This window comes from Nelumbo nucifera, chromosome 3, assembly GCF_055504915.1.
Source record: "Nelumbo nucifera cultivar China Antique chromosome 3, China Antique-T2T, whole genome shotgun sequence".
Classification (NCBI taxonomy): Eukaryota; Viridiplantae; Streptophyta; class Magnoliopsida; order Proteales; family Nelumbonaceae; genus Nelumbo; species Nelumbo nucifera.
This window is the reverse complement of record NC_142651.1, coordinates 17,218,309-17,334,114: the sequence shown is the minus strand read 5'-3', so window position 1 is coordinate 17,334,114 and position 115,806 is coordinate 17,218,309. Positions and strand designations below refer to the sequence as shown.

At 38.6% G+C, this 115,806-nt stretch overlaps 3 protein-coding genes and 1 non-coding gene across 9 annotated transcripts; 3 read left to right on the top strand and 1 right to left on the bottom strand.

Moving 5' to 3' along the window:
* The first annotated feature begins 14,035 nt into the window (after window positions 1-14,035).
* On the top strand, window positions 14,036-23,611 carry LOC104598981 (KTI12-like, chromatin associated protein). 3 transcript variants are annotated; one of them, XM_088900182.1, is made up of 4 exons: window positions 14,077-14,387; window positions 14,909-14,962; window positions 21,535-21,883; window positions 22,204-23,611. In XM_088900182.1, the coding sequence occupies exon 4, from the start codon at window positions 22,355-22,357 to the stop codon at window positions 23,261-23,263; it is 909 nt and encodes a 302-aa protein (XP_088756308.1). In that variant the 5' UTR covers window positions 14,077-14,387; window positions 14,909-14,962; window positions 21,535-21,883; window positions 22,204-22,354; the 3' UTR covers window positions 23,264-23,611. The 3 variants fall into 3 exon arrangements, with proteins under 3 accessions (XP_010259638.1, XP_010259630.1, XP_088756308.1); XM_010261336.3 differs by lacking the exons at window positions 14,077-14,387; window positions 21,535-21,883 and adding an exon at window positions 14,036-14,069; XM_010261328.3 differs by lacking the exon at window positions 21,535-21,883 and having other exon boundaries at window positions 14,056-14,387.
* A 5,041-nt stretch (window positions 23,612-28,652) lies between these two features.
* Window positions 28,653-91,624, top strand: LOC104598963 (uncharacterized). Of its 4 annotated transcripts, none has more exons than XM_010261287.3 (16): window positions 28,653-28,787; window positions 29,240-29,282; window positions 29,422-29,570; window positions 29,659-29,719; window positions 29,864-31,382; window positions 31,483-31,514; window positions 32,439-32,571; window positions 32,879-32,976; window positions 35,686-35,730; window positions 36,155-36,260; window positions 50,243-50,369; window positions 65,855-65,970; window positions 66,661-66,737; window positions 87,076-87,210; window positions 90,420-90,488; window positions 91,243-91,624. In XM_010261287.3, exons 3-16 carry the CDS (start codon window positions 29,428-29,430, stop codon window positions 91,513-91,515), a joined length of 2,934 nt encoding a protein of 977 aa, XP_010259589.1. In that variant the 5' UTR covers window positions 28,653-28,787; window positions 29,240-29,282; window positions 29,422-29,427; the 3' UTR covers window positions 91,516-91,624. The 4 variants fall into 4 exon arrangements, with proteins under 4 accessions (XP_010259589.1, XP_010259599.1, XP_010259617.1 ...); XM_010261297.3 differs by having other exon boundaries at window positions 29,388-29,570; XM_010261315.3 differs by lacking the exon at window positions 87,076-87,210.
* Window positions 91,625-93,282: 1,658 nt separating this feature from the next.
* TRNAA-UGC (transfer RNA alanine (anticodon UGC)) lies at window positions 93,283-93,355 on the bottom strand. Its single transcript has one exon. It is a non-coding gene; the product is annotated as a tRNA-Ala (tRNA).
* Window positions 93,356-98,999: 5,644 nt separating this feature from the next.
* Window positions 99,000-103,141, top strand: LOC104598956 (14-3-3-like protein GF14 iota). The gene is made up of 7 exons (XM_010261277.3): window positions 99,000-99,188; window positions 99,974-100,280; window positions 100,655-100,742; window positions 100,866-100,975; window positions 101,096-101,244; window positions 102,525-102,571; window positions 102,715-103,141. The coding sequence occupies exons 1-7, from the start codon at window positions 99,116-99,118 to the stop codon at window positions 102,718-102,720; spliced, it is 780 nt and encodes a 259-aa protein (XP_010259579.1). The 5' UTR covers window positions 99,000-99,115; the 3' UTR covers window positions 102,721-103,141.
* Window positions 103,142-115,806: the final 12,665 nt, after the last annotated feature.

The window sequence follows — 115,806 nt, the reverse complement described above, 5'->3', positions numbered from 1 at the left end:
GTACTTCAAATTAGTAGCAGGTCGATGGTGAATGTTGGCATGCCTCTAGCACCTGTCACATTTTTTGACGAGCTCGAGTGCATCCGCCTTCATCGTGGGCCAGTAATAGCATTTTCTTAACACTTTCTGAGCGAGAACTCTGCCCCCCAAGTGTCCGTCGCACAAGCCTTACTGGGTGCCGCAAAGTACATGCTCAGCTTCTGAGGGTCGCAAGCAGGACAGATAAGGGAGCGTGAAAGACCTTCTGTAAAGCTATCGATCTATGAGGATGAATTTAGCTGGCTGACGCTCTACCCTTCGGGCTGCATTACGTTCTACAGGTAGGGTCCCGTGGAGCAAATAACTCACGAGTGGGTCGATCCAACTCGGTTCCGCTTGTGATACGGGAGCGACCTCTTCTGCCCCCTCCGAGAATGCTGGGCTGAGGTAGGTCCTCTATGTACATAGTTCGCATGGTGTTACTGCTCGTGCTAGCTAGTCGTGACAAGGCGTCGGCCTCATCATTCTCGGACCTCGAAATCTGTCTAATGAAGTAGTAGACAAAACTACGTAGGATCTCTTTGACTTTGGCCAAGTAAGCTGCCATAGTGGGGTCACGGACTTCGTACTCACCAGAGACTTAGTTAACCACTACTTGTGAGTTGCTGCACACAATGATGTGCTTTGCTTTCATTTCCCTTGCTAAGGTTAACCCAGTGACTAATGCTTCGTATTCTGCCTCGTTGTTTGATGCCTCGAATCTGAACCAGATAGCATAATTCAGCTTCACCTCGCTTGGGTTGTACAGTATCAGTCCTGCATCATTTCCCTGCTGGTTGGACGAGCCATCGACGTGGAGGATCCAGGGCTCCTCGTCCCAGGTCGGTTCCGCTCTGATTGGGACTGGTGCCACACTAGTTGAAGCTCCCATCGTGTGATCGAGCTCGGTCAACTCGGGGGTCGTTGTGATGAACATGCATTCTGCTACAAAATCGGCTAAGACTTGAGCTTTGGCTATTAGCCGAGGCTCATACCATATATCGTATTCGCTCAATTCGATGGTCCACTTTGTAAATCTCCCAGACACCTCGGGTTTGAGCAGAATCTGCCTCAGGGGTTTGTTGGTGAGCACGACGATAGTGTGGGCCTGGAAGTACGGGCGAAGCCTTTGGGCTACTATGATTAGTGCTATGCTAATTTCTCGATCTTTGAATACCTGAATTCTGCGTCCTGCAGAATTTTGCTAACATAATAGATTGGTCGTTGAACCCAATCTACTTCTTTGATCAATACCGAACTACCACATCGCGTTCGCAGAGAGGTATAGATTTAACACATCCCATTCTTCGGGTCGAGTTAAAACTGGGGCAGTACCTAAGTATCTTTTCAGCTCATCAAAGGCGAGCTGGCATTCTTCAGTCCGTTCGAAATCCTTACTCTTTTTTATAGCTTTAAAAAGGGTAGGCACCGATCTGCTGACTAGTACATGAAGGGGCTCAGGGCGGCTATCCGACCAGTCAACCTCTAAACCTCTTTTATTTTCTGAGGTGGTCTCATATCTAGAATGGCTTTTATTTTATCAGGGTTGGCCTCGATGCAACGTCGATTGACTATATAGCCTAGAAATTTACCCGAAGTGACTCGAAGGACGCACTTATTTGGATTTAACTTCATGTTATATCTTCGTAAAATTTGAAAAACATTCTTTAAATCATTCGACAAATAATTTGAAAACTAGGTCTTCACCACCATGTCATCAACATAACATTCTACTTTATTGCCGATTAACGGCTCAAAAATCTTATTTACAAGTGTTTGAATGTTGTCCCAACATTTTTTAATCCGAAGGGCATGACCTTGTAGCAGTATAACCCGAGCTCAGTTATGAAGGCAATATTCTCTTCGTCCGTAGGATCCATCCTAATCTGGTCTCAACCGGAATAGGCGTCCAAGAAGCTCAACAATTTATGCCTTGAGGTCGCATCCACTAGGCAGTCGATATTGGGTAGTGGGAAGCAATCTTTCGGGCAGGCTCTGTTCAGGTTGGTGTAATTGACACACATGCGCCACTTGTCATTGGCTTTTTTCACCAGAACCGGGTTAGCTACCCAGCTCGGGTAGTGGACTTATCTGATGAAGTCTATCGCGAGGAGCTTCCCAACCTCTTCATCGACTACCTTCTTACGTTCTGGGGTAAGGTTGCGCTTCTTCTGCCTTACTGGCCTGACTAAAAGGTCGGTATTCAGTTTGTGAGTTATAATTTTTAAATCAGTTCCGGGCATTTCAGCCGCGGACCAAGCAAAATCATCTTAGTTTTCAAGTAAGAAACTTACTAGCTGGGAGCGAAGTGGTTCGTTGATCGAGGCACCGATCTGGAGAGTCTTGGCCGGTTCATCAACGAAGACCGATATGTGGACCATCTTCTCTGTCGGGGCAGCTCGCTCGTCGGTATACTTCACTAGTTGCTTGAGCTCGACATCCTCTGCTAGCTTTGCTTTTCCTTTTAAAATAGTCACGTAGCACTTGCGCAATTCGAGCTGGTCACCTCCCATGACTCTCACTCCGCAATCAGTTGGAAACTTTATCACCAAATAGTAAGTGGATACTATCGCACGTAGGACATGCATGATGGGTCGATCTACTATGGCATTGTAAGGGGAGGGAGTCGCGACTACCAGGAACGTGTGGTCAAATCGCACGATGTTTGGTCACGTGCCGACTTTCACGGGTAATGTGATTCGACCAAGAGGTATGACCTCCTCGCCGTTGAACCCTACCAAAGGAGTATTTGCTAGTCTCAGGTCGCTCTACTGTAACTGTAATTTGTCGAAGGTCTCCTTGAAGAATATATCTGTCGAGCTACCTAAATCTACCAAGATGCGCTTTGCCTCAAAGTCGTTAATTCGTTGCTTCACCACTAGGGCATCGTCGTGAGGGTATTGGATCTCACGTGCATCATCCTCAGTGAAGTATATCGGTTCTTTGAGACGAGGTTGCTTTGGCGAGTTTTCCTCTTCATTTTCTAACTCGCGGACCAAGGTACTCCTGACTGCTGATGTACACCCGACGATGATGGACCCGTCGGTGATCATGTTAATTACCCCCGCGGATCGGTCTTTCCTCTGACAACTGTCGCGGTGGTTGCTCATTCTGCCTATTAGTCTTAGGGGCATTCCTCCTCTAGTTCCCCTGTCAATTTGCTTGCCGATCTGTTTGTCCCCTCTCTTCTTGTAAGATGAAGTTCTTCAGATATCCATGTTGGATAAGTTCCTCGATCTCGTCACGAAGATTCCTGCAATTCTCTATGTTGTGCCCGTGATCTCGGTGAAAATGGTAGTATACATTTGGGTTTCTTGTTGTTGGGTCTCCCCTTAGCCTGGGAGGCCATTTGATGAAGGAGGAGTCCTTAATGGCCATTAGGATCTCTCATTTCTTAGCGTTCAAAGGCGTGTAGCTCATTCTCTCCACAGGTGGGGTTCTAGAGCACCGACCTGATTTGCGAGTTTGCGAGGGGGATCGGCTGGTGGAGTTGTTTCTTTCCCTGCTTGGGGACTTGCTTTTCTTCTTTTTTTTGTCCACCATTGCCCATTCCTTCATTCTCTCTCTTCCTCTTTTTCAGCGGTGGGTTGTCGATCTTCTGATTGATCTCCTCCTCGGTACCGATGAACGGATCTGCTAACTTAAGGAATTTAGTCATGTCTTTTGGTTTGTTAGCTACCACATGCCACTTAAACTCCTTGTGGGTGATTCATTTCTTTGCTGCAGTGAGTCGTACCGCCAGGTTGAGGTCCGACATCTGCAGGCAAGTGCCGTTAAAGCGCTTGATATAGCTTATGATCGATTCTCATTCCCTTAGGACCGCGTTTAGAAGGCTTTCCTGCGACTTCGGACACTTCTTGCTAGTAATGAAGTGCACAGTAAACAAGTCGGCGAACTGGGACCAGCTTTTGATGGCGCCCGGCGCGAGATTTTGGTACCAAGTTCGGGCTACCTCCTTGAACGTAGTAGAGAATGCCACACACATGCATGGCTCATCAGCCCGGGCTAAGTGCATCTGAGATTAGAAAGAGTCCACATGGTCATTGGGGTCGAACGACCCGTCATACTTGTCTAATGGGGCATCTTAAAGTCTTTTGGCATTGGAGTTGCCAAGTGCTCGGGGGACAAAAGGGATGACCAGCAAAGTAGTGGAGGCGTGGTCTTTGTAGCCACTGAGCTCGTTTCTTCCTTTCCTTTGGTTTGCTTTTCTTGTTGGCTTGGTTTCGCTAGTGGCCTGTTCCTGGCCGAGAGGCGGCGTGTTTTGTGACGTCGCTACTACTTCTTCTTTACCGGCTCTGCGCTGGTGCTGCTGACTTCAGTCTAGTCTAGTATTTTGGCCTTGTCGCGAGGTAGATCCTGGTTCCTTATTGGATTTTGTAGGTTATGGGGCTCAAACTGGCTATCACGAGGGACAGAGAGGCCTTGTCTTGAGTTTGCACCTCAAACCCCGAACTAGTTACCTGCTCGTGAGCCATCATTTTCTTGTTGTGAGTACCGAGGCGGATTGGGCTGACTATCCCCGGACCTGTTTCTAAGATTTCCTTGTGAGACTGGAGGAGTGTGCTGACCGTCTCTCCTCCCACGGGGCAAAACCTGACTCCTAAGAGGAATCGGTACTTGTGAGGTCTCTTCGCCCTAATGGGGAGATCGACTGATGTTCTGGTTAGTTCCAAGCTGATTCAGGTTGTAACCCTGATGGGGCCCTAGGTGTCGAGGTGGAACCGACTGCTGGTTTGGCTGTAGTGGAGGGAACTGGTGTTGATACTGCTGGTACAAATAGTATTGTTGGTACTGTTGGAACTTTTGGACCTGCTGCATCTAGATCTGAATAGCCCGGACACACTAAACGAGGTCGTGAAACTGGGAATGCCCGATTCTGGGGGGAACCACAGATGGCTCAGAGAAAGTTGCGCCTACCACTGGTGGAAGTGGGACGCTCACTTGTGTGGTGCTCGGTGGTGCAGACAGTGATGGGACTCCAGACGCTGTGAGCGGAATAGTGAACTGACCGATACACACCGTAGGAGTTTGGGGGAAGGTTGATTGCTGGGCTTTCCCCCCGGTGACGTTCATCTCGACACTTTTCCCGGTGTGGTTGGATGATGCTATTGAGGTTGAGATTAAGTTTGAAACTGCAAAGAGATAGGGATGACCTTTCAATCGATTTTCATAGATGACGCCAATTTATGGTGTGCGATTTGGCTACTCCTAGCTGGAGGGCGATCTGAACTCCAAATGGGTGGCGAGCTGGATCGATCTGCAAAATAGTGGATCAAAGAACCCGGAGTAGCTAACCCGGCGAGGTCGCTCCGATGCTTAAGTTAGTATTTATATTGTGAATGCGAGCTGAATGCTTGAGAGCTTGAGTGCTAGTGAGTAGAATAATCACGCGTACCTTTGCCTTGAGATTTCGAGTTTTTATATACTAGAGTAGTCGTGGGCCTTACGGAAGAGTTCCGGGATCACCAGGCTATGGAGATAAGGTTGGTTCAATTTTTGAAGGAGAGTAGTATGTTGATAAGGTTTATCTTCTACCTCCGATTCAGGCGGAACTGGGATGAGTTCTTATCATGATCTCAGGAAATTTGGGATCTGTTGGCTCATCGTGACCTCAAGAGATTCAGGATCTGTTGGGGAGGCCTTTGGAGTCGGTTATTTGGCGTTTCGACTCATTAGCTCCGAGCTGGGACATTGACTCTTTAGTCCCGAACTGGATTGGGTGTCGAGGTGCCATTACACCAAGGTGGGTTTTGGGCCGAGATGGCTGAATACCCGAACTCCGAATGTTACGAATTGGGCTTGCCTGGCTGAGTTGTCATCCTTCGAGCAGATCGCGCCTACGTGTTTCCTTCTTGCTAGGTCATGCCAAATCACCCTTCATCAATTGCCCCCCACTCCTCGTGCTAGGGGTCCCAACTCAGTGCGGGGAGTTCATGAAGAGTCTAAATGGATTTGGTGCGAGGTCTAGTCAATTTGGAGGGCGAACCGTTGGTCGGGCTTGTTCAACCATCTGGCTCAATCACAAAATGACCCAGGTCGCGTCCCAGGCACGCGCGGACGTCACAGTATTTATAGATTTCACGGACGCCAAAGGGCGTGCTCAACCGATTTCGTCCTCGGGTAGCATGCAGCTGGTTTTCATGGGAGCCGTCGGATCGTACAGATCTCAACCGTTGATCGCCGGATGCGATGGACTATAAATAGGGGGCTGAAGGGCCCATTACCTTCGCCATAAATCTTGTGATTGAGCTCTCCTGAGGTCGCGTCGGAGTCCTTCATCTTGCCACCCTTTCCTTTGTGTTCGAGGTCGTTGCCATCCGTCCGAGCTCGCCACCTTCATGAAAATAATGGTACAGAGGTGATAAAGATGCTTCACAGCTCATGGACTTACTTACTATCTAATTTTTTGTACACAAAATATGGTCAAGACCCATATGAGATTATCTTGTACCACTTATTTGTACCATATGAGATTATCTTGCAATCGGATACATTCAAATACTTAGGATCTGTTTGGCTTGCAGTTGAAAATGGAATCGAAATGGTTTATTCCCATAGTTTGTTTGGTTCAGACAGGAATAGAAATAGGAATTAGAATCAGTAGGAATGAAATTTTATTCCAAATAGAAGGGTATGAAATGGCCTTTCTCTCCACAAATGGGGGAATGCTATTCCAGCAGGAATAGAATTCTAATTCTTAGGACCTCTCAGATTCATTTGGTTCACAGTCAGGATTGGAATAAGAATGATCTACTCTTATAGTTTATTTGGTTCCTACCGGAATTGAAATCAGTGAAAACAGAATTTTATTCTCAAGGGAGAAGGACATTCCTTCAGATGAGAGAATATTATTCCACAAAAAATGAGAATGGGGTTCCAACTCTGCCCAATTCTATTCCAATTCTAAACCCTTATTCTTGTGAATCAAACAGGACCTCAATTCACATTGCTAGTTAATCTCCCAATACCCAAGTCCATACAATGGGGGCCATAATCTCTAAGTCATTATACCTATGGTGGGGCCCAAATCCATATAGAGTCTAAACTTCTCATAAGGAATTTACAGAATCAGTCACATGCGACCCCTAATGAAATGCAAAGTAAAAATCTGGTGTATGTACGTGTTTGCAATAAAAAATCAGTTGATGTGATGTTTTGAAATCCCATATTGACATTTAATTGGGATTGCATGTAATCATGATCAGATTTTTTTCATTTAACTTGAAAAGAATATAAATATAAATATATATATATATATACAATATAAAAATCAGTTGATGTGATGTTTTGAGACAGGGATTGCATGTTTTCAAATAATTACTTTTTTCATTCTATTTCTGAAAAGGACATATCATCAAATTTGTATGAAAACATCGTAGAGTGTTGGTTATCTTGTTTTTATTATTTATTAGTAGATTCGTTCGGGTTATTGCGCAAGTTTGTTGGGGTATATATGGCAACAGCAATGTGGGTTCATGCTAGTTGTCAGGACAAGTGCCGATTACCAATCCTACATGCCTCGCTCCTTCACATATGATATGTCAAAACGGGGCATCAAATTTGATGTGAAAACACCAACCAAATGGTGGCTCAGGCGGCACGATTCGTAAATTGGCATTTGTGTACAATCCGATCTAGACCCATAGCATTGCAACTTGGCAAAGGAATATTTTTATCCCAAAAACTTACTGCGTTAGCTATGTAATTGGAACTTGACGTAAGGAGTTCATGTGAGTCGGTTTTGTTACAAATATAGACTAATAGTGAGATTTGGTCGATTTAGCAGCCAAAAAATGACTCAGTATTATGTACGTGGAATCAGTAATATTAAATTTATATTATGGAATTAATAATATTAAATTTATATTTATTAATATTTTAAATAATTATTAAAATTTTAATAAATATTTATTTTTAAAAATAGCTTTTCAATAATTATTAGAATGTGGATAGTTTTCTTTTGTTATATATGTAGAGGGTTAATGATTAAATCAGATTGATAGAATATGGGCATAAGTGGTTGTGGATAATCATTTTTGCATTTTCTGCATTTTTTTAGGAATTGATTAAAAATGGTGCTAGTGGGTTGTGGGCTTTAGCAATAACTTCTCAGAAAATGTCATGTGTCTATCTTTCCAAAAAAAATGAGAAGGCCATGTGTGGGGAACTGTAACCTAATAGTGGGTTGTGGGTTTTAGTAGGAATTTCTCATAATTGCCACATGTCTAGCTTTCTAGAAAATGAGAAAACCACTTGCATGAACGGTGGTAGTGGGTTGTGGGCTTTTAAAGCAATTTTTCAGAAAAATATCATGTGTCTAAATTTGAAAAATCCACATGTCTGAATGATAGGGGTTGTAGCCTGAAAGCCTTTATATATATATTAGATGCCCCTTTATTTGCTACTTTGGTCACTATATCGAGTGACCACTATAGCTAAAAACAGGTTAAGAAGACAATTTAAACGAATCAAGTATTGGATAATATGCTTCTGATCCGGTACCAAACCCATAAACAAAACCTTTATAAGCCATGGTTGACTGTTCGATCCATTCCATCAATCTAAAGCGTTTCCTCGACTTGGTTAACCCTAACTCGACCTTGGTTTAATAGAAATTTAGTTATTTATTTTACTATTTATTATTGTCATTATTAATCACCTTTAATATTTAAAATTATCATTAACATTATCAACGATTATTTCAAAATGGTGGTAGTTGAAAATTATTGAAAATAATTATTCAAAATTCATAGTAAGTAGATGCTAGTTGAAAATTGCAGAAAATGTTATTGAAATTGCAATTGTTGAACACTGCGGTTAATTGAAAATAATTGACAATTATTCAAAATTATTGACAATTACCAAAAATCATTGTAAATTATAACTGAAAAGTGGGCTGTTTTGTATTATTATTATTATTGTTGTTGTTGTTGTTGTTATTATTATTATTACTATAATTATGTGAGCTTACTGTTAATTTCAATAAATTATAAAAATAGCAAAAATTATAGAAAACAACTAGGAATTATAGAAAAGTATAGAATTATAACTAAAACAGCAATTCTCATAAAGGATACAATTTACATAAATTGTAGAATTGCAGAATTTTAAGTTAAATAGTAATTCTCAAAATTTAGAGAATTTTCATAATTACTATTCACAATAGTTCACAATTAATTACACTTATTTTTGAAAGAAAAATTTTATAAACTATCATAATTATTGAAATTTGTCATATATTATTAATAATTTATTGTTTATAGGAAATTCTTATCAATTATAGAAAAATGGCCAAAATTATTAATAATTAGTGAAAATTACCTAGAATTTATAGAAAATATAGAAATTGTTGCAAATTTCCAGAAACTATTGAAAACTATTGGGCATTACCAGGAATTACCAGAAATTTTAGAAAATTAAAGATTTTTCAATAAAACTGTATTTTTCATATATCATAGAAATTACCATAAGTAATAGAGAATTATAGAATGTTACCAGAAATACCAAACATTGTAGAAACTTATAGAATTTTCAATAAAACAGTAAGTCTCGTAAATTATAGAGAAATAGTATAAATTTATCATTAATTTCTGAAAATTATCAATAATTTACTGTTAACATGAAATTCTCATAGATTGTTGAAATTATTACCATAAATTATCAGTAATTATTGAGAATTACTTGGAATTTACAAAAAAAAATATATAGATATACAACTACTAGAAATTATAGTTTTTTATGGAAAAATACTGGGAATTACTTGAAATTATAGAAAATTATAAAATTCCAATAAATCATAGAAAATGATGTAAGGGTTTACATTTCCATTCAAATCATTTATCTTTATATTGAATATCAGAGTTTCCCGTGCATCACACGGCCCCCCCGCTTGTTATTAATATGCCTTTTTTCTCTTGAACTGTTATATACATCGTCGGGATCTGCTACCCACAACACACCTTTGCCACACATCTGAAATGTGTTTCATACTTGAATTTTGTCATTAATGTGAATTGATTCTAGATTTGACTTGTTCATGGGCTAGGCTCTCTATATTAACATAACATATTCAGGCCTGAGCGTAAGCCTAACCTGACCATCAAGCCTAGGTCTTAGCCTAATCCCCACCCAAAAAATGTAGAGTGTATTTTAGGCGCAAGTCTAAGCCCACAAGCTTAAATTCATGCCCAAGCAATTAATGTCCAATTGGTAGTAACAAACAACGCTAGTAGCAACATAGATTTGTGCTTTATGACTTTGGGAATGTCCGTTTTTGGGATTTTGAGGGTGAAAATTGGTAAATCCTATTGGCCAAGAAACCTATATTATTTTTTCAGATTTATGTGGGGATTAAAGAAAGTTTATTTTCCTGTGTATCACTTATCCGCAAAAGTGATATTCATCTCTTAGGTGAATAAATTAACTTTCCCATATCAACACTTGGATGGGATAAAAATGTCCCTTTTGATAATAAAAATTGTATGATTAAAATGATCATTATTTTATTTACTTAGGAAATAAAAGAACATGGGTAAATATACTTACCCAGATAAACACTAATAACTTACCTAGGTAAGTGCATTTGCTCGAATAAGTAACTTACCAAAAAACAAAGGAATTATTTGTGTCATTTGTCCACAACCACCGTAACATTGAACATAATGCATTTAATAAGCATATTAATTTTTTATAACTCTAAGGCTGCGTTTGAAAACAGCATAAATGTTGGTTTGTGAAATACCCTGAGAATAGAAGTAAATTTGTAAACTTGTTAGAGTTTACGTTGATCTTGAGGGAAAACTACTTCAAAGACGGGCCTACGGCCAACTTATAGTCCCAGGCCCATCAGCCATCACCAGAGATTCAAAGACAAATACATATATCCACTTATCGACCTTCTAGAAAGTAAGAAGAGTAGGTAGTCGTTTGAATTCTTATACCGGCCTCTCTTAGGGTTGGTTGGTGGTAAGACTTGAGAGTTCATTTCGTTACTTGCTTTTAGTAGTAGTGCAGTTAATGGGTCAGGTCTGATCTAGATCCACCTTACCCGGTCCCGAGCCAATTAGTAAATTTGACGATAAATTTTCTTCATTTTTTAATACATTTAGAGAGATATCAAATCTCCTGCAACTATGGTCTAAATAGATGCCGTGGATACACCACCGATTGGAATTAAAAAAACAAAAAAGTTGAAGAAGAAGAAACGGTTTACGTTATGGTGTGAATTTATTTCAGTTGTTGGCGTGGCAGTGTGTCATTGAAACCTGATGGGGTTTACGTGTTCATGGGTTGGGCCGGGCTTTTATTTTTCATAAATATGATTTTGTTAGGTCCGAGCCCGAGCCTGGCCCGACCAACGAGCTTATAACATGGGCCCGAGTCCGGCCCTAATAAAAAGCCCAAAGCCTGACCTAACAGAAGAAAGAACTCATCGCCGGTGATTGTGTTCGTTGGTGCTAAGTTTGCGTTTGAGAGAGAGAGAGAGAGAGGATTTACCGCTGCCGCCAGTGCTCAGTTCGCGGTGAGATGCGATTTTGACAGTGAAAAGTGGAGTCAGTTCGCATATGTGTGTGTGTGTGTGTGTGTGAGAGAGAGAGAGAGAGAGAGAGAGAGAGAGAGAGAGAGAGAGAGAGAGAAGATTCACCGCCGGTTTGCTGGAGTTGTTGTGCCGTTGAATGTTTGCCAGTTCTGCGGGTGCTTGAGAGTGTGAGGAGGATGTGAAGAGAAGAGAGGTCCGGCACTGGGCAATTCGACTAACTGGAAAAGTGGAAAGAGATTTATGAGAAGGGTTACTTAGGATATTAGGGTTTTTGGGTTTAGTTTATAGATCGAACCGGGTCGGGCTCGAGCCAGACTATTTTGGCAAATCCCGAACCCGGCTCGAATTTATTGCGGGCCGGACTTTTTGGCCCGAGGTCAAGCCCGTAGACTCATTTGCGTGTCCAAACTCATCCGGGGAACAGGTCTACTTGAAGGGAGTCTGAAATAATATTAATGAGTATAACATGAGAAAGACAGGTGTTAGATTGGGAGTATCGAGGTAATGCATTCATATTTTTTGGTATATTGAGAATATCTCTGAATTTGTATATTTTTATTGATAGGGAGATATTTTTGAAGCACAACTACAAATGGCTGTGAGGACCGCACGGTCTATATTTAAAATCTTGTATTTGTAGTTACCCTCTTCCCAAATGGAGATGAATCTCAACAACAAAAAATGGTCCCAAAATTCGGATTGGGCTTTTTTGTCTTGAAAGCAGTATAAAATGGTAACTAAGGCCAATCCAAGTTGCACCCTTGAGCATAAAATACACTGGATACAATGAAGCAAGTTGCGTGGAGCAAAGTTTTGGGGTGGCCTATATTTCAGACTTACCTTGTTTCAACCAAGCACTATAAACTTGCTTTGAGACTTTTTGGTTTTAATTTTTATTTTATTTTGGATAAAAATTGAGAGGCAATACTAGCTAAGCGTGCAACTTGGGCGGGCTTGGATTGGGAATTTGTCAAATTTGAATGGGCCCCAACTAAAAATTGGGTCCGGTATAGTGCAAAATCCTAAATGTAAATGGGTATCCAACAGCACTGGCAAAGCATAGGCCTACTCTAGAAATCCATAATACAAGCATAGTGGTGGTCCCATAGGACATCTATGGTCAAATGGAATAAAGTTGTTATGACCCATGTTAGCTTACCGATCCGCAGCCTGGATTCCTTTCCTCTAAATCTGATTCTCGAGCAATTTTACTTTTCCCATGTTTCATTTTTTAAGCAAAGTCTTAGGCCCCGTTTAGTAAGTTACTTATTTGGGTAAATGCAGTTATATGAGTAAGTTTTTCCTAAGAAATAATTATCGAATAAGTGCATTTACCTATGTTATTTTATTTTTTTTATGTAAATAAGGCAATAACCATTTAAGCCATAAAAAATCCGTTATTAAAAATGATATTTTTGTCCCATTAAAAAGGGCATTTTTTCCTAATCCCCCACATAAATCTAAAAAACAGAATATAAGATTATTGGTCAATGGGAACCAAAATCGCATTGACCAACTTTCACCCCTCTCATAATCCGAAAAAAGAATGCCCCTTTAAAGTAATTTGTGATGGAGTTGGCAAAATATGGGACTGCTTGGCAAGTTTTTCTAGGTAGATCTTTCAACAGCTCGATAGATTAGAAGACACACTGAATTTTTGGAATCTTGTCTTTAAGACCCAAACTGTTTGGTAAAAAAAAACAGCTGAGAAGGATATTTTCAGTGCAAAAAGACCAAAAACTTCATCGGAAGCTTCCTAGTCTTCGCCTTTTCAGTCTACATGATACCAAACAAGAAATGCCCTTTTTGGTCTTTTAAACTTCCCGTAAATCAAATAATGTGTCAAAAAGACATGCCAAACACCATCTGGGTTTGGGAAGATGCCTGGGCTCCAATGTTGCTGATAAGGAAAATCAGTATCACTAAACTTGTCCAATGTCAATTTGAGAAGGTAACGGACCTTATCCTTGACCAATCAAGAAGGTAGCTAGAATCAATATGTCATTGCCATTGACCAATGAAGAAGGTAGAATCAATAGATCCTTGAAACCCTTCAGACAGGGGAGGGGACTTGAGTAGTAATGGCTGTTTTCTAAGCTTCTAAGAGAGGGAGTACTTTCCAAGTTTAGGTCTACATGGTCATGGTACCACTTGGCATGGAAACTTGATAGGGACACCATTCAACAAATAATTTCAAATCAGCATAAATTACCTAATAGCATGGTTTTTAAATCCGACCTAGAGCCGTTCTAACAAAAAAAAATTATAAAAATAAAAAACAGTTAATCGCCTGGGTCAGTGGTTTGTTGATCAAAACTAATGATTTTTTTAGAAATCCCAGTTTTGAAAAATAACGGAACTGATCACTTGACCTTTCAGTCCGACTGTCCTGTCCGATCCGGTCCGATTTTAAAAGCTATGCCTAATAGTAATAGTATGAATATTTGACATCTAAGACCATATTTGATTCGCTGCCAATGGACTAAAGAGAATGAGCAAGAATGAATGAAATGTGAGTGTTTGGATAAGCATTTCTTGTCTTAGGATTCATTCTTTGGAGAATGAAACTTGGGTCTCGGGCAAAAATCATAACATATTTTGCGGCACGAAAAATATTCGTCCACATTTTATCGGCCCTTTTTTTTGGTTCGAAGTGTTTTAAACTCTCGAGTCCTCCACTGAACCATCGTCCCCCCTCTCTATCTGTACAAGGTAAAATCGATCTGCTAAGATCGATCTCAATCTCTAGCTTATCAAGATCGATTTCTCTCCTTTTTCTTCCTGGTCTTCTTCTTCTGTCTGTGCACATAGCACGAAGCTAACGGTGAAGGTAAGTTGGATACCACCTTCTTCTTCTTCTTCTTATCTATTTTTTGCTCTGCTTTTTCCTCTTTTCCTAGGTCGACCACCAATCTCGGCCCTGTAACCATTAAGAGCAAGCAGAAGAATATATTTGATCAATCTTTGTCTCTTCATTTTTTTTTCTTTATTAGATCATTCTGAAGTTTTTTCCTATCTGGTCAAAAGGGGAATTGATTAAGCAAGCCCCTTTTGATTTTCTTATGGGATATCCATGTTCTACTGTTTGGTTTTTGAGTTGATAGCAAACATTACGAAGAACTTGAGCAAGTAGTCATTTTGATTTCCTTATCTGGTCACATGGCTATTATTGATCTGTTTTTTATTTTATTGTTTTTATTTGTTGATCAGGAAAATTTTATTGTTTTTATTCTATTATTTACATTCTGCAAAAAATTGTCCAAAATCAATCCTCATCAAATCTAGTTTGGTAACTATGTATTTATTAATGTCAAGCTAAACTTATTGATTTTGGTGCTGAAATCATGTTAGAACAAGGGCTCACCTGCTGGAGCTTCAACAGCATCAGTTGCACTCGTAAGTCAGGTAAGCTCAAACACATGGCGTACAAAATTATATTGCTAGTTTTCTTCTCTATTATCTTTTTCCCATACACTACCTACTTTCTTTTGCATCTTTCTCCTTCATGATTATCATTTTTATATGTCATCTTTATCATTATCATTATAGTTCAGTTTGTTTTTTATTTACTGATCAAGGAAAGAGTAAAAACTTAAAACGATTATTGGTAACAAAGATAACTTTATCAAATTAAATATTACTTCTCTACAAACTGACTTTTGGTTGGTCTTTAGTTGCTTTAGTGTCATTTGCAATGATTATATGTTTAATGCCATTTCAAAAAAAAAAAAAAAAACTATGATTCTGATAAAGAAAAATAACAGTATCAAATCCATGGCTGTGTGGACTTTTGGGTCTTCAGTTGCTTTAGTATCAAATCTTGCTGAATGAAGGTGACAAAATTTGGTGAGTGATACTGAGACATTCATGAAGATGGAATCGTGGAGGTTGTGTGGACTTTTGGGTCATATTGGCAGAGATGGTAAGGCTATCAGAGGGAAGGCTTTGAAAATTGAAATTGAGGGAGAGCCAAATATGAAGGTAGAGTCCATCCATAAACTACATAATCTCAAGCCACAATTTATCCCATGTCTCGGTCAGTTTCTTTTCCTGTCAACAGAAACTTACATAATTGATCCTCGATCCCATCACTTCTTCTGGACATGATCTCCATAGAAAACCTCTGTTAGATCCCATGCTTCAAAGAAAAATGAAAAAAAGGGACTATTTGGGGGGCTGCAGATCACTGTAGTTGATTTTGTCTTCATTCCAAACTTCCATTAAATGGACCAAATTCTATAAGCAAAGCCATAACAATTGGACCATATATGATCTTCCTATTGATACCAATTGAATGGTTTGGATTCAATGATTCCAAGGCCAGGAACCATGTAACCATCATTCATTTTCATTCATTCTATATAGAAATTTGATTGTTATATATGGAGATGTTAGCCCTTGTGTTAGCCACTTAATCCATCTTTAAACGTGCAGTGTAATTAGAAGATAAATGAAAAGGAGAGAAAATGAAATCCGAGAACCAGAAATTTCAATGTTTAAGACTATATATAAATATTATATTCCTTTTGCCTCTCTGGTACAGATTTATATGTCTGCATTTCATCATCTCAACATCGGAAATAAGACATAATTAGAAGGAGACATGGGTAGGTAATAAGTACTCTGGTGAAGCAAAAGATACTACTGTCAAATAACTAAAACTGGACTAAAAGAGGTGACACACCTCCAGACTTGCACTGATTTAAAGCACTTCAATTGAGTACAAATGGAGTGAGTGCAAATGTTGGTTTAGTTTTATTTATGATTTTAGTTTGTTTTGTATGTTTGGGTCCTTTTGGGAGGAGTAAAATTTGAAACAAAATTCTGATGGTTAAAAGGTGGGAAGCAAGATGATTAATTTAGTTATTGTAACAAAAGAGCTCCTTAAAGAAATGAAAGTGCTCTTTCTGATGATTAATAATTAAATACAAAATGTTTTTTGTTTTTGGTATTTGAGCATACTTGGTTCAATATCAACTGATTTGAATCTCTTCTGTTTGTTTTTTTTTCTTTCTTTTTGTATTCATGAATTAGTTACTTACTATTTTACATTTTTCTCATTTCATCTTGTTGGTAATTTGCTTTTTGGTGTTAAGCTTATCGGAATCTGGCTAGGAATTATCATCCAGATGGTGAAGTAGAGGCATGTCTAGATATTGAAAGCCAAGATGGTGAAACAAAAACCCTGTCAAGCGACCTAGAGAGATTACCCAAGCCTCAATTAGAATGCATTTTTCCACTCTAATAGCACCCCTTTCTAAGAAGCCATCCATTAGATAAAAGGATAATGGTATATAAAGGGAAATCCCATGCTATGCTATCTTCCTCTTGAAATTTGTCTATCCCCTCCAAGTCTCCAACCGTCTCAAAACCACAAATTAGAGAAATCAAAAAGAAGATTTGCAATGCTCTTCCAAATGTCCATGCCAAAAGAGCCCACAACCTCTGAATGTCCTAATGTCAATAACCATAGTATGATAAATCAATTCCCATGGCCCTCACACTCCCTCCATCTGCTACCAAGCCACTATCCAATGACAGACTAATTTATTACTTTAACAACCTTTACCTGAAATAAGCTCACAATCTATTGAAAACTAACTCCTTACACAATTTATTAAATCCCTGTTGCCCTTTTGAAGTCATTTGCTCTTTGTAGAAATGGTCATAGATATCACAACCAGCCATTCATTAGGATCCTTTCCAGGAGGTAGTTTTATAGCTGTCCTCAGCTTTACAGGTCCCTCAGGATGAATTTACAAACAGCCATTTTCACTTTGAAACTTAATTAGATAACATTATGTCAAGGGTAATTTTTATAGCCAAAAAATTGATTTTGGATTCAAGGAACAGAGAGAGTGAGAGAGACCACACTTACTGATGCAACACTTCTAGGTCGCAATGTTGTTGGACTCAGATTGGATGACATGGCCAAACTGTTTTAATGGTGACATAGTAACATTTCTGGGTTACAATGCCCAAATCTTAATTTTTTAAAATGTTGTTTAAACTATTATTCACCAGGCAGTTCTCTGAAAACTGGATGGTTTTTACTCCACTATCCAAATTTCTGGAAATTGCCTAAGTTTAACATATGAGAGTTTTTATTATAAAATTGCATCCTAAAGTTTTCAACCTGAGTTTTATATTTGTAATTTAAGGGATAAATCACTGGGCTACAAGCCTAGTGCTTTATTTGCTGTCGGTCCTTGTCTTTGGAAGGCCTGGTTCCCAATGGGTTTTATTTGGGGCTGCAAATGCTCCAACCTGACAATGACTTGTAGTTTCAGAGTATGTACTTCATCAACTAAAGTGTACATATAAAACTTCATAATATTGAAAATTTACCCAGAATAAGGATGCATGTAATAAAAAATGAAAAATACAAAAAAATGTAGAATTCAAATTTTTGGGTAAAATACTTTTCTTATATCACTAGAACGAATGGCAGAGAATAAGCACATGGTTTTTAGATCGACTACAACCATGTGCTTCAAATACTAATTGGGATACATAGTGGTGTATTAACTTTTGCACTACCTCTGTTGGTGTCAACATATCATGCTTCAAAAAGTTTAGTATCATGTTAGGTGAACAATTTAAATGGATGAATACCTGCTTTCTTAGAGTAAGTATAAGGCTTTTCCAGAGTTTTCACTATAAGGAACACCATCCACCAGAGTAACAAAGGCATTAATCCCCTGTTATTTGAGCTATTACAGTATGATAATGCCCAAGATACAGAAAAGTTACAAATAACAAACAGGTCTGATAGAATAGCTTGACCAATGTATTTGGCACAAATAAAAAAAAAAGCTGGCTGTCACTGGAATTAGAATAGCTTGGCATGCTGCTGCATTCCACTCCTCATCATTATACAAAGCTCCTCATAGTTGATTCTCCCATCCTGTAGGTTTAACGGGCATCAATGCCATTTTTAATTCTGTAGCATGACACTTTCAGGTTTCAATTTAGAGAAAACTTACATTATCTGTATCCACCTCTGAAACTATTTCCCTAATGCTGGCTTCATCACCCATTCCGTATCCTTCATAGCTGTTTCCAATTCATCTCGTGTAATAAACCTGCTTAGAATGCATGGTTGAACAAAGTTTTAATAACATGAGTAAGACAGTTGTAAGTTCTCTCTAATCTAGTTAGTACAATCCATCTTTAAGGCCTAGCCAAGTCAAGTGGTACCTCCACCTAAAAGGCCCCAAATTGACTTTTGACATCATGACAAACCCTGTCATGATGGATTAAATAAACCAGGAAAAAATAATTACAAAGTTAGTAGTTGAATAAACCAGGAAAAAAATAATTACAAAGTTAGTAGTTGAATAAACCAGGAAAAAATAATTAATATTAAGTTTTTGATGGATAAAATAAATAAATAATTAATTAGACTTAAGTTTAAGTTGTCAAAAAGCATATATGTTCATTGGAGAGAAGACAAGGAAATAGACCATTCTGGTTCTAGACCATCTAATCTGTTCAAATTCATTTTGATTTAGATTGGTTTCAACCCAAACTCAGTCCACCAGCACCTATATTCTTACCTTATATCAATGGACCAGATGTTGGCTTTATCCAACCCAATCCAATATAAATTTTTATTACAGATGGACTGGATGGTCCAATCCAATTTGATAAATATTTTGGAGCAGATTGATCTGATCCAATATGTTTTGTTGGTCCATCCAATCCGTCTAAATTGATTTTGGATTGGATGGGGTCCAATCCAAATTCGGTCCATTGACACCCTTATATTATTATTTTGATTAATGAAAAAATGAATGAGAATGAAATTTGTTACCAAACAGGTTACAAATTTACTCTCATTCTTGCTGTAAAAAAATCATTTTTTGGGAAAAAAGCGTTTGGTTCGTAGCAATATTTTCTCATTCTTCCCATTTTTACTCATTTTTTTTCATCTTAGAATTTCATCTTGGGTAAGAATGAGAATTGAACAAAACATGGCCTCAGGTTCCTGACTCAAAGGCATGGAAATTCAGCTGAATTGGACTAAGAGAGATGCTAATTGTTTGGCTGATGTTTTGGCCAAGCATGGGGTGGAAAGAAGCAACTTTTTCTGGGCTATATTGTAATTTCTGTTTCACCTCTTGGGGGGAGCTAAGAGAGTTTATCTCCCCTCCTCACTTTGTAATTTCTTGATTTTTATTTAATGAATCTCATTCAGCTATTGATAGAAAAACACCTGTAAAGCTAAAAATAAATGAGAGACCTAATATCAAAAGTCTGAGGGAGAGAGTTTATTTTCAAAATCTAAAATGAGGATTTCTGATATGGTTTTCTCTGTTATCAATAGAAGAACAAAAAAAAAAAAGAAAATGATAAATTTGTTGTCATGTTCTGCCATACTGGAGCATATATGTATACATTACTTTGTTTTTATTTCTGTATTTTATCTATTTCTTTCTTGTAATTGCATGTAAAAGTTGGCTTACTGTAGGTTGTACACATCTATGCATAGTAATGCTTTTCTGGATTTTGATGGCATTCTTGCATCTTGGTTGATTATGATCATGTTAATCAAGTGAACCTACTCTTTACCCATCCTAGGGATGGGGTGGGGTGTCATATTAGCTTTTTTTTTTTTTTTAATTTTTTTTCATGTACTGTGTCTATGGTTTGTTTTGGGGAAAGGGATCCTTGGTTAGGTTTTGGTTAATATTCAGTTATTGCAAGTTTAACCTACCATGCAATGGGCTTCAACCTAGCATGCTGTTCTATACTTCTACCTGCAATCTAAAACATTTATTTGGGGAATGCTTGTATATGTACTATGTCAGTTGATTTGCATTACTTCTGTTCTGATCAACTGGATATCTCTTGTAAGGAATTGAAGGAAGATAAGATGATTATTTCCAGGAAATCCCCAGAAAAAAAAAAGCATAGTTCCTTCTCTTTTGAATCAATCATAATCACTGCCTTCATTACACTCTGAAATTGTAGACAACATTTAGGAGCTAATGAACAGACCTACAATCCCATAGAAAGACACCATGATTCCCTCAAGGTGGAATCAGGTCAAAGCTGTGATTTAAAAGGCACGCCTCAGGTGCGCCTAGGTGCACAGGTGAGGCGCATTTCAGGGTAGGCGCCTTGCTCAGGTCCTAGGTGCAGCCCTTTCAAAAGGCGCATGCCTGGTGCACCTTGTGCCTCAGCCCCGGTGCGCGCCTTTTGAAACATTGACGCTTTTTTGCTTTTGTGTCTATTGGCTGGGTTCGCTTACTCACCAAAGCTTCGAGAACCCCCTATTTGGTAATGTTGTTCATTCATTCATCCTAATAAAATGTTTTCTTAAAAAGCAATTAAAACTATAAAATCGTTATTTTTTTGTGTGAGAACTAAGAATTTAAGACCTAACGTGGACTTGTTTGGGCTTGCCTCGAGGGGCGTGGTACAAAGGCGGCTCGTAGAATTAGGAATATCACATTAGCTAATTGAAGTAATGCAGTTGAGAAAAAAAGAGATTGTAGGTTTTATATGCTTGAAAATGTTTTATATATTTGATTTTATTTTTAAATTCTCATTTGAATATGCTTTACATGTTATATTTATGTATTTTAATATTAGATAATAAGTTTTTTTAAAACATTTATTTTAAAATTAAAGTTTATTTTTTTATTAATATCATGTTTAGTTTTTTTTTTTTGCACCTTGCTCCTTAGGTGTAAATTGACCCCTGCGCCTTTTTTGCGCCTTGCGCTTTAAAACACTGGGTCAAAGTCTCTGTCCCTCCAAGGTTGCAAGAATTATATGCATCTTGTAATTACAAGGTGGACAAGTTTGATAGGCCAGTTGTAGTTGTGTTTCTTGCTGAAACTCTAGTTTTGAGTTTTTGACAGTCTGTTGATAACTATACTAAAAGAATTAATAACATGGCTCTAACTTTTTAAGATCTGTGCCCTAAAGAGGAGCAAAGTGTGCATCATTTGTTTATCTCTTGTAAGGTGGAAGACTTCATTTGGAGAGTTGTTTCATCATTGTACGGGATGCAGTGCTTTCGACTCAGCTCTCCAGGAGAGATTTTCTCCAAGTGGCAGAAATTTCAATTTTCAAGGAAGCAAAAGAGCTTTGCTGGAGTTGTGTCCCTTTAGCTGTTTATTGGGGTTTATGGAAGGAGAGGAATGGGAGAGTGGTTGAAGATAAAATCAGGAAATATTGAAAGAACAGTGCCTGACATTGGCAAGATGATTATGGATTGGGTTTCTGTCTAACCGGATTTTGCTCAGACTAGCATATCAGATTTTGGAGATAGATTTTAGGAATCTACTGAAATTCCAAATTTTGTATTTCAAGGTATTTATAACTGAATTGTTTCTGGGTGTCTTCTCAACACACTTTTGGTTGTATATCTCCTCTTTTGTTTCCATTTAATAATTTTTTTTTATTTGTAAAAGAGACACAAAATAGGATCATCCAGTGGTCAACTGTGTAAATGTGTAATAACCTAATGTTTTGAAACACTAAATGTCCACCAAAAAAAAATAAAGAGAGAGAGGCTTCTTAATGTATAAAAGTTGTTCGTCCCTAGGTTTTGTTTTGATATTGTTGACCTTTGTGTGTGTGTGCGTTGTTGCTAACAAAATGAAGCTTCTGTGTATTTTTAATTTGCACAGGTGTAAACAGCTTTCAGTGAGACTTGGCTTGCAAGGCTAATAAGTAAATAGCGAACAGGAGCAAGCCCTTTTTTTTCTTCATATAAAAGCTGTATCATTGGCACCAGAGTAATTATTGAAGCCCCGGACTACGAAAGTCAATTTCTTTCAAATGGCATTGGTTGTGATATGTGGGCAACCATGTAGTGGAAAATCAACAGCTGCTCACTGCCTAGCCGGATCGCTTAATGCCCTAGAATCCAAACCAACAGTGAAGATTATTGATGAATCCCTTTTTCATCTTGATCGAAACCAATGCTATGCAAATATGACTGCAGAGAAGAATTTAAGGGGGGTCCTCAGGTCTGAAGTTGACAGATCCTTGTCAAAGGACAGTATTGTTATTGTAGACTCTTTGAACAGCATCAAGGGTTATAGATATGAGTTATGGTGTCTAGCTCGAGCTGCTGGCATAAGATATTGTGTGTTATATTGTGATACAGAAATCAGTAGTTGCAGAGAATGGAACAAGGAGCGTGGAGAAAAGGGAGAAGCCACTTATGACGATAATATATTCGAAGATTTAGTAAGAAGGTTTGAGAAGCCAGAAAGGCGTAATCGATGGGATTCCCCCCTTTTTGTGTTGTGGCCATCTAAAGATAGAATAGAGCAATCTTCTGCTGCTGTCGTGGATACTGTTTCATACTTGACTAAAAAGGTTGACTCAAAGTCGCGAGATGTTAAAATCCTCCAGCCTACCATCGCCACTCAAAATGCACGTTTATCAGAAGCAAATACACTTTATGAGATGGACCGTGCAACACAGGAGGTGATCAACGCCATTGTGGAAGCACAATCTCAGGCACTCGGAGGACCTATAAGTGGGATTTCTCTTGGCCAGAACTTACCAACAATTAGCATTCAGAGAGCAGTTGGGCTGCCTGAGCTCCGGAGCCTGAGACGTACATTCATAAAATTGACAGGGCAATCAAGCTTGAGTGGGCCTCCACCACCATCAGACACTGATAGTGCAAAAAGAATGTTCGTGGATTACTTGAACAGAGAACTAGGAACAGTTTAGACACTGAATGTAACAGCAAAAGAGCCACCACAGTTCTTTAGTTGTTTTCCTGTTTTCCCAACCGAGGAGGGGCTTTTTTTTTCGCACAAAACATCAAGGATATTGAACTACTTCTGCTCATTTGGGGGCCTGTATGTGACATTAAGATTATTTACTACCATTTTTCATCAAAGAATCAAATGTACTTCTGATTGTTAGCTTTTCTCCCTTTTAAAGATTGGACAAAATTTAGCTTAATTGGTTTTATTATGATATCCACTTTGACTTTTCTTAAGTTTTTGTATAAGAACCGAACCTTTACTTTTTGTGCTTATACAGTGGCCATGACGGCCAAATCTTTTTGTCATAGTTCTACGGTTCTCTACCTGGTTGGATTGCCCCTTCAGTGGCTGGAACCTGTTATTTGTAATTTCCCTTTTGGTTAGTGGTTTGCTTTGTTTTAATTCATAAAAAACAAGACCCTATGTGATGATTTTCTATTATTGATCCAAGGTTCAGACCTGGACCGCCCAAATGATCGAATTAATCAAATATATAGATATTAGCACAAATTACTAAAAATATTAGAAAATAATAAACTTTATTGGATGCATTTAATTAGTGGTTAAAAGGGAAAAAAAAGGTGGATTTAATTTCTTTCCTCAGATTTCCAAAATTCATAAAAAATGCTTGAGGCTAACTGGACCGAAGCTGGATCCAATTATTATCTGGGACTTAAAAAATAACAAGCACCGCAATCTTCTCTACTGTAGAGAAGTTGCAGCTTGTACCTAAGTTGTTTTTTGAAATAATAAGATAATATTAGTTTAAAACGTTTAATTTATTAACATATAAATAATTTACCATTTTAGTTTGATGTTTATTAAGTCCATTATCTATATTATCAAAATTCAAGTTTTAAGCTTTTATTTACTTAGCAAAAAAAATGTTTTAAGTTTTTTATTTAAACAAGTATAGCTGTTAGTATAATTGGGTTAGACTTGATTATCCCGATTATTATTCAGGACACTTTTAGGTTCATGATTTTATCATCATTAATAATCAGTTCGGGGCTGGGACACTTCTAGGTTCTTACTATTTACATATTGTCTTAAAATATCTTTAAGTTTTCTGATAATCATCTAAAATTTTCCGTATCGCTAATTTTTTATTATACTCCATTCACATGTAGACCTATTCATGGGCCGGGCCGGGTCAGGCTTTCACTCTTCATTAATAGATTTTTTTAAGGCTCGAGCCTAAGCCTGGCCCTCATAAAAAGTTCAAAGCCCAGGTCTAGGCCCGAGCCCAAAGTCTAAAGCTCATGCCACTGCTACCGTTGAAGCGGTTGAATAGAGAGAGAAATTATAAAGAAAAAAATACAAAATGTACATATTAAATTATTAATATATATATTATAATAAATATTATATAAATTAGTTGGGCTGGGCTTTTTTGACAAATTCTGAGCCCAGCCCAAAATACAATCGGGTTTGGTGTTTTGGGCCCGAGGTTAGGCCTGTGGGCCTAACTACATGTCCAAGCCCGACCGGAGTGCAGACTGGGCTGGGTCGGTCTGTTGGGCTACTTGGCCCATGAATAGGTCTATTCACATGTGACATCACGTGACTAATATATTTTTTGAAAAATCCTAAAATACCCTTTTCCGACATCTTCTCAAAAGAACTTTTTAATCCTAATTTCTCCAAAGAGCCCCAGGTTAGAGATTTCTCAGCAAAGTTTGGCAACTCAAGCAAAAAATCCAATGGTCATGACCAAAGAAGCCAAACAGTGTTTTTTTGGAAAATACACAAGGGAAATTTTAATGACTGATGTTCTTTCCGGTAACCATTGTGTTTTCCATGGTTTTCAAAACCGGACCGGAAAAACCAAGAACCGGTCAAGTGATCGATTTCGATTTTCTCAAAACCATTGATTTTGGTCAGCAAACCGTTAACCCAGGCGATTAACTGTTCAAATGGTTTTGACCATTTATTTTTATTTATTTTTGTCAGAATAGGCCGACCGTTCGACCCGGTAACCGAACCCCTGACTGGTTCGGTCTCTGAATCGGTTTTAAAAACCATGGTATTTTCCCCTATATACTGCCCTATGTAATGCTACAGCGCCTTCTCTTGTGAGAGAATATCTAACACCATAATCTACTATCAGGATTTAAATCCGGCAAAAAAAGTTCAATATCACTGTTTTGGACTGAGATGTCTTTTGTCTTTCCATGTGATGCATCGCAAGCTATCAGTATAGAAAGGCGAAGAACCAGCAGTCATATTTGACACATTTTAGAGAGTAAAATGAGTTTAGTTGCATGGTGACAGACCCCACAGGTCACCTCCTTCCCAGGTTTTATTTTTATTTTTATTTATTTATTTCTTTTGTAACTTCCTAGTTTGTTACTTAGGTCTGTAACTATATGCATATCAAGTGGGTACTTAGATTTTATGAATAATAATCAAGTGGTCGGAGATTATTTAACCATTCAAAGGGGGAAAGATGAAAGATATATAATCGGACGGCGGTGATTACAGAGTAGAGCAACGGCGCCCATACAGGTGAACCCAGCGTCGGAATTTGCTGCGGGGTGGAAGGTAGATTCGTCTTCTATCACTGTTGGTATTGTGACCCGCATCGCCTGATAGGCAACAAGAGCAGCAGATGTTGGAGGCCGAGAGGCTCACTGCCAAGAGCTGGCAACATCCGGTGGCACCCTTCTTCTATGAACCGGCTCTGTTTGTATATTTTTTTGTACTTAGACTTGAATGTATTCTCTTTTGTACTTAAAGGGTAAATTCTACACTTCATTAAGGTAGAGTTAGTCAATTTTTCTAAACCACAAGGAAAGTTTACCCTAAATCCAAATGCCATTTAATCATATATGATTAAAAGTTTAAAACTAACTTGCATACATGTATAGCATATGTTCTGGTATAATACACTAAATTTTTAGATGTATTATTTGTAATTTTGATTATAAAGTTATATTAATTTTTTATTTTTTAAATATAAATATTATTAATTCACGCATGGTTAGATGTTAGGCCCAGCTCAACTTGATAACAATCATAGACATGTATGCTCAGGCCCAGCCACGACCCATGTTCAAGGGATGACAATGTAAACAGAGAATGTTTTACCCAAAATCCGTAGTGGATTGGATTTTGAGAACCCAAATTCTCATTGTACATAAAAATGGAAAATCCTCCCTCACCTTACAAACAAATAAATAAGTAAAATAATACGTACAAACAACAAAATTTTCAATTATTTGATTAAGAGATATAAAAAGACAAACTATCAACTATCCTTTATATAAAATTTAAAATATTATTAAATTCAACACCTAATATATGAAAATTTATATGCTTTTGAACCATATAAATCAGAAATAATCAAATTCCAACCTGTTTCCCCTCAAAACCAATACTTCAAAGTTCAATCAAAAAATTCCACACCATATAACAGGTATATACCTGCCGGTTAGGGTAGAAATCACCATCATAGACCCTAGCCATACCACAAAGAGCATGTAGAATGAGTGGGTTTAGATCTCAGAGTCATGTCTCGTGAACATGAACAATTCAAGTTTTGACATTAATTCCATCTCCTCTATTGAATACGGAAAAACTCATACCTCCATTAGGGGTGGATTCGAGCCGAGTCAAATAATACGAGGCTCGAGCTCGATTTAAGCTAGAACCTTGAATTCGAGCTCAGTTCGAATAAAAAACTTATAAGTTCGAGTTCGACTTAAGAAAAAATGTTTTATAAAAAATATAAAAATTATATATAAAAAATAAAAAAATTATATATAAAAAATATTTTTATTTGATATTTAAAAATTTAAAAATTATAATAATTAGTTATTATTATATATATAATATTTTTATTATATATATTATTTCCTATAATTTTATATATATATATATATATATATATATATATATATATATACATATAGCTATTCTAATTCTGCTCGCGAATCAAGTTATATTAGGCTTGAATCAAATCGGACCAAACTCAAGTAATTCGTAAAGAGGTCGGCTCGTGGCCACCCCTACGCCCCACCCCCACCCTACCCCATTCTAACGTGGTTTCATGGTTAAAAAGTACGGAAATCAGGAACAATACAAGTGTCTGATTGAAGCTCCAGGAGATGGCAAAAAAGAAAATTCAGAGAAAGCACGGCAACCAGAACCAGAAGATTCTCGTTTTAGCCGGTGACTTTTTTATCTCGTTCTCTTCGGCTTTCTCGCTAGACGCTTTTTTGATGTATGCCACCGCGATTCTGTTCTTGCTTACCTTTTCGGGGCCTCCCTCTTTTTTATGCGACAAATGTCAATGAATCTCTGTACTTGCGTTGAGGATATAATATGATGAGCCCCAATCCGGAGCCTCGTTCCTCTCCAAATCTTTTCGTCATCTCGCTCGTGCCCTGTTGTCTTTGTTTCTTTATATCCTCCTTTTCCTATGCCAAAAGTAGCTAACCAAACCAAACTTTTGGCCTGATCCCGTGGGAGTACACGAGCGGATTTTGGATTTTATTGTGAATAGATAAAATGAACGGCTCACGGCCTAAAATCACCAAAATACCCTAAATCTTTTCCGTCAACTTCGGAACACAATTGACCCTTCATCCAATTCTCGGTAAAACTGTGGCTCCCACGCAGTGCTAACTTCCTTTTGCACCGGTGTAAGCCTATGGGAGTGCAATTGGGTTCATGTAAATTCCAGTTTAATTTTTTGCTTTAAAATTCCATATATGAATTTATCTTATTTGTTTGTGACTTGTGAGAAATAAAATAAGCAATAAAGTGAAGTGAACCCCACTCTATATGAAAGAGAACAGAGATAAGAAAAAAGAATTATTTATTTGAGAGTGTGGTAGGGAACGAGATCCAATTTTGTCCTCGCAAAATTGGTCCTTATAAATATTTTTTCTATTTAAATATTTTCATTCATGGGAAGATGTTTATAATACATGACTTCAAATGTTGTGACCCGTGAGGACCAATTTTATGAGGACAAAACCTGATCTCATCCCAAGAAATTTGGATAAGATGTTCTCAATGCACGGCTTCAAATTTGTGAGGATGGTGAGGATTAAATCCAGATTTTTGGGGAACAAAATGATATGGCCCTCTTTACATGAGAAAGAATTAAGGTATGAAAAAAGTGGTGCAAATTTTGTATCAATTTATCAGGGAAGAATGCAAATCATAATTATATGGTTCAGATTTGCACTACAAACCATCGGAGTCTCAAGCACTTTTTTTCATGTCTCGATACGAAATTGGTTCTATATGGCAAATAAATATCCGTCAAGGGTATTCCCGTCATTGAAAATTCTGGTTAATATTGTACATGGCAGCCGTTTTTTGTTCCTGTTCCTATAAATGCATCTGACTCCGCGCCATTTATGTTTTCTCCGGTAACTGCATTTCTAAATTGAAAATACAAAAGAGAAATAATGAAGCTCTTCGTCTGTAAATTACATTGAAAGACGGAAAAGCTCATCATCTGAAATCAGGTCAGATTGCTTTTCAAAATTTATGCTTATTTGATACCCATAAATGGCGTCTCTCCTGTGATCCGATTATTACTGCTATCATGATTAGGAGTTTCTTCTTATCCTAGGGCGGAATTCTAGCTTTCTATCGTCTGATCTCTCTTTTTCTCTAAGTGCTAGCAATATGGTTTTCGAAGATTATATCTTCTTCCCGAATTTACGTGAGATTTTAGGCGTAATTTTGACTATTTATTGGACAATGCTATCTACTAGTCCAAGTTATGACGGTAGCTTTTCTCTTTTAAGAGTTGAAGATCAGGTTTATGACTTCATGCAAGTTTAGAGTCTGGTTGTACTAAATGGTTGATTGTCAGACTTTTTTTTTTTTTTTTCCAACGGTAACCAATTTATAGCGAATGAATTATAACAGGACACCATAAAGTTCATTATCTGACTCTTTCTATTCTGTGCAGATTTCATTTGCTTATTTCCAAACGTATTAGGATACTTCACTTGGTAAATTTAACAAAAAGCAGAAATTTCTGTGAAGTTTTTCCTTTTTCTGTAGTTATTGTCCTCCTTATTGTTTCTTATTATTTTATGATAAAAATGGGAAATTAGATGCATAGAACACGAAATTGTGAATCATTGGCAGGTAAAAATGGGCGTAATTGTCAGGCCCGACACACCATTCCGATGTCTGCCCTGTCATTCCATTGCTTCAGGTACAGTCCGGGGCTGTAGTGCAGGTTTCTATCTAAGGTGGCACCCTTTAATCTGTAGAAGAACTTCCAACAACAATAGGTAGTCAGTGGTCCCAACTATTTCCCATTTTTTAAACTTTGTTCACGTTGTGAAATTAATTTTGATTTGCAAGCGGAAATTCCTTCAGGCTTTGTTCATCTGTAGAGGGTCGGCTTGGTTTGCGAAGGATTATAGTTTCCTCAAGCAGGGTATTGAACTATTAATGGAAGATGAATTTCTTTTCTTTCTTCTACATACATTCCTTCTTCTCGTTCTCAAGTTCATCTTTATTACAATATATAAAGAACAAGTATCACTTGATTGGAAGATGAGCCTTTGAGTTTCTATGACAGGGAAATTCCAGTGATTTCAATGACACTTACACAGGCATTGTTGAAGATGGGGAGGGTTTTCCTTCAGGGAAAAGTGAAACATTGGAGATTGATGGAAATGAGCCCCTCGAGATTAGAACTGCTCTGTCTGAGGCCCATGCCAGACTAGAGTCTATTGAAAAAGAGAGAGACCAGTTACTTGAAGAGTTGGCCATGTCCAAAGTGAAACAGCAGGAGTATGTAACTACTATAATGCATGACAAAGAACTTGCAATTGCTGAACTTGAAGCAGCTAAATCTATGTTCAATCAAAAGCTGCAGGAGTCAGTAAAAGAGAAGTTTGCTTTGGAATCTAAACTGGTCCTAGCAAAACAAGATGCTGTTGAACTTGCTGTGCAAGTGGAGAAGTTGGCAGAGATTGCTTTCCAGCAGGCTACTTCTCACATATTAGAAGACGCACGGCTTAGAGTTTCTGCTGCAGAAACTTCTGCTGCAGAAGCAGCATATCAAATTGAAGAGAAAATAAGGAATACCACTGAGGATACCATCTTGTCTATTGTGGAACAGTCAAAGGGTGCAATAGAAAAGGCTTTGGCTGTTGCAGAGAAAACTGGTGACCATGCAAGAAAAGCTGTGGAAGCTCTACCGGATGGTCTAAATACAATTGATGAAATTGCTACTCTTCGATCCCAGAATATAGGACTACAAGATACCATTAGTGATTTGGAAACTCAGTTATTCCTTTTGAAGGGTGAAGTTGGTAGGTTCAAGTTAGAATTACAACAAGCTCAAGAACAAGCAAAGGCATCTGAACTACAAGCTAGAGCATCAGAGAAGGCATTTCTTGATCTCCAGAAGTTGACCAGGGAAAAATCATTGCAGCAGGAGGAAGGAACCAAATCACTACTAGAAAAAATGAGGAAAGATGCTTCAGACAGGAAGAAAGCTATCACCAAGGCCTTTAAGGTTGAATTGGAGTCTATCAAGGCTGTGATTGAAGCAGCCAAGGAAACTGCACGCTCAAAAGATGAAGCCTATATGAGAAGATGTGAAGCTCTGCAAAAATCATTAAAGGCATCTGAAGCTGCATCAAAGATGTGGAGACAAAGAGCTGAAATGGCAGAGTCATTATTGCAAAAGGAAAGATCACTTGACGAAGAGGTTGAAGATGTTGTGTACATGGTTAATGGTGGAAGGATAGATCTTTTGACTGATGATGACTCATTGAAATGGAAACTATTGAGTGATGGTCCTAGGAGAGCGATACCTGAATGGATGGCCCGCAGAATTCGGACTGTCTGTCCAAAGTTTCCACCGAGGAAAATTAATATATCTGAAGCTTTAGCAGCAGATTCTGTTCCCCTGGACCTGCCCAAACCTGATGAAGTATGGTGTATTGCTCAAGAAAAGCCAAAGGAGGGGGATACATTGATTGAGCATGTACTTGAGAAAGAGATTATAGAGAAGAAACGGAAGGCATTAGAACGTGCTCTGCAGCGGAAAACTTTGCGGCAGAGGACTCCTGAACAAACAAAATTAGGTTAGTGTGCTTGAATTATGAAATGATGCTTGCTTTTGTTTTTAGGAAAGTTGCAAATTGCTGAATATGAATTTAAAAACTCATATGGGTTTTAATGCAGAGCCTGGCACTGGCACTGGACGTGAGATTGTAGTGAGTATTTCTGTTCATACCCGGTAGAATTATTGAATGATGGAATTGTAATACGCTTTTATATAGCATGCGGAATTGAATATTAGAGGTTTAACTTTTGCAATGTAGGTTCAGTTTCAGAAGTTGATATCTTTATATGTCTAGTTTATAACAGGACAAGTATTACTGTCAAGAATTTTAGCTGGATCGTTCATGCTGTGTTTGGTTCCTCAGAAATAAGTTGGAAAGTCCTGAAGGCATGTTAGAAAATGTCTTAGGATTTTCCCAAAACTTTCCCTTTTCTACTTATTTTCTTAGAAATCAAACACTGCATTTTTATTGCAGTGTTTCTAAGAGCATATAAGCTTCTTGGTTCTTAATATGATTACCTATGACTTATGTGCTAAATGTCATACAACAATCTATTAATCACTATCATGGTAAAGCAAATTTATGGGCTTCCATTTGGGTAACCATTGCCTTTGTTAATGAACCATTACTTTTAGGGGTTACAATTCCAAGCTCTAGAGTGATTTGGAGGGAGGTGCATATGGAATGCTAATTCTAGTACCTTCTCTTTGGGCACTGGATAGCTGTGTGCATAATTGATTTTGTTGCTAAAAGTTAACCTTCAAGAAGTTTACTTCCAATTCATGTAGCAGATATATGTGTAGGTCCTTGCATTGTCCTAGCAAGACTGTCTCTGATGTCTGGATCATAAACAAAAACTGTACAAGTAGAATTTCCACCTTTCTTTCTCTTATACATAAGGAGCTACTCTATTTATGAGAGAATTGCCAAGACCCTTGTTAGGTGAGTGGTGAAGGTCCTGCCCAACTTAACCTGTAACCCACCAAATAAAAGAATAATTTGGTCTATGTAAGTACTCGTGTGTGTTGTGTTGTTAACTTTCACTGGATTTTGATAATTGCTTCTTGTGTGAAGTTTCAAGGTTTCAACTGGGAAAGCTGGAGAAGGAAGTGGTATGCGGAGCTAGCTCCTAAGGCTGCCGATTTGTCTCATTGTGGGATAACAGCAGTCTGGCTTCCACCACCAACAGAATCTGTTGCTCCTCAAGGTGTGGTCTACAGCTTCAAATATCTTTGGAGGAAAAAGGAGTTTCCTTCAATTATTTGTCCATTTTCTTCCATCCTTTTATGGTGGTGCAAAACACATTATGAAGATTGATGAATTTATTCTATGGTTTCTCCTAATCTACATCTTGAGACTACTCTTTAACAAGTATAGGGAATAAGAATTCACATGGGTTGATAGAATTTATTGTTACTGATACTTTATGTACTTATGCAAATTTACTGAGTTTTGAAGTTAAGAGTAGGGTCATTATGAGTCCAACTATCTTAAACATTTTGAACACCATGCAGGTTATATGCCTTCTGATCTCTACAACTTGAACTCAGCTTATGGTTCAGTGGAGGAGCTAAAACATTGTATAGAGGAAATGCATGCTCAAGATCTTCTGGTAAGGTGGTGAACTTTGGTTCAGCATGTTGTATGGAATTGAGGTGGTTAATTTTTTGGAATTGGAGCTGAAATTTCAGAACTTCATTCTTTCCCCTAAAAATATTAATGATGTTCCTTCTAAAACTAACATAAGTTTCAACTAAGAATAGGAACATGAATTTAATTTATCCAAGCTTATCTGTTTAGATATTTATATTTTCAGGTATTAGGAATCAATTATAAGTGGATTTAATGACTCTATCCACTGAAAATACATCACATGGAATCAATCTGCATGACTGGTTTAAGGTAGGGGAAACCATTCTTGGTCTAGCCCAGCCTGCAAATTTCTGGGTTGGGCTTGGGTCTAGGCCTGGGACCAACACTTCAGGCTCGGTATAGCCCACAAATATTATGTACTAGACGTTATATATAGAAACATATTTTATTTTATATAAAAAATTTATATTATGCATGTTCATGTGTCAACAAATGGTGTTACACTCGCTATGAATCAACTCACATATAAGTGTTGTCCTAGGCAAGGTCTTATATAGATGAAGGCAAGCCCTTCATTTGAATTCTTGTGCAATGCGGGACTTGGGACAACACTCAATTAGAACGAAGGCTTTACCTTCTGTTGAGAATGTTTATTTGAATGGGTATTATTGTCTTTTACATATTTTTGTATTTGGGCATACTCATAATTTTTCAACAAGAAATAAATTAAATTTTGAGGATGTGAACAATAACACACCACTCTTCTTTGTTGGTAATGTCTTGTGTGGCTTGCTCTATGCAACCTCATATTAGATCATAGCTGCATACTCCAATACATTGCCAAGGATATTTGGGACAAAGTTATTGCTACCTATTCCCAAATAAGAAATATAGCGAGAATATATCAACTTCAGAGAGAGGCTTGCAGTATGATAGGACAAAGTTATTGCTACCTATGATGCTATATTGTGACAATCACGCAGCAATTAACATTGCCCACAACCCAGTTCAGCATGATAGGACAAAGCATATAGAAGTGGATAGACACTTTATAAGGGAAAGGGTGACATCCGGAGAAGTTGAATTGCCATATGTTGCATCTGACTTGCAACTTGCTGTTGTTCTTACAAAAGGAGTTGCAAAAAACAAGCTGGAACATGATCTATGCAAGTTGGGAATGTGTGACATTTATTCCCAACTTGAGGGGGAGTGTTGAGTTTTGGGCCGATATAACATGTTTTTTATTTACATAGCATAGTTAAGGAGTTATTGGGCCTTAGGCCCATTAGTTTATATTTTAAGTTAAGAGTGTTTTTAAGTTCTCACAAGTAGCTAACTTACTAAGGGCATACTTGTCTTTGTACTCTCTTTTATTTATGAGTATATAATCTAATGAAAGGGGCGGCCAGATCTAATTCTAAGCTTCTCCCATTCTCTTCTATGTCTCATCTCTCTCTTTCTTAGCTGAAACCTTTTGTCCTATTTCTTTCTTCTTTCTTTTACAGTTTTTATATCAAAACAGGTTGTCCAAACCTTTCTACTAAAGGAATAGACAAGGCAACCCAAGCCAAGCCTAGGAATTACAATGGGCCTAGTTTGGGCCTGTACAATATTTTTTCATGTATTATACATCATATAATTTAAAATTTTATAAGTAATTAAATTTTTACATTTTGGTGCTATAGGCCCAATGCCTGGCCTGGGCTTATATTTTAGACCCGGGGTCTGGGCCGGGCTGGACCTAGGCGGCTAGGCCTGAGCTATAAACCTTACCATAGGTGCTAAGCCCAGCCTGGTCTGGTCCATGATCACCACTAGTTTAAGGGTTTAAAGCTGGCAGCTTAATAAGGCTTCTACAGCTACAGACTTTTCAATTACATACAGATTACTTCTAATAAAAGAAAGAAAATTATTCTGAGACCACATAATTTTTGTAGCATTTTCTGATTGTGTGGAGTTTAGATATAATTTTTATTTATGCTTTCTATAAGACTAACAATGTTTCTGGCACCTCTTCTATGAACAAATTTATAGGTTAACTATTTGAGGTTGATAAAACTTCTATTTGTGTAACTGACAGAATACTGTTAGTTATGATGGTAAGAACACTATCTATTGTATTGGACATTGGGTTTTTTCTGCAATTTTTGGAGATTTGTGCATTATACCAATTGCTTTTTTATGGATGGAGTTTGATGGCTAATATTTGTACTTTCTTTCATCCTCTCCTGAGAGACTTCATCACTTTTTATCTGTATTCAGTTCAACTCAGCCTTAACCCCAACTATTTGGGATTGACTACATTAATCATGTCCTCTCATTGTGCTCCATCAAGTACAATTGTTTTATAAATAAAAGCCGATAACAAGTATTATCATCTAGTTTCCTAGAAGGTACAGATCCAGATCAAACCTTTTCAAGGAAAGGATAACCACAATACTGCAATTGCATAACAACATCAAAGATACAGTATCAAAAACTGAGATATCTCTAAAAGATACTACAGGTTCTGTTAATCAGTTATCAAATTATATGTATGAATTGTTTCTTTACTGGATATTGCACAATTTCATCAAGGAAGATACATTGCATTTTCAACCATAAGTTAAAAGTTTATTATATACCTGTCGGTTTTCCTATTGAAGTTAATTTCTATCCTCAGATTTGCTAATGGTAGATAGATTTTCATGATTAATTTTTGGGAATTAAAAACTTTATGTTCCTACAGGCCCTAGGAGATGTTGTTTTAAACCACCGATGCGCGCATAAGCAGGTGAGCAAATGTTTCCTTTGATTTCATTATTGAACTCTTAACTTTATGAGTACCATGGTGATGATAAAATATGTATGACTTTGGTAAACATGATTTTAATGTTTGTTGTCATGTCACCATTTATAAATTATGTAGAAATTAGCTCCCAGACTTGTTTGCAGCTAATTTCTTTCATGGATGTTTCAAAGCTGAATGGCCTTGCACTTGAATGTGTGCACTGTGTTGTCAGTTTCATGACACACTTATGCAGAAAAGTATGGCCATAAAACTTTGTTGTCATGCTTTCTCAAATAATTTGTTGCATTGGCTAACTTGCTCATGGAAGCTATGGTAGTTTAAGGTGTTATTGGGATGCACCTGACAAATAAGTCATTATCCATTAGCCACTTGAGTCACACACATTTAACTAATTGACTGATTTCAGGGGCCAAATGGGGTGTGGAATATTTTTGGTGGCAAGCTTGCATGGGGACCTGAAGCAATTGTTTGTGATGATCCAAACTTCCAGGGCTGTGGGAATCCTTCAAGTGGTACGGAAGTTCTATATTTGCCAATATTGCGGTCAATTTGTTTTTGGTACAAAAACTATCAAAAAGGGAATATGTATATGGCCAAACGTTAAGTTATTTTTTCTTTTCTGTTGATGGATCAGGAATCTTTATCAAGTAATATACAAACAATAACAGTAGCAAGGGCCGGGCCAACAGTCCCAAGTGCCATCCACACAAGATGCATATTGATCCCCTCAAGTCTACCCAGGAAGGGCAGAATCCCTAATACAACTCAACCTAATTTGCTCCTTTCTTGCAAGATAGCCTGTTAGAGCATCCAATAATCTCCATCTGAATGAAGTTTCTAGAGGTCTAATATTATGTTTTTAATTCAATTAAGTCGACTCTACCTTATTTGACAGAACTATAGAAAAAACAAGAAAAAAAGGACCATGCAACACTTATGGCTATGCTCTCAATCTGATTAAGACAATTCTACTTTATTTGACAAAACAAAAAAAAAAAAGGAAAAATAGTCTATGCAACAATTAGGTCTCTACGTACCATACTTTAACTTGGATGATATGCGAAAAGAACTTCTAATTTGAAACTACTTTGGTCATATGTTCTAAAGTTATAACTAATGTCTTGGATGGTACTGCAATATATTTTATGCAGTTTTTGTCCATGTGAACTCTGATCTCCAACCACCAAGAAAGTTAGGTTTGTCCTTTATAATTAGAAACATGAACATATTTACACTAAAAAAAATCAAAGATCAAGTACAGGGTTAAAACAGGCCGAGCCAAAGGCTTTAAAAAACCTTGGAAAATAAGCAGACAAATATGTGCAAATTTAATGGCTTTGTGTGAAAATAAAATAAATTTAGTTTTTGTTGAGAATAAGAAAATTTAGGGGATGATTTTGAATTCAAGAGACAAAATAGGGTTGAAAGATGTGACTTGGCCATATAGAAGGGCCAGGATTTTTGGACAGATTCCAAATATATTTCTAGCTTGGTCCGAAACCCAGCCCACAAATTTCCAGGTCTGGCCTGGAATATGCATATATTCATATCTTATATATATATATATCTGTGTGTGTGTATTATATTGTATTATAGAAATATTATAATATGATACAAAGAATATAGATTATATATGTCATACAATATAAAATATTATACACACTAAATATAATACATTTAAAATTGTAAACCCAAAAACCCCAAGCCCGGGTTATGCCCCTTATAATAGGTAGTAAGCCTGGCCCATCCTGGTCCACGATCACCCCTACTAGTTAGCATTTTAAGGTTATGGTCATTAGAACTTAAGGTTGAAGGCATAGGCTACCTATTTCAAGTTTACATATAAATTAGCAGTTTGAGTTTCCTCTCCCACCCCTAACCTGAATCCATTGGTGTTAATTTGTCATAATTAGAGGTGTAACTTGGGCTGGGCTGGGCTTGGTCGAGGTCAATTAGTCAATCCAATCCCTGCCTAACCTTAGAATATATAACCCTAACCTAAATCGGGTTACTTGACTTTCATAATTGGATTGATTTGGGTCAGGTTAGCCCAATGTTTGCATGACAAAGACCTGCCAATGATGATTGCTTTCTTCTGTTTTCCATTTCATTAAAATTTTTCTTTTATGGATGATGTAGGACAATGTAGGTGTCCCACATTTTATTAAAACAGTAGCTCCCCTCAAAGTAGCCTTTTGGTTATGGATAGCCACTCTTGGAAAGTGTTTAACAGCAAACATGCTTGCAAGAAGAGGTATGATGGTGGAGCCAAGCAGATATGTTATGATTTATCAAAAAAAAAAAAAAAACAAGCAGATGTGTTATGTGTGGAGAAGTCAAAGAAGAAGCAGATCATTTATTCATCCATTAAGTTTGTAAGGATTCTTTGTACAAAAGTTTTAGGTTTATTTGAGGTAGAATTTTGTTTTCCAAAAGATTTGAATGAGTTGTTATGGTGCTGGCATTTGAAGGGTCTCTCCAGAAAAGGAAAAATACTATGGGGAGTGTTACCAGCAGCAATAATCTGGTCAATATGGACAGAGAGAAACAGAAGACTTTTTGAAAACAAATACAACATAGAAGATACAGTAATGAAAAGTTTATGGGGTAGAATATACTCATGGGCAGTAGTAAACAAGCAGTTAAAGGGCACGATGTAATCAGCATACAGAATTGGGTTGTTAGCCCCTATATGATACTTTACCTTTTATCATAAAAAAGGACAAGGTAAGTGCCCACCAAAGAATGGGCTTTATGGAATAGAGGAGGGAATTTAAGTGATTAAAGATGAAGAAAATGGATGGGCAGCTTTCTGTTCACCAAAGAATGAGTAAGAAATTGAAAGGAGAATTCTTTCTGTTAGGGTGAACAACAAAGATAAAGATCACTTAAAAGAAGAGATAAGAGAGAGACTGAGAGGGGGGAAGAGATAAAAATTCCTGGCAACAACCAGAATATACTATAGCAAAGTTTATTTCTTCAAATTGTTAACTTGGATGTCCCTTTACAGATTCCAATTTGGAATAGGTGATTCCAAAGTGATCTTGTGCTGTCTTAGAGTTGTCGAGTGGGACTGTAATCAGTCCTAGATATAATATATAGAATCAAGAAAAAAGATCTGAGAATTAGAGAAGAAGGAGAGGAGAAGAGAAGGAGAAAACTCAAAGAATATGGGTGATCAGTTTGACTGTCGCCCCCTCACTGCTATTTATGTTAGCAATTAAATAAAGGGGAAAAACCTGAATTTCCCCTACTATTTACAAAAGAAATAAATAACTACTAACAGAAAATAACTGTCGATGGAAACTAAACATTAAACATAATAAATTAATAAAACAGGTGGGGACCAAACTAATGATCTCTACACTCCCCCTCAAGTTGGGAATAGATGTTTGTCATTCCCAACTTGCATAAGTCTGTCTCGAGCTTTGTTTTTGGAACTGCCTTGGTGAAGAGATCTGCAAGTTGCATACTGGAGGTGATATAAGGAAGACACACTTCTTGTGAAGCAACTCTCTCTTTGATAAAGTGTCGGTCAATTTCAATATGTTTAGTTCTGTCATGCTGTACCGGTTTATGGGCTATGTTAATAGTAGCCTGATTATCACAGTACAACATTAGAGGCTTCTCATAAGTGATACCTAACTCATCAAATAGGGATTTCAACCATAATACTTCAGCCACACCATTTGCCATTGACCTATATTCAGCTTCAACACTGGAACGGGTGATGACATTTCGTTTCTTACTCCTCCAAGAGACAAGATTGCCCCTACAAAGGCACAATACCCAGAGGTAGACCTCCTATCATCAACGCATCCAGCCCAATCAACATCTATGTAAGTTTCTATTTTCATGTGACCATTATTTTTGAATAGTATACCTTTGTTCGGACATCTTTTCAAACATGCCAGTATCCTCTCAACTACAAGTAGGTGAGTAGTTCTAGGAGAATGCATATACTGGCTAACAACACTAACTGCACAATTGATGTTTGGTCATGTGAGACATAGATAAAGAAGTTTTCCAACTAACCATTGGAACATGACTTTCTGTAGGGGGCGGTTAGTTTTCTAGATCTTTTTGGGCCTCCTGGAGTGGGCGATTCACTCTTCTCTTTGTTGGGAAATGCTGGGAGGAGAGAGATTTCTCTTCGATTAGGGTTTTCTTTTCCCGGAAGGGTTTGTTCCTGTGTGTGTGGATTTAAATTGTTCTTGGGGGCTCTCAACCTTTTTCTTTCGGACTGTTGAACTGTTTGAAGCAAGATGGAGAGTTGGAGTACTGAGCTGAAATCCACTGGTACCATGGGACTTGGAGTTGGAGGTGGTAGTGATATTTTTGGGTTTGGAATCATTACTATAGTAAAATTTGATGGTACAAACTATTTAGAATGGGCGCAATCAGCCAAGATGGCCATTGGTGCCCGCGGGAAATTAGGGTACATCACTAGGGAGGAGAGGAAACTAGATATAGATTCCTCTCAATGGGTATAGGAGAATTACATGGTGATGTCTTGGCTGTTTAATTCTATGCTACCTCACATTGGCAAAAATTTTCTATGGGCTAATATTGCAAAGGAGATTTGGGATGGAGTGACTAAAACCTATTCTCAGAAACAGAATGTAGCCATAGCCTATCAGTTAAGGAATCAGGTGATTAGTATAAAAACATGGAGATAAACCCCTTGCCATGTATTTCTCCATGCTGAAAACCCTTTGGCAGGAGATAGATCACTTAGAAACTGTGGTGTGGGAAAGTGTAAATGATGCAGCAACCTATTAGAAACTGGTAGAGAAAAATAGGGTTTTTGAGTTCTTTGTAGGGCTGAACCCTGAATTCAACATTGCTGGGCAACATATCCTTTCTAGGGAGAGTGTGACACTCTCTCAAGCCTATGCCTTTGTTTCTGGAGAGGAGGAGAGCAAGAGGAATGTCATGCTAAGACAGCCTGGGATTGACCAGTCGGCTATGTTTATTACAACCAAACCTAAGCCAAATGGAGACAAGGGGAGCAATGAGACTAGGAGAGAGGATAAGAAGGACTTGGTGTGTGATTACTGTAAGAAGCCTAAGCATACCAGAGATACTTGTTGGTAGATCCATCCACATCTTATGCCAACTTGGATCAAGAACAAGAAGGGAAATGCAAATGTGGCCACCACAGGAGACTCTTCGGCCCCTCTTTCCCAAACTGATTGAGAATCCATTGCAGTAGCAGCAGCGAGAACAGAACTGGAGAGGTTTGGACAACTTATGAGTAAGAAAGATACAACTAGTTCTAGCCTTTTAGATGGACAACAGAGTGCAGGAGCCAACTACACAACTTCTTTTGCTCATACAGGTAGTTCATATGCAGCTGCAAATCTTGCATCCACTTCAGGTAAGGAGGGACCTCCATGGATTATAGACTCAAGAGCATCTGAGCACATGACTAATTTTCCAATACTTTTCAGTTCTTATTAGTTGTGCTCTGGTAGAGACAGTGTCTCTACAGCAGATGGTTCCCATATTCCAATTGCTTGGAAAGGGACAGTTAGAGTGACTGATGATATTACCTTATCTTCTATCCTACATGTCCCTAGATTTCATACCAACCTACTTTATGTTAGTTCTTTGACAAAAAATATCCTTCTTGGTAATTGTGTTTGCTGGGTCTGGCCTTTGGGAAGACGATTGGTAGAGGTCGTATGGTAGATGGTCTTTACATGCTGGAGAATAAAGCTTGTCTTGCGGCTATTGAGTCTAAGAGTCTGTCTAATAAGAGTCAAGTCCTGTTATGGCATAGTCGTTTGGGTCATTTATCTTTTGAGTCATTGAAAGTTTTGTTACCATATTTATTTAAATCAGTGTCAGTGTCGGATTTCACATGTCAAACTTGTCAGTTGAGCAAACATTGTAGAAATCACTTTACTTCAAGAAATAATAAATCTAATTTTCCTTTCCGTTGTTTATTCTGATGTTTGGGGCCCTGCTACTTTAACATCCGAGTCTAGCTATAGATATTTCATTACACTTATTGATGACTACTCCCAATATACATGGGTGTACTCTATACGGTCCAGAGATGAAGTACCAAAAATCATTAAAGATTTCCAACGCCTGATATTCACTCAGTTTCAAATGGAAATCCAAATTTTCCAGTCAGACAATGCTAAAGAATATTTCCATAGTGATTTCACGGAGTTTTTTTTCTTCGTGCGGATCCATACACCATAGCTCTTGCGCTAGAACCCCCCAACAAAATGGTGTTGCTGAAAGAAAGAATCATCACCTCCTTGAAGTTCTTCCTAAACGTTTCTGGTTGGATGCTGCGTTGTGTGCTGCCTATCTCATCAACCATATGCCATCTCGCTTGTTAGGGTACAAGGTCCCCCATCAACTTCTTTTTCCCAAGGCTCCCCTCTTCTCTATTCCTATCCGTGTGTTTGGTTGTCATTGTTTCGTCTAGGACCTTTCTCCTACTCGTGGAAAACTTGATCCTCATACCATTCCTTGTGTCTTTCTTGGGTTATCCTTCTTCCCAAAAGGACTATTGATGCTTTGACCCCGTTTCCAAGAAGTACTGTCTCTATGGATGTGTCTTTCTTTGAAAGTAATCTTTTTTTTCCCGGTTTCTCCTCAGGGGGAGAGTAAGGTGGAGGAGAAACCAGTTCAGGTTGTTCTCCCTCCTTTGCTTGACCCTCCTCCATTCCGTGTTTTTTGTCGTTGCAGGAGCCAACTAAGTTCAAGAGCTATGGAGCAACTTGAAACTGTACCGCCAGCATCATCGGATTCACCGGGGACAGATCATATCGAACCAGGTACTATCATTCCTATTGATGTTCCTGATCCTCTTGCCATAGATATTGCATCTGGTGATGGCCTTGACATTCCCATTGTGAAAAGGGAGTTAGGTCTTGTACCACCAAGTATCCTATTACCCACTTTGTTACCTATGAGAACATCTCACCCTCCTTTCGTGCTTTCATTTGTTCCATTGACGGTGTCCCTATCCCTAAAAATGTGGCAGAAGCTCTCTTAGTACCTGAATGGACAAATGCAATGAAAGAAGAGATAAATGCCCTACATAAAAATGGTACGTGGGAATTAGTGGATCTTCCTAAGGGTAAGGAACCGGTAGGGTGCAAGTGGGTGTTCATAGTGAAGCACAAGGCTGATGGCACGATAGAAAGGTACAACGCTAGGTTGGTGGCAAAAGGGTTTACCCAGGTATATGGTGTAGATTATGCAGAGACTTGTGGGAAGGTTACTGTATTTATCCATGACCAGGCTAAACATTGCTTATGCTGTAGGTGTTCTTAGTCAATTCATGCATGCTCCTAAGGCTACACACTTAGAGGCAGCAAAAAGAATACTTAGATACCTAAAGAGGTTTCTTGGAGCTGGTTTATTATACCAAAAGAATGGTCATTTGAACATTGAAGTATATACAAATGCTGATTGGGCTGGATCAGTTGATGACAAAAAGTCTACTAGTGGGTATTGTTCCTTTGTGGGAGGAAACTTAGTTTCACGGAGAAGCAAGAAACAAAATGTGGTGGCTAGGTCTAGTGCTGAAGTTGAATATAGAGCAATGTCCCATGGGGTGGCTGAAGGCATGTGGATAAAGAATCTGTTAAACGAACTGGGTTTTCCTGTTGATGGCACTATGTCCTTGTATTGTGATAACAAGGCCGCCATCAATATTGCAGCCAATCCAGTTTTTCATGATAGAACTAAGCATATAGAGGTCGACAAACACTTCATTAGAGAGAAAATTGTTAATGGGGAAGTGTGCACCCCATATGTGAGTTCCAAAGAGCAATGTGCAAATATATTTACAAAAGGTTTACATCACTCGCGACACAATGATTTGTGTGACAAGTTGGGCATGATTGACATCTATGTCCCAACTTGAGGGGGAGTGCTGAAATAACTTAGTTTATTTTAAGTTTAGTGCCACAGGGGCTCCTTTGTAATTTTCCCTTTATTTTTTATGTATGGTCGCCCTAGTATAAATACTAAACAAATTGGCGCTGCCAGTTGACTTTTCCTCTCTCAATTCTATTTCTCTTTTCTCTCTTCTCTCTTCTCCTTCTTCTCTTCTCCCTGTTCTGGAATCATACCATCTCAGCACCAAGAAAACAAGGTCCAAGGGTTTGAACAAAACAAGTACATCCAAATGTCTCAAGGGGGATAGTGAACAACTTTTCATTAGGATATAAGAGGGTAAACGGAACTTTCATGTCTAGAACCTGTGAAGGAACTCGGTTGATGAGGTATACAGCTGTATGAATGGCATCTCCCCAGAATCGTATAGGAACATTGGAGCTGAACATAATGCTTCTACCTACCTCCAATATGTGTTTATTCTTCCCTTAGCAACCCAATTTTGCTGAGTATGAGGACAAGTACTTTGATGAATAATCCCATGGTCAAGGAAATATGAGGTTAAGGGTTTTGCAAAGTACTCTTTTGCATTATCAAATCTGGAGATTTTGATTTTAATCCCAAACTGGGTCAAAATCATCTAATGAAAGGTTTGGGCTAAGGTGGGAACCTCATCTCGAGGATGCATAAGGTAAACCCATGAGAAATGAGTATAGTCATCGACAAACAACAAGAAATATCTGTACCCCCCATAGCAGTAATGTGATAAGGTCCCCAAACATCAGTATGCACAATTTCAAAAGGAATGCTACTTCTTTTATTACTCAAGGGATAAGTTGTTCTACAATGCTTTGCAAGCTCACAACTTTCACATTTCAAATCAGACATTTGAACTGACTCAAACAAACTAGAAAATAAACTTTTCAAAGACCTAAAAGATAAATGACCTAACCAGTTATGCCAAAGCATAACCTGACCCATAGACTGAGAAACAAAGGATCTCCCAACTTCACTACCTTCCCCATGTGAGTTCCCTCCAAGCAAGTAGATTCCGTTCGTCTCATGTCCAATCCCAATCACCTTTGTCTCCAAATCCTAAAAAGAACATCGATCAGGAAAGAATGTCTCTGAACAATTTTGGGTTTTAGTAATACTACTGTCAGAAAGCAAGTTAGTAGTAAGTTGAGGGACATGTAAAATTGAAAACAAAGAATTGGCATTGGACGATTTGATGTCTCCCTTGCCAGAAATAGGAACAGAGAGCCATCAGTAATAGAAACTTTGTCTCTGCCTGAGGATAAGTGATAGGTAGCAAACTGTGAGGATAAGTCAGTCATGTGATCAGATGCACTTGAGTCTATTATTCAACAAGGTTCGGTGTTACCTGGGGCTGATGTATGATAAGCTAAGGCCCGTGTACCTGAATGAGCAAATGTTGAAGTGGGAGCAGCAAATGTTGTGACTAATGACTGAGATAATGGTGCTGAATTGCCAACTTCACTTTCCAACTGAGTCAAAGCAGCCCAGACAGTAGTTAAGGTGTCTAGGGATGTAGCTCTTGTGCTCGACGAGGGTGCTCCATCAGTAGTAATAGCCATATTAGCATTTCCCTTTTTGTTTTTGAGCTTTGCTGGAACTAGATGTGGATATAACTTCCAACATGTGTCTTTAGTATGCTTTGGTTTCTTGCAATGTTCACATACTAGCTCTCTCTTATCTTCCTTTTTCATATTCCTCTCCTTATCACCCCCAAACTTCGGTTTGACTGTTGCCAAGGCTGATTCAAAAGGTTGATGCTGCAGCATAACTTTCCTCCTACTTTCTTCACTGTGCACTAAGGCATAGGCTTGTGATAAGGCCACACTTTCTCTCGTGAGAAGCTGTTGTCTCATAATATCATACTCAGAATTCAGGCCAGCTAAGAATTCAAACACCCTATTAGTTTCCACTTGCTTCCTGTAAGTTTGTGCATCCTTTTGACTTTCCCAGTCAATTGCCTCTAGGTGATCAATTTCATGCCGCAGGGATTTCAAGGGTGAGAAGTAAACTGAGACTGGCTTCTCTCCTTGCTTAAGGTTGTTTACTTCACATTTCAGCTCATAGGCCCTAGAAACATTAAGAGGTTGGGAATAGGTTTCTTTCATGATGTCCCAAATTTCCTTAGTTGTTTTTTCCCACAAGTAATTTCGGCTGATGTGGGGCTGCGTGGAGTTACACAGCCATGTCATAACCAAATAATTCTCCTAAACCCATTTGGCATAGGTTGGGTCCTCCTTAGTCGGTTCCTTCACATCCCCCATCAAATAGTTCAGTTTTCCTCTACCCCCAATAGCCATCATGACTGATTGAGCCCATTCCAAGTAATTTAAACCATCAAACTTGACAGTGGTAGTCTAAAAAGTGTTCTCAGACATGTTACCTGAACTTCCGGCCCCTAGAACACCTTCCCCTTGGCTCTTAAACTCCATTCTTTGTCAAGATAAAGGTCAAAAAACACCTCTTTTAGCACTGAGACTAGGTAATTACACCCAGAATTTGTTAACAGCCGAACCTACTTTACCCTTCTAGGTCAGCAATCCACCCAGAAATAATAGAACAGCTCTGTTGTTCTTCCAGAAAACTAAATACCTTGGTCTGCAAATCTGTAACTGATTTAACTGATACCCTAGAATTGGCGACAGTCAAAGGTTTAGGGTTTTAATGCTAGAACTAGTCGTAGGTCAAGAAAAACCCCAAAGACTCAGGAGAGAAGGGAGATCTCTCAGCCACACCTCTTAGAATAACCAAAAAGGTTCTTTTAATAGATCAATCTAAAAAGAACTCGACTTCAGAAAAAACTCTGGCCGCCACCTTCAAAACCAAGTCTGAACCCTAATTTTGAAAATTCTTCCCTTCTTCTGACTCTTCCTGATTGCTGGACACTCTCCAAGGCTCTATGGCCTCTTGAGTAGTAGCTGCACACTGCCAACAATCTCCAATAATCAGCCGATGGTCTTGTTTTGCTGAAAACTTCCAACCCAAGGAAGTTCTCATGTAGTCAGCCTGATTAGACTGACATGAGAAGCCCTAGGTTGGCTCTGATACCAAGTTGTCGAGTGGGACTGTAATCAGTCCTAGATATAATATATAGAATCAAGAAAAAAGATCTGAGAATTAGAGAAGAAGGAGAGGAGAAGAGAAGGAGAAAACGAAGAGAAGAAGTCAGAATATGGGTGATCAGTTTGACTGTCGCCCCCTAACTGCTATTTATATTAACAATTAAATAAAGGGGAAAAACCTGAATTGCCCCTACTGTTTACAAAAAATATAAATAACTACTAACAGAAAATAACTGTTGGCTGAAACTAAACAGAAACACTAAACATTAAACATAATAAACTAATAAAACAGATGGGGACCACATTAATGATCTCTACACTTAGAAATGATAACCCGGTTACATGGCAGTTCAGAACAGTTATGAGAAAGGAAAAATCTTGGGGAAAGGACATTTTATCAAGTGTTTTCAGTCGGTGCTTAGGGCTCTCAACACGGGGTGAACAAAAAGCAGCTCTTTTGGGGTACAAATGGGCTTCTTGATGTAAACCTAATTAGTTTAGAAAGTTTTTGTATTATCTGGCCTGTTTTGGTGTGCTAGGCACTGGTTGTATACACTTTTCTCACAATCTATAAAATTTAATATGTTATCCATAAAAAAAAGTTACCCATAAGGACACTTCAATAAGGACTTCAACTCCTAGACAACTCTAGTAACTTTTTTTTATCAGCAAAGAAGAATTTTATTAATTAAGTGAACAAGATATAGAATTACAGAATTACAGTAAAGCAAAAAAAGACGGTCATTGCCCTACAGAATATTACAATAAAGCCCAAAATAATTGCTTCCTTTAGACCCCCTGTTTGGCTAATGAGTCGGCCATCCCATTTGCAGTCCTCCTAATCCATGTAAAAGATGCATTTAGCTCCCTTGCAAGGCTTTCAATCTTCCTTATGGAATGTCTGTAAATCCATGGAACATTATCTCTGTTGGTAATCCAAGAAATCACCAGTTTAGAATTACCTTCAATCTTTAAGTTTTTTAAATCAAGGCCTGCTTAGCAAGTTTTTTAAATCACCTACCCCTAACGGGCCTGAATATATTGCCACCACTTTGCTTGAGGAATCTCTAAACACACCACCAATGCCTGCCAATCCTGGATTTCCCATAGAGCTTCCAACAAAATTCAGCTTGATTTTTTTATTAGCTGGGGGTTCCATTCCATTACCTTTCCTTCTTCCTAGATTGTGCCACTTCATTCCACGCCCTAATTATGTCAACCATTGAGAAGATTTACAAGAGTTCTAGTGATTTTACCCAGTTTGCAACTCTTATCTTTATGGTTTCAACAATTTCTTGTTTTGATTGATACTTCTCATTGAAGATTCGTGCATTCCTTTCCTCCCATACCATGCAATTATGTGAATTAATTTAAATAGCAAGTCCAAAAGGTACCACAAATAATAATATTGAAACAACAATATATTTATAGAAAGCATAACCCTATTCTTAAGACACCTGCAACTACAATATAAATTAAAAAAAAAAAATGCTCAAACAATATCAATATCCTATGACATAAAAATTATGAAATTGGTCTAGAAATGGAAAAAATAAAACGATTTGTTTCTCCATGAATTCTTTCCTTGCTTCAGTATCTGCAGAAATGGATCATTATTATGGCTATGTATATCTATCCATCTATATATGGAAAATAGGTGTCTACTCGGATCAATTAGGAAAGTTTCCTAAACAACCCCACCTATTTGTCCTGCAAAATTCTAACTCTCCATCAAATAGAGAACCCTCTGGATTGTCCCTTTTGCACAATCCTGGTATGCATGGCCTCATAGATGTTTACCTGACTAGTAGTGGTTATCCAAACATTTAATTATTTTATTCAAAAGGGTAGGGAGAGGAACATGGTGACTTCTATTGAGCCCCAAAGAAGGTCTCCAAGCTTAATTGGGTCATTTAAACTTTAACTAAATGACCGATTAACAAACATGCTCCCAATTTATTCCTTTACACTGTTTTTGGTTGTAAGGAAATGAGAGAAGAAAAATAAGAAAGAGAAAAAGGAAAGAAAAGAAAGATGCCCATTGTTAGTGTCGACTAAATAAGGGTAGAATAATCATTTGAGTTTTATTAATATGGTGATGTGTCTTTTAGTTAGTGCTGATGTGTCCCAACTTAAATAGGGGTATAAAAGACATTTGCTATTTATTTTAGTAAACTATATATCCTGGCCGACCTAAGAGAGAATGCGGACTATTTTATTCTCTTCTTTTGGGTTCGAACAGGTTTCTTCTTCTTCTATTTCTCCTTCTTTTCTTCTCTCCCTCTCTCTCTTCTTCTTTACATCAAGTTCAGATCTGAAACTGACGAATATAAATCATCACACCCATTGTTTTTCTTTGCCTTTCCTTATCATCTAAACCAAGTCATTTTTTTTTATTGGTAGGAGAGTCACCTTCTTTTAAATTTTTGTTTCCCTATTCTATTTTCTTTGCAACTAAACACATTGTTAGCGATGGCATGAATTAAGCACCTTGTAGGCCACATGTCCAAACCCTCCTCTCGTAAGTGGGTTGACTAATTTGCTTACTGATCAAATTTCTTAAATGAGTTCAGCAGAGATTTTTTGGAGGTGCTGGAATGTGATTCTGTCTGTATCTACGATTAGTTTTTTTTTTTTTCTAAGGTGTTACCATAACACCTTGTTATGGATGTAATCAGACTCTTATTTTTTATAAAATTTATTTTTCTTTTGCTATCAAAAAGATTCTAAGTATGTAATTTCTCGATTTCTTCTAAAGAACAATTCTGCACCATATACAACTGAATTGTAAAGTGACCTTTTATTTAAGTTATGCTCTCAAAATGAATATTGTAGCAGCTTTTTCCTTCTAAGTTCAAATAAACTAGGACTAGGAGTTTGGGAAGTCTATACTAATAAAAGTTTTCCTTTCTCAAATAGGAAAGATTTAGAAGCCCCCTTCTCCAGCGCACAAAGAGATAGCTAAAACAATTTTAACTGCATAAATCCTCAGTTGATCAAAAGAGCACTAATCTGTTTTGACCTCACCCTGAAGATTTAGCATGTACATCTGCAGTGCTGGCAGCAGATGTACACATTAAATCCTCAGTTCATAAACTTTCCTATCTGCTCTGCACATTATACCCAGAACTTTCATTCCAAATGATCATAATTTCATAAACCATCCTATCTGTTGTGCACATTATACTTTTACTTCCACTGCTGATGTAAGATTCAAATTATAGAAATGATATGGGCAGCTATCTTCTGTATCTGACTTCCAATAATGAACTCCCAGAAGTCTATATCCCCCACTTCATCTGGAGCCCCTTTTTGGCCCTCACGCATAAACACTCAGAAGCCACCAAGCTTCCAAATTATCATGCATGATTGTGCCCTTTGATTAAAGTCTTGTTTAGAAGGAAAATATTACAAATTTTATAACCAGAAGCCAATAAGATTTCTTTTTCATGATTTCTTGCCAGCTACTGACCTTGATAATTGGATTTTGATTTCACTTGATTACCTTTGTACCTATCTGTCTGCAGGTGATATATTTCATGCAGCACCCAACATCGACCATTCCCAAGATTTTGTGCGAAAAGATATCAAGGAGTGGCTAAATTGGCTTCGTAATAGCATTGGTTTTGATGGATGGCGCCTTGATTTTGTGAGGTAAGGGGTTCCTATTCTTTTTCTATTCTTTAATTTTTTTGGTTTCTTTACTCTATCCTTGGTACTGCATAAAGGGCACAACTTTTATTTTCCTATTAAATCTCCACTTTTTTTTTCTAAACCAGTATCTCCATTGAGGCAGTTAAAAATGCATTATAAAGAAACAGAAGTCCCAAATACAAGACTTTCTTAGTGGTCTTAACTGGTTGATTAATGCGAGTATTAAATACTTAACTATTTTACTAAAGATATAAAAAATAACAATAAGAGCAGGGATTGAAATTTTGCAATGTATTGGAGTGTATAGGCCAATACATATCTGGTGACCCTCCAATACACCCCTACAGTAAGTGTTTTGGGGTTTGACCTGTTTCAGGGGGTAGACAGGCCTTATACCGACCCCCCTGAACAGGTTTGAAAAAAAACTAAAAAAAAATAAAAGCGGGCAGTGATACAGGCTGATACGCCCCATCCAGCGTATCATATGATATTTAGAACCTTGATAAGAGAACAATGGCTTGCACCCTAGACCACACAATTCCCCCAGTATAGTGACAGCAAAGAGAACCCCCAAAATATCAAACCTAATCTGGAAACTGTAACCCAGTAGAACTCAGTCTTGCCTATACTACTCATTACTCTATCATCTATAGAATTGGCTGCCCACTCCATCAAACCCAGGAGAAGGCATGTCTTGGCCCCTTGAGAAATGAAACAACTGTGCTCTGAAGGAGTTCATACACCAATATATCTTGAATACACAAATAATATAGATCCTCCATAATTACTGCTGACCTCCCAATGTTATAGAGAATTCCATCAACGTTAAGCTTAACTGTTCCAAGGGATGGTGGAAATGAAGTCACTTCAGAAATTTGTCCTATAGTCAGTTAAGTAGCTACATGAAGCCAACTCACCACATTATCAATAGTGATATCTTGAAACTTTTCCCTCATCCAAATCCAAAAGTTCCTTAAAAGAAGTATCCGATTCCTTCGTTTATGTAGAATCTTATTTGCAAGCATGCTAGTCTCCATCTGTGTTGCTCTGATGTGTAGGGATGGTGGAAATGCTAGTCTCATGTAACATACTCTTTTAACCTTTAGCTACATATTCCTTTACCATACCAAGTCCTCATTCATTTTCTAGGAAGTTGTTTACCCAGGTAAAATGCACTTACCTATGTTCTTTTGTCGGGAAAATGTTAGCTGGGTAAATGAGACAGTTTCCCAAAGGATCCCTAACTTCTATGTGCTGGCAGGGGTATTTTAATCACACAATAGTTTGGACAACTTTCCTCCTCCATGAGTAAGTGATTTACCCACCCGGGATAAGGGTAAAACTTACCTAAGAAAGTTCACTTTCCTTGGGCCCTACACTTCCCTGCAAAAGAACGTGGGGAAGTTGGTCAACTTCCACATTGACCAACATTCCCCCTCGCCCAATATATTGGCAAACAAACAGGCCCTAAGACATAGCCTACACAAATCCCATATCCATGCCCTGGTTGTATTATGTTGATAGATGTAGACATATTTGTGTATCATAAGTGCCTACATTCTTAAATTCTCTTCTTATTGTCCATATTTGAAAGTGATTCTTTTTCATGATTGTCCTTGAGATCATAGTAAATCCACATTTTCTGCACAACTTTAGCCTTCATGTTAACCTTTTATTGCCAATCTAATCTGAGAAATCCATCTTAACTTATTCTATGTGATCTATATTAAAAATGATTACGTGTTCATCCATCCTGAATTCTGAAATAGTTACCATCTATTATGATTCGGCCTGCCCTTGAGTTCTGTTAGTCTGATAACAGTCAAGAAGAGAGAAGAAGAAAGAAGAAAGAAAGAGAGAGAAAGGAGGAGAGAAGGAGAGAAGAAAAGTCTACTTCAAATGAGAGAAAAATTACCTCTCCCATTTGACCAGATATGTTTTATATTACTAACATAATGGAAAAGACACATGTGCCCCTACTTAAGTGAGGGACATTAGTTCTAACATAATATTACACATCAGCAACCTCAACATAAGTATAAATACAGAAATACCCCTACATACTCGACACTAACACTCCCCCTCAAGCTAGTGAGTATATATCATATAATCCCAGTTTGTTACATATGTAGTGCACTCTTCCCCGACTCAATCCTTTAGTAAATAAGTCTGCCCACTGGTTCCCTGTGTTAACATATGTAGTGTCTATCACTCCACTCAGCACCTTCTCTCTCACAAAGTGACAGTCAACTAGGGTTGTTCACGGGTCGGGTTGGGTCGGTTTACCGAGATTTTTTCAACCGACCCGACCTGGTCGGGTTACCTGAAATTGAAACCGAAACCGACCCTGCGTTAAGAAAAACCGACCTAGTTGGTTTGCGTCGGGTTGGGTCGGTTTCGGCTCTAAGTTCAACCATGGTAATAAATTGGTAGATTGGAGAAAGAAGACTGAAATTGGTAGGGGGCGGACCAACTTATAATAGAAGCTATCAAGAAAATAGAAAGTCAAACTGTATTAGAGAAAGAAGACTGAAATTTGTATATTTCAAGAAACCTTCTAATCTAAGTAAAAAAGGACACCTAATTCTAATTGTAATTGGTTGCCTATTTGGTGTAAAAGACCATAAAAACTAGGATCCTTTGATTATTTTCTTTAAACTTTTCCAAAAAAATTCCTTGTTTAGTTGTCTTACAATACTTGCCATTAATGTCATTCCTAACTAGAAGACTAGAAATTAAGTTAGGTTGTAACTAGGATAGAGACAACTTAGTTAAGTAGGAACTAAGTAGGTTGTAAATATTAACTAGGAACTAACTACTAACTACTAAGTCGGCTTCGGTTCGGGTCAGTTTCTGTTTCACATATGAAAACCGAAACCGACCCGAACCATCGGTTATGATTTTTTACAACCTGAAACCGATCGGTGCTGAAGAAAACCCGGTCGATTCGGGTTGGGTCAGTCTGGGTTGATCGGTTTGGTCGGGTTGGGTCTTCTTATGAACAGCCCTACAGTCAACCTCTATGTGCTTGGTTCTTTCATGAAACACCGGATTAGAAGAAAGAGGAATTGCAGCCTGATTGTCACAGTAGAGCTTCATTGGATTGTTAACATTGTATCCTATCTCTTGTAGGAGGCTCCTTAGCCACACTAATTCACAAGTGGTATGTGCCATAGCTCTATATTTTGCCTCTGCACTGCTTCTCGCCACGATTGTTTGCTTCTTACTTTTCCATGTCACCAGATTACACCCAAGAAAAGTGCAATAGCCTGTGGTAGATCTCCTATCAGACATAGAACCGGCCCAATCAACATCAATATATCCTTATATTTCAAGTTTTCCCCCACTTTTGTATACCAAACCACGAGTAGGAGCCCCTTTTAAATATCTCACAATTCTTAGAACCACATCCCAATGAGGAACCAGAGGTTTCTGCATGATCTGACTTACCACACTAACCGCAAATGAAATATCTGGCCAAGTAATAGTTAGGTAGTTCAGTTTACCTACAAGTCGCTGATATCTGCCAGGGTCTTCAAACACTTCACCCATATCACTACTCAGCTTAGTATTTGTTTCCATAGGTGTTTCAGCTGGTTTAGCACCTAACAAACCTGTTTCCTCTAGCAAATCAAGCACATATTTTCTCTGACACAAATTAATACCACGTTTAGACCTTGCTAGTGATGGGAAGCGGAAAGGTGAGTGAGTGAAACATAATTAGAAATAGGATGAAGGGTACAAGTGCATTTACCTTTCTGTAAGGCAATGGGAAGATCAAGATCAGATACTAGGTTTGGGGCTGGTGTGGGGACAACTGTCGGATCTGTCGACATTGATGGAGCTGGAGGAGGAGCAGCCGGTACATGTGGGTGATGTGTATACACTTGATGGATAGGTGGCCGTTCAACAAGTGGTGGCACTGGAGGCAAGGACTTCGTCATAGCTGGAACAAGAGGAACAAAATCCGCAACTGGAAGAGGAAGAGGAGGAGGTGATAAGAAGAAATATCACCGGACCCTAAGAAAAACAGAGTAGACTAAAAAAAGGTAACATCAGCACACACAAAGGAACGACGAGAACTAGAACGATAACACTTATACCCTTTCTGGGTTCAAGAATAGCTAAGGAAGATGCACTTAATGGATCGTGCATCTAACTTGTCCTTCCCGGGGCCCAGATTATGGACGAAGCAAACACACCCAAAAACCCAACGAGAAAGAGGAAACGGAGACAAGGTGGGAAACAAGGTAATGAATGGGGAATGACCATCAATGATAGACGTGGGCATCCGATTAATCAAGAAGCACGAAGTAAGCACCGCATCACTCCAAAAGGGTTTGGGAACATTCATGTGATGCATGAGGGATCGAGCTATTTCCAAAAGATGACAATTCTTTCTCTCAGCCACACCATTTTGTTGTGGGGTGTAGGTACATGAGGTATGATGTATAATGCCATATTGGTCCAAGTATTCTTGAAATGATGAAGAGAAATATTCACGGCCATTATCGGATTGAAAAATTTTAATATGAACACCAAATTGGTTGCGAATCTTAGCATAAAATTTTTGAAAGATGGTAAACAATTCACTCATTTCTTTCATTAAATAGAGCCACATCATCCTTGAATAATCATCAACAAAATGACAAAAATATCTACACCCATTGTATGACATCACTTTATAAGGACCCCAAACATCTGAATGAACCAAAGAAAAAGGACTTGACACACGGTTATCAACCCTAGGACTAAAGGGAACACGATGATGTTTCCCCAACTGACACGACTCACAATCTAAAACAAAAAGTTGACTCAACGAAGGGGCCAAAGACTTCAAAACTTTCAGCGAATGATGACCAAATCGACAATGCCACTAGAGAGGAGAGAGATGACTGGAGAGTTGTTGATGTTCTTCAACCACCGTCAAGATAATACAATCCACCAGCTTCATGACCTCCACCAATCTTCATCCCCGTCTTGAGATCCTGAAAAACACACGAAGAAGGGTAAAAAGTAATAGAGCAATTGAGTGACTTGGTCAACTTACTAACAGACATAAGGTTAAACGAAAATTTAGGGACATACAAAACTGAGGATAAAGATAAGGGGGTCATGTTAATATTGCCAACACCACAAATGGAGGATGTGGAACCATTAGCAAGGGTAACAGATTGTGATGTTGAGCAATGAGAGAGGGAAGAAAACACACCTGGAGTTCCAATCATGTGATCAAAGGCTCAAGAGTCAATAATCCAGGGATTGGGTGTGGATGCCAAACAAGCCATACCTGAGTGTGCGAGAGTAGCCGTCTTCTTCTGAGATGTGGACTGGACAAACCTCTCATACTCATCACGGGGGACACTCATCATCTCCTTCCCGGGAACATATGTGGATGTAGGAAGTATCTGATTAGTTGAACGACTCTCCTGTCTAAAACTATTGTCACTAGTCATGGCATGATTGGCCCAGGTTGAGGGTGGACCATGCAAGTCATAGCAATAATTAATGGTATGTCCATCCATACCACAATGAGTACACTTCCTTGGACCTGAACCACGTCCTTTACCACGGGCTCCCCCTGAATCTCTACCTCCAGTACGACTACCACCATGGTTGTATGTAGGTCCACCACCACCACTCCAGCCATATACCGGACCACTGCTACCACTACGACCAGACTGAGCTCCCCGAATTCCACCTCTAACACCACGGCCCCTTGATACTACAAAGGCTGATCTATTGGAAACATTAGAGTTCTCAGTAGATAATGTAGGTGTTCAAGACTGCTATCAGTCTTGATCACTAAGAAGTTTCAGATTCGATGAGAAGAGAAAGTGAAGAAGAAGTAGAAGAAAGAGTGGTGAGAGAGCAGTAGAACACAGATTTTGGGGAGAAGAACAGAATGTCAATATTCTGCCGCCGCCACTTTAATTTAATATATATATGTTATGCTAGTTACATGAAAGGACATATCTGCCCTTGGTGTTTACATCATAACTGCTAACACATAACTGAAAAATAAACAACAACTAGGAATAACAAAATAACAAATTGACCACAGCTGTGACTAGATACATTCTACCCTACGGACAGAGTGGGACCACAGCTGTGGGGCCCACATCAATGTTCTCTACACTCCCCCTCAAGTTGGGAGTATATGTTCATCATTCCCAACTTGGATAGATCCGCTTCTAGCTTTTTTCTTGATACAACTTTAGTGAGGATGTCTACTAGTTGCATACTGGATGTGATGTAAGGGAGGCATACTTCTTGAGATGAGACCCTCTCTTGTACAAAGTGGCGGTCAACTTCAATGTGTTTGGTTCTGTCATGCTGTTCTGGATTATGTGCTATATTAATGGCGGCTTGATTATCACAATACAACATCAGGGGCTTCTCATACTCAATACCCAACTCCTTAAGTAGAGATCTTAGCCATAGGATTTCAGCCACTTCGTTGGCCATGGACCTGTATTCTGCTTCCGCACTTGACCGGGAGACAACACTTTGTTTCTTACTTCTCCAGGAGACAAGATTTCCTCCCACAAGAGCACAATATCCTGAGGTAGACCTTCTGTCATCAACACTCCCAGCCCAATCAGCATTCGTATAGACCTCCACCTTCATGTGATTGTTGTTCTTGAATAGTATACCCCTACCTGGGCATCTCTTCAAGTAGGCTAAGATTCTTTTTGCCGCAAGAAGATGTGTGGTTCTAGGAGAATGCATGTACTGACTGTCAACACTAACAGCATAAGTAATATCTGGCCGAGTGAGGCAGAGATATAGGAGCTTTCCTACCAATTGCTGGAACATAACTTTGTCTTCAAGAAGCTCCCCACTCTCGGCACTAATCCTGTGATTCTGTTCAATTGGTGTATCTGCAGGCTTGACACCTAATTTTCCAGTTTCTGCCAACAGGTCTAGGACATATTTCCTTTGAGAAATAAAGATCCCCTGTTTGGATCTAGCAACCTCAATACCCAAAAAATACCGGAGTATGCCAAGGTCCTTCACCTCAAATTCTTGATGAAGAAGCTGTTTAAGAGACTCAATCTCATGGCTATCATTCCCTGTGACCACAATATCATCAACATATACTGCCAGTAGTGTCAAAGAGGATTCCACCCTCTTGATGAATAGGGTATGATCTGACTGAGCCTGTACATAACCAAACTTCACAAGAGCTAGTCTGAATCTATCGAACCAAGCCCTAGGTGACTGTTTCAAACCATACAGAGCCTTGTTGAGCCGGTAGACCTTCTTACCTATTTCTGCATCATAGAATCCAGGAGGCAAACGCATGTAAACTTCTTCCTACAGATCTCCATTCAGAAAGGCATTTTTCACGTCCATTTGGTATAAAGGCCAAGTGTGACTTGTTGCAAGGGACAATAGGACTCGAATAGTAGTCATCTTGTCTACCGGTGCAAAGGTCTCCAAGTAATCTATGCCATAAGTCTGTGTAAACCCTCTTGCAACTAACCGAGCTTTATACCTCTCAATAGATCCATCTGCATTATGTTTCACCGTAAATACCCATCTGCATCCAACTGGTTTCTTTCCTTTGGGCAAATCAACTACCTCCCAGGTGTTGTTTTTCAACAAGGCATCCATCTCAACTTGCATTGCATCTTTCCATTCAGGGACGGATAGGGCTTCTTGCACTGTTCTTGGAATAGGGACATTGGAAATGGAACTAAGGTAGGACCTATAGGTAGGAGATAGGCGATCATAGGATAAAAAATGGGAAATACAGTGGGCTGTGGATGTAGTACAATGTCGTTTCCCTTTACGGACTGCAATCGGAAGGTCAAGATCATCTGTAGGAGAAGTCTCTGTGGGCTCTGGGACTGTAGTATTTGGACCTGGAGCTGCAGATGAGATTGGAGCTAGCCTGGACTGCTGATGATCATGATCAACCTGCCTTGCACCGCCTGTGATAAACCCGCAACTCCTGATCCCTCTGACTACCCTCACCACTGCAGCTTTCCCTCAACTCCTGATCTCTCTGACTACCCTCACCATTGCAGCTCTCATCACCCAATGGAATAGGTAAAGGAACTGCCCCACTCTCACTGCTCTCCCCCTGAAGACAAGACCTCAAACCCCCACTCTCACTGCTCTCCCCCCGAGGGGAAACCTGAGGATAATAGGGTGTCCCCTCAAAGAAAGTGACATCCATGGAGACAAACTTTCTCCCGGAGACAGGATCATAGCAGCAATAACCCTTTTGAGTTTGTGCAGAACCAAGGAAGATGCATTTGGAGGCTTTGGGTTCGAACTTGGAGTGATGGGGTCCGAGAAGATGAACAAAGCAAGTACAACCGAATGTCTTAAGAGGAATAGAAAACAAGTCCTCACGTGGGTGTAGGAGGGACAAAGGAGATCGCATATCAAGGACCCTAGAAGGAACTCGATTAATAAGGTATACCGCCGTGAGGATAGCATCACCCCAGAAGCGAATAGGAACATTGGAAGTAAACATGAGGCTTCTAGCCACTTCCAAAATGTGCCTATTCTTCCTTTCGGCAACCCCATTCTGCTGAGGTGTATGAGGGCAAGAGCTCTGGTGGATAACCCCATGATGAAGAAGATAAGATGTCAATGATTTAGCAAAGTATTCCTTTGCGTTATCAGATCTGAGAACTTTGATCTTGGCATCAAACTGGGTTAGAATCATTTGGTGAAAATTTTGGGTCAGGGAAGGTACCTCATCTCGTGAACGCATGAGATAAACCCAAGAAAAACGGGTATGGTCATCAACAAATAACAAAAAATATCTGTACCCACCCATGGAAGGGATATGATAAGGCCCCCAAACGTCAGTATGCACATCATCAAAAGAATTATCACTCCTTTTATTACTCAATAAATAAGGCTTTCTACAATGCTTAGCAAACTCACAACTTTCACACTGTAACTGAGACAACTCAATAGACTCAAATAAAGCAGGAAACAGACCTTGTAAAGATCGAAAAGACAAATGACCTAATCGGTTATGCCAAAGCATAACCGGACTCACACTCTGAGAAACAAAAGACATCTTCTCAACTGACTCTCCCTGACACAACCGCTCCCCGAGCAGATAGATCCCATTCGCTTCACGGCCAGTCTCAATCATCTTCTGCGTCTCTAAGTCCTGAAAAACACATTGGTCAGGGAAGAAGGTTACTGAGCAATTCATATGCTTGGTAATACTACTGACTGAAAGAAGGTTAGTATCAAGCTTAGGAACATGCAAGACAGATGACAGGGAGATAGTATCTGAAAGCTTGATGTCGCCCTTCCCAAAAATAGGAACCAGGGAGCCATCAGCAATAGATACCTTATCCCTACCGGAAGACAAATGGTAAGTAGTAAACAATGAAGGCAAACTAGTCATGTGATCAGATGCACCTTAGTCTATTACCCAACAAGGTTCAGTAGTACCTGGAGCTGAGGCATGATAGGCTGAAGCTTGAGTACCTGAATGGGCGAAGGCAGATGTGGCAGGGGCTGATGGAGGCTGTGGTGGCTGAGCTGAATTTCCAACTTCCTTTTCTAGCTGTATTAGGGCAGCCCGAATTGCAGCTAAGGTCTCCAAAGATGTTCCTTTTGTGCCAGATGAATCAGTGTTTACGGCAATATGAGCAGTGCCCTTCTTGTTTCTCAACTTCGCAGGAACCAAGTGAGGATGCAGTTTCCAACACGTCTCTTTTGTATGTTTGGGCTTCTTACAATGTTCACATACAACATCCTTCTTGTCTTCCTTCCTCCTGTCCTTCTCTGAATCACCCCCTGATTTGGGTGTAACCGCTACAAAGGCTGGTGTGGGTGGCTGAGGTTGCATCATAACCTTCCTTCTAGTCTCTTCACTGTGTACAAATGAGTATGCCTGAGAGAGAGTCACACTGTCTCTAGTCAAAATCTGTTGCCGGACAATATCATAATCTGAATTTAAGCCTGCCAGAAACTCAAATACCCTGTTTGTCTCAACATGCTTTCTATATATCTGTGCATCTCTGGGACTCTCCCACTCAAGAGTCTCTAAGTGATCAATCTCACGCCACAGGGACTGCAAGGTAGAGAAATATACTGAAACCGGTCTCTCTCCTTGTCTAAGATTTTTCACTTCACATTTCAATTCATATGCTCTGGCAACATTAAGGGGTTGGGAATAAGTTTCTTTCATAACATCCCATATCTCCTTAGCTGTCTTAGCCCACAAATAATTCCAGCTAATATGAGGCTGCATAGAATTACACAGCCATGTCATAACCAAGTAGTTTTCTTGCATCCACTTGGTATATGTCGGGTCTCCCTTGGGAGGTTCTTTCATGTCTCCCAAGAGGTACCCTAATTTACCTCTTCCACCAATAGCCATCATGGCTGATTGGGCCCATTCCAAATAGTTTGATCCATCAAACTTTAAGGTCGTAATCTGATCATCCATCTCAGAAACATTACCATAACTGATGTTCCCAAGGCTGCCTTCTACCTGATTTTTAAACTCTAATTCTGTCAAGTCTTAAAACAGCACTTGAACTACCAATCTCAATCAAAACAGTATAGGCCTGATCTGTATTCTCAGTGTATGTGCACAAAACTGAAATAATTCTGATCTGAAACCAATTAGCCAACACAGCAGTAACTGTCCGTAGAGCTCTAACCCCTTAGGACTCTGAGAACAGCTTAAAAAAAATGTGATATGCTTGCAGTAGGGTTTAATCAGTCCTTAATTTAGCAATTCAGTTGCACAACCCAAACAGAACTGTATAGATAGGCTTGCAGTAGGGTTAATAAGAAACCCTAGAATCTGATCAGAGGTAAATCACAGGGTTCAGTCAAACACTAGGGCTTGCCGCAAGATCACTTTCAAACCCTAGAGTAGAGAGAAACACAGTTCGGTCCAGGGTTTGCTGTAAAACCCTAGTGAATTGAAGAGAAAAAAACCTAGGATGGTTCGGCCTTTCCCTCCAGATAGGTCCAACCTATCTTCTCTGATAGAACTTATCTTAGAAAGTAAACAAGTTACAAGGAAAAAAATTGTTCGCTGCCTTTTAGGGTTACCCGAACCCTAGTCTTCTCTGATCCTTCCTAACCACCAACACTCTGCAACCCTAGCAAGTTTCCAATAGCTGCTAGCACCTCTGGCGATCTCCAAGAATCAGTCTGCGAACTCCTCCTTTTCAGCTTCTAGTCCTCGGAGATTCTCATGTGGTCGACTGGTATTAGGCTCACATGAGAAACCCTAAGGCTCTGATACCATGTAGGTGTTCAAGACTGCTATCAGTCTTGATCACTAAGAAGTTTCAGATTCGATGAGAAGAGAAAGTGAAGAAGAAGTAGAAGAAAGAGTGGTGAGAGAGCAGTAGAACACAGATTTTGGGGAGAAGAACAGAATGTCAATATTCTGCCGCCGCCACTTTAATTTAATATATATATGTTATGCTAGTTACATGAAAGGATATATCTGCCCTTGGTGTTTACATCATAACTGCTAACACATAACTGAAAAATAAACAGCAACTAGGAATAACAAAATAACAAATTGACCACAGCTGTGACTAGATACATTCTACCCTACGGACAGAGTGGGACCACAGCTGTGGGGCCCACATCAATGTTCTCTACAGATCCAATGGAAATCCTCTGAAGTCACACCTCTTCTAAGGAAGGGAGAGCTGACCCTCCTAGTATCTGAGCCTGCACTGGTTCATACTTAGATTTCAGCCCCACTAAAAATCGAGTCACATCAAGCTGTTCTCTTTGTTGTTGCTGAATTTTGATATCAGAAGTGGGGGGTGATAAACATTCAACTCATTACAAATGTTTCTCATACTAGCATAGTACTCCTCAAGACTCTGATTACCCTGATGCAGATTAAAGTATTCCAGATACAGCTAATATACTGTGGTTGTATTGTCTTTACTAGAATACAACTTCTTAGCATGGTCCCACACATCTTTGGCAATGTCAAGAAACATGAAATTTACACTAATCTTGGGTTCCATATTGTTCCATAACCATGTGATAATCCGTGCATCCTCTTGTTCCCAGTCATCGTACTCATGAGAATCAGTGGAGGGTTTTTCCTCCCTTATGTGTTTCACCTTCTTTTTTGCCTTCAAAAAAACTTCTATAGATTTAGCCCAAGGTATATAATTCTCTCCATTCAAGTTAATGGAGGTCATTTGAACATTCGGGTAGTTAGTAGGTATCATCACATTAGATTTGCTATCACTGCTATCTCCCATTGCTGAATTCTGTTATTGCTGAATTCGGCACACTGCACACTAGACTACACCACACACTGATCACACTGGTTTCAGCACTTGTTATTGCTGAAGATTGCACACTTTACACCACAAACCCTAGCCCACGACTACCTGAAATCTCACCACACTATATGAGGACCACTCCCCCTTCGAATCACACTGAAAACAGCATAAACCCTAGCACACTACAGTCTGAAATCCCACCATACGATCTAAAACATACTTCTTATTTGATTCATAACAAAAAAAAAAGCATAAAAAATCTCTTACATCATCACCCGAAATTCAAACCACACAAGACACCCACTGCACCACACAAATCAGCCCTCTTGTCTTTATCGATTAGGGAGGGGCTTCTTAGAGACCACAGCAACTGACCACGAACAGCACAACTGGAGGCATAGAGACCTCCAAGGGAAGAGGGCAACCACTCCTTTTCGGTCCTTTCCCTTATCTCCAACCGATGGCAAAGAAACCAGGAGAAAACCCTAGACTGGGTGCGCAGAAAACAAAAATCTGGGCAGATCCGAGTTGCTTAGTTGAGCTCTGATACCATATTATGATTCGGCCTGCCCTTGAGTTCTGTTAGCCTGATAACAGTCAAGAAGAGAGAAGAAAGAAGAAAGAGAGAGAGAGAGAGAGAGAGAGAGAGAGAGGAGGAGAAAAGGAGAGAAGAAAAGTCTGGTTCGAATGAGAGAAAAATTACCTCTCCCATTGGGCCAGATATGTTTTATATTACTAACATAATGGAAAAGACACATGTGCCCCTACTTAAGTGAGGAACACTAGTTCTAACATAATATTACACATCAGCAACCTCAACATAAGTATAAAGACAGAAATACCCCTACATACTCGACACTGACACCATCTTATGCCTCTGTTGAGTGGTTGATTCCCTTTTTAGGTTGCTTCTCGATAGTGTATGTCCATACTAGGAAGGATTGTCTTTTATTTACACTATAGCTCGTTTAGTGAATAATAAGAAAGAAGATAGTAGAGATTGTTGGTCTGACAATACTTTGCTCCCATGTGTCCCTCTCTAATGAGAGAGATCTTTAGATAATATCAAAATTATCCAAAATTGTCAAAACAAAAAATCCCTAATGGGGCTGATATTACATTAAATCCTCCCACTGGTAGTGGCTCATGGTTCTTATCCTAGGCATGATGGAGACAGTACTCATAGAGGCCCATAGTTCTTATCTAAGACACAACAGATCATGAAGTCCACCTATTAGCACATTCCCCAATAACAGTGATACACCACCAACTTAATACAGATCAAACCACAAGTATGATAATTTGAAGAATGCTCTGCCAGAAACTTTTAACATATCAGATATTGAAATGATGCACAAGGACAACAAAAAATAAATGGCTCTTAGGCAAGACAAAGACTCCCCCTTAACAGAAACCTATAGTCTTTTTTAATATTTCATTGAACATTTATAAAGTGCAATGATAACAATGATGATGACGTATGAGGTGCAATGTATTTTGATGCTGGAAATACTCCGCCAATTCAACAAACTTCTGTTATGCAACATTCGTTGCCTATAACCAAGGAGTGTGCTCACAAATGAAGAACCACTTCACCTGTCCTTTAAGTTTTAGATCTGAAGCTTCACTTTCTTTCCTCATGAAGCTAATAGAAACCTGCTGCAGCTGGACATTTGGGTGGAATTTGGGTTGGACGGTAGGTTTATGGTAAGTTATTTATCAAAAATAACTTATCACATAAGTTATTTGTGATCAGTTATAACTAAGTTTCTTTTACTTAGCCTAATTTACTTAAACTTATCAAAGTTGTTTTATGGATGGAAAACTAAACATACTTTTTTACTTTTCTACTGATGGTCAGTTGATATTAGTGGAAAAGTTACTTATAATCCATACTGTCGCTGGAATCCCTAGAAGATGCTATTAGAACTCAAAAGGATACAATTTACACACTAGTAGTATTATCTCCACTAGATAACAGTCAACAAATCAAGAATTCATACACCAGAGCAATATAGTGGTAACCCCAATATAAAGTTTGGGTGAAAATAGAGAGGGAAAAAGTGGTGGGATATGTACCTGGATACCTATGCATGCTTAGCACACCAGTGTTGGATACAATCCTGGATATTGCAATGGATACTTGTAGATGGTCTTTATAACATTAACACTTTTAATATGTACAATGTATGTTTTAAAAATACTTCAAAAAAATTGCACATATTAGAAATTTAATTCTTGGCAAAACATAAGCCTTGAGAAATAACATTTAGCTTCAAAAACTAGTATAGACTCCTTATATAAGCATATTACATGGGAAACCAGTACTTGTATCCATTTCTAGGATTTTAGAAAATATAGTCATATCCCTGTTTTCCGGTATTCATGTCCATGACCATATGCATATCTGGGCATCATAAGTAGTGTGCATTTATTCCCTGCTTCACACACACAAAAACAAAAAAATTAAAAAAAAAAATCCTTCTGTCACTTCCTACCTTTGCATAAATATACAGGTGACCAAACAATGCCAAAGTGCCACCCAAAAACAATCTTCGTTGACCATGATCAAAACTGAAGTAGACATCTGTTTTTCTTTTTTAGTTTTCAAGTAAAATCTCTATGATTTCTTCCTAAAGCATCAAATAGTTCTGGAAAGTTCTCCAAAAGTCCTCTAAAAATTAGGCAGTTCAAGAATAACACAGTCCATTGCAGATAATTACTATTTTTAGGAAAACAAAATACAGTAATTCCTATAATTACTATTTATAGTAATTATTTTATTTATATCAAAACCAAATGTGATAAAAGGTACCACAAGATGAGGCTGAGATTAGGAGTAAGGAGATCAATTGAAGAGACTGTTGATAGAAATCCAAAAAACTGCCAAATACCAAACAATAATTGAATAAGGCTAGCTATGAAAAGTGCTACTAAGAGAGGACAGTAGAGATCATTGGTCCAACTCCAATATGCTCATCTCTAATGAGAGAAACTCTTTATATCATATTAAAACAATCCAAAATTATAAGAAAACTCTCAATTGTATTGATATTACATTATGGTCTCTGACTATATATTATCTTCCAAAAATAGCAATTCCTCATACAAACCAAATACTGTAATAAAAGCACTCCACTTACTTATCTTGCCTTTTCTCGTATTTCTTAATCTCTAGTTGTATGGCTGTAAATTCAAAGCCTCTCTTGCTGTTTGCAGAGGCTTCTGGGGTGGATATGTAAAAGAATATATAGAAGCTTCAAATCCAGCATTTGCTATTGGAGAATATTGGGATAGTTTGGCATATGAAGGTGGAAATTTATGTTACAACCAAGGTAGCTGCATTATCATTTGATTTTATCTCCATGTCTCACTATAGGGGAGAAAAGCAAGTTATTATCTTCTCTAGCTAGAGTAGTTGTCAGTCTCCATTATTAAATGCTGAAGCTCTGATACAATTTTAAAGTGAAAAATTACACCTTTTCTCATCTTTTCTTCTTTCATTTCAGATTATTCACTCCAGGGTACCTTTCTGGTTGAACATTTGTGTCCCCAAAATTTATTTCTGAAAATATATTCTAACATATAGATTATCATTTTTAAAACCTCATTTACTAAGAATAGGTCTGAAAAAATTGTTCAATTGGTTTCTTGTTTGGTTCTTGCTGGTTTCTGAATTTGCACTATTATTATTATGGTCTTCAGTACTGGTACTCTGACCACCTAGATTCAAAATGTTTTGAGGTACAGTATGTCAGATAGACTAATACTGTTACTATTATCTATCTGCATTAGAACTTTAAAAATGTAATACTGCATCTAGTTTTCAATGTATGTTCTTAGTTAATATCTAAAATTTTGTCTCATCCATTCATTAAGTCCTAGTTAACTGGGGATTATATGCCTTTTTTGCTCTTTGAGCTGCACGTTTATTACTTGTTTTTGGCTTAGAATTTTCAGTTAATTGAACCATATAGTCTCTTTTACTTGACAACCTGAAATTTTGAGTTTATTTGCCTTGGTAGATGCCCATCGGCAACGAATTATTAATTGGATCAATGCCACAGGTGGCACTTCATCTGCATTTGATGTCACAACCAAGGTACTGTCTGTACTTCTTTCTATCTATTTTAACGAATTATTAATGTGCTCGTTGGGAGCTTAAGATTGGCCTAAAGCAAATTGTTGCATTTGAGATTACTGTGTTTGTGAAAATTTGAGAGAAAAATGAATTGATTGTATTGTCTTGGAAGGAGCATATACACAACTTTATATAGAATTACAGAGCTAATTTATAGGGTGATAAAATAGGAAACTAACTTTTCCTAAAAAACTAATTTCTATATCAGTGGGATTCTCCAATTAATATCCCATGATTCTAGGAAATTAAGTTTCCTAAACTGATGGACCTAAAATTATGGAGAATCAATCAGAGAGTCAATCTTCTACTTTCCAACACTCCCCCTCAAGCTGGTGAATATGCATCTTTCATTCCCAGCTTGGAGATAAGTCCTTGGAATGCCACACTGCAAAACCCTTTTGTCAGCACATCTGCCAATTGACCATTCGTTGAGACGTATGGAGTGCAAATTAATCCGCTATCCAGCTTTTCCTTTATGAAATGCCTATCTATCTCAATGTGCTTTGTCCTGTCATGTTGGACGGGATTGTGAGCAATGTTAATAGCTGACTTGTTGTCACAGAATAATCTCATTGGACCTTCCCATCTGATCTTTAGGTCTTCCAAAATTATCTTGAGCCATAGTAATTCACATACTCCCTGAGCTATTGCCCTGAATTCTGCCTCCGCACTTGATCTAGCTACCACATTCTACTTCTTACTCCATGTCACAAGATTTCCTCCAAGGAACGTACAATAACCTGTAGTGGGACCGCCTATCCATGGGAGAGCCTGCATAATCTGCATCGGTGTATGCCTCTAGGGTTAATCCAGTATTTCTTTTAAACAAGATTCTTTTTCCAGGATTAGCCTTTAGGTAATGTAGTATCCTATAGACCGCCTGTAGGTGAACCTCTTTCGGGTTGTGCATAAACTGGCTAGCCACGCTCACGACATATGCTATGTCTGGCCTTGTGTGGGCAAGATATATAAGTTTTCCTACTAATCTTTGGTACATTTCCCTATTCACGACTGGATCTTCATTTGCTTCTCCCAATTTGTGATTTGGCTCAATCGGTGTGGAGGATGGTTTGCATGCTAACTTTCCTGTCTCTCTTAAAAGATCTGTTACATATTTCTGTTGTGAGATAAAGATGCCTTCTCTGGAATGAGCTACTTCAATCCCTAGAAAATACTTCAATCTCCCAAGTTCTTTTATTTCGAATTCTTTGACTAGGCATCTTCTCAAGGCTTCCTTCTCCTTTTCATCATTTCCTGTCACAATTATGTCATCGACATATACCAGAAGAGTCGTGACTCCCCCTACATCCGAATGCTTTATAAAGAGTGTATGATCTCCCTGACTTTGTTTGTATCCGATGGCAAGCATAACTTTAGTAAATCTTCCAAACCACGCCCTAGGTGATTGCTTGAGACCATATAGTGCTTTTTTCAACCTGCAAACTTTATTTCCTTTTAGATTTCCTTTGAAGCTTTGAGGAATATCCATGTATATCTCCTCCTCTAAATTACCGTGAAGAAAAGCATTCTTTACATCAAATTGCTCCAAGTACCAGTTGAAGTTAGCTGCTAGTGACAACAAAATTCTTACCGTATTCATCTTAGCCACTGGAGCGAATGTCTCCTGATAGTCAACACCATAGGTTTGTGTATATCCTTTTGCCACGAGTCTTGCCTTGTATCTTTCTAGAGAGCCGTCTGACTTATACTTTACTGTGAAAACCCACTTGCAGCCCACGGGTTTCTTTCCTGGTGGTTGGTCAACAATTTCCCATGTTTGATTCTTATCTAGAGCCTGCATCTCTTCTCTCATAGCATCTTTCCATTTCTCATCAGATAATGCCTCAGATAAAGTATTAGGAATATGAATGGTGTTTAGACTAACTAGGAAATTCCTATGTGATGGTGATAATTTTTTAAAGGACACAAAATTTGCTAAGGGATATAAGGGATGTTTAGTGCATTCTCTTGTGCCTTTCCTAAGGGCAATAGGAAGATCTTGGTTAGATGCTAATTCAGAAGAAATTTCTAGAACTGTATTTACCTCATTCTCAGGATTAGGAGTTGAATCTTGAACCTGCACAAGATTAGGATCCTGGTTTCTTCTTCTTGAATATACCTGCAATCTCATAGAGTCACAAAGTTCATCATTCTCTGTCATGGGTCTGGTATGAATGGGTGAAGAAGTTGGTTTGGTTTGAGGTGGTTCGATAGGTGCAGATACGGATTGAACTGGTATAGATGATGAGTTTGGGTGTTGAGAAACTGTAGGTAGACCAAGCGGGAACAATTCTCTGTCCTTATCTTCAATGAATGACAAAGACTCCCCCTGAAGATAAGGTTGAGTGAAATATGGTGTTTTTTCTTCAAAAGTGACATCAATAGAGACAAAGAATTTTTTAGTAGGTGGGTGGTAACACTTATAACCCTTTTGGGTGGACGAATAACCCACAAAAATACACTTGATGGCTCTTGGATCTAACTTCCCTCTATCATGGGTATGAACATGGACAAAAGCAGTGCATCCAAAGATTCTTGGGGTGAGATTATTTGTTGTACGTAGATCGGGATAAAATTGAGAAAGTGTTTCCATTGGTGTTTTAAATCCCAACACCCTTGAAGGTAATCGATTTATAATGATGCGGTTGTAAGCACAGCTTCCCCCCAATAGGTTTTTGGAACATGCTGATGGAAAAGTAAGGCTCGGGTTGCAGCTAGTAGATGACCATTCTTCCTTTCTGCTACTCCGTTTTGTTGTGGAGTATTAATGCAGGAGGATTCATGGATAATCCCTTCTTTTTGAAAATATGGGGATAAAGTTTGGTTGAAATAATCCTGTGCATTATCCGATCTAAATCTTTTGATTCTGACCCCAAACTGATTTTGGATCATGTTATGGAAATTTGGGAGTACACTACTTACATCTGATTTAGATTTAAGAAGAAAGATCCAAGAGACCCTAGTGCAATCATCAATAAAAGAGACGAACCATCGTGAGCCAGACACATTTGGAACTGTGGAGGGTCCCCATATATCACTATGGATCAAAAAGAATGGAACTGAACTTCTCTTGTTACTGATTGGAAAGGGCACACGCTTGTGCTTTGCAAAATATTCAACACTCAATCCTTTAAACAAGGAGGGAAACATAGTTTTCAGAATTCCAAAAGATGGATGTCCTAGTCTAAAGTGATGAAGCCAAATGGTGTCTTTGTTGGATGATGAAAGGAATGACAGAGATAACTTATCCTGGACAACATTTGATTTGCATGATTCTTCAAGATAGTAGAGTCCATTCTTCTCCTTAGCAAGTCCAATCCTCTTCCCCGAATCCTGGTCCTAAAATATACAGTAAGAAGGATAGAAAAGCACATTACAGTTCATGTCATGGGTGAGTTTTTGGATGGATATCAGGTTAGTGGACAATTTTGGAACATGAAGGACACTTTTTAGTGTAAGTGATGGATTAATATGGGATATCCCCAAGGCCAGCTACGGTAGTAAGGGAACCGTCTGCAATGGCTATTTTTCGATTGCTTGGGCAGGGGGTGTAAGTGCTAAAATGTAGTGAGGAGTGAGTCATGTGATCTGTGGCTCCTAAGTCAATAACCCATAAATCCCTAATAGGTTCATCTGAGACGTTTAGTCCGTGAGGAATAGAAAACTTACCTGAGATTGCAAGAGAGCCTGTACCACTAGGTTTCTCCAACGATCCCAGAAGCCCCTTTAACTTTTCGATCTCCTCCTTATTGAACTCGGTCTTGTCTGGAGGCTTTTCTTGGCTCGGATGATTTGTGGTGAAGTTAGCTTGACTTCGACTCTTCTGTTGTCCTCCTCGGTAGCCCCATTCCCTATTCGATGGTTTACCATTCAGCTTCCAACACTTCTCTTTGGTGTGCCTTGGTTTCTTGCAATAGGTACACCAAAGAGACTCCTTGTTGTCCCGTGCAGAGGACAAATCTGTCTTCATTCCTTCCAGTATTTTCGGTTGTTCCATCCTTGTAGTCATGGCTGAACCTTCTAGTACTTGGGGTTCAAGCATAACCCCCCTACGGCTTTCTTCAGCATGAATCAGAGAAATAGTCTCATTTAGAGATGGTACCTCTTCTTTGCCAAGAATCTGGACCCTAACTTGATCAAATTCTGCGTTGAGTCCTGCAAGAAAGTCATAAACGTGATCTTTTTTTATAAAACTCTTTAGGATTGCTGCATCCGCTGCACATTTAGTCTCAATGCACCGATAATGATCGAGTTCTTGCCATAGGTTCTGCAGTAAATTTGCATACTCGGTAACTGTCTTGCTGCCTTGTTTAGTTGCTCCAGTCTTGACTTTGATTTCGTACACTTGTGCTGCATCACGTGCTTTTGAATATGTTTGTCGGACGGCATCCCAGATCTCTTTAGCCGTGGATAAAAACATACACGTGTCGCTGATTTCAGGGTTCATTGAATTCCATAACCATGACATGATCATGGAGTCAGCTTCGTCCCATGCATCAAATCTTGGATCTCCTTCCTTCGGTCCCGTCCCTAAGAGATGGCTAAGCTTTCCTTTTCCCTTTAAATATGTTCAAACAAACTGAGACCACTTCAAATAATTTTTCCCGTTCAACCTATATGCTGCCCGAATGTTTTGCAGGTCGCCAGATGCTTGATGTGAGGAAACTTCTTCCGATTGTGCAGTGGTATTTGATACGGTGGCTTCTGACATATTGGGTGGGCTTCAAGAAAGAGAGAAAAACAGACAATGAAGGTCTGAAAAACTTAGTAAGGATTGGCGATGAAGGCCTAAAGAATCTTTCAGCCAATGTAAAAAAAAAAAAAAAGAGGTAACTGTAATGCTCCACCAAACTGAAGAGTGGATCGAAACCACTCAAAATCAAAACTGATCCAAATGAAACCAAAGGGATTCAGTAAATCTGCTCTGGGCAACATCAGATCTAAGATTTCAGACTGATCTGATGTCTCTACAAAGAGATCCAAGAAAAAAGGATGAATCCAATGGCGCAACAGTCCAGAAGAAGCAAAAATGTAGAGTTCAGATCTGTAGCCGATCTCGAAGAAGAATCAAGGACACTCAAGAACCTCCCAAATACTGTTTGAGAGTTCTTGAACGCAGCAGAGATGACCAAAGAGATACTATGTGGATTAGGTCGTAACCTGGCTCTAATACCATGTGAAAATTTGAGAAAAATGAATTGATTGTATTGTCTTGGAAGGAGCATATACACAACTTTATATAGAATTACAGAGCTAATTTACAGGGTGATAAAATAGGAAACTAACTTTTCCTAAAAAACTAATTTCTATATCAGTGGGATTCTCCAATTAATATCCCATGATTCTAGGAAATTAAGTTTCCTAAACTGATGGACCTAAAATTATGGAGAATCAATCAGAGAGTCGATCTTCTACTTTCCAACAGTGTTTTAACTTGTTAAAGCTGAAAAAGGAATTTGTGAATGTGATGTAGAGGTTTTTTTCCTCCAAAACTTCGTAATGGAACAACATTTATTTTACTCTTTTTTGGAGCAATACTTACCATGCACTTACTCTGTTATGATTGTTTTGTACGAGTCTTATTCTTGGACCGTAGAGTCCATCTATGCAAAAGCATTGTCTTTGGAATCAGGATTTTTGCCCATCTATTATTCGGAATAGGTGTTTTCTGTCCTTCAATGATTTTATACTCTTTTCAAGAGTGCTTTTGCCACAACCTCCATCTATTATTCTTCACTCTTGAAGATGCCTACATCTGGCTGAGAGATGAGAAAAATCCAAAGAAACTTTTCTTTAGAATGTAAGGCATGACAAGTGGAAATTTTTAATTAGTAAAATGGAAATGGGTTTATTGCCTTAAACATTTGGAAGGTATAGGCTTTAGTGAACAAGGTTTTTCTTAAAAAATAGTTGTGGATATGTCTTAGGGAGGATGTAGCTTTGTGGATGATCTAGATGTGTCTTTTTCTTTAAGAAAAAGATTGGGTTTAATTATAAGCCCATATGATCCAACAACTTAAGGTCCATTTGAAACTCAACTAAGTGGGTTGGGGCCATGTCTTTGAAAGAAGGCTAATAGGCTAAATAAAGCCTATTTAGGTCACTGAAGGAGTGTCTGATGCCTGGTGCTCCCTTTCTTTTAGCGGGAAGTCAGGCGTCATTCACTCATAGAGAGGATGGTTACATAACCATCTCAAGTTCTTAACCCCTATTTAATCTCCTTGTAGGGAGGCTACAGGACCCCTTCTAGAGAAATATTTATAAGTAATCTCAACAACTTCTAGAATCTTGAGGGGTTCAATCTCTAATGAATGAGAAAAAAAAGTAGAAAAAAGTTTGTAAAGAAGAAGAAAAGAGGGAAAGGAAGGGGAAGAAAGAGAAAACACCTAGAATATCTATTTTGGAGATTCTCAAACAAGAGGAGAGAATTTTCATTCTATGTACCTATATATAGGCAGGTGGATGGTTTCTCTCCAAATATCCTCTTTGAATATGTCTTATCTCTCATATTAGAATCTTTATATTATCTTCTCATTTTCTCTTTTATACAGTCTCTAAATCTCATATGTAAAAGAAGAAATTGGAGATGTAGAAGGAAGAAACCATCTAAAGTCAAATCATCTACAACCTTGTTCTTTAACTTGGTTGACCATGGCTCCCTATAAATGCAGATCTTTAAGTCTAAAGAAATGAGATGGAAACTAATTCAGGAAATGTTTGTAACAATTGTCATATCTATTCAAAAAATGATATGATGTTGTGAAGTTTCTTGATTGTATTCCACATTTCTCATTTCTGTAAATTTTGAATATGAAAATGTAGAGAACACTGATGTGGGCCCCACAGCAGTGGTCCCCACTGTGTTCGTAGGACAGCATGTGTAGTTATTTGTTTCAGTCATAGTAGTGCCAGTTGGGGTCAGTTTGCTATTTCAGTTTTTATTTACTTTATTTGTCATGTAAGTACTAAGGGCAGATCTGTCCTTTCCTCTATGTACTGAACATAACCTATAAATACTAATAGAGTGGCAGCGGCAGATGTGTTAGAATCTGTCCCTCCTTTCAAACCCTTGTGTTCTTCTGTTTCTCTTCTCTCTTCCTTCTCCTCCTTACTTTTCTTCTGCTTTTCTAAACCTAAAATCTATTAGGGTTCAAGACTGATTGCAGTCTTGATCTTCTACTTGGTATCAGAGCCAATCTAGGGCTTCTCATGTGTGTCTAGTCCAGCCGACCACATGAGGACTAGCTAGGGCTGGAAGCTTATGAAGAAGTATTCATCGCCTGATTCTTGGAGATTACCAGGAGAGGTTCGCAGCTGTTGAGGACTTGCCGCGGCTTGTAGAGAGTTGGTAATCAGGAAGAAGCAGCAAAGGCTAGGGTTCAGGTAACCCTGGAAGGCAGTGAACAGCATTCCATAAGTAAGTTTTTATTTAGTTTCCAGAGACTGCTATCAGTCGAGATAGGTTGGACCTATCTAGAAGGAGAGGCCGAACTGCTTTAAGGCTTTTTTTCTTTAATCTAGGGTTTGACTGTTGGGCCGAAACCCCTTCTCTCAGAGGTGATCAGTTTTAGGGTTTCATATTGACCCTACGACAGGTCCTAACTGTACGGACTGCTTGGAGAGTGCGGCTGAGCACTTATTTCAGACCTACGATTGAAACCCTAATTCTGCTCCCGCATCTCAGATTGCTCTCTAAGCTGGTTTCAGAAAACAGCATCTCAGATTGCTCTTCCAGGGGATAAAATACTTGACAGACAGCCTGGTACTGTGCTTGCCGATTGATTTCAGATCAGATTTGTGTTGGTTTCCTGCATATACTGTGATTGTCGATTGGTTTCAGATCAGGCCTGCACTAGTTCATGCATATACTGTGTTACAGATTGGTTTCAGATCAGACCTGCATTGCTTTCATACTGTTTTCTGGTTTTGACCGACTGTCCCAAGTGTTATTTTCTGGTGTAGTGGCTCTAACTGTTTGTAGCTACTGATTTTTTACCAAAGATGGAGTTTAAAAATCAGAGAGAAAGTAGTTTTGGGAACAACAGTTATGGTAGTGTATCTGAAATTGGGTTTCAGATTACAACTGTGAGATTTGATGGGTCAAATTACTTGGAATGGGCTCAATCAGCCATGATGGCTATTGGAGGAAGGGGAAAACTGGGTTACCTCTTGGGAGATGTGAAAGAACCTTCCAAGGAGGACCCAACATACACCAAGTGGGTTCAAGAGAACTATTTGGTTATGGCATGGTTGTGTAATTCTATGCAGCACATATCAGCTGAAATTACTTGTGGGCAAAGACAGCCAAGGAGATATGGGATGTTGTGAAAGAAACCTATCCCCAACCCCTTAATGTTGCCAGCCTATGAACTGAAGTGTGAGGTGAACAGCCTTAAACAGGGAGAGAAGCCAGTTTCTGTCTACTTCTCTACCTTGAAATCCTTGTAGCATGAGATCAACCATCTAGAGACCCTTGAGTGGGAGAGTCCCAAAGATGCACAGACTCACAGAAAGCAAGTCGAGACAAATAGGGTGTTTGAGTTTCTGACTGGCTTGAATTCAGAATATGACATTGTGCGGCAACAGATACTGACTAGAGATAGTGTGACCCTCTCTCAAGCATACTCCCTGGTGCATAGTGAAGAGACCAGGAGAAAAGTCATGATGCAGCCTCAACCCCCTTTCCCAGCCCTGACAGTTGTTAAACCTAAGTCAGGGGGTGATCTAGAAAGGGACCGGAAGAAGGAAGATAAACGGGACTTGGTATGTGAACATTGCAAGAAACCTAAGCACACAAAAGATACTTGTTGGAAGCTACATCCTCACTTGGTCCCAGCAAAGCTAAGAAATAAGAAGGGTAATGCTCATGTGGTCGTGAACACTGATTCAACATCCTCATCAGGCACATCCCTAGAGACCTTAGCCGCTGTTCGGGCTGCACTCATACAGTTGGAAAAGGAAGCTGTGAGTTCAGCTCAGCCGTTTCAGTCACCATCAGCTCCTACCACATCTGCATTTTCAGGTACTTGAGCCTCAGCTTACCATGCTTCAGCTCCAGGTAATACTGACCACTGCTGGGTAATAGATTCAGGTGCATCCGACCATATGACTAGCTTGCCATCATTGTTCACTTCTTATCACTTGTCCTCTGGCCGAGATAGAGTATCCATTGCTGATGGCTCTCTTGTTCCCATTTCGGGCAAGGGTGACATCAAGCTATCGGATACTATCTCTTTATCTTCTGTCTTGCATGTTCCTAAGCTTGATACTAACCTGCTTTCAGTTAGTGGTATTACCAAACACATGAACTGTTCAGTAACCTTTTTCCCTGACCGATGTGTTTTTCAGGACTTGGAGACGAGGAAGGTGATTGGGACTGGCCGTGAGATGAACGGGATCTATTTGCTTGGAGAGAGTTCTCGTCAGGAGGAGTCAGTGGATAAGAAGTCTTTTGTTTCTCAATCTGTGAGTCCGGTTATGCTTTGGCATAATCGATTAGGTCATTTGTCTTTCAGGTCTTTGAAGAGTTTGTTTCTTGCTTTATTTGAGTCTGTTGAGTTATCAAAGTTGAGGTGTGAGAGTTGTGAGTTTGCCAAACATTGTAGAACTTCTTATTCTTTGAGTAATAAAAGGAGTAATTCTTCTTTTGGTATTGTGCATACTGATGTTTGGGGGCCATATCACATCTCTTATATGGGTGGGTACAGATATTTTCTACTGTTTGTTGATGACCATATCCGCTTTTCTTGGGTCTATCTTATGCGTTCTCGGGATGAGGTTCCTGCTATGACCCAAAACTTCCATCAGATGATTCTCACTCAGTTTGGGGCCAAAATCAAAGTCCTTAGATCTGATAATGCAAAGGAATACTTTGCTAAGCCATTGACCTCCTACCTTCTTAGCCATGGAGTTATTCACTAGAGCACTTGCCCTCATACACCGCAGCAGAACGGCATTGCCGAAAGGAAGAATAGGCACATCTTGGAGGTGGCTAGAAGCATTATGTTTACCTCCAATGTACCTATTCGCTTCTGGGGTGATGCTATCCTCACGGCAGTATATCTCATTAATCGGGTTCCTTCCCGGGTCCTTGATATGAAAACCCCTTTTTCCCTTCTATACCCAGACGAGGAGTTGTTCATTGTTCCCCTTAAAACCTTTGGTTGTACCTGTTTCGTTCAGCTTCTCGGGTCTCATCATTCCAAGTTTGAACCTAAGGCCTCCAAATGCATTTTCCTCGGTTATGCACAAACTCAAAAGGGTTATTGCTGCTATGATTCGGTTTCATGGAAAAGGTTTGTCTCCATGGATGTCACCTTCTTTGAGGAGACACCCTATTATCCTAGGGTCTCTCCTCAGGGGGAGAGCAATGAGAGTGGGATTTTGAGTCTCTTTCCTCAGGGGGAGTGCAGTGGGAGTGGGGCTATTCCTTTACCTATTCCACTGGGTGATGAAGGCTGTAGTGGTGAGGGTGGTCAGATGGATCAGGAGTTGAGAGTCTATCACAGGCGATGCAGGTAGGTTGATCCTAGTCATCGGCAGTCCCGGCCAGTTCTAGTTCCTTCTGCGGCTCCAGATCCAGAGCCTACTGAGACACTTTCCACTGTTGCCACTTCCCCTCCTGTGGATGACCTTGATCTCCCTATTGCTGTCCGCAAAGGGAAACGGCATTGCACCACATCTACAGCTCACAGCATCTCACAATTCTTATCCTATGATTGCCTATCTCCCTCTTACCGGTCCTATCTCACTTCCATTGCCAATGTCCCTATTCCAAGAACAATGCAAGAAGCCTTATCAGTTCCAGAATGGAAAGATGCAATGCAAGTCGAAATGGATGCCTTGTTGAAGAATAATACTTGGGCACTGGTTGACCTACCAAAAGGAAAGAAACCAGTTGGAGACCTTTGCCCGGCTGGTCGCAAAGGGGTTCACCCAGACTTATGGTATAGACTACTTGGAGACCTTTGCCCTAGTAGCCAAGATGACCACCATTCGAGTTTTGTTATCCCTTGCAGCAAATCATTCTTGGCCCTTGTTCCAGATGGATGTTAAAAATGCCTTTCTGAATGGAGACTTACAGGAAGAGGTCTACATGCAGTTGCCTCCTGGATTCTATGATACAGAGACAAGTAAGAAGGTTTGCCGACTGAACAAGGCATTGTATGGTTTGAAGCAGTCACCTAGAGCCTGGTTTGATAGGTTCAGATTCGCCCTTGGAAAGTTCGGTTATGTACAGGCCCAATCAGATCATACACTGTTCATCAAGAGGGTGGAGTCCTCCCTGACACTACTTGCAGTATATGTTGATGATATTGTGGTGACAAGAAATGATAGCCATGAGATTGAGTCCCTCAAACAACTCCTTCATCAAGAGTTTGAGGTGAAAGATCTTGGTGCACTATGGTATTTTTTGGGTTGTTAGAATGCTCGAGTCAAGGGTATTTTGGTCATTCTGGATTATCTGCTTGAGAGTGAAAGGTCTATTGTATCTGAGTTTAAGTTATGTGTTCCATCTTCTATGAGGGACAAAATGGTCTTTCCTGTAACTCTATGTTTTCGAATAAATACAAGTGGGTCAGCTAGGGGAGAGTGATTTTGACTCTTTTCTTTCTTCTTCTCTACTTCAACCTAGAATCTGCTAGATTTTACTAACATGGTATCAGAGGGCTGAATGTGGACAGGTATGAACCCTCTATTCAGTATCGAAGAGGGCTGAATGTGGACAGGTATGAACACTATTGTTGTTTGTCCAAGGGACTGTGAATGTTTCTTTTTGTTTCAAAAGTTGGTTGTGGTGGTGGTGCTCAGTGTGACTGATATGCATCTCAGTCGTGTTCCTCTGCATTTCTCTTCGTATGTATGTTGAAAGAAGAGTTGTCGACTGCTGAAGTTCACAACAGCAGTAGATTGGTGGTGGTTGTGTCGTGGTGATTGGTGTATCTATGTTTCAAAATATTTAAAAGTGATCTCCTATACCTTGTGTGTAATCAGTTCTGCAGTGTGCAGCCCAGGTGTTTGATGTGAAGACTGAGTGATTTCAGTCTTAGTGTGTTGATGGTGAATGGTTCTGCAGTGTGCAGCCCAGGTGTTTGATGTGAAAACTGAGTGATTTCAGCCTTAGTGTGTGGTGTGTGGTGTGTAATGTGTATTTAAGGAAGCTGGAATTGGTGGTGTTATAAGTGAGATAAGTCTTGTGAAAGAGTGTGAGGTTGTGTTGTATATTTGAAGGTGAAATAATTAAGATGGCTTCATTTGAAAATGGGAATGATAACAAAACAGGTATCATGCTTTCTCCAGACTATCTAAGTGTTCAAATGACATCCATCAAGTTGAATGGTGAGAATTATGTACCATGGGCAAAATCTGTGGAGGTGTTCTTGAAGGCCAAGAGAAAGGTAAAACATGTAAGAGAGGAGAAACCTCCCTCTGATTCCCCTGGGTTCAGTGACTGGGAACAAGTAGATGCACAGATAATGACATGGCTCTGGAACAGCATGGAACCAAAGATTAGTGTGAACTTCATGTTCCTAGATACAGCTAAGGAAATCTGGGATCATGCTAAGAAGTTGTACTCTGGACAAGACAATATAACTAGGGTGTATCAGTTGTACCAAGAGTATTTCAATTTGAAGCAAGGGAGTCAAAGCTTAGAAGAGTACTATGCAAGTTTGAGGAACATTCGTAATGAGCTTAATGTGTATCATCCTCTAACATCAGATGTTCAGATCCAACAACAGCAACGTGAGCAGCTTGATGTGACAAGGTTTCTTGTGGGGTTGAAGGCTGTGTATGAGCTTGTCAGAGCACAAATGTTGGGAGGATCTGCTCTTCCCTCACTTGAAGAAGTTTTTGCTCGTCTTAAGAGGACATCCATTGAGTCGGTAGAACATTCTTCTCTCTCTGACAGATCTGGTTTGGTAATGACTAAAGGGGGTGGTCGTGGAAATAGAAGTGGTGGTGTCAGGAGTGGACTCCCAAGCAACCGTGGTGGTCACATGTTTAGCAGGGCTAGTGGTCGGACTGGAGGTCGAGACTCAGGGGGAGGTCGGGGAAGAGGAAGGAATTATACTCAGAGAAAGTGTACACATTGTGGTTTAGAGGGGCACACAGTTAATTTCTGCTATGATTTGCGTGGTACACGCAACACTTGGGCTAACCATGCTAGGACTAAGGGTAGTGACACGATTACTGAAAGTCAGCAAACTGACCCAATCCCCTCCACATCTACTTGTGCTTCTGAGGAGGAAATGGTGAGTGTACCACGTGCAGTATATGAGCAGTTCATTCAAACATCTCAGTAGAACACCGCTACACTTGCCCATTCAGGTATGGTTTGCTTAGCTTCCAAAGACTCACACTGGATCATGACTCCGGGGCCTCGGACCATATGTCTGGGACTCATGATGTATTTTCTTCCCTTTCCCACTCCTCCACACCTCAAACAGTTACACTTGCTAATGGTTCTGCATCTCCTATCTGTGGTGTTGGTGATGTTAATCTCTCCTCCTTGCCTTTATCATTTGTTTTATATGCTCCTAAGTTTCCTTTTAACCTTATGTCTGTCAGTAGATTAACCAAGTCTCTTAATTGTTCTGTAACCTTCTACCCTTCTTGTGTGTTTCAGGATCTCAAGACGGGGTGGAAGATTGGTGGAGGGCATGAAGCAGGTGGATTATATTACCTTGATGGTGGTGGTCCTCCAGTAGCTTTTCAGTCATCTCTTACTCCTCTTCAATGGCACTGCAGACTTGGTCATCCTTCTCTCAAGGCCTTGAAGTTACTAGTTCCTTCCTTGAGTCATCTTTCATCATTAGATTGTGAGTCATGTCAATTGGGTAAACATCATAGAGTCTCATTTAGTCCAAGAGTTGATAGTCGTGTCTCAAGTCCTTTCTCTTTAGTTCATTCCGATGTATGGGGTCCAATTAAAGTGGTGTCATACAATGGGTATAAGTATTTTGTAATCTTTGTTGATGACTTTTCAAGGATGACATGGATTTATCTTATGAAAGATCGTAGTGAGTTGTTCCCTATTTTTCAAAAATTTTATGCTGATATACACACTCAATTTGGTGTTCATATTAAAATTCTTCGCTCTGATAATGCCAAAGAATACAACTCCTCACCATTTCAGCAATACCTAGAACATCATGGGATCATTCATCAAACTTCTTGTGCCTACACCCCACAACAGAACGGTGTAGCTGAACAAAAAAATCGACATCTTCTTGAAACTGCTCGATCCTTGATGATTAATATGAATGTCCCAAAACTTTTTTGGAGTGATGTTGTTCTTACATCCTGTTTTTTGATCAATCGGATGCCCATGTCAATCCTTGGAAGTCAATTCCCTTTCTCCGTGTTGTTTCCCACTTTATCTCCATTTCCTCTTACCCCAAGAATCTTTGGCTGTGTTTGTTTTGTTCAACACTTGGGGCTTGGGTTAGACAAGCTAGATGCTCGAGCTACTAAGTGTATCTTTCTTGGCTACTCAAGGACTCAGAAAGGGTATAAGTGTTATAACCCAAAATCCCATAAATCGTTTGTGTACTCTGATGTCACCTTCTTTGAGTCAGTTCCGTTCTTCTCAGATGTTGGGGTCTCTTCCTCTCCCTCTGTGGTTCCCCTTCCTGTACCTATTGTGGACATCCTTCCAGTAGCCGCCAATCACTCAAGTGTATACCCGCAGAAGTGCATCGGGCCCTCCTCCACTTCAGCCCCTGTTGACAGATCCTGCTACTGCTCCTTCTCCTTCAGATCCTGATCTTCCTATTGCTCTGCGAAAAGGTAAACGTACTTGTACTTCTCACCCCATTTCACACTATGTTTCTACTGCTCACCTTTCTGCTTCTCATTGCAAATTTATATCATTACTCTCATTTGTTCCCATTCCCAAGACTGTCCAGGAAGCTCTTGCCTCCCCAGGGTGGCGGCAAGCCATGGAAGAAGAACTCTCTGCTCTACAACATAATCACACATGGGAACTCACCGCTCTTCCTTCCGGTAAGCACACAGTTGGGTGTAAATGGGTCTACACAGTGAAGTATCTTCCTGATGGTAGTGTGGAGCGATTGAAAGCGAGGTTGGTGGCCAAGGGTTATTCTCAGATGTATGGTGTGGACTATATGGAGACATTTTCTCCTGTGGCTAAGATTGGTTCAGTTCGGGTGCTGATTTCATTAGCTGCTATGTATGATTGGCCTCTTGTACAACTTGACATAAAAAATGCCTTCCTGCATGGTGATCTAGTTGAGGAGGTGTATATGGAGCAACCACCAGGATTTGTTGCTCAGTGGGAGTCTGGCAAAGTGTGTAGGCTCAAAAAGGCAATTTATGGACTGAAACAATCTCCACGTGCTTGGTTTGGCAGGTTCAGTGAAGTGATGAAAGCCTTTGGGATGAAACAATGTCAGGTTGATCATTCTGTGTTCAGCAATAACTCAAAGGATGGGAAAATCTTGCTAGTCGTGTACGTGGATGATATTGTCATAACTGGGAGTGATAGTAATGGAATCAACAGGTTGAAGAAATTCTTACAGGATCACTTCAATACAAAAGATCTGGGGAAGCTAAAATATTTCCTGGGAATAGAGGTTGTGAGGTCAAAACATGGGATCAACCTATGTCAGAGAAAATATGTTCTTGATCTACTTGAAGAAACAGGGTTGTTAGGTGCTAAACCAGCAGAGACTCCTATGGAACTCAATGCCAAGCTGAGTGTTGATGCGGGTGAAGAGTTTGATGATCCTGGAAGATACAGAAGGTTGGTGGGCAAATTGAACTACCTGACCATTACCCGACCAGATATATCATTTGCTGTGAGTGTGGTGAGCCAGTTTATGCAACATCCTCAGGTTCCTCACTGGGAAGCTGTTCTGAGAATTGTTAGGTACCTAAAAGGTGCTCCAGGTCGTGGTTTGTTATACCAAAGTGGAGGAACTCTTGAAATAGTAGGGTACATAGATGCTGACTGGGCTGGTTCTATATCAGACAGGAGATCAACTACAGGGTATTGTACCTTCCTCGATGGCAATCTTGTAACTTGGAAGAGCAAGAAACAAACAGTGGTGGCAAGAAGTAGTGCAGAAGCAGAGTACAGGGCTATGGCCCATACCACATGTGAGCTAGTATGGCTGAAGAACTTGCTTCAAGAGATGGGATTCTCAATTGACAAACCCATGAAATTATACTGTGATAACCAAGCTGCTGTTCACATCTCTTCCAATCCCGTCTTTCATGAGAGAACTAAGCATATCGAGGTTGATTGTCACTTTGTAAGAGATAAAGTAATAAGTGGGGTGATAACCACATCTCATGTGAGCTCAGGAAATCAGTGGGCAGATCTCCTTACAAAGGGATTGTCTCGGGGAAGAATAGATTACATTTGTAACAAGCTGGGACTATATGATATATACTTTCCAGCTTGAGGGGGAGTGTTAGAATGCTCGAGTCAGGGGTATTTTGGTCATTCTGGATTATCTGCTTGAGAGTGAAAGGTCTATTGTATCTGAGTTTAAGTTATGTGTCCCATCTTCTATGAGGGACAAAATGGTCTTTCCTGTAACTCTATGTTTTCGAATAAATACAAGTGGGTCAGCTAGGGGAGAGTGATTTTGACTCTCTTCTAGTCTGGCCGAACCTTTCTTTCTTCTTCTTCTTCTTCTTCTTTATCTTTTCTTTCTTCTTCTCTACTTCAACCTAGAATCTGCTAGAGTTTACTAACATGGGTATTGAGGTTACTAGATCAAAACAGGGGATTTTTATCTCTCAAAGAAAATATGTTCTAGATCTGTTGGCGGAAACTGGAAAGTTGGGTGTTATACCTGCTGATACACCCATTGAACAGAATCACAAGATTAGTGCAGAGGGCGGGGAGCCTCTTGAAGACAAAGTTATGTTCCAACGGTTGGTTGGAAAGCTCCTATATCTCTGCCTCACTCGGCCAGATATCAGTTATGCAGTTAGTGTTGTTAGCCAGTACATGCATTCCCCTAGAACTTCTCATCTCCTTGCGGCAGAGAGAATATTAGCATACTTGAAGAGATGCTCGGGTAGAGGTATAATGCTCAAGAACAATAATCACATGAAGGTGGAGGTCTATACAGATGTCGATTGGGCTAGGAGTGTTGATGACAGAAGGTCTACCTCTGGATATTGTGCCCTTGTGGGAGGTAACCTTGTCTCTTGGAGGAGTAAGAAGCAGAGTGTTGTTTCCCACTCTAGTGCTGAAGCGGAATACAGGTCAATGGCTAACGGAGTGTCTGAAATCTTATGGCTGAGATCACTACTTGAAGAGTTGGGTATTGACTATGAAAAGCCCTTAATGCTGTATTGTGATAATCAGGCAGCTATTAATATAGCCCACAACCCAGTGCAGCATGACAGAACTAAACATATCGAAGTTGATCGACATTTTGTGCGAGAGAGGGTCACATCACAAGAAGTGTGTCTCCCGTATATCACATCTAATATGCAGCTTGCGGATATCCTCACCAAGGTTGTACCAAGGAAGAAGTTAGAGACAGACCTATCCAAGTTGGGAATGATAAATATCTACTCCCAACTTGAGGGGGAGTGTAGAGAACACTGATGTGGGCCCCACAGCAGTGGTCCCCACTGTGTTCATAGGACAGCATGTGTAGTTATTTGTTTGTCATAGTAGTGTCAGTTGGGGTCAGATTGCTATTTCAGTTGTTGTTTATTTCAGTTTTTATTTACTTTATTTGTCATGTAAGTACTAAGGGCAGATATGTCCTTTCCTCTATGTACTGAACATAACCTATAAATACTAAGAGAGTGGCGACGGCAGATGTGTTAGAATCTGTCCCTCCTTTCAAACCCTTGTGTTCTTCTGTTTCTCTTCTCTCTTCCTTCTCCTCCTTACTTTTCTTCTGCTTTTCTAAACCTAAAATCTATTAGGGTTCAAGACTGATTGCAGTCTTGATCTTCTACTGAAAATAAAGTGGGACTGGAATTCACATTTAAAGAATTCTTTAATTGTTTTAGTTTGTTCTATTTGTTTATTTATCCAAGTCAGAATCAAAAGGTTTTCATTTCCCTTTGTAGAATGCAATTAAGGGAACCATCTATATAAAAAGGGCAGCCCAGTCCACGAGGATCCCACCTATGTGGGGTCTGGGGAGGGACAGGTGTACGCAACCTTATCCCTGCACATACAGAGAGGTTGTTTCCATCTAAATGATTACCCAAATGGATCTTACCTAAAATAATAAAACTCAATTATTTAATTGAGCGGATTATTTTGTATCATGTATGAGAATTTCTTAAAATTTGCACACTAACAGTGGAAGGGGGCGGTGGCTTCCAAGTATGGAGATCCATAAATGATTGTGTTTCTAAAGCAGTTATTTCATCCTATGGGTTTTCTTGGAAAGGCATCATGAATTTAAGGTGGGAGATGGTTCTGAGATTGATAACAATGTTTTGAAAACTGGACTTGATCTGAGCTCATTGAACCGATTGGAGGGAGTTTTGATCCCCAAAAGTGGCCTGGCTGTCTTTCCTCTAAAAACTTTGACTTTGGCCAAAATTGTTCAAATCAAAGGTCTAGCCATTAAACTGGTCCAACCAGCCACTGGTTCTTGTTATTTTCCATTTTTTTGTGTTTTTTTTTGATATATTTGTAGTGTCATGGTGACATTATATGGTTTGAATGGTCTGAGTTGCTGACAAACCATTCAAACTAAGAACTGCCAGTGTCAACAGTTCACCATCTAGTCCAGTTTTCAATACATTGTTTGGGAGGATACTTGGTGTGGCACTTGTTTCATCATTTCTCTATGTCCAAGGCTATATAGAGTCTCCTTATGTGTGGTAATATTCCTCAAATTTTCTCTGTTTGGGTTACTATATTCTGCCAGGATATTACATAGCACCTACTTTTGTTAAAAAAGCTTAAAGATGACCTTATTTTGCCTAATCACATTAGATGACATTTCTTGAAAGGAAGATTCCAAAAGGAAATTTTCAGTTAGATCTTTCTTAATCAGTCTTGCTAGAGGAGTTTGAATTCAGTTTATTTGAGTTAGGTTTTGATTAACTTATTAAGGGAAGCCTATATCTAGATTCTTGAGGATGGGAGACTGAGAATAAAAAGAGATCATGAAATCCCTTATGAATGAACTACTTTAAGGTCTCTTTAAGATGGGCTCTTAATGAAAAAAGAAGGGATTAAAATACAGTATTTTCTTGGAAAGTTCTCAACTTGGGAAAGATTGAGAAGGACGAAATATAAGAGATCACTTTTGACTTTCATAAAGATAAGGCACTAAGGCCCAATAGTTCCCTTTGGCAATTTTCAAGTATTTAAACATTGAGAAAGGTGACCTTGGACATTTTTATGAATTCTTTGAGGGCGGGGTGGTTGAAGAAGGAATGATTTCTACTAGTAGTTATCAGAAATGTCCTCGAATTTTCGAAAATCAGAAATGTCCTCGACATTTATCCAAAGAGGTGATAAGTTCTGGGGTCTCCTGCATAACTGGTAGTTCAACTAGGGTTAGCAGGTCAGTGTAGTAATTTCTGATTCTATATTCAGAGCCAACCATATGCTTTGTATCATACTATCATGTTACTTCTTCTGTTCTTCAGCCTAAATACATAAATTCTAAGGACAAAAAAATCCTATGATGTGTATGCCCTATATTTGAATACTTTGTGCAGTATATTAGTTCATTTGCATCAGTTCATCACTGCTTGGAAGTGAAGCACGATGTCCAATATTTTTTTTGGCTGACTTGGAGTTCTGAAGAGTAAAGAGATAAAATGATTGGTTTTGCTCCAAGGCTTGAGGTAAATAGAAGTTTTTAACAAAATTTGTGAAATTTTATAGAAACTAGGTCAATTGGATATGGCATTAAACAGAACAGAATGGCAAGACGGGATTCATGCACCCAGCCCCACATGGTTGGGATGAGGATTGGATGATGAACTAAGTTTCCAGTAGCCACAATATGGAACATGGCTAAAAAGGAATGAAGTATGCAAGAAATTGAAACATTGTAAAAGAAAGATTAAATACCTTTGAAATTATATAGCCTTGCCATTATGGAGCCTACAAGTTTTGCCATCAGAAAACCCTTTCAACCTCTTTTGGTTGTTCCAGAGTGTTGTTTACCAATCATTTAGTAGACCAATTTGGATTTGTGATGATGTCAATTAAAATGGTTATTGTCTTTTTCTAACTGCAGAATTTCATAGCCTATGGCACAAATCTCATGCTTACTAAGCATTTTTTAATGTAAAATTTCATAAGCAGAAATACTTTGTTTTGCAGGGAATACTTCATTCCGCTTTGCATAATCAATATTGGAGGTTGATAGACCCTCAAGGGAAACCAACAGGAGTAATGGGGTGGTGGCCATCACGTGCTGTCACATTTTTAGAGAACCATGATACGGGATCAACACAGGTTCTCTCTCTATCATCTACCTAGATGACTTTTGTTGTACATATGTCCACATGCTTTATCCCACTCGTGCATATTTTGTCCAAGGACCTTATGAGGAGAGCTCTACCCTCCTGTCATTCAGCTATTATAAATTTCTCAGTTTCATTAGTACCAAGAAACTGCTAGCATCCTCAGCATTAATTCTATAGATAACCCTATTTCTGAGAATCATACTCTCCATTTAACTAGCCACTTCTTGCACAGCCATCACCTATAATCTGTCAAATCTTCTAATAACTAAATTGTGGTCCTATATTCTTTCTTCTTGCACATTCATTGTTCTTAATTTTACATGGTCAACTCATCTATTGACTTGGATTTAATCTTATAGTTAGTGCTATCTTAAATTCCCTGCATTTGCCTTGTCTTACCCTCTCAAAACCTAAGCTTTGGAATTGTTTGCACAAAGTGACTGCTCTCAGACTGATACCCACATTCTCACACTCGTCAGCTCAAGATTTTACCATTGCACCAAGCAATGGTCCCTCCTAAGACCCTGGATAGCTAGAACCAACATTTGTAATGGTCCTTTTACCTTATCAAGATCCTTACCTCTCATACACTCATTTTTGTGAGTATTTTCAATGGACATGTTGCCATTCAACCTTCTAAATCAAATATCTCCTTGGACTTGCAGCTCCAAATCTATGCATGAAATGACATCATCTTTATTTTCTCCCACTGACATTTGGTATGGTATAAGCATGGTTCGAAGTATTGATACGATAGGCCTCATATCGGGTGTATCGTATTGTATCTTTGGGTCCCTGATACGCTCTATTTAAGGGGAGTTATAAGGTTTTAATAATTCTGTACGTATAAAAGACGATGCAATGCCCCTGTCAAAATCTGGCACCGAACAGGCGAACAGATAGAAAAAGGAGTTTTGATATAGACAAAACTCTTGTGGATCGAGAGTATCAATACTTTGAACCATGGGTATAAGCAACTAAATGGAAAATTATCACCTGGGTGGTATCTGATTACTTGTGATTCTCTTAAAGGTTAAGGAGAAACTCTACAGATAGGCCCAAATCAAATGGCTAAAATTCATCTAATTGTGCTGCTTTTTAGCATGGACAACGTTTCGGTGGGACCCATTCTTTGGTGGATCATAATTCTTGAATTGTGGTAGAGGTGGCATGATAAGCAGGGGGCAGAACTATATATGGGTCCTGTCTCCTCAGATTCAAGAGAGTCGCAATAAACAAGTGTTTATTGTCTATTCTCTTAACATATACAACTCTACCCTTGTTTTCTTTGTTTGCAATTATCCTTAGATTTCATGTTTTCCTTTTATAAACACGAAAGTTTATTACAATCCGTTCTTAACTTTGCTCCTATCGTCCAAGGTCATCTTTGGTTTGAAAGATAAGAGAAATAGAACATTGTGGGAAAGTTCTTAAGGATGTGACAAGAATCTTACAACTTCTTTTTAGGATCATGTGCATCTTTGTCCCCATCTTTTAGTGCCTTGGTATTTATTATATTATGTTTTCAAACTTCATATTGATTTCTCCCATGCTTTTAGGTTATTCACATTGGTAAGCCTAATACAGAAAATATTGTCTTTTACCTTTGGTTCGAGACTGTAAATGCAGCATTCTCAATTAGTTTATCCCAAATTACAACAGCATAACTTAGTTAAGATTATTTCATTCATCAGAGTACACTAACAAATTCAGGTGTTTTTTCCTTGTATTTGAATATAGATGCAAATAAGTTAATAATACAAGGGGATAAATACAAGAATGCAGCACTTGGGGTAGATGTAACAATGACAATAATAAAGATGATTATAGTAATAAATCGAAGCTGCTAAGAGATCAATCGTGGCCCAGATATTATCTAAATCCCATCTAATAAGCAGATCCAGATTCTAAGATACATTGATCAGATTGGGATATATTAGTTAATCTGCATTATCATTGTGCAATTTTATATATTCGAAATGTTTAAGTATAATTGTATTAATAAAAAGGGGAAATCACCTCAATAATTACAACACTAGCCCCTTCGAGATAAAAGGGCCTCTATGTACACCATTTATAATAAAAAAGAAAGTTAAAAAAAAAAACATAAACTGATAATTTGCCTCCATTGATCACAAAAATATTGGACTGAGATGCCCCTAAATTCCTTTCTATTGCATGCCCATCTGACCATGAGCCTCTGTCCTGCTAATCACCGTCTCCACTTGAGAATCTGAGCCTTTGAAAGTTCAGTTGCTTCTTTCTCACCAATTCCTTGTATTTATCTAAGCATTTATAATGACACATGATTTATAGATTGTTTGGTCTGTGAACTTGTCTTTGATTGAATGATCTTTTCTTTCTGCTCAAAAAGATGCAACATATTTGGGTGATTCATTCAAGAGATGATTCATAGATTAGAGGATGAATCAAGAGCCACCTATCTTATCTTTGCACAGGATTGTATCTGTGATCATGATCTTGTATGGATGGGGTTTGGCAAGACCACTTTCATGAGGGTAACAAGCTTAGTTCATCAAACCTTCTATCGGTGTCATTCATGCAATTCAAACCATGATTTTGCTGTAACCTGTCATCCCCATGGGTCCTACCTCAATTTTCTATACATGAAAGCAAGGCACCATTCTCAGCAGTTATTCTGAGGCAATGGTAGCACATAATGTAAAAGTCAAATTGTTAGTAGAATCTTAACATTTCAATCTGAATCTCAGACTTAGATGATGTCCAATTAATTGACACCTGGGGAAAAATTGGCAGGTAAGTTCATATGTCAAGTAGTTTGGAATATTTTATTGACCTGTCCTTCGGTCATAATCTAGCTGATGGGAATCCTCAAATTGACCAATCAATTTTGATGCTCTAGTAACAACTAGGGATGATGGGGCTCACTGGAAACTATGCAACTGAAGCCCTGTATACACAAGTTGTGTGACTTGTGTGGAGATTATACAAGTTTTGCCTACTCCTAAACAATCTTGACTATGTTCCCCTAGTCTATTTAGGCTCTGTTGGGTAATTGTCTTTGATGTGGCTATATTATGGGATTGGGATCCACCTCCTGCCTTGAAGACTTGACCTCTTTGGATTTGTTATGTTGGAAAAAGTTTCTGGAGCTCAGCAATTTCATGGAAAGCCAGCACCAATGACAATGAAGTTGATTTTCTGTTCTTATTTCAGGGACACTGGCCATTTCCACGGGATAAGCTCGCACAGGGATATGCATACATTTTAACGCATCCTGGAACGGTAATTTTTTTTTATCCATGGATTAGCTGTTCTCTCTTGAATGGCCCTGATCATTTATTTTCTTCATATGCATATTCGTAGTATTAAAACAGTTTACTTGATGAAAGTGAAAAAGAAAAAGAAAACTCCATTTTATGGATTAGGACCCCTGGTGAATTAACCAGCTTCATTAGGCTCTATGTAAGCCCTATAAGCTTCATTAGTTTTGCAAATCTAAAAAGCTTTCCATAAAACCAGCAAGCTGACAATTGAGTTAATTGATTTTGTGGAAAGCATTGATCACGTCTTCTTTGGTTTCCTCAGTTGAGGAATTTTTTTGGTAATTCAAGGGATTCTATTACATAGACTTTTGCCACAGTCCAAAACTAATGCATGTCGAAAATGTCAAAATTTAGTAGTTACAAGACATTAATTCTGCCATGTTTTACCCAAAAAAATGCGATCATCTGGCATGGCCCTGGTAACATGCATACCTTCCAGAGAATGACCAAACCCATGTGTAATGATGTTTGCATTTGACTCATGCTTTATCTTCTGTCCATAATTTTTTTTCACAACATTTCAAGATAAATACAATCATGCCATGGAAATTTTTACCTAATTGAAATTCTGTTGAAATTTATAATTGTATTTTTCATCCTTCGAAGTTAAATTTAAATTATAGCTGAACTGGTCAGCTTTTGTGTATAATGAACCTCTGATCGTGGATTTTCTACCTTTACCAATTGTTAACAAAGGTATTTTGTATTTGCAGCCCGTGATATTTTATGACCATTTCTATGATTTTGGCCTTCGCGACATCCTGATAGAGCTGATTGATGCTCGGAGGCAGGCTGGGATCCATTGCCGGAGTTCTGTCAAGATATATCATGCAAACAATGACGGTTACGTAGCTCAGATTGGTGATACGCTTGTTATGAAGCTTGGCCACTTTGATTGGAACCCTTCAAAAGAGAATCAAATGGAAGGGAGTTGGCAGAAGTTCGTTGACAAGGGATCTGATTATAAGCTGTGGTTGAGACAATAAGCTCGATTCACTGGTGAAGTAAAAAAAACAATCTTTTATTTTATAGTGTATAATACATTATGATAATTTATTAATGCCCAGAGAGAAATATATACCTTACCATTAGTATGGACGGACAAGTCATATCAAACATATCAAAGTAGACAGGAAGGGAACTGCTGCAGAAAACTGATGCCCCTTAAAATGGCACTGGACGGCAAAGCCACCATGGAATAATGGTTTGCTTCTGTGGATGTCATGAACTACAAGTCCACAAGGCTCAGGGATCGGTTACATCAAAATGTACCCAACCTTAATCACAGTTCTGAAATGCTGAATTAAGTAATGGAGTGCACAAATGGGGAACGAGATCTAAGTAGGCACAATATAATAGCCACATTCAATGAGCACTTGATAAATATTTTGGCAACTGTCAAAAGTGGTTTTTAATCTTTTTTAAGGGTAGACTGGAGGTATTTTAAGGGGCGGGTGTCAAAAAAATTTTCAAGTACTTGTTGAACATGCTTATAATACCTCACAAGAAAAGAGGTTAAAGGAAAACAAAAAAAAAGAAAAGAAATTAATAAATGATAATCAATGTTTTTGAACCACTGTTGACCCGGATGGTTGGATTGTCAGACCGGTAACTGTCCAAGCAATTAGTTCCATTTTACGCTAAACCCAGCCCCTGATCAAAAACTGTTGAATTGATCAAAGACCCGTTGATCTGGGCGGTTGAACCATCGATCCATTCAATATTTTTTGTCCATTTTTTATTTTTTATTTTTTGTCTGAATGGATTGTTCATTCAAATAGGACAGTCACCCAGAAATTGGTGGTCAGAATGGTTTCGGTCCAGGTCAGTTTTTAAAACATTGATGATAATAAAATAACTGAGATAGCACCTTCAAATTTGGAAGGTAGATCTTTTGGTTCCTCACAAACATGGTTCTAAGTATATCCATCAGAAAGAAAACGTGGTTCTGAGATTCAAAGGGACAATGTTCATGGATAGAAATTGCTTCAAGCTTAGATCCATGTCACTTCTCAAAACTCAGAAGAGTACTAATCATTGAATATGGCCGTTTGTCATAAATCCTTGCATTTAGTGTATGAGAGATCCCAAAAGTTAGTAGTATCGATACTTTGAAGTTTGAACCATGCTTACAAGTTACAAATGAGATTTAAAAGGAAAAAAAGGAACTGTACACTTGGATTAAAATGGGGAAGAAAGAAACTGCAAAGTTGCAGATTCCCGGATTGCCCGTGTTTTTGCCAATTATTAATTTCCATCTACAACGAGCATACATTGGTTCCTATCATGCTCCCCTGCTTTCGTCTCACCACCTCTTGATTTTTGTATTAAAAAAAAAACCCTAAATTTATAAATCCTAATCCTAAATCTTTAAACCCTAGATTTTAACTGGAAAATGCATTTGGTCGAACAAGTTTCCTCCGACCAGATAGGAGCTAAAAATTCTTCATCTACAAGTTAATGACTTTGTCTGCTTCAAAATTCAATGACATTTAACAGTTCTTAGTTTGTTCAAGATCAAGAATAATGAAAAATAGATTGAAATTTTTTTTCATTGGCACTAAAGAATGGCAGCGCGAGGATTGCTACAAATCTCTTGTTTGTTCACGAACTATTTTCTCCGCATTCAAAAAACAAACTGCATTTAAATTTCAAGCACTGTTTGTTATAAGGCTCAATTTGTATTTGTACTCTTTCTAGCCTAAGGAAAAAATAATGTTAGCCAATATTCACATGTTTTAAAAAAGAATTCATGGAGATGCAGGGGATCGAACCCTGTACCTCTCGCATGCAAAGCGAGCGCTCTACCATTTGAGCTACATCCCCATCTGTTTAATATGGTGAGAAGTTTTATTTATCAATTCCAAATCTAAAATCTCAACATAAAATCCTTACGGCCATCACAACTGCACATTTGGATCATCTCACTACTAGATCCGGATACTCTCAAAGAGAATTAGTTTAAAAAAAACACATTCTTTCATGGTCTTGAAAATCAATAGTCGAATTGATTGACTGAGAACCAGTTAAGTAATCAGTTCAGTTTCACCCTAAAACCGTTCTTGGACCAAAAACCGTTGATTTGGTCAAAGACCCATTGACCCAAACAATGGTTTTTGGCATTTTTTTTATTTTTTAAAATCATAGCAGACCATTCGTTCAAACCAGACAGTTGGACCAGTCAAGTAATCAGTTCAGTGTCTTTTTTTATTTGGAAAACATTGCTGCCAAGTAGGACATTTTCTGGAGTAACAACAACGTTTTTTTGTTTGGTACCAATGTTCTAGGAAACGTTTTCAACACTGGTACCTATTATCCAATGCCACATCATGTCCCTGTCACTGCCACCTCATGTCCCTGTTAGTATCAATGAGTTGCAGCTCCAAGAAATGCCAGATTCAACATTGCTCTAAACCACACATTCTCGATTTCCAAGGCATGGCTTGGAGCACCATTTTTTATAGAAGAACAGTTCAAAACAAATAGGCATTTCCTTGAGCACCGTTTTTTCCAACATGGCGCTGATGTGTCACCGCTTTTTGGAGCAACGACAACGATGCCAAACAGACGCTAAATCATTTCTTACTATTTCCACTCATGTATTTTGTGGTATATTCCTAGTCATTTTAAGTCTCTTCCAAGGTTCAAAATTTCGACACTATATACTTTGTATCATGTATATTGTATCCACTACATTGTATCAAGTAAGGGTGTCAATTGGACTGTATTTGGTCCAATCCAATCCAATCCAGTCCAATGTGAGTCTATTATAAATGGACCAGGTCCAATCCAGTCCAATGAATATTTTGGACCATTTTGGACCAATCCAATTCAATGTCTGGACCATCCAATCTTTTCAAATTCATTTTGTTTTAGATTGGTTTCAATCCAAGCCTAGTCCATTGACACCTATATTCTTATCTTATATCAACATACCAGATATTGGCTTAATCCAACTCAATCCAATATAAATTTATTACGGATGGACCAGGTCCAATCCAATCTAATAAATATTTTGGACCGGATTGGTCCAATCCAATATGTCTTGTTGGTCCGTCCAAATTGATTTTGGACTGGATGGGGTCCAATCCAAAACCGGTCCATTTACAGCCTTAGTAGCAGGTATATTGAATTGTATTGGCAAGCATCCCAATATGAAAAATAAAGGCTTTTGGTGTTTTGACTATTTTCAGGGGGTAGGCAAACCTGAGAGCAGCCCCCTGACCAATTTTGAAAAGTAAAAAATAAAAAATAAATAAGTTATGAAGCTCTGTAACACCCAATGTATTATCAGGTGTTTCGATACTTTGAACAATACACATTTCTTCCTAACAAAGTGTAGTATGAAGTATTAATACTTTGAATGCAAAAGATGTTTAGTGGGGTTTTCATAATATAATTGGTTTTGTTTTCCAAAACAAAAACAGTTGCCATGTCAATAAAAACAATACAATTTTACTGATGTGGCAGTTATTTTTGTTTTCAAACACAGATCAGTCATGTTGTCCAACGCAACCTTAATTGTGTCAACGATTATTACAAAATATATATATATATAGCATTTGTTACTTTTTTTATTTTTTTCAATTTGATAAATTCATAAAGAGATACATTAGGGTGGGTGTTAATTAATGTTAAATGTTTAAACCTACTAAAAGGTTCCAACTCTCAGTATTTAGCCTTTTCAATGAGACCCTGAAACTGATACTCATTGATAATTTGAACCATAGATGTGAGTATTAATAATTTAATATTAAAAAATGCGGAGAAAAAAATAAGTCATTGTAGATTGTAAAGGGTTTCTTGCAATAAGGGCCACCGTTTGCCCTGAAGATCAATAAAAAGTAATATTTTTATAAAATAACTAAAATAAGATAACTTTTTTAGAAAAATATCAAAAAAAGGACAGGAATACTATTCATCGTCTTTTTTGCCTCTGTATTCATGCGAAGAAAGTCTGCGATGGTTCCACTATACTTTTATGTTTCATGGAGTATTCGTGTTAGTTGTTTCTCGATAAATCCATAAGGAAGAAAAGATGTTAATTAGTCAATCTTCATATGTCGCTGCGAGCCACAGCTACCCAAATGAATGGTCAGAACAAATTCAGTGGATGGTTGGTGGTGCCATTGACTTGTTTCTGCCGACTCACAGACTCACGGTTCTGAGCTCTATGCTATGGATCAAGAGGGTTCGAATGAGAGATGTCATGGCCACAGCTTGAACTTCAATGCACCGCTTCTATCAACAAGGCGTCTGATGGCAGCTGGTTCCATCGATGCAGACGCAAATGCAGATCCCCGAGGAATTGCTCGCGATATAAGTAAAAGGATCCCATTTTCATGGGAGAGATCTCCTAGAATGCTCAAAGACATTGAGAAAAGCGGCCTCCTTGCTGAGAGCCCACCACCTCCCAAGCTCCCATAGAGCCGATGGCGTCCTCCAGCGAAAGTGGCCTGTGATGATGATGATGAAGATAATTCAACGGACTGTGATGACGATACCGATGCCGACGACGATGAGGTTTTGCCATCAGATGTAATAGACGACAATTTCTCATTATCAGAGTCCATAGATATTGTTGATAGCATGAACCTTGGGGTGCGTGGATTGGAGCATGAAGGTTTGTTTAGAGATGGTGGAGTCTAGAGGAAATCACTCACCGAGTTTCATAATACGCCATTTTCTCCTGGCAGCAGATGCCTTTGCTTCTTCTTACTCAATTTCTTCAAAGAAGAAAATGCATAAGAGGGTTCCTTCTTCTTCTGCCTACCATTTTTCAAGTGATGACGATGATGATGAGTTGATCAGTGATATTCAAGTCCCAGAAACAGAAAGATTTATTCATCCCTGAAGTACACTGCCACGATCGTATACACCTGCCAAGGCGTGTGGGATTGCACCCTTCTTCCCTTGGCGCATGAAGCACACACTCTGCGGATTGGAGAGCCCTATCGGCATGGCTCTCCCAGTTCCAAATTTGATGGCAGTTCCAGACGAACACGAAATGCTTCAACCCAAGGAAGGTGGTGGTACGGTTGATTCATCATTCATGCCATAATATAATCCAGATAGGGTTTATTGCAGATAAGGTCCATGGAAAAGTAGAGTGGAACCATCTCACACATTTCTTCACATGAATACAGAGGCAGAGAATACGATGAACAGTATCCCTGTCTTTTTTTTATATTTTTCTTAAAAAATTATCTTATTTTAGTTTTTTTTACAAAAGTATTACTTTTTATTGATATTCAGCTCTTTTCTGCAAGAAACCCAATTGTAAATCCACCCGTAGACCGTAGGGCTGCAAGCCGGACTAGGCTTAGTTCAAAGTTCGAACCTAACTCAGAAAAACCTTAGAATGGTAGCCGCAGGTAAGCATTGATAGTCAATGCTAGTGTTTTATTTTCTGCCTGGTTTTTCTTCTTGAACTCTTATCGTATTTTGTTATGCATGTTTCATTAGTTACCATGAGTGGCTAAGCTTGCATGAACGATCGGATTGTTGTATTAAGCAGCCCTTGAATTAAATCTCTTAGACTGGGAAAACTTTGATTGTTGTATTTCGATTAACAGTCGGTTCGGTTCTGGGATCTAAAATTGTAGATATATTTCTGGTTTAGGATCGGGATAAGGGTTTTTAATGTCAGTTTGGACAGTTTTACCTTATCCTATTAAACCTTATTTAATTTCACGAATTAAATAGAAAATCAAACACAAATTTATCACATGAATAATGGATTTCGAAGAGAAGGTTATGCTAAAATTGATGAATGGGTACAATTGACAACACCTTAGTGGGACTCATTTAGATATGGGTCCGTAACTGCACATTAGACACGTGGTAATGTTAATAGAAAGGGATTTTTAGATTGTACTCTACTTGGGAAATCTGATTTGAACCGTAGGCCTGCAACAATTCAAAATTATAAACAGCTCCACTTATAACACTCATACCAGCTCGTGAATTGGCATCAATTTCAAGCTGACACTTATCTCCAACTGTACAGTGGAGCTAGGGTTTTCTGAGGTAGAGTGCAGTCTAAACTTTGGGGGGGATCTCCCCTTCCTTTCACTCTTGTGAAAGGAGTTGGGATCTTCTGTCAACAAAAACATGCTCTAACACTCTACCAATGTAATCTAACACCACACATCTCACCATGATACTAGGACCCACCATATATGAAATGTGAGATCAAATCAGCTCCCCACAGCATCCTGCTGCACAACATCTCTCAATGATGATGGCATCATCATTTCTGATATTATCATGAGAAATGTTCCCAATATACAGCGAGGATGTGTTGTGCGACTTGTGGGGGCCTGATTTGAACTCATGAAATGCATGGTGTTTGATCATGTTGGTAAAGGGTTGGAATGCATTTTGTTGGCAGGAGATCTGGATAGGACTGAAGGATCCCTTGTTCACCTCTAACAAAACACAGTCTATCCATCTACCACTATCTCACACGGCACATCTCATACATGGCACTATGGCAGGTCCCACTTTATGGTGGATCCCATTCTCATGATGAGATGTGCGGTGTCAGATCCAGTAGGTAGAGGGCAGGAATGCAAAGATCCCAATTCCCCATAAAAACTTTAGCTGTTCGGGGCCAACAACCTCTATTGTTGAGAGAATTTTTGGGAATGCCACGTTATTCTAAGAATGGGTAAATTAGTAATTATATGTTAATTTATTTTTACTAAATACCAAAGCATGGGCATGAATAAGTGAATTACCCAGAATGTGCCCAGCCCAAAAACTGTCTCAATAGCCTATGTTGTTGGGCCCCAACAGCCAAAGTTAACCCCAATTCTCCATGTCTCAAGTTAATCACGGTAAAGCTGAAATTTACATGGTGTTTGGAAGCGTGGATGTTTTTCGAGACCGATTTTTAAGCACCACATAGGATACACATCAGTCAACTATTGAGATAAACGGTTCACCGATAATTTGGTGTTTCATGCATCAGTAGGGTCCCGATTTTCGAGGCATACCCAATTTTTTAATAATCAACTGGACCAAATAATAAAATACATGAGTGTTTATTAAAACGCCTATATGAATCCGAAGACATAACACAATTTTTTAAAAAAACGGCCACGGTTCCAAACATCTCCTTAGAAGGACTGAAACGAAAACGAATTCACCTAAACTTCCGCTGCTCCCCAATCAAGCAATCACGATTCAGAGTTTGGATCTACTACCAACAATGCACTGCCAACATGTCCCAACCGGCAACTCCAGTCGCACACTGAAAACGATTCAGAGTTTGGATCTACAGCTGCAGTGGTCCGTTGGACCATTGTTGGTAGTGTTTTGTTGGTAGCAAACTCCTGCCCCACGACTCGGGTAGTTATTCAAACCCCGGAGCGGACGATCAGGATCCAGTCTTTGTTGTCCTACTCGTTCGACACTTAACAGCAAGAAACCCTATAAAGCGCCCATTTCCACGTTTAAATATTTTTAATTTTTATTTATTTTCATTTTTTCAATCTCTCCTCCCCAAAGCCCTCCTTTCCTCTCCTTGTCTGCAACTTTTCTTTCCCTTGTTCGCGCCGCGCCTCCTTTGATCTCTCGGCAATGTCGACGGAAAAGGAGCGAGAGACCCATGTTTACATGGCGAAGCTCGCCGAGCAGGCTGAGCGATATGATGGTCGGATATTGATCTGCATTCTCCTTTGCTTTAGTCGCATTGTTGTTTGGTTCTGTATTATCTTCCGGCATTTATATTTTTGTTGAATTGATAATGTATTTTGTTCCTTCGGTGTTTTCGCATTTGATCTCTAAAATTGAACCGTGTTTAGATCTCGATCATGTAGGGCTTCTGACGATCCTGATATGGTATTTAGGATCAGGTTTAGTTAGTGATTTTATTGTGAAATCACTGAAATGTGGTCGAAAGGAATGTTCGTTTGTCTTAGTAAGCTTAGGTCTTTCTTCCGTTTTAATTTGATTAGATTGTAATGCATGTTTCAACTTTCAATTGATGAAGGTCGTGTTTCGCATTCCACATATTTTGATTTTCAATGAAGTGCCATAGTGTTTTTCATTTATGTGATTTGTTTTCATGATGAATCATAATGAATGCCGTAGTGTCTCCTTTCCTTTTCTTTGATCGTTTTTTCAAATTTCATCTTTATCTCGTTTAAGAGAGATCGTTGCTAGTTCATGCATTGATTGGCGAACTACTTGTTATAAATTGCATGGACACGGGGATCGTAGTTTTCGTTTGGGTGGTCATTAAAATAAAAAAAAGGACCGATATCTATGCAATTATGGACTGCCAACGGGTGGAAAAAAAATTTACCAACTCATATAATTGAGAACATGCGTTGTGCATTCAAAAGCACTTTAAGTTTTAACATGTTACTGTGTTTTTCAGTTTACACCTAGTGATTAGGTTTTATTGACATCTATTTTTTATACATGATGACACAGAAATGGTGGAATGTATGAAGAAAGTTGCAAAACTTGATCTTGAACTAACTGTTGAGGAAAGGAACCTCCTTTCCGTAGGTTACAAGAATGTTATTGGTGCTCGCCGTGCTTCATGGCGCATTATGTCTTCCATTGAGCAGAAGGAAGAGTCAAAGGGAAATGAGCAGAATGTGAAAATGATCAAGGCTTACCGACAGAAAGTAGAGGAGGAGCTTTCCAAAATCTGCAATGACATCTTGACCATCATAGATGAACACCTGATCCCTTCTTCCGGTTCCGGAGAGTCAACAGTTTTTTATTACAAGATGTGAGTTGCATGAATACATTGCATTCGTCAATTTGGTGCTTATTACTGAACCCACAGTCTGCTGTTTGAAACACCCAAGGACGTTGTTTTAAGTAACTTTTAAATTCCTCATTGTATGGAACTTAGAAAATTGTCCGTGTAACATTATGTAGCTTTTTGAAAAATGAAAAAGAAAATGGTATTGGCGTCATGATGCTTATGCCAGGATGTGATGATGAGAACTCGTCCTCCCTCAGCACAGGGGTGAGGGTGAGACCTTCCATTTATTTACTGGAAGTTCGTGATTCTGGGCGAATAATTTTTTTTTTTTTTTTTAAATTAGGAGAAGAAACTAAAGCCCTTTCCCTGTTGTCTCTTATGCGAAAAAAATGCAGGAAGGGTGACTACTACCGCTATCTTGCTGAGTTTAAGACAGATCAAGAAAGGAAAGACGCTTCTGACCAGTCATTGAAAGGCTACCAGGCATGCTGCTCTCTCCTAAGTCTCACAATGGCTCAGTGCATGTTTACAAGGCATTCATTTATTACTTTGTAAATTTATGTTTCTATAACCTCCTGATCCCTTCTTTTGCATTGTCCTTTTTAGGCTGCTTCAAACACAGCAAATTCAGACCTTCCTCCAACCCATCCTATCCGTCTGGGCCTTGCCCTCAACTTCTCTGTCTTCTACTATGAAATACTGAATTCCCCTGAAAGGTAATTCCACATCTAGTGCAACTATCAAGTGAGCCGGTCCCCTTTGGTTTTTGGTTTACCTCCATTATCTGATGATTATTGTTACTGTTTTGTTGCAAAACTGTGTATTGAATATTGTAGGGCCTGCCACTTGGCTAAACAAGCTTTTGACGAGGCAATTGCAGAGCTTGACACCTTGAGTGAGGAATCATACAAGGACAGCACCCTCATCATGCAATTGTTGAGGGATAACCTCACCCTTTGGACCTCTGATTTACCTGAAGAAGGAGGTATTATACAGATCATTTAAAAATTAAAATAAAAAAAAAATGTCATGTTGTTTCTGTTTATGTCAATAGAGTTGGTATCTTTTGCATGTCCAGATGCCATCTGGTAAGTGGTATTTTTGCACTTGGACCATTGGGTTTAAGGAAGCAGATTTGTGATAACAAGAAGCTCTAGTCAACAACTTTTTTTATGGTAATCTTGTTGTCATCAGTTAACGTTAACCAGTTTGATCCATTTATGATAAGCTAATAGTAAAACTAGATATACCTTAAGATATGAGCAAGGCTCAAAAGGGATTCTGGCATGCCTCTGATAAATGGCTTGAATATCAACTTCTTATATGGAGCAATGACCTTGCACTTTAACAAGAGGTTAGATGTTGGGGGCTGCCAAACTGCTGGTATTTGGTTTGTTTAAGGAGGTGGTGACGTAGAATTTGGGTGAGATATTAAAAGGGATAGGATGACTTGTGTTTTTTCTTTTTTATTTCACTTGTTTTGGGGGTTCTTGGGTTTTGTTTTTGCTGTTCAAGTTTTGGCTGATTGGGTAAAAATGAAAAGGCAATTTAACAGCCTGCCTTGGATTCAAGTAGTTCAATCCTAAAATTCTAAGTAGGTGATCTATTTCAGTTTTAACAAACAAGCAATAAAGAGGAAACTAATTTGTCTGAGTTTATCTATATACTAGTAAGTGTGCACTTGCTTTGCACGTGGAAATTTTTTATGATGATTATGATAATAAATAATGTGTTTCCAAATTGTTTAACATTTTTTTTATATTTCTCTCTCTCTCTATATATATATATATATGTGTGTGTGCTCAAAATGTTTTCTACAAATTTTTTTATATTTTATACTTTTGTATGTTTTCATATTTCTCATTTCATTTATTTTTTACTCAATACTTTCTAATCCCATTTTTTATTGGCCTAAGAAAAAAGAATGGCATTCAGAACAGAGATGTTAGTATTATTCATCTAATCACATTTAGCAAATGAGGGGGTGTAGAATGGCACAATAATACATACTATTTGGTACACAACGAGCTGAGGTTACTTGTAATCAATTTAGGAATTGGCAACTGTTGAATGACCTACATAGGATCTGTTATTCAGAACTCCGGTACCATTGGATGTTTGCATTAACCTGTGTTTTGGTATTTTGGTCACTCGTGTGGGACACATGAGTGGCATTCCACTCCAATAATAGTAGCAAAACTATTAGCAATAGAATGGGAATTAAATTAATCTGACTGATCACTGAAGTACAAATATGTTTTGCAGGCGAAGATGGGGGTAAGAGTGAGGAAACCAAACCTGCTGAAGCTGAGGTAATCATCGCCTAGCTACTTAATTTTATTTTATGATTGTGAATAGGAATTTATCCACCAAAGGAGAAAAGAGAAATGAGAATTCAATTATTCTGCAAATCTTCTTCCATTGGAAAGAAATTTATTGACAACTTGCTGTGCAGCACTGATTAAGTCCTGAAAGGCTCTGCATGGCGCAATTCAATAATCAGTAGGGTACTCAGTTCTCAAAGTTTTGAAGGTATTATGCAAGCAGTGGTTTTCAACTTTTAAACTAGTGGGGTGGAAGAGACTTGTTACAAAAGCCAGTACTAATTTTTTAAGGTTTCTTTATGATTTGCACCTCTGGCCTGATTTGAACTTTTCTTTCTCCCCATGGTCATTGCCCCTTTGGTTTTAAAGAGAAAAGCAGCTTCTTTGTTGCTGAGAGTTGTAGACTTGTGGTGGTGCGGGTTCGTCGTTTTTTGTTTTTTTTTTTTTTTTTTTTTTGGTTTATTTGTCTCTAGTTTCTTGATTCTCTTTCTCCAATGTCTAAATTGTACGTTTTCATTTTTCATAGAAATTAATCTCTCTCTCCTATAGCCAATCAAATTTTTGTTGCGAAGTCCCCGTCTAAATCGTGGCAAGCACGTGAAACTTGCCAATGGTGAACTAAATTCGATGGTTGGTTCATAACAAGTTTCAGAGGTTCGTAATTTGAACAGTGGCCAAAGAAAACTAGATAATCGTGAGCCAAATCGCTAATCTTTGAGTTCTTGACGTTAGCGTGATGGTTAGAAGCCACGTTTATTGATATTGGGGTGGGGATTACTAAATGGCTAAGGTTCACCAGGAACTGAATGGAATCAACCTCAAATTGGCTTTAAACTGATTTATCTAATATATATTAATAGGTGGGGTTTCTAGTTTTAAAGTCTTAGGGTCTGTTTGGTTCATAGGCGGAACCGTAGTCAGAATTGAAATCAGAATGGTTCATTCCCATAGTCTGTTTGGTTCAGGCAGGAATGAGAATAGGAATTAAAATCAGCAGGAATGGGATTTCATTCCCAAGGAAGGGGCAGGGAATGGCCATTCCCTCAAATGGGGGAATGCCATTTTAGCATAAACTAGAATGGGATTCCGATTCCATCCAACCAAACACTTGGAGTCAGAATAGCCCATTCCAATTCCGATTCCAAACCCCTATTGCCTTGGTTGGCCTTGTAGAATCGAGCTTGGAATCAAACTTTCTTTAAAACAAGTTCCAAAATACTTTGAGAATGTGATTATTTGAATTCAAGTACTTAATGATTATAATAAATCGGGTTGTGTCACCCATGTCTCAACACAAACTTAGACCGGCCCGACACGACGGTATGCTAGCCGTGCCAGGCTCGGCATGATCATGTGGGTCATGCTGGGCCTGAGGTTTTAGGTCCATGGGCCAGCATGGCACGGTATGGCCGAGCGGGTCATGCTGCCTATGACTTGCGGGCCAGCATGGCCTAGCCCAGCATGGCCCATATATATTATTTATATATTTATATATTATATATATTTATATAATAATATATAGTATATAATATATTAATAAAATAAATATTTTTTAATTTTATTATACTAATTTATTTAATTATTGTATATATAAACAATTTTATACACAATTCATATAAAATCTCAAAAGAGTTAAAACCACCAAGGTCAAAATCAACCTTGAAATCGAACAAACCAACCCATGCTCGCCCTTTTAAGTTGCCATATTGTATTAGAGACATGGGATCTAGTCCCTCTACACTTAGATTGGGGGTCTAGGGGTTTGGGTGAGGGCTACTCCCTCTTGTGTAGGCTCATTACCAATATTTGGGGAAATCTATGATGTCGGACCAATTAAAACTATGAGAGTTTTAACCAATTAAAACCCATTCATGAATTTTGATTAACACTACCTGATTGGCTATCATATTTATGATATCGGTTGATTTGTCACAAAATTTTCAGATGCCATGTATTTCCAATATCATAGGTATATTTGTGGTGTTCTGTGGGTAGCTGTAGGTGGCAAATCTAGATAACACTAGTGCTGGTATGATGTGGGAGTGTTGAACCTGTTTTTTTATTGTATGTATATAGGTTTGTGCACTTGAGATGGTGTACGGTAACAGGGTGATTGGAGCTTAAATCATAGTTTTTAAGCTCATTGGAAATGCAAAGAAATTTTTGGGCGTAAAATACAAAGCACGTATGTTCTAAATATTGATATAACGTGACAAATACATGACATAATAATTTGTATCATAAATGAACAGATGGCATAGGTGGAATGATCTTTGTGCCCTTGAATATTATTAATGGACCTATGGTGGCAATCATGATTGTTGCTACTAATTTTTTAATATGGAAGAGGTTAATAAATTGTTATTCAATATTCATCCTTTTTTTTACAGTTTTTATAAGTTGTTCTAATAGATTGGATACTTGGATTATTGCATCGGTGGTCCAAACTTGTTAAATTTATGGATTTTTTCCCAAATAATATAAAAAAAAAGTCCTAATGTTATAAAAAAAATAATGTTTTAAATTATTTTCTTTGCAGAAAACTATAAGATGAGTCTATCAATGATCTACTAATTTCATTGGTCTAACAACATTGTAGTCAAAGAACATCATTCTGGTATTCATCAGTGGTGACTAGTGAGAAGTTTTTCATTGGTTGCAGTGCAAATTTATTTGCATTAGTGTAAATGTATAGGAGTGCAAATGTAAAAAATGCAAATTCTTGTTTAATTTTATTTTGGATTTTACTTTATTCTGCTTCATGTTATAATTTATTTCATTTGTACCATAACCAAACAAAATAAGTAAAAATGAAAATAGATCAGAATTTACACTTAAATCATTTGCACTGCAATGATTTTGCATCAGTGCAAATTTATTTATATTGCAACCACACACAGCGTCATTAAAAAAAGATCAAATGCTGTTCATCGAAATGGAAATCAGCCAATCACTATTCATCCAAATTCACAAGGATTTTTTTGTTGGGTATGATTCTTTAGATACCACGTGCTTTTGGTGGCATACAAATTACTTAATTATCTAATTATTAATAAGTGGTAGTAACATTATTTCTATCAAAGAAATGGTAGTAATAAATACACTTTCTATACACCTTTATAGGGTTTGTTATTTGGTTAAAGAAGTTTAATTTTCCATAAACGATTGCCTTTTCTTTCAAGTAAAATGATAGCTCACATACGAGTGTTGTCACCCACCCCACTATAAGGGTTTGTTTGGTTCACAGGAATATGGGTTTAGAATTAAAATCAGAATGGTTGGATAATTTCGTTCCAGCCATTTGGTTGGGTGGAATCTGAATTTCATTTCTATGGCGTTCCCTTATTGAGGAAATGGTCATTCCCTTACTCTGTTGGGAATAAAAATTCATTCCAGTTTATTCCGAGTTTGAGGGATTTTGAATCCGATGGTCCAGTTTCAATTAAATTTGCAAACCAAATGGATCCGTTTGTTTCCACCCAATAACGCATAACAATGTTCTTAAACAATGTTTTAAACTAGGGGTGCCAATTTGATTGAATTTTGGTCCAATCCGATTTAGTCCAATGTGAGTCCATTACAGATGGACCAGGTTAAATCCAATCTAATGAATATTTTGGACCATTTTGGATCCATCCAATTCAATGTCTGGATGATTCAAATTTGTTTTAATTTAGTTAGTTCCAACCCAAACCTAGTCTATTGGTATAGTCTTATCTTCTACCAATGGACCAAATATTGGTTCGATCCAACCCAATCCAGTATAAATTTATTATAGATGGACCAAATCCCAATCCAATTCAATAAATACTTTGAGCCATTAAGTCTGGACTGGCCCAATTCAATATGTATAGTTGGTCTATCCAATCTTTTCAATTTGATTTTGGTTTGGATGGGTCCAACCCAAAACCGGTCCATTGACACCCCTATTTTAAACACTATTATTATCTATGAAGGGGCTCTCTAACCCTCTTGATTGTTTGTTTGTTACCTGACTGACTTGGTGGGTGTTTGATATCATGGACTCATGGTGAGGTGTGCTAATGCAATTGAGGATGAAACATATACAACACACCCAATGTGTAGTGTGCTCATTTTGTCCATAAATATGTTTGGCGTGGATAAAAATGTTGATAGGTGTTGTAGAAATTTTTCTATTTGAATTACAACTATAACTAGGGGTGAGCATTATTCAGTTAAAAAAAAAAAAACTGAACCAAAAATTGGGTTTTGATTTTTCGGGTTTTGGTTAATTCAGTCCAGTTAGTTATTTTTTTTTCAATATTTTGATTTCGGTTTCAGTTTTTGGAATTAGAGATTTGGTTAACTGAATAAATCAAAATTCATTATATTATAATATACAATATATATTATATGTTATGATATATATAAGATATTATATATTATTAAAATTCGGTTTTAATCAAAATAACCAGAAAACAAGCCTAAAATTTTGGTTTTGGTTTTTAAAAATTTGGTTTATTCGATTTGTTTCTTAACCGAATATAAACTGAATGCTCACCCCTATTTATAACTTGTCACGTAATAAGCTACGTAAGCATTACTTCATTTGAACCTTATATTTGAAACGCAAGAGCTCCGACAGCCATTGAAGGAAACATTTATTGGATGTTTTAGTTGGTTGCATTGCATTGCATTCTGAGGTGTGGCCATTATAACCCAAAACAGTCTAGCCAAACATGTTTTGTTTATGTTTTACTTGAAGGACAAATTAGACGCTGATGAAGGCCTGAGGCAGAATTGCAACACCTCCATACCAAACATCCTTGGTTAATGGTCTTGAAATAGAAAATAACATAATTTCTCTTTTTAACAAAACCTCATGGACAGGTTTTGTCCACACCATGGTAAATCGAATGATTGTCATATCTAGGAGGTGTTTCGGTTCACGGTTTAAAAGAAAGACTAGTATGGTTTCAGAAGGGGTGTCAACGGATTGGTATTAGGTTGAACGGTGTCGATTTTGGATTGGACCCCATCCAAACCAAAATCAATTTAGATGGATTGGATGACCAACAAGACAAATTGGACCAGTCCAGACTTAATGGTCCAAAGTATTTATTTGATTGGATTGGATTTGGTCTATCTATATTGAATTTATATTGGATTGGGTTGGTTTAACAATCTGTTACGGGAACATTGATAGCAAACAATATTGAAGAGGAATTTTTGAGGAAGTTTAAGGATCCTGAGGGGTCTCGAAAACGTTTCTCTACGGTTCAAAGTTAGGGGCTGTAGGCCCCTCAAAGAAGAGGAAAGTTGCATCTTTCTCTAGTGTGGGGAATGAATTAACACATCATTTGTGGGAGGGGGAGAAAGGTGGGAAAGAGACTTGTGAAAAAGTTCCAGGTCATAGAAGTGATGAGGTGGCATGTAGTGGATGTACTGAGAGTTCAAATTCACGGGCTTCGGTGGTTGTCCCTCTACAACCTCAAGTGGACCCATGAGGATCTTAGCGTGGAACTGTAGAGGTTCGGGGTGCACCTCTACAGTTCAGGAACTCCAAGTACTCAATCACATGATGAAGCCATAATTTATTTTCATTTATGAAACAAAAACATCTATTGAAAGAAGAGTAAATGTGCTTAGGAAGGTAGGCTTCCAACATTATTGTATTGTTCCGTCCAAGGGGCAGAGTGGGGGTCTTTGGCTTGCATGGCAATCACACATTGATGTTGAGATCCTTTTTCAAGATGATCTTATGATTGTTGGATTGGTAAATGGTGCTCCTCCAGGGGTGGAATTGTTGTTTTCGGGTGTTTATGGAGACCCAAGAAGGTTTGGTGGTAGGGTCTTATGGGAAATGTTTGAAGGTATTGTTGGGAATTATTTGGGTCCATGGATCTGTTTAGGTGACTTCAATGCTATTGCCTACGGTGATGAGAATAGATGAGGAAAAAAAGGTATTGGTATTAGCTCTTATCGGCTTGCTGAGGTTCAAGAGAAGTGCAATTTAATTGATTTGGGCTTTTGTGGGAGAAGGTTTACTTGGACTAATGGTTGGCGGGGGCTTGCCAATGTTGCTGAACGGCTTGATCGGGCATTGGTTAATGTTGAATGGAGGGAGTTATTTCCCCGGGCCATGGTCTTTCATCTTCCAGCCATTCAATCTAACCACTGCCTAATTTTAGTTGATACTGAAGGAGATGTGAAGTTGGGGAAAAAATTCTTTAAATTTGAAGCTATGTGGTTGAGGGATTCAAATTGTAAAGAGGTGGTAAAACGTGCATGGGTTGAGCACTCTATTGGAGGAGATGTGGGGAGGGGTTTAAGTGGTGTTAGGAATTCTCTGAGTAGATGGAACATAATTGAATTCGGCAATATTTTTCAATCATATGAGGCATATTCGGAGTGAAAATGATTCGCTTCAACAGATGGACCAATCCTCTCTTATTGCAGGCATGTTGCAATCATTGTACTTACAGCTTCAAGAGCTTCAACGTAAGGAGGAGCTATTTTGGATGCAACGTTCCCGTGAGTCTTGTCTCCGCTTTGGTGATCAAAATACTCGTTACTTCTATTTGACTGCTACTCAACATAGAAAACATTCATCTATTGATGGCCTTAAGAGGACTGATGGCTCGTGGACTTATGATAAGAATGAGATTAGGAATATGTTTGTTGAGCATTTTAGCAACATGTTCCAAACTTCCTCCCCAACTGTCGCTCCTGGGATTCTTGCATTATTGCAACCTATTGTCATGTCTCGATATAATGAAGACCTATGTAGACTTCCAAGTAAGGATGAAATTGAGTCGGCTATACAAATGGGCCCTTTTAAGGCCCCTGGACCAGATGGTATGTCTGCTTTGTTCTTTCAAAAGATTTGGGATTTGGTTGATGATGATATTACTCTATGGATTCATAGTCTCTTTAATGGCAATACACTTGACTCAGATTTCATCCAAACAAATCTAGTTCACATTCCTAAGGTTTCCCACTCAGTTTCAATTAATGATTTTCGGCCCATCAGCCTTTTCAATGTAATTTATAAATTTTTTGCTAAATTACTTACAAATAGGTTGCGACCATTATTATATAAAATAATCTCACCTTGGCAAGCTGCATTCGTCCCATGCAAGCAAATTGCTAACAATGTTTTAGTTGCCCATGAAATTATTCATTTTATCAAGAAGAAAAAAGGAAAAAATGGTGTTTTTGCTTTCAAAGTTGATATGTCTAAGGCATATGACAATATTGAATGGGTGTTTCTTACAACAATTATGCAAAAGTTGGGATTTAATGAGAAGTTTGTCAAGCTTATTCATTTTTGCATTTCTACCACTTGTTTTTCAATTTTGATCAATGGAGATAATTCTAACAAGTTCTTTCCTCAACGGGGGTTACGCCAAGATGATCCATTATCTCCATATTTGTTCATTATGTGCATGAATGCTCTATCTCTTTTGCTTTTAAAATTTGTTGAGGATAAAAAATTGTCTGGAATCAAGATTGCTAGCGGATGCCCAATAGTCTCATATATGATGTTCGCCGATGATTTAGTAATCTTTGGCAAAGCCACGGTATATGAACTTGAAAATGTAAAGAAGGCACTTCAAATTTTTGGTTGTAGTTTGGGGCAAAAAGTTAACTATGCAAAATTTGGTATTCTCATTAGTAAGAATGTGCATCACCATCTTCGTAATATGTTAGTTCGCTTCTTGAAGGTGAAATGCATCTCACAAAGAGACAAATATTTGGGAGCCCCCCTATTTATAAGCAGAAACAAGAATGAAGTTTTTTCTTCAGTGGCAAAAAGGGTCTGTGACAGACTTAATGGTTGGCATGCACATACTCTCTCATTTGCAGGCCGGGTTGCACTTGTGAATCATGTAGTAATAGCTTTCCTACTTATATGATGTCAGTACTTTTACTCCCCATAACAACTTGTGATGACATAGAGAAGGTTATGCGTCGTTTTATTTGGGGTGCTTCTAATTCGAACAAATTCTATCCGACAATTTCATGGCAAAAGATATGTTTACCGAAAGTTGCAGGTGGCTTAGGTGTGAGACGAATGAAATACTTTAATGATGCTTTGTTGGCTAAGGTAGGGTGGAGAATCTTGACTGAACAGGGTTCCATCTGGGTTTCTATTTTGAAGTCAAAGCATTTTCCATTTGAAGAGTTTTTGGATTGTGATCCTAAACGACATGACTGTTGGGTGTGGAAAGGTATTTGTCGCTCAAGAGATGTACTACATGCAGGCTGTGTGCGTAGGGTGGATAATGGTCATTCTATAAGTATATGGGGTGATCCATGGGTCCCATCTCAACCAAATTTCAAATTACACATCCCACCTATCAGTGTTTCGGATGGCATTTGTAGAGTTTGTGATCTTTTGGACTCTAACCGACAGTGGAGATTGGATCTTCTTCACTGATTTTTTTATCCGATTTCAATTCGAAACATTCTTAAGGTCCCTATTTCTATTAGATCAAGTGGTGATGATGGCTGGTTGTGGATGTTGGAGCATAAGGGTATTTTTTTTTCTGTAAAATCTGCCTACAAATATCTATGCTCAATTTCAATTGACGCTCGAGATGGAGGAGGTTCTGGAAATTAAAGATTTACCCAAGGATTCTACTATTTTTATGAAAAATCTTACATGGAGGACTGCGTACACGAGATAAACGTTTTAGCGTTGGGCTTGAAGCGTTATGCCCTTTTGGGTGTAACCACATCGAATCACCTAAGCATTTGTTTTGGTATTGTTCTTTTTTTATAGCTATTTGGTTTGGGTCTTCTTTATATTGGAGACCAATATCAACTTTCAAATATAACTATTGTTGAATGGATACGGAATACTATGATTGGTACACGGGGTCATGATGAGGAGTGGATGTTTGACCTAATTCTTACGACTACTGTGTTGTGGAAAATTTGGGATGCTCGTAACAGATGCATTTTCCAAGTGTATTTGGCTCAGGCAATGGATGTACTTCAGAGTGTGTATCGTTTCTGTGGGGAATGGAGTTATATTCAACAAACAACACACGCGGATGTGGGAGTTCAACACATCTGTTGGATAAGGATTCAAACTGTGTCCCCGCTGAGGTGGATGTTATTATTTACACTGATGCTGCGGTCATTGATGAATCTAGTTCTACTGCATGGGTGATTATTGGGGTGAATAATAGGTTCATCATGGCGGGAGTTACTCCATCTCCTCTTTGTGATGTTGAAGGTGTGGAAGCATGGGCTATTCTCTCTGCTTTAATGCATTGCTCTACATTTCATCATCAAAAAATCTATGTGGTAAATGACAATCTCAACGTGATCACTGCCTTACAATCTCTCTTTGTCATGGGCTGCTCAACCATCTATATCTACCATTAAGAACATTGTTGCTTGTTTTGATGATTTGTGTTTTGTTCATGTGCATAGATCTTTAAATTTGATTTCTCATACTTTAGCTTCAAGGTTTAGGGGAATTCAACATGAATCTGTTTGGATTTCTCCTCCCGATGTACTCGTTCACTTTTTTAGCAATTGAAAGTTTAATTGCAACAAAAAAAGAAGAAGATAAGAATGTAGGTGTCAATTGATCAGGTTTGGGTTAGAATTAATATAAATTAAAACAAATTTGAACAAATTAGATGATCCAAACATTGAATTGGACCGATCCAAAATGGTCCAAAATATTCATTGGATTGAATTGAACCTACCATTTACAATGGATTCACATTAGACTAGATAGGATTGGACCAAATCCAGTCCAATTGACACCCCTAGTTTCAGAGCCATACCAATACTTTTTTTTTTCTTTTTGAAACCATGTAGTGTGAAAGTGGTTGTTCTTTTCATGGTTATTTTTCTTTTGAACCAACGTTATGTAACAAATGTGAGCTTTGATTATATGATGTATGTGCACATGTGCTTTCATTGTCTACTTTTGATCATACAATCATCATCAAATGGAAACATTAGGATTGGAGTTCAGATATGCTCCTCACAGAGCACTCTTCACACCAACCTCACATCATGTATTGGACTGCTTTGTGAGAGCAGATCCCAATTCTTAGGATTGTAGCCATAGGAACAGGATCTACTCTTCACACTTGGGCACCTCATATGCACATCCACCGTGCATTGGGAACATCTCCCATGAATAATAACTTATAAGTAAGGAGATGTTCCCAATGCATGATAGGATGTAGGTGTGAGGCGCCTTATGTGAGGAGCAGATCCGGTATTGTAGCCATACTGGTTTTATGATTGCCACGTCATGCTGAAACATGTTTCTCGGATAATAAAAAAAAAGCTATAAAAGTTGTACTGAAAATGCCATTTTGTTTCTACCGGAAACATGGATTGCTGGTTCTAGATGAGACACAAACACAACCATGAATCAAGCAGTAAGCACCCTTAATGTAATCAATGACCAAATTGAATTCAAAATTTTGTTGACAATACATCCACACAGTGTGAAGCATACCATATAGTGCGGTGTGATTCAAAGTTTCAAACCACTACAGTATTGAACTTGATTCTGGTATTTTCGCAAGGTTCAAAGTAAAAGTATCTACATCAGCCTATATCGGCCGATATGTATCACTTCGGGAGCTCCCCGATATGCCCCTATAGAGGGTGTATCAGGGTTTTGACCGATTAAGGGGTGGAGGCAAGGTTCAAAATATCGATACGCCTGTATGGGCGTATCGGGCGAATTGATACTCCTTTTGGTGGCTTTTTATATTTTATTTTTTTGCCAACTGGTTAAGGGGAGCCGGTTTAGGTCTTCACCACACCCTGAACCAGTCAGACCATCGATACACCCACTGTAGGGGCGTATCGGTGGGGTGCCAGAACGATACGTATCTACCGATACGTTTCGATACTTTGAACCTTGGGTGGAGGAGCCTTAAACCAGTCCCCCTTGAATCAGTTTAAAAAAAATAAATAAAAAAAAGTAAAAAAAGAAGTATCGATATATCAATATTTTGAACCTTGTATTTTCGGCCATATTAATTAGAGACATAGAAGTATTATGAGTAGATTCCGGATTCAGTCCTCACAAAACTGTGTCCACGCCATGCCCACAACCTTTTGAAGATAAGTATTGGAAACATCTCCCCATAAATGAAAATTTAAGTAAAGAGATGTTCCAAATGACGAGCTGTAAGTGTTGTGGGGACGGTACAAGAACAATTTTTGTGATGACTGAATCCGATTTCCTATGAGTAAAATGTTAACCATTAGACAAAATGGGTCATTGGGCTAAATGGGATTTATTCCTCATAGAGCACACCTCATAGACCCATCCCATAATGTATGAATAACAACACAAAATACGAGAGATATTCCAAATGTACGATAAGAACGTATTGTAAGGAATGCACTGGACTCTTATTGGGCTTTACAACACCGGTTGAATTTGAGACAGATCCAAATTATTATTATTATTCAAATTTACACTCAATATATCACGTGAAAAATAATAAGTTAAACTAGAAATTGACTACCAGACCATTGTCAAAGTGAGCTTGAAATGACATTGAGAATTTTGTAAAAAAAAAAAAAAACGAAATTTGAGAATTTTGTAAGAGTTGCTTTTAAAAACTTTACAACCTATAATCTAATACACTTTTAAATCACAAAGTATAAATTGGGACTTTATGCCTTTGGTATTTAAAAGTACAAATCTTCCATCTTTCCCAAACACAACCTTAAATTCGTGATGTAGACAGCAGATATACATGGAGTTAATTAGTGTACTTTTGGCTTGGACACGCTTTCCTCGAGCCAATAACAGGATGTAGGAAGCTGTCCGGCCCATCATTGGGCCCACAATTACATCACCATGTAATGATCAAATACATTGAAAACCAACCATACCACGAGATTGGTTCCTATATCTGATGAATTTCCACGTCATCTCCATTTGGACCTATTTGTGAATACTAGATTGCAGGCCCATGACAAATTCAGTCTAGCCCATTGGGCCAGTATACCGATTAAAAACCACAAATAAGATGTACTTTACAACATATTTACAATAATTCGAATGCTTTAAAGGGTGTTTAGCGGGCTGTGAACCAGTGATGACCCATCACACCATAGTGCATATAGTTGCTGGTCCAATTCGAACCGGTCCAATATGAATCTACTATAGATGGATTAGGTTCTAGGTCCAATCCAGTTCGATTAATATTTTGGACAGTTTTGGATCAGTTCAAATCAATGTTTTAGACTGTCTAACCTATTCTAAACTGGTTTTAATTTAGATTGGTTCCAACTCTAACTTGGTCTATTGAGACCTGTAGTCTTACCTTTTATCAATGGACTAGATATTGATTTAATCCAATCTAATCCAATATATGCATCAGGTCCAATCCAATCCAATAAATTCTTTCGGCCATTAAGTCTGGACTGGTCCAATTTAATATATCTCATTAATCCGTTTAATCCATTCGAACAGAGATGACGTAGAAATTCACCAGATATATGGACCAGTCTCGTAGTATGGTTTATTTACAAAGTATTTGATCATTACATGGTGATGGAATTGTGGGCCCAACAATAGGGCTGAAAGCTTCTTATATCCTGTAATTGGTTCAAGGGAAACATGCCCAAACTTCTTACAATAGTGTGAATCCATGCATTTTAATTTTTTATGACTACTGTGAGGCATTGTCATTGGTTCCATAGATAGCCAATGTATTCAATTAATCTGATCTATACTCAGAACTAATCCTTTAAATATATTGAATGAGATATGGGATCTCCTACCAATTTGATCTAACACCGCACACCTCATCATAAAAGTGGGACCTGTCACGTATGAGATGTGTGGTGTCAGATGATGTTGATAGGCTGTTGGAATGTATTTTGTTGGCAGTTGATTTGGATTCATTCAATGATGGGTTTATAGTAGTGGGTGCTTATGACAATTTAAGCGCTTTTTGGTACCGAGGCTTTGCCGTGCCCGTTTCGAGTTCATGTAAGCACCACATAAGATATTATGCTTCAACTGTCAAAAAACCATTTTCAGTAAAAAACAAGCAGAATCGGAAATGCCTAGGAATCCGCATAACTCACAACCGCTCGCAAAACCAAAAAAATGTTTTTTGAGCAAGAGGCTAGTGTTTTTTGCAATGATGATGTAACGTGGCAGCAACATTGCCCATATGACCTTTCTAACATAAATGGAACAATTGCATGCTATCCTACATGGCAGCAACATTGCCAAACCGTTTCAT

Coding starts and splice junctions, on each gene's coding strand:
- LOC104598981 (XM_010261336.3), top strand. CDS start 22,355: ATGGCATTGGTTGTGATATGTGGGCAACCATGTAGTGGAAAATCAACA.
- LOC104598963 (XM_010261287.3), top strand. CDS start 29,428: ATGGGCGTAATTGTCAGGCCCGACACACCATTCCGATGTCTGCCCTGT. Junction 31,515..32,438: donor GCACTGGACGTGAGATTGTA/GTGAGTATTTCT, acceptor TCTTGTGTGAAG/TTTCAAGGTTTCAACTGGGA. Junction 35,731..36,154: donor ACCGATGCGCGCATAAGCAG/GTGAGCAAATGT, acceptor GACTGATTTCAG/GGGCCAAATGGGGTGTGGAA.
- LOC104598956 (XM_010261277.3), top strand. CDS start 99,116: ATGTCGACGGAAAAGGAGCGAGAGACCCATGTTTACATGGCGAAGCTC. Junction 99,189..99,973: donor GCAGGCTGAGCGATATGATG/GTCGGATATTGA, acceptor ATGATGACACAG/AAATGGTGGAATGTATGAAG. Junction 101,245..102,524: donor TGATTTACCTGAAGAAGGAG/GTATTATACAGA, acceptor TATGTTTTGCAG/GCGAAGATGGGGGTAAGAGT.